General features: G+C 36.4%; 1 long non-coding RNA gene across 2 annotated transcripts; it reads right to left on the bottom strand.

The window, feature by feature from the left end:
• Positions 1-45276: 45276 nt before the first annotated feature.
• On the bottom strand, positions 45277-106034 carry LOC131503801 (uncharacterized). 2 transcript variants are annotated; one of them, XR_009257616.1, is made up of 3 exons: positions 105908-106034; positions 69140-69238; positions 45277-45530 (listed from the first exon to the last, which is right to left on the bottom strand). It is a non-coding gene; the product is annotated as an uncharacterized LOC131503801 (long non-coding RNA). The 2 variants fall into 2 exon arrangements; XR_009257617.1 differs by lacking the exon at positions 45277-45530 and adding an exon at positions 64699-65687.
• Positions 106035-144179: the final 38145 nt, after the last annotated feature.

The raw sequence follows: 144179 nt of genomic DNA on the forward strand, positions 1-144179 counted from the left end.
AAAAATGTTCTTTAAAGTCTTTATCTTCATATAAGTGCTCACATAATCTTCCTCTTTTACCCTAGATTCTATGCTTTTCCACTCTTCTGCTGTTTGTTGTCATATCAGAAGTGTCTAACATCTATAGTTGACCTTTGAACACTGCAGGGGTTATTGGCACCAAGCCTCCATGCATTTGAAAAACCCACGTACGACTTTGGACTCTCCAAAAATTACTTATAGCCTACTATTGACTGGAAGTCTTACTGATAACCTAAATGGTCAATTCACACATATTTTGTATATGTATTATATATATTGTATTATCATAATAAAGTAAGCTAGACAAAATAAAATGTTTTTAAGAAAATCAGAAGGAAGAGAAAATATATTTACTATACTGTATTTATTGAAAAAAATTCACATATGATTGGACCTGCATAGTTCAAACCCATGTTGTTCAAGGGTCAACTATATATTCACATAGAACAACTATGTCGGCTCTCATTCTCTGCCTTTCTACATTTCTCACATAATAAAGAAGGCTGGATAGGTTACTCAATGAGAAAAGAATTATTTTTTAGAAGATGGAGGGAAAGGGGCAGCTGGTAAATACTTATGTAACTTTTTTTTTTTTTTTGGCTTGTTTAAGCTTATTGAACAATATATACTTCAAGTGAAAATAATTTCCCTTTTATTTGTAGAGAAAAAGCCCAATACTTTTCAGTGCAACTGGAAATCAGAATTCAATAAGCTAAAAGAAACATTTACAAAATTATCCTAGAGAGACTGCTTTTGTTTTGGAAGTCCACCCCAAAGCACAGTGTACATATTTGAGGTTGAAAGGGGAATGAAAAAATCATTTTTCACAGTGACATCACAAATGCAGACTTTTGACAACATCTGGTTAATTGAATGATTTTTAAATTGGTTAAATGAATGCCTGGAATCTCTCCTTTCCCATTTCCATAGTCTTTTATTCAGATGGAAACACAGCTGTGTGTATCTGGCCTATTCATTGTTTCAGTTTTTGGAAACTATCAAGATAAAGCACATATATAAATCTACCTTCTAGGCTTGAAAGGGCCTGTAGTTCATTTTCTTGGGTAAAATTAGTGGTTTTAGTATGGTCTCGTGTTTAGCTAATTCTGACAAATATAATTAGGACTCCCTTTTTATGAATTCTAAGACAGGGAAAGACATGTTTCAACCTGCTGGTAATTGCATTGTCCATTTCATAACATATATTTTATAATTCCATGTATGTATGATGATACATCTTATAAAAGAGAATACATCATAGAAAATGGAAGGGAATCAAACTAACTTGACTTTGTATCCTAGATTTGTAGTTAAGCATGGGGTCTTGAATTAGTTATTTAAAATCTTTGCATTTCACTTTCTGCGTTTAAATGGAAATCATGATATTAATTTTCAGACTTATTGATGATACAGTGTATGCAAAGTTCATGAAATATTTATTTTTCTATGCAATTTAGATAATTATAGAATCAAGACTATTTCTTTAAATGAAGGCCATCTTTGTAATTGAACAAAATGGGGAATTTATCAAAATAAGAGGTGAAATGTGTGCCATATATGATAATATTTTTAACTAGAAAAGGGGAGAAATTATCAAGAAATCACTAAATGATTTCCAAAATTCAATCAACAATTCAAATTATTTTCTCACTTCTAAAATTGTACACTCTCTTTCACAACATAGGCTAACATTTTGCCCTCTCAGCCCACTGTTTCAGCATTGTGGGGCTGTATATTAACTTCAGATGATCAACAACAAACCAACAAAATGTTACAATTCTAGGAGAGCTAGTTTGTTTATTAACAAGACAATCAAATATTCAAACTCTCTAACACCATCTGTGTTTTATTTATTGTTATCTCACTGACACCATTGGAAACTAAAACGGAAGCATAAATGCTCACAGAAACAATCTGTCATTAAGAGTATCTGTATCTACTTCTGCAGTGTTTCAGGAACAGTGTGATATCGACCAGAGTAGATATAGATTTGCCATTACCCTTCTAAACGTGAAATGGATGCAAAAGGCCTAATGGTCAAAGGGTCAATGAGCACTCATTTCTACCTGGACAGAGGCCATTCAGATGATTTATTCTGGGATGTCACTATTTTTCCATCAATTCAATTCAAGAAAATGCAGTTGAGGGATTACCAGGTGCCCAGCAATGTGCAACATACAAGGGATACCAAAAAAGCAATATGTCAGTCATGCTCTGAAGAGCATCTCAGTTTAATTGGAAAACTGAGACTGTAAACAACCTTTATTTTGATAGCTGCTATAATAGATCAAGGCAAAGTGGCAACACAAGGACAGGAGAAATAACTAACCTGGGGCTGTTTGGGGGTTCATAGCATAAGTGAGACATTACCTCACAACAAGATTATTTAATCCATTAGTAATTAAGCCTATTAGGTAAGACTAAATCCTGCCCCTCTACATATTGTATTTTTCCTTCATATGACCTTGTTGCATTGAGACCCATTCTATTTTGAATCAAACACAATAAAGGGATAAAATAAAAATTCCATCACTTGAAGTAAGCGGTTCAAAAAATTGACAAATTCGAGAAATGACCAAGACATTCTCTGCTTATTTTGCCACTAAAGTGAAATAAAATCTTAGATTTTAATTTAAGCAAAATGCATACCATTGTATATGGAAGCAATCCAGATTTTACTGGTCACGTTTGTACTATTAAACCATCAGAATGATGATAAAATTCTAAATACATCAAGGAGTATGGCATGTTAATTGCTTTATGCTAACATTGCTGAAGTTGATGGCCATAGTTTAATCCAGTCTGCAGAATGGTTGATGAGTTCTTGAGTTGTCTATGTATATAATATAGAGTTCTATAGAGATATCTTTATTAGTTTTATTTGATGCTATATCCTCTCATTTGAAGCAAAGCCCTACTGTGTTGACAGTGCCTCAGAGGGATTGGATATTACTAAACATTTCTATTTTTAAGTTTAGTATGATAAGGTAATCTCCTAAACCAAAGAACCCAATCTTATTTCTGGGACCAGCACTCCTTTACTTTAGTTCTTACCAAAATCTACCAAAAACCTTCTTATTATAAAGGCAAAGTCTCTTGGGAGCAATACAGCCCTGCATATATAAAAATGGTAGAATTAACATTCATTTTCAGGTTTCTGAGATGCTACACCAGACCCACCTTCATTTTGATCAGCTACATTTTTTTCCCCAAAGTCCATTTGAGTATGAACACTTTAGTTTCGCCTTTTCTTGTATCCTGCTTATGGCTTGGAGGTATGGATATGATCACATTACTATCTATTGTCTGCTTGATCCCTTTAAAAAGTCTGAGTGTTAATCAGGCTGTTACAAAAAATGACATTTTATGTTCTCCCCATCTAGTTTTGTTCTCTTGGCATTTATTTTAAATTGCTCATTGAGATTCCAAACCCTACTTCTCTTATTTTTGTTTTTCACTTAACACACAGAATTTATTCCTCTACAGCTTTGGTTTGGGGGTTATATCAATGTTAAAAGAAAAATGACCACCTGCAGTAAGAAGTCAGTAAGAAAAAGATGGCCCAAATGGGAAACTTGCATGAAGAGGCAGTTCACATATACATACAAAAAAAAAAAAAAAAAAAAAAATCAGGAAGTGTATGTACACTTCCAAAGTGCATATTTTGGCAAACTTGAGGGAAATAGGCACTCATACTGTAGATGGGAATAAAACTGGTAGATTTTTGGAGAGTATGTTGTCAATAACCATCAAGATTAAAAAAGAGACATACTTTCTCCGCCCAATTTTATTGATATATTACTGACCTACAGCACTGTACAAGTTTAAGGTGTACAGCACAATGATTTGACTGACATATATTGCAAAATGATTACTATAATAGGTCTTGGTAACATGCATCATTTCATATAGATAGGAAGTAAAAAAAGACAAAAGAATGTGGTTTTTTTTTTCCTTATGATGAGAGCTCTTAGGATTTACTCTCTCAACAACTTTCATACACATACCATACAGCAGTGTTAACTGGAGTCATCATGTTAAACATTACTTTTGATACTCATTTGTCTTATAACTCAAAGCTTATAACCTTTGACCACCTTCATCCAATTCCCTCTCCCCCCATCCTTCTGCTTTCAGTAGGCACAAATCTCTTTTTCTGTGAGTTTTTTGTTGTTGTTGTTGTTTGTTTGTTTGCTTGTTTGTTTTCATTTTGTTTTCATTTTAGATTCCACATATATGTGAGATTATACACTGTTTCTCTTTCTGTCACTGACTTATCTGACTTAGCATAATGCTTTCGAGGTCCATCCCTGTTGTCCCAAATGTCAGGATTTCCTACTTTTTTATGGCTGAATAACATTTAATATATACATTTTACAACTTCTTTATTCATTCATCTGTCAGTAGACATTTAGGCTGTTTCCATGTCTTGGCTATTGTCAATAATACTGCAAAACAAGAGGGTGCAGATATCTCTTTAGCATAATGTTTTTGTTGCCTTTGGGTATATATCCCTGAAAGTCAAATTGTTAGATTATATGGTAATTCTATTTTTAATATTTTGAGGAGCCTTCATACTGTTTTCCACAATGTCTGTAGCGCTTTTTGTCTCATTCACTTGGATTTTTGACCACTGGCCTCAGTTTCAAATTTGAGATTAATAGGAAGAGTGATGTTGGCTCTCATAAAGGGGTGCTATTTTGTTCTCTTAATTTCCAAGCTAATTTTCAGTGAGATCATTATTTTTGGGGATATCTGATGAGAATAATGTAAATAAATAACCACAACGAAAAGAGGAAGATGGTTCATTTATTTCTTTGACTTGTTTCCCATAAGGGTAATACTGTGCCTCAAGGCACTATGCTAGACTTGGATAACAAAATAAATATGAAAGTACTATTCAAGTTGAAAATCTAACTAAAATTATAGAATTCTAGAATTAGATGAAAATAAATTCAGGAATATTCTACATTTAAATAGCCCTAGAAACTACAGCCCAATTATTTTGCAAGGGTGGGAGTACTTCACATCTGCTTCAGTGAAGAACTTCAGAGTTCCCATTTTTAATAGTCAGGAAGTTTTTTTACAATTTGTTGTATTAAAATGCAAATGATTTTCTTTCATTCTATTGAATATCCTCCAGTCCATAATCCACGTTTATGGCAGAATGTACAAATACATATTTTCCTAGATTCAATTTAAAATGTATGAATGCCTAATGTGTGCTCAGAGCTTTTATTCATTGTAAAAGACATAATTTTTAGGTTCTGAAGGAAATTAGGATATTTATTTAAACACACAAAGCAATTATCAGTTGCATTTCCTAATACTTATTTTATATAAGTATATACAAGCATTTCTCTGTGATTCAATGTTTCTCTGTATGGTTATAGTATGGGGTAGGGGCAGTCCCTTCTCAACCAATATTCCCCGTGTTTGCCTCCATTTCCTTGCAGTCTTTTTTGGGTTCTGTAGCCAATTCTGATCACAGCACTATGAATCAGTGTGTTCTTTATCCTTTCCCTTCTCCACCCTGCTCACATGGAGGCCAAGTGTTTAATGTTTGTTTGTTTGTTTATTTATTTATTTATTTATTTATTTATTTATTTTAATTTTGTTAATTTTTATTTATTAGAGAGAGAGCTAGAGAGCAGGGGATGGACAATGAGTGGGGGGGGGGGGGAGACACAGAATCCACAGCAGGCTCCAGTCTCTGAACTATCAGCACAGAGCCCAACTTGGGGCTCAAACCCATGAACCCTGAGATCATGACCTGAGTCAAAGTTGGACGCTTAACCCACTGAGCCCCCAGGTGCCCTAATGTTTATTTATTTTTAAGAGAGAGAGAGTGTGTGTGTGTGTGCAAGTTGGGGAGGGACAGAGAAAGAGGGGGACAGAAGATCCTCAGCAGGCTCCTTGTTGACAGCAAAGAGCCCAATGCAGGGCTGGATCAGGAACCTTGAGATCATGACCTAAAATAAGTTAGATGCTTAACTGCCTGAGCCACATACGCACCCGAAGGCCAAGTGTTTAGATGAAGTAACTAAGGACTAGAGAATGGTCATCTGGCTTGTATCAGATATTATTTCATCATAAAAAGACCTTTACTGCATTAAGTCACTCAGACTTTGAGGTTTCAGTCTTACAACAAATAATTATCTTAACTAATACTACGTTTGTATAATATTTAGGTCCTTTAATAGGTGGACTTTTCCAAACAATTGCTCTATATATCATAGGGAAAGGATACTGTAAGGGTCCTTACATATTGTTTCACAGCTGAGTAAACTGATAAATGATAATTTATAGGGCTAGATTTTAATCTGATTTCTGTTTCTATATATATCCTAGTCTGGGGTGGGATTATATGATATCCTGAGACATGATATTCTTGTGTGATTGGAAAAAGCATCTGCCTTCCTAGATTATTATGAAGATAAAATATTATAATGTAGATGAAGTATATAGTACAGACATTGACACATATCAAAGGGTAAATAGACCTCTAGTTATTAGGTTAATCTCTGTTTCATTTTTCCATTTAGCCACATACTGAACATTTCCAAATGAGAAAAATCCACTAAGATTTCATAATTTTGCTTGTGTTTGGTATGTTCTCTTAAACTTTTTGTGAAACCTTACAATGTAAGAATAGCCCTTTGATAATGGCAGTGATGGAGAGAAAGACATTGAGGCAAATTTGCATAGTATTCTCAGGATAAAACATCAATGTTTAAATCAAAACAGGTAGATATGGGATGCAAATTATCAGCCTTATGCATGTAAATACACCACATTCAGCTGGGTCATTGGGTGTTGGAATGTGTAATAAAAATTTATTACTGTTCTCATTTGTCATTGCCTTCCCACTGAAGAGATTAAACACCCTTGCCCATTGACATCAGTCTTGGTCATGTGACCTGCTCATATACTTAAACGTGAGTAGAAATGAAGTGTGGTACTTCTGCATGGGAGCTTTAAGAGTCAGGTGTGGTTCCAGTATTTCCCTTTCCCTCCCTCATATGGAGAGTGATGTCTCAGTTAGGGATATTACCTCATACTGGAACAGAGCCATAGATAACCTTCAATTTATATGCATCATGAATGAGAAATCTTTGTTGTGGTAAGCCATTGAGAATTTGGAAGTTGTTTGATACTATGGCACAATCTAGTAAAAATTGAATAAGTAAATACCCAAAATGGAATTTTTAGCTGTATATCTTTTTCTACTCAATGAAGGAAAATTCATAAGCTAAGCAATTCACCTCTTTCCTGGTTCCAAATGGACCAGATGAATAAGTGTATTCAGACCTGTTCTTAGCACTTCCATCTATAGGCATCACAATACATTGTGAATTATTTTTGTTTTAATAGTCACTTTGATTTCAAAGTAATTAAATTTTTTTAAATGCATTTATATTTAACCTTATAGCTACCAATTCCATTGCTCAGCTTTTCATTTTGTAGATCCAGATTTTTCTTCTGTTTTATTATCCTTCAGACTCATGGACTTTCTTCTAGTTTAAGTCTGATGCTAAGGAGTTCTTTCAGCTTTGTATGTCTCAAAACATCTTCATTCACCCTTCATTTTTGAAAGATTTTTTTTCTAGTTATAGAATTTTAGGTTGACATTTAGTTTCCTCTTGTACTTTAAAGATGTTGCTCTATTATTTTTTGCCTTGAATTGTGTCTAAAGAGAAATACACTATTCTCTTGATTTCTCAGCACTTAATTTATACTTTGAGTGCCTGCTTTAAAGATTTATTTGTTTAAAAACTAGATTATGATGTGCCATGGTGTAATTTTCCTTGTGTTTCTTGTGCTTTGTGTTAATTGTTTTTTTTGGAAATGTGGGTTTAGAACTTTCATCAAATTTGAAAAAAAATGACTTAAAAATATTTTTCTGTCCTGCTTTCCTTTATGGTCTTTCATTACATATTTAAAATATTCTAGAAGTTGTTTTTGTTTTTAGCTACCAAAAGTTGAAGTTGTGTCCACTTTATTTCAGATTTTTTTTTCCTCTCTCTTGCTGTTTAATCTTTCCTTTATCTGAACACATAGGTTGTAGTATAATAATATGTCCTTGTTTGTTAGTTCTGTCATCTGTGCTGTTCTAGTTCTGTTTTGATTTATTTATCTCTCATATGAATTGTACTTTATTTCTTAATTGTATGTCTCATAATTTTGGATTAAATGCCAGACATTCTGAATTTTATTTTATTCAGTTTTGGATATTTTTAAACTTCTATATATTTTTGAGCCCTGTTTCATGGTACAGTTAAATCCTGGGAAACAATTTGATCTATTTTGTGTTGCTAGTAAACATTTTTTTTCTTAGGTGGACTCATATCAGCATGTTGTCTAAGGTTAATTTTTTTATCCATTACTGAGGTATAATCTTTTAGTCCTTCTGATTACTCTACCCAATATCCCATGAATTATGAGATTTTCTACCATGACTGATAAGAACAGGAACTATTCACAGCCCATGTCAGCATGAGATAATCCTTTCAGGTGGTTCTTTCCCCACTTTAGCTAGTTTTAGCATAAACTGGTAAATATTCTGCATAAGACTGGAGGAGGACCCTCTGCATATCTCTAGAGTTCTATCCATGTACAACTGTCCCCTCTGTGTTTGCTCCTGTCACCGTGGCCTCCCTGGGATCTCAACATCATCTCATCAACTCACATTACTGCCAGGCTCCACCTGGGTTCTCCATCACTGAGCCATGATCTAAGAACTCTGTCAGGTTTTTAGGTTGGTCTGTCATAGGACTCACTTCATTTGTTTTACACTTTTCAGGGATCATTACCATTCATATCCTAATTTCCAATATCTTAAAAATCATTTTCTTGTATATTTTGCATAATTTTGTAGTTATTTCGTACAGGAGGGTATACATACCATTTCTGTTGTTTGATGATAGCCTAAAGAAAAAAAATCCTCATTACAATGGATTCCATTTTTAAAAAAGCCATTTCTCTATGAGGTATTTCCTACATACATTTCTCTTTTTCCTAACATGTGTATATAAATCAGTCTTTTTCTTAGGGTAGGTTTTCTCTTAGGTTTTTATTGTTTTGTTCATTATAATATTTGAAGACTAAAAATTTCTCCAGCTCCATAAAGTCACTGGAAACTAAATATCTCATCTTCTCTCCCTCTTTTGTCCTTTAAAAGACCACACATGGCATGAAGATTTCTTCCATAGACACCAAACAAATATTCAGTCATTCTTTGCTATGACACTTTTATTTTCAGTGATACAGTCTCCTCTATATTGGAGAAGATTCGGTAAAAAAGACTCTTGCTATTGTAAACTGAAACATGTTACCCAGTGACATTCAGACACTGGTTTTAGTTTTGCCCTTTAGAGTTACAAAAAAAAAAAAAAAACAAAAAAAAAAAACCTCTTATTTCCTCTCCTAGGTGACAGCCAGTCCACAATATGAAAACACTTACATGTGTCCCTCACACTCTCTCATTTGCTTTAATGGTTTTTTTCTGAAATATCTTTCTAAATGCCTTATCATCTTAGTTATTTTTCATTGTTTTCAAGCTTTTCAGTAGCACTTTATAACGTGGTTTCCAGAAATGAATGAGACAGCAAGTGAAATCTGAACAGCACAGAATACAGAGAGCTTTTGTTTTCTGTGATCCATACCCAACAAATCTGTTAATATATAAATCATATAATGATCAAATTAGGTTTTGAAAACACTATCACTTCACAGTGTGAAACTCACATTTGGTCTATGCAAAACTAAAATTATCAGATAATTTTATGTAACTTTAAGGATACATTTGATACATTTATTTTGATATGCCTTCAACAGTCAATGAGTTTTAGAAATTTTATTTTAAATTTTTAAACCATGCCAAATTTCCGTGAAATAAAAAAATATATATTTTAAGTTGAATGGATGCACCAAAAAAATAATAATAATTAACAAAACTCCCCAACTAGGAGATTTTCTATAACAACTGTCATCTAATATATGTTTACATTTTTATACTTTAAAAAAAATGACCTAATATGAGAGCATACTAATGTTGGCCTTAGGTTAATAATTATTTTCAGGTATCTGAGAAGTTGTCACAAGACTAATCTCCTCTAGGGTATGAATCCGATCTTATTTATTTTTGTTTCTTCCTGAGATCCGATCCTATACTTGTAACAAAACAAGCACTCAATCCCTAGGCGCTAAAAGAGCAGGCCGACTTTAGCTTTCCCAGCGAAACTGTGGGCATATTACAGGGAAGCAGACATTGAATCTATATAAACAAAGGATTTTATAAAATTGAAACTACCCTGAAGACCTCTGCTTTGAAAAGTTGGCGCTCTTCACCTGGACTATTCAAGCAGATAGCTGGTGACAAGCTGTCAATGTATGTATTGTACAGTAATGTATGGGAGTGAATGTTTGGATTCAGCAGAAACTCCATCTAGACAAACCTTTGTTTTCCTAGGGAAGTATTACAGCATAGAGGCCTTGGTTGTTTTATATACCAATTATAGTAAGACAAAAATAAAAAAAAAAGTAAGAAGGTAATGTCTATTTTGACTTTTCTTTTTTTTTTTTTTTTTTTGGTCTAAAATCTAACAGGGCCATAGTGTATGTGTAATGCTCTCTCTCTGTAAATAGCATCAAATAAAATAGCCAATAATTTATGGTGGATATGATGGAGTTAGCCGTCACATTTAAAATTAGTTATTTTGTATATCCTTTGAAAATGGGCTCCTCAGCTTAGCTCTGTTTTTAAGCATAGCTTTCAACATATGCAGAAACTGAATCCTGAAGGATGATTGGAAGATAGCTACTCAGAGTTAGGTGTGGAAAAGCAGTGTGTGCAGTAGTAGCATGAGTGAATACATGAAAAGGCAAAAGGAAAACCACAGCCACTTTGTATTAATCAAATGATGAAGTGGGGGGGTGATTTTATGGTTATCAAAATCTTTCTATGACAATGTGTTCAGCTTCTTGGTTCTGAGCAATGGTATTTTTACTCCTTTCATACAAGTATGTAGAAAAGTCGTTTCTGAGATATCCCTAAGAGGCTGAAGAACACTACTTTCAAATGAAAGGAATATTCTCTAAAAACACAAGAGGAAAAAAAAAAAGGTAAAATGTGAAAGAAACTGGTCAAAGATGGCAGAACTTTATCATGAAAACAAATATAACAAGGTGATTATAAAGTTGTGTGGTTAAATTGAGTTCAACTGTATTTTTGATTGTTTAGATGAGGTTCAAATTAACCTAAGTGAATAAAAATGTATAGAGGACTTATTCCTCTGAGAAATGACAGTGTATTCTGGAAAATAAGGGGACCACAGTCTAAAATCAAAGAGTACTTTATCACAGTGACTTCAGTGAACTTTCACAATCAAGTTTCTGCAGTGCAGTATTTTTGTGTATTTGGATGTTAAAATGGGACTCATTCCTTCTCAGTTTAGCTGAGGCTCAAAGATAAAAGAGAACTAGAATAGGTACTTAGAAACCTCTCATCCTAAAACAAGCTGCTGGACAATATAGAGAGTATAAGCAGAAGCCGTGGAAACTGCTCCTGCCAGCTTCAGGGATCACTTATCTCACCTGTGAAGGAGCAAGTCTTCAGAGTCCATAGAGAGAATCACTCTGGATGGTGTTATTGGAACTGTATGCCTTCCCCAAGCTCCCTATCACCTCATACTCAGGAGAGGACCTTTCCATCCCACTTAGGAAAACTGTTTGGAGAACTGACCACCTGCTAGGGTAGTCAGTTAATTCTCACCACACTCTCTAAAGAAAAAATCTTTCTGAGCTGCCCCTATGTGACATACTGAGAAAAACGTTTGCACTGAGAAGGAACTACGATGCTTAGGTAAAAGTGAAGAAAATGTTCTCCAAAGATCAGCATTATCACTGGGAGATGGTCAGACTGAGCTTTCAATCAATCAATCAATCAATCAGTAAAAAGATGGCCAGGAAAAACAAAGGGGGTGCATGCATTGAAGATAGTAGGAGTAGGGGGTAACTGCTGGAAGCCTAGATGCTGGCTGAAAAAGGGATCTTAAATGCCTAGCCAGAAAAGAGAAGAGCAAGCATTAGGATAAGATCTGAAAACAAACCAATAAAAACAGAAAGCAGCACAAAAGCAGAGGAGAGAAAGAGCAGCAATTTTGTGCTTCTACCTTGTGCAAGGGGAACCACTGTCAGATTATAATGTCACCACACATACCAGGGCATCCTCTCATCGGGGTGTTAGGGGGAGGAAAAGGCACAGAGTGAGGTCATAGGATGAAAGCAGACCACGCCCTTCCCAGGCTTTATCTGTACAAGCCTGCACAAGTCCAAGCTATGGGAGATAAAAAAAAAAAAAAAAAAAAAATGGTAGACATTATTGAAGCTGAGAGAACTGATTGTTACAGTAGACACACATATTAATCTTTGAAGTAAGAATGTACTTGGGACAGGAAAGGACAGAGAAACTATAAGCCATGCTTGAAGTATCTTCCATCATCAGAAAAAGACCAAATCCAGGGATGGTCTTTGAAGGGACCTTGGCAAAAATAGCAATGCTTTATACAGATAAAATAGCTAGGAATAAACCTAACTAGAAATGTACCATATATAAATAAATAAAACTAAAATCCTTTTAAAATTTTTTAATGTTTATTTAGTTTTGAGAAAGAGACAGAACACAAATGGGGGAGGGGCAGAGAGAGGGGGAGACAGAGAATCCAAAGCAGGCTCCAGGCTCCAAGCTGTCAGCACAGAGCCCGACACGGGGCCCGAACCCATGAACCTTGAGATCATGATCTGAAATGAAGTTGGATGCTTAACCGACTGAGCCACCCAGGCACCCCAAGGAAACTAACATCCTTTTAAAGGATACAAAGAAAGATTGAACAAATGTTCTTGAAGAGAAAGTATGAGTAATACAAAGATGTCAACTCTAACTTGTTTTAAATTTAGTATGATGCAAATAATAATACCAATAGTTTTTTCACATTCTTTCGAGTTGGGGCCGAACTGGATAAAGTGATTTGTAACTTCACTTGGAAAAACATATAAACAGATACAAATACCCAAGAAATTTCAGAAAAAAAGAAAAAAGCAACAACCAGCCTTAATAGATATTAAACCTTAAAACCCGGTAATAACTATGCCTCACTGACATATAATACAATAAAATTGTGTTTAGCTAGACAGATCAATAAGTAGAATGGAAAGTTAAAAAATAAACCCAAATGTAAATAAACCCAATTTACTATATGTTATGTGTGTCATCTCAAGTCAGTGGATAATTAATGTTGATCACTCAATTAATGGTATTGAGAAAACAAACCAGGGGCCGTTTGGAATAATCTAAAGGTAGATCTATTCTTTTTCATACTGAATATCACAATGGATTTCTAGTGTCTCATACATTTAAGTACAAAAATAAAATGACATCATAAAAATAAAGGACAAAAATATGAAAAACTATTTTATAGCCTCTTAGGGGCTGAGACCTTTCTAACACTGATTCAAAATACACAGCTATAAAAAAAATTTAGGGATAAATTTCACAACATAAAAATATCATATGCATGGCAAAATATCATAACCTAAATCCAAAAACAAATAACAAACTGAAAAAAAAATTTGCAATTTAGATTACAAAGGATTAAATGTTTCCAGAAATAAGAAAAGGATTAATGAATCAGTAGAAAAATGAACCAAGGTTATGAATAGAAAATTCAAAGAAACAGAATTATAAATACTTTTTAAATATGACATGTTTCAACCTCAATAAGGAAATAAAGACTGTAATATCTTTTTTCTTTTATGCACATGACCAAAATACGTAAGTCTGGAAACACTGTGTTGTTGAGCCATAGGAGAATATCGCCACTGAGAAAATAAAGTTGTAAAATTTCCCAAAGGAAATTTGAATAAATTCCTTAGATTTAAAATTCAAAGCACCTTTTGTCCCACAATTCAAATTTCTGGATTTTATCCTACACATACATTTTCACACATGTGAAATATTGCCTGTGTGTTTGCCCAACTGGAAACAGTGGGTGGAAGAGTTGTATCATATATCCATATATTTTCATTGATGGGAGAGAAACAACCTTTGCTTTATTTCACTATGAAGAGTATGTCTTCAAAAGCCAGCAGGAGTTTCAATCAAGGCCAAAACTTCAAAACTTTGAGCATATAGACATTTGTGCCACCCAGATAATCTACCTTTGTGTCCAACCCATGTCTCATTTCATCCCCCTTGCCATTTGGCAAAGGGCCTTTGCAGAATAGGTGTCTGATGATTTCTAGTTCATCATAAATAGAAGTACAAAGTGCATTCGCAATATAGCTGTATTTATCACTCTTTATCACTAATGCTGTACTTAGATTGAAAATTAGATTGTTGTTGGGAATTGTCTACTCCCAGTGGAATGTAAGTTCCATGAGGGCAGGAATCTTTATAGATTTATTATTGATGTATTGTTATCAGGCCCAAGTTTGGCTGCCCTTCACTCAAAAGGCCATTACTCAAGAGATGAGTTTTTTTTTTTTTTATTAATGTTTATTTATTTTTGAGACAGAGACAGAGCATGAATCGGGGAGGGGCAGAGAGAGAGGGAGACACAGAATCGGAAGCAGGCTCCAGGCTCTGAGCCATCAACCCAGAGCCTGACGCGGGGCTCGAACTCACGAACCATGAGATCGTGACCTGAGCTGAAGTTGGACACTCAACCGAGTGAGCCACCCAGGTACCCCAAGAGATGAGTTTTTGATTGGAAAGGAATTTGAGCTTTATTTAAGAGGCCAGCAACCTGGGGGAAAGGTGCACTCCTGTCCAAAAGCCAGTCCAGGTCTCTGCCCGGCACAGGTATTATTAAAGGGATTTAGGGTAGTTAATAAGCCAAGGGAGTGCAGTGGCTTGCAATGTGTCTTTTGTTTGTTTGTTTTTGTTTTTTTGTTAGAGTTTTTGTACTCACACAAACAGTGGAGGGAGAGAGAGAGAATCTTAAGGAGGCTCCACGCCCAGTGTGCATACTGATGCAGGGCTTGATCTCAAGACCCTGAGATCATAACCTGAGCTGAAATCAAGAGTCAGACACAACAGACAGCCACCCAGGAGCCCCCAGCATATCTTGGTTACATGTAGACTTGATGATGCCAGCTACAAACGTTATCTTAGTGTTCTGGGGCTTTGTGAGGGGGTCAGTTCTTCATGATGTGCAGGAGAAGTACTCTGTTCTTTTGACAAAGGAGGGCCGGGTCTACAGATACACCAAGGGAGGTCCGTAAAATCTTTTGTGTGAACTAATAAAAAGAAAAACATTTTGCTAGGGCTAATCAGAAAGCTGCGGTGTCTTCAAACACACTTGCTGGCTTCTTTGGCCTGGGAAAGTTCTGGTCCTTCACTCCTCAAGGCCAGTGGTCTGCAAATCTCAGAGAAAATTAGTTCTGTTACAGATCAAGGGATTTAGGTCAGCAATTAAGGAGTGTGTTAACTTGAAGCAAGTTAACACTTAAGACTGGTTGGAGCACAGTTACAGTGTTCCAGACACCTAGAACATAGTAGGCAATAAATATTTAAATGAATAAATGAAGCAAATATTATGTGATGGACTCTTTGATACTGTGTTTTCTTTTACTTGATGGACCTTTTTAAATTTAATTAAATATAATAAAATTATTTTATTTTATTTTATTTATCATTATTTAGAGAAAGAGCTGGAGCAGGAAAGGGGGGGAGAGGGAGGGAGGGAGGGAGAAGGAGAGGGAGAGAGAGGGAATCTGATGCGGGGCTCCATCCCATGACCCTGGGATCATGACTGAGCTGAAATTAAGAGTTGGATGCTCAGTCAACTGACCCATCCAGGCTGCACAGTGGACTTGTCCTCTTAATTTCTGTTTACTTGCTGGTTACTAGCACCCTAAACAGCCACTCTCTGATACCTGAGTCTTATTCAGGTCAGTTTTACATGGGTAAGTTTATTTTGAATATTTTATTATATTTCATATAAACTATATAAGACTATACAAGTCTCCCTTAAATGAACTTCTGAAAGCCTTTTTCCACAAATAAAATATCCTATTACGTTTGTCTTTTGTCTTTTAATCAATTCATGGACATTTGTTAAAGCCCCAGATGTGTATAGATGAGGTTTAGCAACTATGTAGGATTTGTACAAACACTGCTTCTCAATTAATGCTAGTGAAGGCACAAAGATAAAAATTCTGATTTTTGCTGATTAGGACAGTAATTGAGGGCATGTAAAGTTCCCATGGACTAAAATATATATATATATTTATAAACAAAAATGTACTCTCTGGAACAGTAATAGCTCCCTCCATGCCCCTGTGCTCTACATTGTAAATGTCTTTCTCCTAGTACACTCATTTATGGCTTCGGAGTTACTTGATCTCTTAGTAAATTATTTAAATAGCCCACCAAGTAGAACATGGGTTCTGTTAACAGTAAAGATTTAGAGGCAGATGAGATCAATACAAGGTCAAGCCTTTTGTACTGGAGTTAACTTGATCTCATATCTAGACAGTGTTATTGTCTTGAAGCCATTTAAGTAATAATTTCCTGTCTTCATGGAGACCTTGTTTGTTAGGAGGACTCTATTTTAATGGCCACATTAAGTTTGCTCTCCCTGTTTTTCAAGGATCTGTGGCATTTCATCTTTCAAAAAATGGCAGCTTTCAGTGATTAAAGATTAGTCCAACTTCATCCCTTCCAGTCTTTTACTGAAGGATGGGTACTAAATAAGTAATAATTAATAGAATAAACTCAGTGATGAAAGTGCCTTTGGGCATGCCCTGCTTCATTCTCTAACCACAATTTGTCAGTCAGAAAGCCTCTCTGCCTTGTTCTGATCCACCCCTTCCTTCTGGGTTAGAGGCCACTCTTCCTTACTTCCATAATGTACTCAGAATTATCTATCCTAGCAGATAGATTGCACTGCGTTATAATAACCACTTAACTTCTCCATAACGTTCTACACTGAAAACTCCTTAAATACAGCATCTCCATCTTTCATTTCTACATCTTTGTGCCTAGCACAAAATGTCACAAGTAGTAGAGGCTCCAAAATAGGGAATTGCTGAAAAAGGGATAAATCAATGAGTAAGACTTGTAATATCAATTTCTTTATTTACCAAATAACTGTAGTAAAACTGCATTTGTATTTTATTTATTTGTGAAGACATTAATTCTCTTTGGTTTACATCATGAAATTCCTTTAGCGGCGTGGAGTTCTTTCTGTGTGGGTGTATGCTGTCAGATTCTGGGTGACAGTCTGTCCACACTGCATCCCAGCCTCAGGTACAGTTGCTGCAGTATTGCCATTGAAGGAAAAGTAAGTTCTGCTGAGAACCTCCTGTGTTTTTCACAAGAGATGAACTGTCATTTAAACACACTTCATTAGTGCTTTTAGCTTGTTGCAATTCAACTTAATATAATAAAACAGATAAAAAGGACTTACCATTTTTATTGAAGGATGACATCCAAGCACAGTAGTGTGCCAACCACAATTATAAATATCTACACATCCTCAAAACGTACACTTGTGTGGAAAATTACCAGCATCCCAGAAATTCTTTGTGACCATTCCCAACCTGTACCCCTTCTGCCTGCCAAAGGAACCACTATCCCGATGTTTGACATCTTGGATTAATTTTTCTATTATTTGCAAAGTATTGACATGGTAGTATACTAATGTAGTATTTTATGTCTTACCTTTCTGCAAATTATAAACATGGAATTATACATTATGCATTCTTTTGCTTTTTTTTTCCTTCATGATGTTCACCCATGTTATTATGTGTTGTGGATACCAGTAGTTTGTTCATTAACGTTTCTGTAGAAGATCCTGTTATCCAAATATTCCACAGTACATTTATCCATTCTATAGTTTATATGGACATTAGCATTTTTCCAGTTTGAGTCTGTTATAAATACTACTTCTAAATACATTCTTGTTCATGTTTTTTTCTTTTTAATATTTTTTTGACGTTTATTCATTTTTGAGAGACAGAGAGAGAGAGCATGAGCAGGGAAGGGGCAGAGAGATGGAGACACAGAATCTGAAACAGGCTTCAGGCTCTGAGCTGTCAGCACAGAGCCTGATGCAGAGCTCGAACTCACAAACTGCAAGATCCTGACCTGAACCAAAGTCGGACACTCAACTGACTGAACCACCCAGGCCCCCCTCATGTTTTTTTTCTTTTTAACGTGTGCAAATACATCTTTTAGCTCTATACCAAGGAGCGTGTGTGTGTGTGTGTGTGTGTGTGTGTGTGTGATTATATTTATTTCATTCCTAAAATGAATTGAAGTTAACAGGTAAATGAAATGATGAAGCATGAAATAATTTTTCATATTGATTAAACTTGTGGAACAAATGTGTGAAAGATCCTAAGACTTTCCATTTGTTGACAAATAACTGAAAATCTGGCTAGATGAGTGGATGGTTATCTGTCCTTGGCATCCTGGATGAAAAATAAATATTAAGAAATACCGAGGAACAGATAAAAATATCTGTAGAAGACTCTGTTTTAGTGGTTCGGTGCTTAATGTATAACTTACTCTAAGACAAGATGTTCCTACTGTATTCATTATGAAGTTTGAGTCATCCACATATATTTTTAATTTAAAAAGTTGTCCAAATTTTACAAATATGAAACCAAATCACAATGAACTTAGATAAATTACTCAAAGTAGAAAAAACCTATTAAATAGAAGATGAAATATTTTATATGTCTATCTATCTATTATAATAATAATTAGAACATCAGGACAATAACACAATACACACATATGTCAACATTTTATTAAAAATATGATTGAATAAATGACAAAAGTATTTCAAAGACAATGTGAACTGCCTGAGTTGGAAGAGAGGAAAGAAATTACTATTGCCTTATAAAATTAAGTGATACTATATAGATTCGTACATTGGAAGTGGGCTTTTTGGCAAAGGTGGTGTTTTCCTAAAGTCAGAGATAATTCAACAAGGAATAGGCATTCCTTTATTCTGGAGATACACCAAATTGTACCACTCTCAATAAATACAAATCTGCTAATAAAGAAACCTCTTAGTCATTGTCTTTGAGCTTCTAAGTCTTCTTCCACTTTCCACTCCCATGAGCTACAAAAAGACTTAGCAGTCTTTAAACACTTCTAGGCATTAGGAGAGATTGAAACTGCCTAAGAATTTTACTTCTATGAATGATTCTCCATAATGTTTGAAAATAAAAAAGGAAAAAAGGAAGATTTTTAAAAATATATTTAAAAAATGGAGATTTTATTTCTGATTTTTTTCAAGGAGACATCAAAGTTAAAAAGTAAATGAAGAAAAACAATAAAAATTATGGATACTTGAATAACTCTTGGAAGTTCTATTGTTTCCTTGTCTTAAGAATTAGTATTGGGGAAACATGCTCTGAAATATCCACTTTTTATTCTAATTTGAGGGGTGAATCCTAGATGATGTCTCCTTATGTGTGTCTCCCCAGATATTATGGTCCTGGACCAGCTGACCTGGGAGGAGAATCGATTAGCAAGGACAAGAGAACAAATAGTAAGCCAGAATTGTGATAAGTATATACCCCAAGGCTTTTAGAAATAATGTTTTGGGGTGCCTGGGTGGCTCAGCCAGTTAAGCATCTAACTCTTGATTTCTGCTCAGGTCATGATCCCATGGTTCGTGGGATCAAGCCCCTCACTGGGCTCTGTGTTGACAGTGTGGAGCCTGGTTGGGATTGTGTCTCTCCCTCTCTCTCTGCCCCTCCCCATCTCTCTCTCTCTCTCTCAAAATAAATAAACTTAAAGTAAAAATAAATAATGTTTTGTTGAGTTCAGAGGGTGAGGAGGGACTAGAAACCAAGGGAAAAGATGAATAACATGGCAGAGTAGAATGCTGTGTTCTTACCACATGTACACACTCAAACAAAAATCAAAAACAAAGAGACACAAGGAGACACAAGGAAATATTGGGAGAGATTGGATATGTCTATTACTTTGATTGTGGTGATGGTATCATGGATGTTTGCATATGTCCAAACCCATCACATTGTATACATTAAGTGCGTGCAGTTCACTGTATATTATACCTCAGTAGAGCTGTTTTTTTTTTTTTAAAGAAGTATTAGGAGTTTTTTTTGTTTTTGTTTTTTATTGCTGATTGAATTTCATTGCTAATAACTGGCATATTAAACTTTTCTATTTCTTTGCAATTCAGTTTTGGAAGGTTATATGTTTCTAGGAATTTGTCTATCTCTTCTAAGTTGTCCAATTTGTTGGCATATGGATTTTCATAATATTATCTTTGAATCCTTTGTATTTTTGTGGTGTTAGTTATTTCTCTTCCTTAATTTCTTTTTTTTAAATTTATGTATTTATGGGGTACCTGAGTGGCTCAGTCGGTTAAGCATCCTACTGTTGAAATTGGCTCAGGTCATGATCTCACAGATCTGTTCATGAGATCGAGCCTAGCGTTGGGCTATGTGCTGGCAGTGGGGAGCCTGCTTAGAATTTCTCTCTCTCTCTCTCTCTCTCTCTCTCTCTCTCTCTCTCTCTCCCTCCCTCCCTCCCTCCCTCCCTCCCTCCCCTGTTCATGCATACCCATGCTCTGTCTCTCAAAAAAAAAATTTACTTTGAAAGAGGGAGCAAGGGGAGTTTCAGAGATAGAGGGAGAAGGAGAGAAAATCCCAAGCAGAATCCGAGTTCAGCATAGAGCCCAACACGGGGCTCAAATTCACAAACCATGAGATCTTAACCTGAGCCGAAATCAAAAGTCAGAGGCTTAATCAGGCACCCACTCCACCTTCTTTTCTGATTTCATTTATTTGAGTCCTCTCTCTTCTGTTTCTAAATGATCTGGGTAAAGGTTTATCAATTTTGTTGAGCTTTTCACAAAATCAGCTCCTGGTTTCATTGGTCTATTTTTTTTTTTTTTAATTCTCTATTCCACTTATATCCGTCTAATCTTTATTATTTCCTTCCATCTACCATCTTTGGCATTTGTTCTTTGACTAGCTCTTTTAGGTGTAAGGTTAGGATGTTTATTTGAGTTTTGGTTTTGTTTTTCTTTTTTTTTTTGCTTCTTTAGGTAGCCTTGTTTAGTATAATCTTCCCCTATAGAATAGCTTTTGCTGCACCCCAAAGATTTTTGGACTATTATGTTTTCATTTTCATTTGTCTCCATGTATTTTTTGATTTTCTCTTTGATTTCTTGGCTGACCCATTCATTGTTTAATAACATGTTGTTAAGTCTCCATATATTTGTAGTCTTTCAAGATTTTTGTGATTGATTTCTACTTTTACATTGTTGTGTCAGAAAAGATGTGTGATATGATTTTAATCTCTTGGAATTTATTGAGACCTGTTTTGTGACCTATTATGTGATCTATTCTGGAGGATGTTTTCTGCACACTTGAAAAGAATACATATTCTGCTGTTTTTGGATGGAATATTCTGAATATATCTGTTAGGTTCATCCGGTCCAATATGTCATTCAAAGGCACTGTTTCCTTGTTGATTTTCTGCCTGAATGATCTACTGATGTAAGTTGGATGTTAAAGTTTCCTACTATTATTGTATTACTCTCAATTTCTTCCTTTATGTCTATTAATAATTGCTTTATGTATTTATGTGTTCCTATGTTGGGTGCTTAAATATTTACAATTGTTTTACCCTCTTGTTGGACTGTTCCCTTTAGCGTTATGTAGTGCCCTTCTTTGTCTCTTGTTACAGTCTTTGTTTTAAAGTCTATTTGTCCTATGTAAGTATTGCTACCCCGTCTTTCTTTCACTTCCATTTGCATGATAAATGTTTTTCTACTTCTTCACTTTTAATCTGCATGTATCTTTACATCTGATGTGAGTCTCTTGTAAGCAGTATATAGATGAGTCTTGCTTTTTTATCCATTTAGTCACCTTTCATTCAAAGTAATTATTGATAGGTATGTACTAATTGTCATTTTGTTACTTGTTTTATAGTTGTTTTTGTAATTCTTCTCTGTTCCTTTCTTTTCTTGCTCTCTTCAACAGCTTTCTTTAGTGATACACTTGTATTCCTTTCTCTATTTTTTGTATATCTATTATGGGTTTTTTATTAATGGTTACCAGTAAGCTCAAATAATAACATTTTTTTTGCATATAACACTCTGTTAATTTGATGGCTCCTTAAGTTTGAACCCATTCTAAAAAGCACTAAAATTTTACTTCCTCCACCCAAGTCTTACAGGTATGCAGTCTTACCCTGGACCTTTTTGTTTTGTGAGTCCCTTAACTGATTTTTACAGATAGAATTGATTTTATAGCTTTTGTACTTTAACCTCTGAACTAATTTGTAAGTGAATACTCTACAACTCCTATTGTGTTTGTGTTCGCCTATAAAATTATTTCCTTTCATAATGTTCTTACTCCTAATTATAGCTTTTTCTTTCCACTTAAACAATTCCCTTTAACATTTCTTGTAAGGCTGGTTGAGTGGTGATGAATTCTTTTAACTTCTGTTACCTGGGAAACTCTTTATCTATCCTTCTATTCTGAATGATAGCCTTATTGAATACAGTATTCATGGCTGCAGATTTATTCCTTTCAGCGCTTTGAATACATCATGCCACTCTCTTCTGGCCTGCAGAGTTTCTTCTTAAAAATCAGTTGATAGCCTTATGGGTTACCCTTGTAGATAACAGCTTTTTTTTTCTTTTGCTGCTTTTAAAATTATCTCTTTATTACTACTTTTTGCCATTTTATTATGTGTCTTGGTATGGACCTCCTTGGGTTGATTTTGTTGGGGGCTCTCTGTGTCTCCTGGATCTGGATATCTGTTTCCTTCTCTAGATTTGGGAAGTTTTCACCTATTATTTCTTCAGATAAATTTTCTGTACCCTTTTCTCTCTATTCTCCTGGAATCCCTACAGTGTAAATATTGTCACACTTGATGCTTTGTCTATTCTCATTTCACATAATTTTTTGTTTTTACTTTCACCTGCTCAGCCTGATTGCTTTCAATTGCTCTGTCTTCTAGGTCGCTTTCAATTGCTGTGTCTTCTAGGTCACTGATCCATTCTTTTCCTTCCTCTAGTCTATTATTTATTCCATCTGGTGCATTTTTTTTATGTTTATTTACTTATCTTGAGAGAGAGAGAGAGAGAGAGAGAGAACACACACAATTTGGTGGGGGAAGGGAGAGAGGGAGAGAGAGAGAGAATCCCAAGCAGTATCCACACTGTCAACACAGGGCCTGATGAGGGGCTCGAACCCACAAGTCACGTGATCATGACCTGAGTCAAAGTCTCACACTTAACCAACTGAGCCATCCAGGTACACCCTGGTGCATTTTTAAGATCACTTTTTGAGTTCTTCATATCTGATTGTATTTTTTTTTCTGTGTTTTCTCCTTAAGTGTCTTCATTGATGTCCTCCACTCTTTTCCCTAATGCAGTATTTTTTTGATTGCTTTAAATTCTCTATCAGGCATATTGCTTGTTTCTATCAGGCTATGTCTCTATCGGGCATATTGCTTGTCTCACTTAGGTCACTTGCTGTGATTTTGTTCTTGTTCTGGTCTTTCATTTGGGACATATTCTTCTCATTTTGTCTAGATCTTTGCATCTGTTTCTCTGTATTAGGAAAGTCAACTACATCTCCTGCTCTTGAAAGTAGTGCCTTATGAAGACGAGGTCCTGTAGCGCCCTGCAGTGCAGTGTCCCCTGTTCACCAGAACCGGCACTTCGGGGGTAATTCCTATGTGAGTTTCATGTGCCCTGCTGTTGTGGCTGAGCCACTTTTTCTGTTAGTCCAGTCCTCTGCAATGCCTCTTTTTCTCTGTTGTGGGCAGTGCTTGGTCCCTTTTGTGTTGGTGGGCCAGTCTTGGGCTGCCTTGGTCTTGAGTTGTGTCAGACCAGGCATTTGCCAGAGATGCAGTAGCACCTGACTGCAGGATTTGTCTCCTGAGAAGCTTTTGTTGGTAGGTGAGGCCTGTAGCAGAGCAGCTGTCTGTCCCCTGTCCACTGCTGGGGCCACAATTGGAGTGGTGTGTGTGATTTTCCATCCCTGTCCCTGGGACTGGAGTCCTTTCGGAGTAGTGCTGGCCCCTGTCGGGGCTGCTTGCACACTGCCAGGCTTGTGGCACCTCTTTGGATGGGTCCCAGTCAAGAGCATGTTGGGGGTGGTCAGGTCTGCCAAGAGCAAGGATCTGCAAAATGCATGGTGGTGGGGTGGTTCTGTTAGTAAGGTTTGCACTCGTCCTCTTGGGGAGGGGACCTAAATTTGCTAGGACTAAGTCCAGCCTAGCTAGAGGGGCAGATCTGCTAAAGTGTGGGGTGGGGGTGTAGGGTGTGTGGTGTTAGCAAGTAGCAGGTGTCTGGGCCTCGCTGGTTCCTTCAGGTGGCTGGGCGTTTATGCTGGTGGATGGGGGTGGGAAATGATGCCCACCAACTCCTTTGTTTCTGGAGAAGTCTCTCAGGGATCTTTGCCCCTTCAGCACACTCATGAGATTAGTAAAGAAATCTCCCTTCTGTATGCCGCTTACATTTTCCCTACTGCTACTTCTGTGCTGTATCTCTGTGGCCTGCTTCTATGCCTCCTGGATCTGGATGTCTGTTTCCTTCCCCAGATTTGGGAATTTGTCAGCTATTATTTGTTCAAATAAATTTCTGCCTTCTATTGTCTCTCTTCTCTTTCGAAGATCTCTGTAATACAAAACAAAAGTCTAAGACCACATGACTTTACAAGTAAATTCTAACAAACATTTAAAGAGTTAATGCCTGTTCTTCTTAAACTATCCCCCCCCCGCAAAAAAAAAAGAAGGAAAGAAAGAAAGAAGAAGAAGAGAAAGGAGAGGTTCGAAATTCGTTCTATGAGACAAGCATTGCCCTGATACCAAAACTAGATAAAGACACTATGAAAAAAAAAATTATAGGTCAATATCCCTGATTAACATAGATGCAAAATTCTCAATAAAATATTAGTACACTGAATCAATAATACATTAAAAAAATCATTCACCATGATAAAGGGGGATTTATTCCAGGGATACCACAGTGGTTCAGTATTTGCAAGCCAGTCACTGTGATAGACCACATCAAAAAGAGAAAGGATATAAACCTTATGATCATTTCAGTAGATGTAGAAAAAGCATTTGATAATGTACAACATCCATTCATGATGAAACCTTCAACAAAGTAGATTTAGAGCAAACATACCTCAACACAATAAAAGCCACTTATGAAAAACCCATAGCTAACATCATTCTCAATAATGAAAAACTGGTAACTTTTCTCATAAGGTCAGGAACAAGTCAGGGATGTCCACTCTCACTAGTTTTATTCAACATAGTACTGGAAGTCCTAGCCTAGCAATCAGACAAGAGAAGGACATGAAAGTCATCCAAATAAGTAAAGAAGAAGTAAAACTGTCACTATCTGCAGATGACATGATATTATATATAGAAAATTCTAGGAGTGCCTGGGTGGCTCAGTTGGTTAAGCGTCCTACTTTAGCTCAGGTCATGATCTGACGTTTCATGGGTTTGAGCCCGGTGTAGGGCTCTGTACTGACAGCTTAGAGCCTGGAGCCTGCTTCGGATTCTGTGTCTCCCTCTCTGTCTCTGCTCCTCCCCCCCTTGTGTTCTGTCTCTCTCCCCCTCTCTCTCTCAAAACATTTAAAAAAAAAATTTGTAAAGACTCCACCAAAAAAACTCTTTGGTAAATGAATTCAGTAAAGTTGCAGGATACAAAATTAACATACAGAAACCTGTTGAATCTCTATACACTAATAATGAAACAGCAGAAAGAGAAATTAAGAAAACAATCCTATTTACAATTGTACCTGAAGCATGACTGACACTGTTTCTGTTGACATTTGCATTGGGTCATACACAGACCCTGAAATCTATTCCTGGATTCTCTGTCTACCTTAGCATTCTAGATTCTACAATGAGAAGCTTAAAAAAATAAATTAGAATGAAGAGGGAAAACAACGAGAATTGCAAAAAGTGGTAACTCATAGACTGTCAAAGGGACTATAAAAAATAAGACACAGTGTTCAAAAATTCATATAATCATGTGGTCTTTATATAAGTATGTGAATACATGAGTTATTGACATAAGTAGGACTCAACTAGGTAAGATATACAAAAAGTGATGCTTTAAGCAGTAATTCCCAAATATGTGGCAAATTCCCTTTTTGTGGACCACCCTCCTTCAATAGTATAATTATAGCTGAAGTGAATCAGATTTTTATGTTGCTTCCTCATTAGACAACCTTGGGCACATTTTTTAACCTTTTTGAGACTCAATTTCAGTATCTTTAAAATGACACTAAAATATGAATTACTGGTTTAAAAAAATTTAATAAAATACCATGTATAACATATGTATATCTACATTTAAATATGTAACATAGGCTTGGTGTTCAATCGATGAAAACTAAAATTGTAGTTTTAAACAAAAGGTTGAAAAGAAAGATAAATATTCCATTTTGAGCTAAGTCTGATTACAAATGCCAACTCCTGGACCTTTTCATCTTTCCCATTACTAATTGAATAAGTCCAGATTTGATTGCTATATGGTGACCAACATTCAAAATGAAAATTTTGAAGTATAGTAAGAAATAAAGCCCCTTCTATGCTCAAGCTTACATTCATCACACAGTCAAATGTAAGCAGTTTATAATGATAAATGTGCGTGGCATTATCAGTGACAGCGTTTCTTTTTTTCCCTAAAGAAAACAAGGCTTGCACATTCAATCCCATCACAGACAGAAAGCTGACAACATCTAAGGCTAATTAAATACTTGTTTAACATAGTTTTCTTTAACCAATATCTCATTGCTATGATCTTAATTCTATTCCCTGAAGTCATGAGGCACTTTCTTGAGTCTCTCTCCTCTCCTACCGTGCCATGTAAGAGTGGGAATAGCATGTGCAAAGATGTCTATCTGATGTCAATAATTTCATTTTAATGAGAAGTTTCTTGTCTTCCATTTTTATTTGACAGGTGTGACTGTATATTGCTGGAATTGAAATTAACCTTTACTTGTTTTTTTCTTTTATTAATAAAGATATTTATGGGAACAGAGTATAAAGGATTTTCTACATAGTAAAAACAAGGCATCACATCAATTAACTACTTGGACAAAGCGTCCATTTATTATACAAATTAAAATTCAGTGCAGAAGGCACATTTATTCTATTTATTGGGAGCTTTGTGCCAATGAGAGGAAAAACAAATCATCCTCCACAATAAATAGAAGTTTGACTTCTTGAAAAGTTAACATCTCAAGTGACAAAGAGGTACTTACATTTTACTGCCCAGAACAAACAAAGCAACCCCACTATATATCTTCATGTTTTACTCTGCTAGACAAATAAACCTGGGGCTTCTTCGCAGATCCTAAATCTCTCATAGTAATATGTTTTCTTTCAAATGCATGGTATCGATATCTTTTAAACAGTCATTGTTTTCTACTTTTGTCTGCAAGATATACCTCCCTCGGTTAAGGATATCGCGGTCTTCTCTTTTCTCTCAATATCCCAAAGTCTCTTTTTCCATGTTCACTGACAAAATTTTTGAGAGGATCTTAGGTTTTGCTCATGTGTAACTTTCAAGTTTGCAGTGTTAGGGATTATAGATATCATGGTCATCCAGTGGTTGACTGGTATGTATTCCCCATATTTCTTCCTGAAATACTGTTCTTATGGAGGACGAGGACCTTTTAAAAAATTCTCACTCATGGTCTTGAGTGAAATAAGCACCCAAGTGCTTTCCAAATATTATTAAATCCTACAGTAAACATAACAAGGTGTGTTATGATACTATCAATTTTTAAAATGAGAAAACTAAGATTTAGGAAAGATAAATAGTTTACCAAATATGACACAAATAAGTGATAAAACTAGAACTTTAATGAAGCTCTGATTCTTAGAAAACATGGTGGTTCTCCCTCTTTATCAAAATATTCACTACTTAGAGTAGAGAGTCCAGAAATACAACCACACTCATATGGTCAACTAATCTTTGACAAAGGAGACAAAAATATGCAATAGGAAAAAGACAGTCTCTTCGACAAATGGTGTTGAAAAACTGAACAGCTATATGCAAAAGAATGAAATCGGGCCACTTTCTAACACCAGACACAAAAATAAACTCAAAATAGATTAAAGATCCAAATGTGAGGCCTGAAGCCATAAAAATCCTACAAAAGAGTACAGGCAATAATTTCTTTGACATTGGCCACAGCAACATTTTTCTAGGTAGGTCCCCTGCGGCAACGGAAACAAAAGCAAAAATAAACTATTGGGACTGCATCAAAACAAAAAGCCTTTGTAAGGCAGAGGAAACAATCAGCAAAACTAAAAGACAACCTACTGAATGAGAGAAGATATTTGCAAATAGCATATCTGATAAGGGGTTGGTATCCAAAATGTATAAAGAAATTATACAACTCAACAACAAAAAAGTAAATACTCCAATTTAAAAAAAATCTCAAATTCACATGGTTCAAATTTGCATGAAGTGCTGTTGGACTGTTTAAGAAACACTTTTACTTCAGTAGAATCATAGAGCAAAGCTACTCACAGGAAAGAAGGCAAATGGAAGCTACATGTCTAGTTACAGACGCCAGGCTTGTTCAGATTAGGAATAAATGGGTTTTAGCCAGGAAAAAAAAAATGGACAGGACACATGAACAGACACATCTCCGAAGAAGACATACAGATAGTGAACAGACACATGAAAAAATGCTCAACATCACTAATCATTGGGGAAATGCAAATCAAAACCACAATAAGATATCATGCCACACCTGTCAGAATGGCTAAAATTTAAAAAAAAATTAAAAACAAACAAACAAACCTGAAAAACAACTTGGGAGCAAGGATGTAGAGAAAAGAAACCCTTGCACACTACTGGTGGGAATGCAAACTGGTGCAGTCGCTGTGGAAAATAGTATTGGGGTTCCTCAAAAAATTAACAAAAGAACTACCATATGATCCAGTAATCCACAACCAGGTAGTTACCAAAAAATCCAAAACACAAATTCAAAAAGATATATACACCCTATGTTTATTGCAGCATTACTTACAATAGCCAAATTATGGAAGCAGCCTAAGTGTCCATTGATAGATGAATGGGTAAAGAAGATGTGGCATATATACAGCAGAACATTACTCAGCCATAAAAAAGAATAAAATCTTGCCATTTGCAACAGCCTCGATGGACCTAGAGTATATAATGCTAAGTAAAATAAGTCAGAGAAAGACAAACACCATATGATTTCACTCATGTGTGGAATTGAAGAAGCAAAACAAATGAGTAAAGAAATAAGACAAACCAAGAAATAGATTCTTACCTACAGAGAGCAAACAGATGTTTACCTGAGGGGAGGTGTGTGGGGGAATGGGGTGAAGTAGGTGAAGAGGGTTAAGAGTACATTTATGATAAGCACTGAGTAATGTATAGAATTGTTGAATCACTATATTGTACACCTGAGACTAATATAACACTGTATATTATACTGGAAATAAAATTTTAAGAAATAATAAACACATAAGTGTCAAACAGGAAAAGTACCCGCTATTTATTTGTAAGACATAGAGAAAATATTATCTTCCAAGCAACTGGTGTGAAAGGGCCTTTTTGGCAGAGAAAATGACTTTGATGACTGTCGAAGGACAAAAAACTGCAAGAATTTTAAACCAGGAGGAAAAAGCCATCAACCTCAATAAAGAAAAGGCAGGGCAAGCTAAAAAGCTGAGCAATACTCAAGGGTGTGGGGGGTGGGAAGGAAGCTCCTGGCTGACGGAAGGACTGAACAGGGGTTTTGAGGGAAATACGAAGGACTCCTGAGTTTTCGGTGGTGTGTGTATACTTTATATCATCTTTAGTAAGTGTGCAGTGATTATTAGAGTGTACTCTGATGAAGAGAATTTTTTTATGAAAGCATGTGGAGAGCCGCCAAGTCCTGTGCAAGCATGGAATAGGACAACAGATGCTGTCCACGGGGGCAGCCAACTAGTGGGTAAGGTATCCAGTGCAGAAAGATGCTGAAAAGAAGCTAAAAGAGGAAAAGCATAACTTCTCCCACTGATGGCTTAAAAGGTAGTTGGAAATTGGAATGAAGTTTAGCATAAGCATTTAATACTTTAACTAGCTGGATTGGCTAGTTATATTAGTAAAGGAGATGGATCTCTCAGGATACTTGAAGTGAATTAAAACCATGTCAGTAATATTTAAATAGCATTTATAACATTTAAAAATTTTTAAATACCTTAAATGATTATAGTAAGAACAAAGATGTATAGTTATGTATTTAGAAAAGATTAAAACTTTGTTTATATGGGGGCACCTGGGTGGCTCAGTCGGTTAAGCATCTGACTTCGGCTCAGGTTGTGATCTCATGGTTCATGGGTTTGAGCCCCCGTTGAGTTCTCTGTTGACACCTCAGAGCCTGGAGACTGCTCCAGATTCTGCGTCTTCTCCTCTCTCTACCTCTCCCTGCTCATGCTCTGTCTCTCTCTCTCTATCTCAAAAATAAATAAAAATAAAAAAAATTGTTTCTATATTGTCCTTATATTACCAGAAACTGAGATACATGTGGATCCCATTGATTTGGGGACATAAGATTTGTTTTCCTATGAGAATAGCATCAGCTAGGATTGTTACACAAGGCCAAAATGGCCAAAAGTTTACCATAAGAGTGTAACAGAAATCTCAAGTGAGGTCCAACTTGAATTCTCTTTTACTTAAATAGATTTATTCTGTTCTCAGATTCAATGCTAGCAAATGCCTGAACACCTGCTATCTGTAGCTTACTCTGTTAGACACCACAGGAACAAAGGAGGTAAATGGGAAAGCTCTTCATGCTACAAGTTGCCACAAAAGAAGCAAGGCTCCTGAAAGTGCTTCCTGGAGTCATCTAAATGCAGAGTGTCTTCAATCTGAGCCCTCCTTGATACCATTCAAAGAATAGGTATGACGTGCGACAGACCTGCTGTCTGCCTAGATATAAAGAATCTAAACAAAAAGCAGGAATCTAAAGAAAAACTAAAAACACAAAGTAATTGTGACGGGGCTGACTTTTTTTTAAAGCCAATATGCTCTAACATTTACCAAGGTAATAGGAGTATTTTTGTGTTATTGTTGTGCTCTTTTATATTCTGTCATGAGAACACTTTTTCAGGGAATTATATCTAAAAATATATGATTATATTTTTCTTTATCACTCTAATGGCACATTTTGCACCAAAACAGAATATTTTTCCAAAAAAAAAGTAATAATAGATAATAATTTCCTTTGACAAGGACTATAATGAGAGCATAAAATGGAAGGGGGGAGTATACATTTATTCTTGTGACAGATATTTCAATGCACAGAAAATTGTGGACCATTAATCTATTTGTATGTCAGGCTGCGGTTGGACTATCATGGAGCTCAGAGCATGCCATATCCTCTATCAGTTTCTCTCTCTAGGAGGAAAATTATTTATCTGGTAGGATATGGAAGAATACAAATTGAAAGTGCACACGTAGCCTGCCGAACTTAGATGAAGACACATTTGTCTCAGCAATTCTGGAAGCACCCATTTTCAAGCATCATATGACACAATTACCATAATTAATTAGCTTTATGGGGCTGTGCTCAGCAGTCACCTGCTTTCAGAAGGAAATTAAAGTCAATGTTTCTGATAAGTTAAAGAATCATTATGAAAGTGGCTGAAATTATAAACCCTAGTGTTCTGATCATGTCAGGTTTTCCACAGAGAGGGAAAGAAATAAATATTTCTAGGAGTCACTAAACTTTCTATGGAAAAAAAAAGTTAAATGAACTGTGTAAGTACTTACCAGTCAACAAGATGACCGCAGATCAAGGGTAACAATGTAGTTGAGGTCAGAACTTCCCTCAAACCTTTATGTGTATGCATTTTCTGTTTTTGTCATCACATTAATAGTAGATCTCTTTCCTATATCAGGTAGAAAAGAACTCTAGAACAACGTAAATAGATTAGATCTCATTTTTACTAACCTGTATGTTTCCGAGTAACTTTAAATTTTGAAAAAAAAATTTAAACAGTAAACCTACTTGGGGTGCCTGGGTGGCTCAGTTGGTTAAGCGTCTGACTTAGGTTCAGGTCATGATCTCATGGTTCGTGAGTTCGAGCCCCATCGGGCTCCGTGCTGACAGCTCAGAGCCTAGAGCCTGCTTCAGATTCTGTTTCCCTCTCTCTCTGCCCCTCCCCCACTTGTGTGTGCGCTCTTTCTCTCTCTCTCAAAGATAAAATAAACATTAAAAAATTGTTTAAGGGGAGCCTGGGTGGCTCAGTCAGTTGGGCGTCCGACTTCAGCTCGGGTCACGATCTCGCGGTCCGTGAGTTTGAGCCCCGCGTTGGGCTCTGGGCTGATGGCTCAGAGCCTGGAGCCTGCTTCCGATTCTGTGTCTCCCACTCTCTCTGCCCCTCCCCCATTCATGCTCTGTCTCTCTCTGTCTCAAAAATAAATAAAACGTTAAAAAAATTAAAAAATTGTTTTAAAAAAAAGCAGAGATTGAAATAACATAGCTACAAGCTAAGGAAGGGTAAGGATTGCCAGCAGCTACCAGCAGAAGGGCATGGATTGGGTTCTGTCCAGAGCCGTGGGTCAGAATACAGGCCTGCTGACACCTTGATTTCAGACTTCTGGCCTCTAGAATTGTGAGAGAATACATCTGTGTTGCATTAAGCCTCTCAGTTTATGGTGATTTGTTACGACAGCCCTAACAAAGTAACACACTATACCATACCCAAGATGAAATGGTAAATAAAAACATGCAAAAGGATAAAGGAAAGAGGGACATTCCCATTTCCTTCACCATCTGAAACTGTTTGGGAAGAGTTAGGTGTGAAATATGCAGACATATCAGAAGCCTGGCCAAGAGAGAGGAAGGGGAAGCCTGCTTCTGGCAAGATGAGGGAGATGCTCCAGATGGGAATGGCCCACGGTGAGATGGTCTCCTTTATATACCTACTAAATACAACATCTGATGAGAAAAACAAGCTCCGCTCTGGTTCATAAAAATAATACAATTAAAGAAAACCAATCTGGTGAGAAGGCAGGCACAGCAGCGGGAGGCTGGGCAGACTTGAGTAGAGGAAATCTGTTGGCAGAAAACCTGGCAGATTCCTGGGGAAGACCAGAGGAAGGGAAAAGAGGCAGATGCCGGCAAATTTCATTTGTGGTTGGAGCCAACACTGTTGAACGATTGACTATCAATTTAGTCCCCATGCAGTGTGAACAGCATAGACCTGGGGTCATCTGACTGAGGAGTCTGAGAGGACCTGATGGAATGTACGAACTGCACCACTTTCTGTTTTTTAATATAGCTCCTTCCAGAACTCTTGATGAACTCTTTAGAACTCTGGTTTATTGTAGAAGAATGTGAAAGTCCTTGAGAAGGCAAAATGGTTTCAGTTTTCCTAAATATTTGTGTGCTATTTCAACAGCTTGGCTGACAGGGGTAAATAGTAAGATATAGTGTTTTAAATTCTTTGTACAATGTTCAGCCTGGTTTAACAGTTGACAGCTACTCTAATATATCAGGAAGATTACGCTGTGTGAAATATTCTTTCATTTGATAATGACAATTTCATTGCTATTTTATAGTGTAGGTGCCATGGCGGTGGGGGGAGGGGGGGAGTCACGGTGATGAATTGACATCATTTAGATCTTCCTAATATGATAATTTTCCAGGAATCCTAAAACCTGTGCCCCAATTCATATCAGGTTTTAGCTACAGGACTCTGACTAATCCTCTGGCTACAGTTTTCTGCCTGTAAGTCAGCAGGAAGCATAGAAAGGGGAGAGAACATTCAGTGAGATATAGTGAGTAAAATGAAATATTTTGGCGTAGTGACAGGTCTCAAGTCAACTTTATCTTCACTTGCTGTGTAATGTAAGAGAAGCTTTTAACCTGCACAGGGCCTCAGTGTCTATGTCAGTCAGGAACGATAATCTGTGCCCATAATTAATTTATCCATTTGTCTGTCAATAGGTATTTCAGTAGCTTCCAGTTTTGGAATACCATGAATAACACTGCAATAAAATCCATATGTATTATTTTCAGTGGATATACATACTGTTTCTGCTAAGCATTTACTTAGGAGAAGAATTACTGGAGTGTATTTTACATGCATATTTGTGCTTTGAAGATTCTGCTAAACAGTTTTCTGAAGTCGATATATAAAGTTTACTCTTCATTACAGGAGAGTTCTCATAGGTCCACATCCTCTCTAACACACGGTGTTGAACATTATCACATCACAACTACTGATTTTCTCCCTGAAATCTCCTTCTTCCATGGTCTTGCACATTATAGTAAATGACATAGCTGCATTCTACACCTGTGTGCCTGCATTGATTTCTCTCTGTAAATCCAATGAAGCACAAGGCCTTATAATTCTATTTCTAAACATCTTTCTAATGTGTTGGCTTCCCTCTCTCTTCATTGCCAACTTCCTCACCTAAACAAACACTATTTCTCACTTGGTCTACTGCAATAGCTCCCTATCTATCATAGGTCCTTATTTTCCCTACTTCTCTTGTTCCCTCTGGGGGAACATTCATTCATTTGGTCGCCAATGAGATGTTCTCTAAAGTAAACGGGATTCTTTTATATCTGTTTAAAAACTCTTCATGTAAAATATTCTATAATTATAATGTTTTCAAGATTCATTCTTTAGAACACTATTCCTTTTTATGACTCAATAATATTCCATTGTATAAGATATACCAGATTTTGTTCATCCATTCATCTGTTGATGGGCATTTAGGTTTACATATTTTGGATATTATAAATAGAGGTGGTTATGAACATTTGTGTGCATTATGCTAAATGAAAGAAGCCAGACACAAAAGATCATGCGCTGTATGATTCCATTTATATAAGATATCCAGAATAGTTAAATCTATTGAGAAGGAAAGTAGGTTAATAGGTTCCAGGGGCCTGGAGGATGAGGAACAGAGAGTGACTGCTTAATGTGTATGAGGTTTCCATTCCGAGTGATGAAAAATTCTGAAACTAGGTAGTGGGATAGTTGCTGCACAACATAGGGAATGCACATAAACTACTGAATTATACACTTTAAAATAGTTTAAAATGGTGGATTTTTCAGTTATAGTGCTGGTTGAAGAACTCCATAATTGTACTGAAAACCATTGAACTGTGCACTTTAAATGCATGGAGTTTATAATGTGTCAATTATATCTCAATAACATTTTAAAATAATAGGAGAGGTCATCTAGAGGCCGTGACTGCCAGTTGACTTGTGAGTTGGACCCTGGCAATCAGACGCTCCTCACTTGTCCTTGGAATGTGGCCTCTACTTGCTTTTCCCACTCCCCGAGGCTGCTCCAAGGACACAGCCTGGAGATGGTGATGTGGTGCTAGGACCATCTGGACTGAATACATAACTGAACCCAGTTAAGGCCTCTATATGAATTTTTACGGTTTAGTGGGCAAGTGTGGAGATCTCCTTGTCTTGCAGTTGCACAAGACAAGTCCTGTAAGTAAGTTCCAGTGCTTCTTAAGCCACCATCTACCAATGTAGAGCGATCTGCCTCTTTCTTCAGTCTCTCCTTGCCCTCCATGTATGGGGACTGGTTTCAGATTGCACCTGCAATGCCCCCAAGGAGCTTGCGAACCAATGAAGCCTGTCATGTAATATGCATTTTACTCCAACCAACTTCCAAATTTCTCCTCTTGGAAAATCTGATTCCTCTTGAGCTGTCATTGTCATATAGAGCCATTCTCTTCAAATTAAGTAACATTTAGCCATTTGTATCTTCTTTTGGTTCCTAAAGCACACCATTGTTTCCTTAACTCAGGCCCTTTGTATTTGCCATTCACTCTGCATGGAATACCGTCCTCTTATTCTCCCCCATTGCTGAATTCTCATCCTTTAAGTTTTACTTTAAATCTTATTTCCATAGACAGACTTCCCCTTGCCCTATACAAGTAGCCCTCAGGTTCTGCCTTCTGTACTCACAGTCATTCAGTGTATTCTATCCTGACTCCTAGTTCATCGCTTTTATACTTCATTCCCAATTTGTGACAACTGATTTATTTGTTTACACATTTAACGTCCGTTGCTACCCCCACTAGAATGTAAGCCCGTTGCTACCCCCGACGGTGTCTGGCACATAGTCAGTGCTTGGAAAACTTGTATTGAGCAAATATTAAATTATTAATGCATGTCTCTCAGTGGTCTACATTGGAAGTTCACATTTCTATAGATCCTCTGAATAAAGGCACTGGAGACCCTTATGTGGAGAATTCTTATTCTGCCTGATCCATATGCAACTCCAGCAATTTTTTTGAATAGATGAATGAGTGAATACATTAACATTGAAATGTAAGTTGAGTCTCTTAGATGCTTAAATGTAAAGGATTTCTTATCTAAAGGGTAATATACTTTTTATTTTAGTTTAGTTGCCTTAATATTTGAAAATTTTATTCTATATACATATTCACTATGTATTATATATAATCATATATATAATCAGTCTATTTTCAATCTGAATCAAGTTCCATGTGACCAAGCTTTGGAATTACTTAAATTATGGAGACAAAGTAAATTTCAATTTTGGTATTTTGACAATTAGACTAATTTACAGTTAGACTAGTGATAATTTGTCTAATTGTAAAAATGGATAAATATAAAGATAAATGTACCATAATCACTATCAGCCACTTTCTAGGTGTGTGGCAGATGCCTTAGTCTTTCTGTGACTCACTGTTTTCATCTCTTTAAAGCAAAGATTGGGTGGAACTGAATGTTACAGCCTCTTTGAGTTCCACTGTGAAGACTTTTTCATACAGAAATTCCTTATCCAGATCTGCCGACTGGTTGTCATTCACTCTATTTCATTCTGCCACTTCCATAAAAATAAATTTCAACATGAGCCACCAGACCAGATTTCAATTCTATTGGGAGTTACACTTTTGTTTGTACAATTCTTTATTTATTACTAGTTAAAATTATTTTTAAAAAGTCATATACCAAGTCAGAATTATATCTTAATATAGATGGTTGTCTAGCAGCCTCTGCCATTTCATTTTGCAAGGAGATACAGTTCAAATTGAGCCTGGGAATTTATACACACCGGTAATTAGTTGAGCCTTATAAATTGCAGACTTTCTCTCCTTGTAATGCATCTCAGAGATTTTGTGTCAAGACATGAAACAATATAATATGTCAAGATTTGGGAAAGTATATGCCAAACTGTGATGGCTTAGTTGAAAACACAGCCGGTGGGGGGGTGGAGAAGCAGGAAAATTGTAGGATATAAGGAACACATTTAGTGCATTTGGAATGCCTCTAAAGAGATGCATACAGTCTGCAGATTCTCTTTACTGTGGGAGTGTAAGGAAAGTTTAAGATGAAGCAGTCTAGGCATATTTGGTGGTATTGTACCCTTTTACTTTGAGAACTAATTAATGACAGAAAAAAAAGAAAGAAAGAAAAAGGAGAACTTGGAAGTGACAAAACAGTTGTGAGTAAATTATCCCAAATAGATTGAAACCATTGACCAAAAGTATTCGCATAGGTGCTACACCTCAGATAGGCATTGCCTTTTTTCCCTTTCTAAGCCTTAGTATTCTAGCTATCCTGCCTTTTGAGAATACTTTTGGTCTCAGTTGGCAGAGTTCCTGTTTTTCTCCAAACAGAGCATTACTTGTGTAAAGCCTGTGAAGCCAAGTGGAACTTGGTTGTCTGTTTCGTGCTTGTGAGACATTCACCCATGTCTCCACTGCAAGCTCTCTGTGGGCAGAGATAGGCTTACAGTTCATCTGTGTGCCTGTGACACAGTGGTGGTAGCCAAGTGCAAAGACGAGGCCTTACTGCTTCTAGTCTGGTTAACTCAATCCCACAAGTATTTATTCTGTTCCCAACACAGGCCGATGCGAAAATTAGGCATAGCCACAGATGCTTCTGTCTCAAAACGGTACCTCAGTGCTCTTCCACATGGAAAACACTTGCCCATTTTTAAATCTTGTCATATAAAGTGGAAACATTTAGGTTTTGAAGATGGATGAAGCAGTGCTGGAATTCATCTGTGAGAGACAGCCGGGTCCTGTTATAACTTCCTGGAGAGGAGGCATAATAGGGTGATCTGGGGTGGGTCAGGGGCAGGGGCAGGGCTTTAACGAAATGAAAACCTATCTGAGCCTCAGGGAGAACTGAAAAATCAGTGGCATACTTTAGTGTCGTCCTTAATGAGGACATAGATTTTATTACAACGCGCTAAAAACCATAGTAACAAAAACTGTATTCCTAGTCCATTAATGATGAAAGCTAAGCAAAGTTGAGAAATCTTTATCCTGGGTAGGCAGAAAGTAAAAATATTGATCATTATTATATTTTGGATCCTGTGTAAAGCACATCACATAAACATTGTCATTTTGCTCCTGTAACACACTTAAGAGTTATAAGCTTTATTCCCTCGTTTTACCTAAGGTGGAGCTTGGTAAAGACATAAAGTGGCTGTTTGAATTTCATGGAACTAAAAAGAAGCTGAGCCCTCAGCAAAGGATGTTCTGTGGGACCTTCTCTCCAGCTCCCTTTGCTATCACGTACAGTAGTTTGGAACGGAGTGGTGTGTTAATACTCCTGCAACAAATTGTTAAATATAGCTTAGAAAAATGTATATTATTTCACATTTTTAGCAAGTGTGCTTATTGAAATGTTAACAGTCGCTGCATAAAAATGGCGAATGCCATTATGTTTTCCTCCAGCAGAAAAACAATGAAGAAAAACTATACAATTTAATTTTACATTTGAAGTAAAGGCTAATCACAGTAGCCCATAAAGTTATTCTCTGGAAAGTTGTTCTGTAAAACAAATGTTACTGATTTTAATTAGAGTACATGTATGCACAATTTCACATTTAATGCTGAAACGGGAAATTAAAGAATTCAATCTCATTGGCCTTAAGTCAATTCAGAATGAAAAAATAACTTCTCACTTCAGAGCTGAAGCAATAAACACAGCTTTAAAGTTCTGTCTTTGAATATCAGGCTAGTCATTTTTTTAAAAATCATTTAGAAGTTTCCATTTTTAACCAAGGTACCTCTTCTCTATCCTCCTTCCCCCCTGCCATTATGTTTCCTGCCAGGAAGCCATGCCAATGTGAAAATTTAAAAAAAAAAAAAAAAGTTTTCAAAGGGTCGAACACAAAGGCAATAAGAGGAAAGAAACTCTCTAGAGATTTTCCTTGTAAAGATGTTTTTGAGTAATTTTAATTTCTCAACAGCTCCATCGCCTCACTTGTAATGCATAGTGCATTTACCTAGAATTCTTTTCCTCTCTAGTAACCACTGTAGAGCACACTCCTGCTTCGCTTTCATCAGCAATGGATCGGGTTACCTAGGAGAACTGCTTGTACCCAAATGACCTAAAATAAAATGTAGTGGAAATAATAATTAAAAGTTAGTGAAGGATTCCAATGACCAGGTCTTTCATTTTGGTATATGTTGGATAAACGCATCCATTAAAGAACAGAAAGAAGCCATAGCACCTCTTTGCAGAGAAACATTTAATTACTCTGCATGGCCTGCAAGGAAAAGGACTCTATTTAGAGCCCTCCGTTACTCATACTGAACCCGCTTCTCTGTCGGGTTTGTACACCCACAGTTGACAAGCGAGGACTAGAGACTGGGCAACAGTGGGTCAGGAGTGTTAATGGTGGAGCACAGGTTCAAGGGGTTTTTTTTGTTATTGTTGTGTTGTCTGTTGGTTTGCTTGTTTTTCAAACTAGAGGCTGAACACAGGACAAAGAAAGTTGTGAAGCAACCTTCCTCAGAAGGCTGTGGGGTGGAAACCCAGGAGGAGAGGGTGAACAAATGAAAGTACTCATAAGCTTGAAAATGAAGCTGAGGTCGGAAACCGATTGCTAAGTAGTCAGTTGGTATATCAAATGTTAGGATTTAGAACAGGAATTAAACTTGTTTTGCATTTCGTAATTCTGTTTTCTCTCTCTCATTCATGAAAGATACTGCTCACTGATGATACAGTTATCCTTCACGGAGGTCGGAGACTGCAACACACCTCTCTGCTGTGAACACCAACAGCGTAGACTTGCCAAGAAAATGGAAACTGAGCTAGTAGAGCTAGAAAGGGGGAGGTGGATAAAACAAAGCACTTAAAAGTAGAGGCTGGCAGCCTGAGTATTGAAAACTCATATGTGTTCTTTTGTTCTGAGAGGCAAGATTGCTTATGGTTAAGAAACCAGACTCCAGAGCCAGACTGGGTTTGCATCCCACCACTGCCACCAACCACCTGTGTGACTTTGCTGTAATTACACCTCTGCCGAAAATGAGATGATAATACAAGTTGTATTATTGTAGTCCATGGTGTGGATGTGGAATAAACCTACAGCAATGGAAAGGCACTATCAATGGCAGAGGTCTGAGTTGCTTCAGATCTGAAGAAGAAGAGGAAGCTTTAGCCCTAGCCAGAAATTAAGTCTTAAAGTAAAAAAAGGGTCAAATTGTTTCCAGCTTCATTAACCTCCCTTTCTTTTTCAAACCTCTCCTCTCATCGATAGTTTTTTATAGAATCCCTCATATGTCTTTAAGTATTTTCTCACATGGTGTGATGGTTAGTGTTATGTGTCCACGTGGTTGGGCTGTTAATACCCAGGTATTTAATCAAACACCATTGCAGGTCTGTCTGTGAAGGTGTGTTTAGATGTGGCTAATATCTACAATCAGTTGACTGAAGATGAAAAAACTTAGGCCTGGTTTCCAGATGGTTCTATATGACATCGAGGGCTGTGAGAAATGATCTCACTCGATGGTCAGATACTTGAACACAATTAGAAAATTCTGACAAGGAAGCCTGGTGGGGGAAGGGGATTATGTGGTTATACATGTTTCTGAATGAGCAGAAAATGTGAAGATCTCCATTCCAACAATCTATGTGTCCATCTCTCCACTGATTCTGTGCACTCTTGATTACTTTAGCTTTTTCTTCATAAGTCTTGAAATAGGTTGGACTAATTTCTCCTGCTTTATTCTTTTTACACATTGTTTTAGTTGTTTTAGTTCCTTTGCCTTTCCATATAAATCTTAGAATAATTATGTTTATAACTAGAAAAATCTTCCTGAGATCTGGGGGTGCTCAGTTGGTTGAGTACCCAACTCTTGGTTTCAGCTCAGGTCACAATCTCATCGTTCATGGGATCAAGCCCCACGTGGGGCTCCGGGCTGACAGAGTAGAGCCTCCTTGGGATTCTCTCTCTCCTCTCTTTCTGCCCTCCGCATGCCCCCCTCGACTCGTGCACATGCATTCTCTCTCTCTCTGTCTCTCTCAAAATAAATAAATAAACTTAAAAAAAATCTTACTAAGGTTTTGATAGGAATTGTGCTAAACCTGTATGTCAGTTTGAGGGGAATAAAAATTTTTTTGTATATTTTCTTCATTTCTTAAGATCTTCATCTATTTTTTTAATTGTCCAAATATAGATTATATACACATTTTGTTAGACTTATGTCTAAGCATTTCATTACACTTTATTATTTTTTAAAGATTTTTTTTTTCAAATTTCAGTTGTTCATTGCTGGTATATAGGGAAGCAATTGACTTTTTAAAAAAAGTTTTTATTTAAATTCCAGTTAGTTAACATACAGTGTAATATTAGTTTCAGATGTACAATTTAGTGATTTAACACTTCTATACAACACCTTGTGCTCATCTTTTCTGTATTAACCTTGTATTGTATGATCTGACTATAATCACTCTTGGTTTAAAGAGTTTTGTTTTGTTTTTTGATTCATTGGGATTTTCTACATAGGCAAACATGTTATCTGTGAATAACGACAGCTTTATATTTTCTTTCCTAATGCGAATAACTTATAATTCCTTTTCTAGTTTTATTGAATTATCTAGGATTTCCAGTACAGTGTTGACTAGGGGTGCTGAGAGACAACACTCTTCCTCAAATATCAGGGGAAACCATTCAGTTTTTACCCATTAAAATGATGTTGCCTGTAGGATTTCTGTAGATGTTCATTATCAAGTTGAGAAAGTTGCCCCTTTACTTGTAGTTTTGTGAGTGTTTTTTTTTTTTATCATGAATGGAAGTTGGATTTTTTCAGATGTATTTCCTTCCTCAATTGATATGATCACTTTTTTTCTTTAGCCTTCATTGATTAATTAATTGATTAATTGATTTTCAAATGTTGAACCAGGCTTGCATGCTTTGAATTATTCTTAGGCTGTCAATTTGCTAATATTTTGTTGAGGATGTTTGCAGCTCTGTTCATGACAGATATTGGCCTATAATTTTATAACCTTGTAATGTTCTTGTATGGTTCTGGCAATAAGGTAATGCTGGCCACATGGAATGAGTTAGAAAGTACTCCCCTTGCTTCTGTGTACTGGTATATTGCAGAACATTGATGTCACTTCTGTCCTAAGTATTTTGCATAATATACCAGTGGAATCATCTGGCTTGGTGATTTTGTTTTGAAATGTTATTAGTTATTGATTCAAAAATATAGGACTATTTAGATTATCTATTTCTCCTTGTGTGGGCCTTGTAGTTAACTATACAATTAGATTAGTATCTACCATGTTCATACCTGTTTATTGCATCGATTCTTTGTTTCTCCTTCTCCTTACACTCCCATCCTTTTACGCTTTGTCTGGTTATAATTGATCATTTTATATGGCTCCACTTTATTTCCTTTCCTAGCATATTAACTATATATTTTTAAAACTTATTTTACTGGTTGCTTGCCCTAGAGTTTCCAACACACGTTTTTAACTCATCTAAATCCACCTTCAAATAACACCATGCTGCTTCACTTGTGGTGTGGGTACTTCATAGCACATTGTCCCAAATCCTCCTTCCTTATGACCTTTGCTGTTATTCGTTCTACTTAGTCACATGCTGTAATCACACAGCAATACATCAATACTGTTACTACTTTATACAGTTATCTTTTAAGTCCATTAAGAATAAGAAAACTAAAATATTTTATTTGGCCTTTATTTTTTCTCTGACACTTTTCTTTCTTTTTTTAAAAAAATTTAACAATTATTCATCTTTGAGAGACAGAGAGAGACAGTGTGAGTGGGGGAGGAGCAAAGAGAAAGGGAGAAATAGAATCTGAAGCAGGCTCCAGGCTCTGAGCTGTGTCAGCACAGAGCCTGATGTGGGACTCGAACTCACTGACTGTGAGATCATGACCTGAGCTGAAGTAGGACGCTTAACCCACTGAGTCACCCAGGCACCCTCTTTTTTTTTTTTTAATGCAGATCTCAGTTCCTGTTCTATATCTTTTTTTTTTCTGCCTAAAGCATTACTTTTTAACATTTCTTGCAAGGAAGTTCTGGTGTTGATTAATCCTTCCGGTGTGTGGGTGTGTGTATGTGGGATGCACACACATGCGCTCACATCAGATAATGACTGTGTTTCCTTCACTTTTGAAGGATAATTTTGCTAAATATAGAAGTCCAGGTTTTTGTTTTGTTTTGTTTTGTATTTATACTGTTTCTTGTTTTCTGAGAATACTAGTCCTGTGGTTAGTGTCTGTAATTAATTTTGGAAAGCTCTTGGCCATTCATTATTCCTTCAAGTATTGCCACTGCTTGATTCTTTCTTCTTCCCTCCTCGTATTTTAATTATGTGTATATTGCACCTTTTGAAATTCTCTCACAGTTCTTGGGAAGTTTCTGTCTATTGAACTATATTTAAGATATCTCATACTTGTTTCCAGTGGAGCCAATATACTGGTGAGCCCTCAAAGGCATTCTTCAGTTATGTTTCACATTTTTCCCTAACATTTTGATTCTTTATAATTTCTAAATGTATGCTTATATTTTTGAAAGTTGTCTACTTTTTTTTTCCTTTAGAGTTCTCAATGGGTTAGTCATAGTTATTTAAAATTTTCTGTCTCATAATTTAAAAATCAGAATCATATCTGAGTGTAGTTCTGATGTTGACTTTATCTTTCATTCCATAGTAGTTTTTTTTCCCTTTTTTAAATTATTATTATTTGTCATGCTTTGTAATTTTTTGTTGTAAGTCAGACATCTTGTATGGAGCAATAGGAACCGAGATAAACAGGCTTTAGGGTGAGGCTACATTAATCTGGGTAAATATTGAGCTGCGTTTAATATTTTACGTAGTTATAGGTGCCAGAAGTTTCAAATTCTTCTGATATCTTGGTTTTTATGTCTGCCACTGACTTTGGGATTTCTAAGAATGCCTCCTCAGATAGTCTGTGTCTTGCAGCTCTTTTGGCTATAAAGTAGTGTTATACTGGCGTCATGTTGGTTTGGAGGTAATGTGTATGCATGCACGCGCATGTCAGGCTGAGTGTTCTCTACTCTTAATGAACTCTTAGTTTTTCAGGTCTGTATCAGGACTGTGACCTCCACCAGTGGTATAGCTTCCTCCACTCCATTAATTAGAAAGGAAAGCTACAGGGACTGGCAGGGATGGGTACAGGGAGGTGGGGTGATTCTTTCTCACCTAGGAGAAGACTCTCATAAAGGCTTTGTTATGGAGAATGCTCTGGGCATTTTAAAAGTTCTGGCTCTTCCTCAGCCAGAGCCAAGAAGGTATCTTTCTACCATGTGCATCATAAAAACCCGGTAGGATCCATGGATGAGGACCTACAAAGTATAGGGGCCCATAAGATAGCACCTCTGGAGTTTCTCACTCCCACTAGACCACTCTCGACCTCCAGCAGTCATTCAAAATTACAAGGTTTTTTACAAGTTTTTCTCTCTAGCAGCTCCTGTTCCAGTTAAGCAGATCTTGGGTATGACTGGATTCACCTATCTCTCTCTAGATTTCAGAGTGGAAGTTTGCTCTGCAAATTCAGTTCTCTGATTGATCCAGGAAAGCTCCTTACGTTTCAAATTTGTCTGCTGTTTTCTTAGAAAAATGGTAGTAACAACTTCTAAAGTCTTTACCTATCAGAGCTAAGATTGAAAGACTCCTCATTTTCTATCAGTAATTCAACAGTACATTTTCTATCATAAAACAAAGTATAAAAATTTAAAACTGATAAGAGCAGAAGGATTGCCACCCATCTACTTGAAGGGATGAAAGGAAGAAGATCCTACAAAGTTTTATAGTGAAGCTTTTTAATAGGAGCCATGATTTTCCATGGAGGGTGAAGCCCAAATGATACAACCCAGTAAGAAAGCTAGGTAAATAAAAACTCTTATTCGCTGTAGTTTCCCATTAGCTATTTTTTATTGTCAGACAGCAAACTGGAGAAAGACAAAGAATGGTCTAGGAAATGGAAGGTATCCAGCATGTTATCATTACTACCAACCCCATTTGGTAATAGTGGCAGTATTCATCTATAGCAAGGTGATGATGACGGGAACAGTCTTCAGGAGGAAAACGCTGGCCATGGTGGGGAATTCTCAGAAGAGAGGAATCTCTGTATGCTAAAGACTACCTTGTTCGTGTCCAGGAAATGTTCAGAGTTTTGAAGAAGTGAAGAGATGATAACTAGATTGGAGAAGAAAGACAAATCTGGGAGATAGATTCCAATACCAAACCCTTGCAAGCAGGAACATGATTGAGTTCTTCCATTTGCAGGGATTTGTGCTTGTAGTTGTTCCTCTCCTTGCAGTCCCTTCACATAATATCTCCTGTGCTACCTTTTCCCCATGCTTTGTGGTTTCTTTGAGATACTATTTTTTTTTCCTCTAAGAATTATTTCTAATAGAAATTACTGTCTTATTTTTCTGCATTTCCAAAGCATACTTTGATTCTCTCATGTACATTCCAATACATTCCACTAGGTATTATTGGATTTTATGTGTGGTTTTCTTCATTCATGAATATATTAAGAAATCAATAATTAAAGTCAAGGCATGGAAAAGTGAAACCACATAAAACATTAATATCAATTGATAAAAATTTGGCATAGTTTGTGGTAGAAGACGAAAATCACAAAAATTAATAATGGCCTATTAACAAAAGGCCATGATAGACTTATAAAGCCAAAGAGTTTAGATTTTTTTCTGCAATCTTAAGTGTCTCTAAAATAAAAAGTAACTGTATGTGCTAATTTGACCTAATAGATTCTGTAGCAACAGAGACTATATATTGTTCGTCTTCATTCTTACCTTTCTCAAAATATTCTGTATACTGATAAATTACTGTTAGATTGATAAATATGCGAAACATTTTCCATGTGAAAACAAAACTGAAACCCTGAAGACTGAATGGGTTGTCATGCTAACATAGCTAGATGGTGGTAGAAATCATGCTCTCATTCCTAGTCTAGAACTCTGTGTTACAATACGATATGGTTTCCCCATGCTCTTCCTGTCTCTGTTCTGTATCCATGCTGGGCCCATGGTATCATCAACTAGTATAATTTCACAGTACAATGCTTAACACCTGCTTTCTGCTAGATGATGCACGTTAGCATATTTTCCCTGCCATATGAGTCACAAGTGATTAAGATGATGATAATCTTCATAAATGAAGGGAACAAAGCATTAGTTCTCCCTATTTACATTCAATGATAAGTCCTGGAACATTCCCTCTAGTACACATTCATGAAAGAGGAGACTGTAAATTACCCCCCCAATAACAAAATATAGTAAAAGAGTGAAATGTTACTTGGTAATCTGGAATAGATGAAGGATAAATTTAGAGGAGTTAGGAGAGTAATGTAAGACCTGTACTTGGAAATTTTGTGTCTGGAACCTTAGTAATATGGCTCTCTCAGGTATAATTTTAATACTTTAGAGGTTTCCAAACTTCCTCTGTTCAAGGTAACTTTAGTGTCTCAGTAATTTTTCATAGGGTCCCTAGGCCAAAAGAAATACTAAGAGCACTTAGGCCAAACAACTTAATAAGTATTTATGCCCTAAGAAATTAGCAGGCTTTTGAAAAAAATAATACAAATAAAATAGAAGACATTAACCACAATTAAATAAATACTATTAGCTAACTAAAGGCATATATGTTCCTGTTTATCACTGCACAACCTCTCAAGCCTCAGAATCAGATTAGCTAAAGTCACCCCCATTTCCTGTTTCTGGTTAATTTCTCATGCAGTACTTGCTTATTATCACAGTCACCAACAAAACTTGGCTTTGAAAACTATGACATAATTGAAGTGTATGCAACACTATCTAATATAAACCCTTCATTATTTAAAATTAGTAATTTAGTGGGTGCTGTCAAATGACTAGTATCACTATGCTTTCCATGCAAATTTAACATTTTAGCATCCTTTAGCATCCCTCTGAGTTCACCATGCTATCCTAGGGAAACTTGTCACGTATCTTGGAAACTCTAAGCTTGGATTATTGTAGAATTTATCATTTATTGCAGAATTTCCTATAGAAACAAAACCAGTTTGGGTTTTTGTTTGTTTTTGTTTTTTTGTTTTTTTTTCTTATCTAGGGGTTAGGATTATATTCTAAAGTAATAAAGCCATGAATATGGAATCTATGCATAACTTTTCCATATAGAAAAACACCCTAATTGTCAGGTGATATAAAGTTGGTAGGCAAGAACTTGGGGAAAATGTGTTCTATTTTATGTCCTGTTAATAACTTAACTGTAAATATTTGGAGAAATATTGATGAAAATTGTTGGTGCTTCTATAGCTCAATTTTTATCTTCCATTGGTAAGACAGAGAAAGTTATTTCTGCTTACCACCAGAAAGTGTCATTTCTTAATGTTTTTGTTTTGTTTTTTTTTTTGTTTCTTTTTTGTTTTTGTTTTTGTTTTTATGCTAGAGAGAGAGAGTACAAGCAGGAGAGAGGGGCAGGGAGAGAGAGGGAGAGGGAGAGAGAGAGGGAGAGGGAGAGGGAGAGGGAGAGGGAGAGGGAGAGGGAGAGGGAGAGGGAGAGGGAGAGAATCTCAAGCAGGCTCCATGCTGAGTATGGAGCCCAACATAAGACTCAGTCCCATGACCCTAGGATCATGACCTGAACTGAAATCAAGAGTCAGATGTGATTCTATATGCTGTGTATTATAGAAGATAAATTAATGTATATCAAATAAAGATCTTGCTCCTACTCCTCCCTTGATCAATTTCTCAATAGACTTTTAGAACTTATTTTATTCACTTAAAATTTTTACATTTTAATTAAATAAATTTGATGCCTAAATACATGTTTATTCTAAAATTTAATAGAAAAATAGAAACAAGAGGATATATATAGACATAAGAAAAAGATTTATTGGGGGATTTAAATATTGATATATATTTTTGAAACTCCCTCCAGAAAGGGAACACCAATGTATTCTTTCTCCAAAGATAAATGAAAGTATATATTTTTCTACCTCATTACTGTCACTGAGGTTTATATGTTACAAAGAACATTATCCTTTCCCTATGTGAATTTGTGTTTCACTGCATTACTAATGAGAGTAAACTTACAATATGTTTATTAGCCTTTTATGCTTTTTCTTGAATTAATGCAAACTTTCTGCCATTACAGTGAGAACCAGGGAGTGACAGCTGGAGTACTGCTAGAAACACATGGAGCAAATGGTTATTACTTTAAACTCTAAGATTTAGTTTCTTCAGGGGCACCTGGGTGGCTCAGTCTGTTAAGTGTCTGACTTCAACTCAGGTCATGATCTCCTGGTTTGTGAGTGAGAGCCCCACATCAGGCTCTGCACTGAGAGCGCAGAGCCTGCCTGAGATTCTCTCTCTCTCCCTCCCTCTCTCTGTCCCTCCCACACTCCTGCTCTCTCTTAATCTCAAAATAAATAAATTGAAGAAAAAAAAGATTTCATTTCTTCAGCAGAAACAATTGATTCAATCACCCAAATCACTTCAAAGCATTTCCTTTTTTTAAGTTTTATTTATTTATTTTGGGAGAGAGAGAGAGAGAGAAAACACAGAGAGAAAGCACATGTGTGTGCATGTGCATGCATGGGCAGGGGAGGGGCAGAGAGAGAAGGAGAGAGAATCCCAAGCAGGCTCTATGCTGTCAGTGCAGAGCCATCTGTGGGGCTCTAACCCACAAACCAGGAGATCATGACCTGAACTGAAACCAAGAGTCAGATGCTTAACTGACTGAGTCACCCAGGTGCCCCAAATATTTACTGGCTTTTGTGTACCTCTGCTGCTGCTCAGCAGCTGTGTTATATTTGTCCATTCTCTGTTCACTCTTGCCATCCTTCTAGATGATCATCTGAGATCTTACCCACTCTTGTCAGATCTCCAGCAACTACACCTTAGCTGAAGATCTCGCATCCTGTTCTACTGAAGAAATTGTAGCAGTTAAAAGGGACCTTCCACAGAATGCATTATTTCAACCCACGTAATTGTATTTGTGGTGATCTAAAACTTTCTGGTTCACAACACATAGATAGTCCACACTTCCACCCAAAGGCAACACCTTCTGTTGTGCAGTGGATCCTATTCCCACTAGGTTCCTGAAGTGTATCACTCCATCAAGTTTTGCCTTTCTTTCATTTTTAGGCATGCATGTGATCTTTGTATTCAAAACTGCTGCTTTTATCTAATCTTAAAGCAACAAAAGTAACCAAATATCCATATCATGTTTCTCCTCTTTATATACAAAGCATCTTTTTTCCCCCTTTACAACAAAACTCCTTGGAATACTCATCTAAACTCATTGATTCTAATTCTTCTCTTCATATTGTTCTTTGAGCCCATTCTACTCAGACCTATTGCTCCTGTCACTGTACTCAAATTGCTTCTTCAAGATCAACAGTGAATTCTTATTTACTAAATACACCAGTCACCTTTTATTCTTCATCTTGCTTAATCTATCTGTAGCACTTTCCTCTCCACCCTAGAACATATTTTTAACTTGTATTCCAGACTCTCCTGGATTTCCTTGTATATTCTGACCATTCATATTCAGTTTTCTCATTTCCTGGGCTCAGTTAACCAGCGCTGTCGTGTCCTTGGATTTCTTGTGATTTTTTTTTGCTGTTTGTTTGTTTATTTCATTTTGTTTTCTTTTTTTTATATATACACACTTACCAAATATCATTCAATCACATTTTGTTAAGTGCAGTTTCTACTCTAAAGACTTTAATATGTGTATCTCTAAAGTGGATTTCATCCTGACCCAAAAACTTATAACATCCACTTTCTACTTGACATCAGTACCTGGTCTTCTACCAGGCAACTCAAAAGAAACATGCCCCAAGCTGAGCTTTCAGACTCTAACATGTCACTGCTACATCCTTTCTTCTTATAGTCTTTGCCATCTCAGTTTAAAGAAACTCCATTCCTTATTTCACAATTCTGTGGAATTGGATCTGTTACCTCCTTTCTTTCTAGAAGCCAAAATATGCCTGATACAACATAAGTTCTCAATATGAGAGATTGAATGAATGAATGGATCTTTTGAAGGATTATAGATCTTATTAAGTATAAATGCCCCTCTTTGTCCTTGTCCTCTTAAATGTATTTAACTGATGTTCCCTCTGCTCTACCAATGATACTAACATACCTGCTTGTGTGTGTGTGTGTGTGTGTGTGTGTGTGTGTGTGTGTGTGTGTTTACATGAATCTCTTATACACTTTTTTCCTTCTTTACTACCAATATTTATGGGTCATTTTTAGGTATAACTCTTTTAAATAGGAAACAAGATCACATTTGTAAAGCCCCATCTGAGATTAAGCACTTAAATCATTAATTTTTAGATATTTATTTCATTGTGATTACTGAGATGTTGAAGCTATTTCCTAACAATATATTTTATGTTTTCTACTTTCTCTGCTTTAAAAAAAAATGGTATTCTTATATTTTTAAAATTTTTTTTTCAACGTTTTTTATTTATTTTTGGGACAGAGAGAGACAGAGCATGAACGGGGGAGGGGCAGAGAGAGAGGGAGACACAGAATCGGAAACAGGCTCCAGGCTCCGAGCCATCAGCCCAGAGCCCGACGCGGGGCTCGAACTCACAGACCGCAAGATCGTGACCTGGCTGAAGTGGGACGCTTAACCGACTGTGCCACCCAGGCGTCCCGGTATTCTTATATTTTGATTAACTCATGCAGTTTTCTTAGTTCCATTTTTTTCTTTAGTGTTTTAAAAGCTTAACATCTCAATACTTTGAAGTGTTTGCACTTGAAATTTAACATCTGTATTTAACATTTGCTATTTCTATGTAATGCTTTATGTTAATCATTTTCTTTGTATTTTTATCATATAAATCAAGAATCCTAGCATTTATTTTATTTTTTTCTTCCTCCTACCTCTTGCCATCTCTTACACCAGTAGGCTGAAAATCTATTCTACATTGAGATCATCAATAAATTAAATTTACTTTAAAGTTGTCATTTTTTAAAATGACTCTTATTAAGCCTAAGTATAAATTACACTGTTTTTATTGTTCTTCACTATTTCTTGTAAAATATTTTATTTAGAGTCATTGTTCCTTTTTTTCAAAACATCCTCTAGTAAATTGTCCAGATGGGTGATGGGTAAGAAATGTTTTGTATTTGGGCATGCTTTATTTATTTACTTATTTTTTAGCTCCCATAGTTCAATGTTAGTTTGATTTAATACAAAGTTATAGCTAAATCTTTTTACTTCAGAAATATAAAGACATTCCTTCAGAATCTTATATCAAAAGTTATTAATGAGGATTCAGTTGGCTCTCTGTTGGTTATCAATTTAATAGTGGTTTCTAATCCCATACCATCCCATGGAACTTCCAGTGAAAAAACTTTTAAATTCTAAAATTTCATTCGTATATGAAAGGCATGGATTATTTTAAATGTACTTTTCTTATCTCGGCTTGGCAATGAAAATGTAAGGACTTATGTTTCCTCTTCCATTCTAGAGATTATTTTTTCCTTTGAGAGAGAGAGAGAGAGAGAGAGAGAGAGAGAGAGAGAGAGAGAGAGAGAGGACGAACATCAGAGTGGGGTAGAGAGGAAGAAGGAGAGAGTATATCTGCAGCAGCTTCCATGCTCAGTGCAGATCTCGATGCTGGACTTGATCCCATGACCCTGGGATCATGATCTGAGTAGAAATCAAGAGTCTGACACACAACCAACTGTGCCACCCAGGCATCCCTAATTCAAGAGAATTTTTTAAAGTATTTCTTTGTATATCTTCCTACCTACTCTCCCTATTGTCTGCTGTCCCATTTTTACATAATAGATACTGCTGGATGATGGAAATGTATCCTCTGTGTGTGTTAAATTTAATTTTATTCTTTTTCTTTCTTTCTCTTACACACACACACACACACACACACACACACGTGGGATTCCTTGTATAATCTCCCAGCTTATCAACTGACTCTATTTAGCAGGGTCCTTTTTAGCTTATCTTCTGTTGTACCACTCCCCCTTACCCAATTTTGATTTTTATTTTATGACTTTCATATATTTCACTTCAAAGATGTTCTCTCAGATCCTTTCATATCAATATCTGTATCAATATTTCCATAGTACTTTTTGTCTGACCTCATGTTTTAATCTTAACAACACAAAGTTGATTACATACAATTAATTTTATTCTCTGTTTCATGTATACATATCCTGTTTGTTCAGTCAGCTTATAAATCATTCAGAGACACTTAATATAATTTTGTTCTTTTTGTTTTCACTTTCTTAGTTCTTCTTACTTTAATACAAGATATACATAAGGATTCATTTCTTCAAAAGCAGGAGCCTCCTCCTCTATTTGCTTCCTTGGGTCCTCTATTTGTACTCCTGAACATAAACCTTCCTTCTCCATCCTAGAAGCACATGAATCTCTTGTTTTTGTCCTCCCCTCTGAGCTCCTAAACCTCCGGAGGTCTGTCTTGTCTGTTTTGGCCTGAGTTTTCCAGCTTCATTCAAATAATTTGAAAGAATTGGAAAGATTGATTACAAATAACATTCAGCACAAGAAATAGTGCTCAGTAAACTCAAAGCCTCACTTGTCCAAATAGGATTTAATTTTCACTCACAGTCATACATTGACAGCAACACTATTTTCCAGGAAGAGCAGGGTTACAACACAAGTCAGAATCATTATCTTGGGAGAAAATACAGAGCTTATAGTCTCTAAGGAAACATCTTTGTTACTCAGTTATTTTATTTATATTTTAAAAACTGTTTGTCAAGATAGCATATGACTTATTCATATAAATTGCTCTAACAATAATGAGTATAGCAATTTATAGCATTGAAATACCATTGTGAACTAAACAGAACCAGATGATGAGCAATAACTTTTTGTTATATATATATATATATATATATATATATATATATATATATAATATATTAATATAATATAATATAATATATATATTATTTTTAAATATTCTCTAACCCAATATGGGGCTTGAACTTACAACCTCAAGATCAAGAGTTGCATGCTCTACTGACAACCAACCAGGAACCCCTAATGAGCAATAATTTTAAATATGGACATTCAAAAGAATGTCATTCAGATAGACTCCATTTTGGTAGGATGTCAAAGAGACTGCCAGACCCACAAAGGATGATAAAAAGAACCTGAATTTACCCATTTATGTTGCAATTATTAAACATTTGTATGCAAGGAGAACTTAGAGCTCTGACAGAGATATTTGATTTTGCAAGATTATTGTATGTCTATCAAATGGCCAAGCACAATCCCAACAGCCAATTTAAATCTAATGGTTGAACTAATCATTCCTAAGTGAAGATTTTATTTTAAGTGTGAAAAGCTAAAAATAGGTTACAACAAAAAGAAAAATAAATTACACAGAATAGCCATTATAGAAATGTGTGCAATTTCTCCCTTTAAAAAATAGCACCTTAAAAATTTTTTATAAAGTTTTAAAAAACAGTTAAAATACATTTTCAATTATTGTTATACAATGACTTTACCTTTGCCAAATCAACTGAAACATTGTTCAAGTATGAGATTCACAATTAATTATAAAATACAAATTCAGTTTTACTCCTTTGAAGTAACCATTATTTTTAGAAAGAAGCTTATGGATCTGGAATGTAAAACATGGTAGAAGATGTCAAACAGCTTAAGATTTAGTGTTGGTATCAAAGAGACAAAAGTGAAATTACAATAGTGTTCTTGTGTCACTAGCTATAATCAAAGGTGAAGGTGTATAACAATGGATAGCAAGTATAGTGAATTAGAAACTCTTAAGGATGATACTTAGTATTCTCTTGAACTTTTATGTAGGTATTATAAAATGGAAGAAAGCTTACACAAGGAATATATACACATTCTCTTATCTGTAATTCTGAATTTCAATGTCTGAGAAATTTTTTTTTTTCATTTTGTTTGTTTTGTTTTTGTTTGTCTGTTTTATAACCTGCTTGGCAGGGAAGCCTGACCTAAACAGAGGAAGGCAACCTAAAATCGTTATGTATGTCACTTTCTAGCATGGTCATTCACATGTTCTGTTGAGGAAAGGTCAAATATACCCTTGCCCCTACTGTCAGTGTTACTTGTATATTATGTATCTTTCTAATTCTGAGAAACTTTGAAATTTGAATCATATCCTATCCCAAGTGTTTTAAGAAGGGAGGGTAGATCTATATTCGAGTAATTAATAAGGAGGCAAGTTATCTAAAGCAAAAGTTGCATCACCTTAAATCAAAAGAAGATGCTATTTTGAGATGTTAAAAATACAACTGTATTTATTTATTCTGTTTATATATCCAATTGAAGTATGTCCTTTTAAAGAAGCCAGTTATTCCAACAGTCTTACCATTGATATCATTAGAAATTTTTGTTGTTTTTTGTTTGTTCATTTGTGTGTTTGATGAGTTTATTTTGCGCCTGGGTATACTGATGTGATTGTCTTTGATAAGGAGTAATTTCTATCCAGGAAGAGAGGATGTAAACTGGGAAATTAGCTAAAATATATTTAGATGACATTTCAGTGAAAAATGAAAGTTATCAATTTGGCTAATGGTTTTGGAACTTCAAAAAGAGTTAAATAAAGGAAGACATAAGACTGATTTTTACATTTAATGTGTAAAATGTTTTTTTATCTATGTATCATAACAAAGCTAAAATGTTTCCAAAATGTTTAGTCACTAACTATTGAACTTTATCATGTCAGACACAATCATTTCATTGCAAGCATTCATACAGATATGTTTAAATATTTATTTTTCTAATTGGAAAGTAAGAACCTATATTTGCTGATGTTGAGTAAGAAGCCAGAATTCATTGGTATATTATTTTTATTATTTTGAAAATGATTATTTGCTAACAGTCCTTCTCCATGGTAATTCCAATGACTCTTCATCCTAAATATTTGAAATTCGGGATTAATACTTTACCTTTTATATAGGCACAATTATATATAATTACATATATTTGTGTGTGTTTAAGATGACCTATGCCAATTTCTTTGTTCAGCAATTATTAGATTCTTTTGGTAAACATCTGTCTGTAAACCCTGATGCTTAAATGTAGAAAGAACCACATGATTCTTGTGGAGTGCATTAGCTCTGTATCTCTTGACTACCATTACTTTTAAGATTTAAAATTAAGTTTCACAATCAAATTATTCAGTTTCCATTACTTTGAGTACTCACATATCCACTTCTGAATTGTGGGCTTCTGATTACATTATGTCAAATGCTTATGTCCTCATCTTAAAAGTCTAGAACAGTGGTTTTTCAGCAAGGGGCATACAACCCTATTAGGATGCATTTTGAAATCTATCTTGGAGTTTCAGATGTCATAATGACTTGGAAGAACTCTTGACATTTTGTGCAGGGGAAAAAGCAGAGAGAGATTTTGCTTTCTCTAGTTCTTGAAAATTCAAAAATGCTGTTTCTATCCTGACTATACCACATTGTTTCCATTCACTTCTTCTGGGACTCCCAATTATAGACTTCCTAATTCTATTCTTTTCATCTCTTTCTGTCTCCTTTCTGTTTTCCATCGCCTTTGCCTTGCTACTTTATTTTAGGCAATTTATTTTTCTTTATCTTCCTGTATATTAGTTTTCTCTTGAGCAGTGTTTAATCTCGTACTTCCTTTTTAAAATAAATGTGTGTAAATTTATAGGCTTACTGTTTAGTAGTTCCATTTACTTTTTTAAAAATGTTTGTTTGTTTGTTTGTTTGTTTGTTTTTGAGAGAGAGAGAGAGAGAGTGAGCATGCACAAGCAAGGGAAGGGCAGAGAGAGACTAGGAGACCCAGAACCTGAAGCAGGCCCTAGGCTCCAAGCTGTCAGTGCGGAGCCGGACACAGGCTTGAAACCATGAACCATGAGATCATGGCCTGAGCTGAACCTTAAGCTGATGCTTAGCCAACTGAGCCACCAAGGTGTCCCTATTTGCTCTTATCTTTCTGATTCATATATTAAAATCTCTTTTTAAATTGTCTGTTTTTGTGACTTTACCCCTTATGTTTTTAAACATTTCATAAATGCTGTTTTACATTCCTTATCCAACAATTATTATACCTTAAGTCTTTGGTAATCTAAGTTTTATTATTGTTATTATTATTATTTTATTATTATTATTAATGTTAACACCTAGTCATGGTGGCTTGTTTTTTTGTGTGTACTCCTGATCTTTAATTGTGCCTTCATTTTTTTTTTTTTTGCTGTTGTTTTAATTTTTGTTTTAGCATTATCTCTTTGTAACTGTTAGAACTGTTGGAGTTCTGATGCCTAAATGGGAAATTTGAAAAGCATTCCTGCAGACTGGATTTGCTTTTGCTTCTTTCAAAAAGTAGCAGGTGACAGGTAGCACTGATCTGCGACCATGTCAGCTCTCTTCCATAGTTTGGATTTTGCTATAGGAGCTTTCTTCTCTCAGTGTTGCTTAAGAATTAGTACTTCCAGTAATATCTATTCTCAGACTAATTTCCCTTGATGTGTAGGTCTTGGCTAATCATTTTTATTGCAGTACAGCCCTTCCAGTGTTTACCTAAATTATTTCAAATGATCAGTCTCACACAAAGAATATCTCATGCATGATGTGATTGTTCTACACTGTCAGAAACTCAGAGACCACGCAGCCACAACGCTGGTAACAGACATTAGATGTTTAAGTACTCCCTTCCATGGTCTCCAGTTCTGTGATTCCTCTCTGAGTGGCCAAAGGACGCAAATTATTTTTGCTGTAATTTTAAGAATTCTGTTGGGCTAATAAGCATTATTATAATACCTCATAAATTATAACTCGGGAAAAGCTTCTTTGAAATAGAGAAAAGTAGTGAAGACAGGAGCTCCTTGAGTTTCTTTTTTAATGAAATTTTAAATGAAAAAAACATTAATTATAAAGGAGCTCTAGGCTAAAGTACAGACGCATATATTGTAAAGAAATACTATATAAATCTGCACAGATGGTCTCTCTAAGAACTCTCAAACTGTAAACTCTATTTATATACATCATCTTCAAGAAGACACTGTGTTCCCTATATCTTAATTTAGTTTATGTTACATTTTCAGCATGTTTCTCACTTGCAGAGGTCTCTGGGGATAATAACTGTATACAGCCATTCAGATTTTATGGTGATCGCAAACTATTTTTCCCATCCCTACTCCACCATATATTATGTTACCTATCTCAAACTGTAATTAAGATATATAGCATAAAGTATTTCAATTTTATATTTTTACTACTATATCAATATGTATCTTCTTAAATATTATTTTCACATCAAGTATCTAGCTCATATTCTAAGACTAAAGTGGACAAAGGCAGCTAGCCAATATAGGTTTCCACAAATTCACTTTATCTTCATCAGCAGGAATAGCAATAGAAAATAAAAGATGAAATGTTATTCCAAAACCTGAGGGCAATTATAAAATTAATAAAATTTATCAGAATATTTGTGTTTATAGATTTTAAAGACTCTTAATTCACCCTTGCCTATTGGTGAGTGGAATATATCATACAGGAATTACAAGAACTATAATAGGGTAAAAAACGTAGGAACTAATAGGGTAAATTATATTTTTAATTAGGGCTGTAACTGCCTGTTAAAACCATTCTCTAATAAATTAACATGTTCAATATGCCCATTACAAATGGCATTTGCACTTATACATCATAACGTGAAGTAAAAGTATTTTCATTTCACTCACCATGTGCTTATAGCAAAATGACATGGGACCATGTTATGGACCATTGTGTGTGAGAGTTTACTTGAAAACTGTTTTATACCTTAGCTTATATAACAAGTATAGCATCCCATAATTAAAGTTTTATTCTTATACTTATTTTTTACCACTAAAATATTTTTTTCATAAAATAAATAAAGGTCCAAAAAATATACAGAAGACATCTAGGCATTTCACTGAAGTAAGTAGACTGTAACCTATTGAATGGTGTATAGTGCACCTAAAATTGCTTGTAATTATTTCTCCTTCCCTTTTTTGTTTGCTAATGGATTTACTGGGGTTGAAATGATATAGTGAGTAGATTATAATATTCATAATTCCTACATCAATTTACTAGTCCCCCTCCACTAATCGTCTCATCTTACTGTGTTTCTTGGATCTAGATATCACTCCCTTAAAACACGTGAAAAAGTAATGTATTATATTATCATAATTACCCCAACTTTAATCATTCTTTTGTTCTGGGAATTTCCTTGTGGGAAAGAATTAGTTGTCATGAATGAGATGGTATATATAAAAATGTAGGATAATCTGCTCCTACTTTTGAGACTGAAAAATAGGAGAGAATATAGCCCTTTCTTTAGATGATCAGTCTGAGAAGTCTTCTGAAATATAAGGCTAAAGTCTTTGGGCTTTAAGTGGAATAGCTAAAATTGGTTATTATTTTTTTCAACGTAGTTTACTTCATCCCAATCATTAAACACTGTGATAGGCATTGGAAATATATTGATATAGGTAGGTAGATATAGATAGATATGGATATAGATAGATATATAAATACACACACACACACACACACACACACACATACACATAAACATATATAATCTTCCTTCAGAATTAGAAAGGGGGACTTCTGTGTCCTTTGATATTTGACATTGTTTGGGTTTTGGTAGTTTGTGTCTTTCAAGGAATAAGTCTTATTCATCTCAGTTATCAAATTCAGATTTGAGGGCCTGAAACTGTTCATCTTATTCTCTTATTATCATGATAATACCCATGGACTCAGTAGTGATTCTCTGTCTTTCATTTCTGAAATTGGCAATTTGTGTCTTCCCTTTTTTATCTTGGTTACTCTGGCTAGATTTTTATTAATTTTATTGATGTTTTCAAAGAATCAGCCTTTGATTTTATTGATTTTTTTCTATTTCATGCTTTTCAATCTCATTCATTGGGCTCTAATTTTAATTATTTCTTTTAGTCTTCTAGCTTCAGGATTAAATTATGTTTTTTTTTTCCTTCTAGTTCCTTAAGGTAAAAGCATAGAGTGTTTTTTATTAATTTTAGAGTGTTTTTCTTTTCCAGTATATGAATTGAATGCTATGATGGAGGGAGCACCCAAATATATAAACCAATTAATAACAAACGCAAAGAAACTTATTGATAATAATACAATAATAGTAGGGGATATTAATACCCCACTTACATCAATGGGCATATCATTTAAGCAGAAAATCAACAAGGAAACAATGGCTTTGAATGACACACTGGACTGGATGGACTTAACAGACGTATTCAGAACATTTCATCCTAAAGCAATAGAACATACATTCTTTTCAAGTGCACATGGAGCATTCTCCAGAATAAACCAAAAACTGGGTCACAAATCAACCCTCAACAAGTACAAAAAGATTGAAATCAGAAAATGCATTATTTTCTGACCACAACACTATGAAACTTGAAGTCAACAACAAGAAAAAAATTGGAAAGATCACAAATACATGGAGGTTAAGAACATACTACTGAAAAATGGATAAGTTAATTAGTAAATTGAAGAAGAAAAAAATGTGGAAGCAAATGAAAATGAAAACCTGACAGTCCAAAATCTTTGGGATGCAGCAAAATTGGTCCTAAGAGGGAAGTATATTGCAATACAGGCTACCTCAAGAAGCAAGAAGCAAGTCTTAAATATACAACCTAACTTTGCATGTAAAGGAGCTAGAAAAGGAACAGTAAATAAAGTCAAAAGACAGAAGATGGGAAATAATAAAGATTAGAGCAGAAATAAATGATATAAAAACAAACAAAATTGAAACAGTTATCAAAAATATCCCAAAAACACAAGTACAAGGCCAGATGTCTTCCCAGGGGAATTCTACCAGACATTTAAGGAAAAGTTAATACATATTCTTCTCAAACTGTTCCAAAAAAAAAAAAAATAAATAGAAATGGAAGGAGAACTGCCAAATTCATTCCACAAGGCCAGCATTACCTCTATTCCCAAGACACAGACCCCCACTAAAAAGGAGAATTATGGGCCAACATCCCTGGTGAAGATGGATGCAAAATATCTCAACAAGATACTAGAAAGTCAGTCCACAGTACATTAAAAGAATTATTCACCATGATCAAGTGGGATTTATTTCCGGGCTGTAGGGGTGGTTTAATATTCACAAATCAATCAACATGATACACTACATTAATAAAAGAAAGGATAAGAATCATATGATCCTCTCAATAGATGCAGAAAAAGCATTTGACAAAATACAGCATCCATTCTTAATAAAAACCATCAACAAAGTAGGAATAGATGGAATATACCACAACATCATAAAGGCCATATACAAAAGACCCACAGCTAGTATCATCCTCAATGGGGAAAGACTGAGAGCTATTCCCCTGTGGTCAGGAACAAAACAGGGATGTCCACTCTCACCATTACTATTTAACATAGTCCTGAAAGTCTTAGTCTCAGCAGTCAGACAACAAAAAGAAATAAAAGGCATCCAGCTCAGCAACAAACAAGTCTAACTTTCACTGTTTACAGATGATATGATACTCTCTGTAGAAAACCCAAAAGACTCTGCCAAAAAAAATTCTAGAATACATGAATTCTGCAGACTCGCAGAATATAAGATCAATGTGTAGAAATCTGTTGCATTTCTATACACAAATAGTGAATCAACAGAAAAATATATCAAAGAATCAATTCCATTTACAATTGCACCAAAAACTGTAAGATACCTACGAATAAACCTTACAAAAGAGATGAAAAGTCTGTTCTTTGAAAACTATAGAAAAGTTATGAAAGAAATTGAAGAGGAACACAAAAATAAATGGAAAAGCATTCCATTCTCATGGATTGGAAGAAACAAAAATTGTTAAAATATTTATACTACCCAAAGCAATTGACACATTTACTGAAATCCCTATCAAAATACCACCAGCATTTTTCACAGAGCGAGAGCAAACAATTCTAAAATTTTTATGGAACCACAAAAGACCCTGAGTAGCCAAAGAAATCCTGAAAAAGAAAAGCAAAGCTGGAGGCATCATGATTCTGGACTTCAAGCTATATTACAAAGCTATAGTCATCAAGACAGTATTGTACTCCCACAAGAACAGACACATAGATCAATGGAACAGAGTAGAAAACCCAGAAATGTCCCCACAACTATATGGTCAACTAATCTCTGACAAAGGAGGAAAGAATATCCAATGGAAAAAAGACAGTCTTTTCAACAAATGGTGTTGGGAAAACTGGACAGCAACATGCAGAAGAATGAAACTGGACTACTCCCTTAAATTCAAAATGGATGAAAGTTCTAAATATGAGGCAGGAAGCCATCAAAATCCTAGAGGAGAATACATGCAGCAAGCTCTTTGACCTCAGCCATAGTAACTTCTTATTACACATGTCTCTGGAGGCAAAGAAAGCAAAAGCAAAAATGAAGTATTTGGACCTCATCAATATAAAAAGCTTCTACACAGTGAAGGAACCAATCAACAAAAATAAAAGGCAGCCTACAGAATGGGAGAAGATATTTGCAAATGACATATCTGATAAGGGGTTACTATCCAAAATCTATGAAGAACTTATCAAACTCAGCACCCAAAACATAAATAATCCGGTTAAGAAATGGGCAAAAAACATGAATAGACGTTTTCCAAAGAAACATACAAATGGCTAATAGACATATGAAAAAGACGTTCAGCATCACTCATCATCAGGGAAATACATACCAAAACCACAGTGAGATACCACCTCAGCCATGTCAAAATGGCTAAAATTAACAGTACAGGAAACAATAGATGTTGGCAATAATGAGGAGAAATGGTAACCCTCTTACACCATTGGTGGGAATGCAAACTTGTGCAGCCACTTTGGAGAACAGTATGAAAGTTCCCCAAAAAGTTAAAAACAGAACTACCCTATGATCCAGCATTTGTACTACTAGGTATTTACCCAAAGGATACAAAAATACAAAGGGGTATATGCACCCTGATGTTTATAACAGCATTATCAACAATAGCCAAACCAGATGTCCATCAGGCTGATGAATGCATAAAGAAGATGTGGTGTGTGTGTGTGCGCGCGTGTATGTGTGTGTGTAGAATATGACTCAGCCATCAAAAAGAATGAAATTTTGCTATTTGCGATGATGTGGATGGAGCCAAGGGAAATAAATCAGAGAAAGACAAATACCATGTGATTTCACTTTTATGTGGAATTTAAGAAATAAAACAGATGAACATACTGTGGGGAGAGAAAAAGAGGGAGACAAACCATAAGAACATTTAACCATAGAGGAGAAACTAAGGGTTGATAGATGGAGGTGGGTGGGAGATGGGCTAAATGGGTGATGGGTGTTAAGGAGGGCACTTGTGATGAGCACTGGCTGTTATATGTAAGTGATGAGTTACTAAATTATACACCTGAAACCAATATTACAATATATGTTAACTAACTCGAAGTTAAATAGAAATTTGAAAAAGAAAAAAAGGAACGCTAACAAAAGGCTTTTTTTATGGAGAACACTTTGGATGTATTTTGCAGTGGTTATCTTTCCTCTCTCTGTTCCAGAGCCATGAGGGAATCTTTCTCGACTCTTTATCATCAGATCCTAGTAGAGTTCTTAGGGGTAAAATTGTGAGGGTTGACTATGGCTGCAGCCCCCAGGAGGTTTTTAGCCTCATGTTGGTCCATAGTCCTCTAGCAATTCACTCAGATTAAGGTATGCATCCCTCTAGTTCATGGCTCCAAGTAAGCATATCTTGACTGTAACTCTGGATTCTCCTGCTTCCAGATTTCCCAGTGACAATTTACCTTGAGATCTCAGTTTTTTGACTAAGCAAAGAAAAATCATTGATTGTTTTCAATCAGCAGTTTTCTTGTAAGGATGGGAGTGACAGATTCAAAGCCCTTTTACATGTTGTAGCTCCTTCTATTCAATTTTAACCTATTTGTTAATTATTTTGTTAATACCATATTTGTAGGAACACAATGTATGACCTGTCAATATAGAAACTGGAAAGAAATGTATCCTCCTACAAGGAGATGATACTACTTAATAATTATGAACTGAAAATGGTCTTAATGGGCAATTGATCTTGGAATTAAATACAATCAGATACAAGTAGCCATGTTTTAAGGCTTATTACTCAGAAATTCACTTTTCTGTTCATTAGAGAAAATCTAAAATCACATCCTTAAAATAGTATTCTGATAAATATCTTAATATTTTAATTTTAAAACCAAACGTATACATGTGTGTGGTAATAAATCAAATAATGAAGGAGAGATTTCTTCCCTGTTGGATCCTTGTCTTCTATTTCACTTCTTAGTTTTATAGCTCTGCTTTATTTTGACTCCCTAATTTCACAAGAGAATGTCAAATGTATCCTCATTTTGATCAATTGGTAAACATAGCTCTACATTTGAAGGCAATGTAGTCTCACATTGTCTTGAATAGTGTACAAAAGCTCAGCTGAAAGAAACAAAATTTATGAAGGATTTTCTAAAGAGTATCAATTCATCTTTTTCTCTCCATATCTGTAACATTGATATCTTGCTTAACCCAAACTATCATGAGTGCAATATGTAAACAATGTTAGATAGGTATCCAGGAGAACTTCTTTCACTGTTTTGTATTTTGGTGAGATGTCATCAACTGTGTTGGGGGTTAGTGACCAGAAATAATACAACAAATCACATGGCTGTGGTCCTAAAATGATGCTTTTGAGGATGACCATTATGTTGCCTAATATCTTCTTCCTGAGGGCCAGATGAGAAATTATTTTTATCAGGACATTTTTTGAATCTCAAAAATTTGGTTTGGTTTCATCATATTTATACAGAGCCTATTCTGATGGCCTTTTCCACCTGGCTCCCATTACTGTGAAGATTGAAGTCAAATTTATACATTTGAAATCTATCAAGTGTGTACACTCATAATTTCCAGTTCATTACCAGTCTCAATCAAGTCTTTACCTATTCTGCTGATATTTGCAAGTTTTTAAAATTGTGTTATTTTTAAAAGATATTTTGTCCAGCATTACTTCAAATTATAATCTAAAAAGCAGATAGATGTTCAAAAGTAATTTTAGTACATGTCAAGCATGGTAACTACTAAAATCTAAAATAGATGTATGTAATAAATATGGCAGGAGAAAAAAAAAGACAGAAATAATCCCACTTGTTTTAGAGAAAGTCTGGGGAGGGTTTAAACTGGAGAAGAATCTTAACAAATGAATAGGTTTCATAGGGCTGAAGAGGCAGGTGGGACATTTCTACCAAGCGTACATTTCCACCAAGGACACAATGAATGATAAAGGGAAGCACAAGTAAGAAAGTATTTATTAATTTTTTATTATGCCAGAAGCAACTGTGTAAATGGGAGAATAGCCCTGGTACAGCATGAACTGAAAAGGGGTCCATTTCCTTCTGAAGAATCACATCTAGCATAGCTCTCAGCCCACTGTGCTTGGTTGAACAAAAGCTGAATCATAGGAGATTTTGAAACCATTTAGCTTGACATATTGAAACAGCAGTGTGGGACACTTAGTTCCACTCTCTGAAACATAACAAATAGTCATATCTAATGAGAATTGTTGAAGTTTCTTTATTGCTAGTGATAGAAATCTGAAAATGCTCAAATTAAAGTTGGTTTGGTTACTGGTTTCTTGAAGTATTGCTGAAGTCCTCTTTTATTTGGTCTTGAACTACTACCAGTTGTGGAGGAAATAGTAAAGAAACAAATTTTTAAAAAAGATAAAAAGCTGATAGCATCTTTAATTATCTCCTCTTGTATTCTTTCCATAATGCATTATAAAAGTTCGTCCATTGTTAGACAAGATAAAGCTTTAAACACTCAATTCTAGAACATTTTAGCATACAAAAGTGATGAATTCATGACTATTGCGTAATCCTTCCTTTCTAAGATGGAAATATCTTCTAAGACAAGGTTGGCATAGTGTGCAGATAGAGATCAGTACAATTTGAAGAACTGGTCATTTGTCACTTGTCAAGTAATGTACATATTGACATACATTAACTCATGTAATTCTCATCTATAATTCTGAGAGTGTGAAATGAGTAATTCTGATTTATAGGTAGAGAAATGGATCCCGAGAAGAGAAGTGATTTGCTTGGCATCACACAGCTGGTGGGTGGTAGAACAGTGATTTGAACCTTCTTCAGCTAATTCATTTTCCAAAGAAGTTACACCTGGAACCCAGGATGTTCAATCACATGCCGTTAATGAGTGACAGAGCCAAGCTCAATGCTTTGATCAGATGATTTGCTATCATGGAAGACTTGAGAACAGATTTGAATACAGGATCCATGGGTTTGGTGTCTCTATTATTGTTACTATCTGGAAAGAGAAACTGACTTTAGCTATCTTAAGCAAAAAAAAAAAAAAAAAAATCTTGTTAGAATGAGAAATGACTTGCCAATGACTAGTAGACCATTTTGCATTTGATCTTAAATATTTAATTGACATTAGGCACTCGTGAGTGGCTAAGTCAGTTAAGAATCCGGCTGATCTCACAGTTGGTGAGATCAAACCCTATGTCGATCTACACTGTCAGTGCAGAGCCTGCTTGGGATTCTCTCTCTCACCCTCTCTCTGACCTTCTCCTACTCCCTCTCTCTCTCTCCCCCACTCTCGCTCTCTTTTAAATAAACATTTAAGAAAAAAATTGATGTTAAAAAAAACCTATTCAAAGTAATTGAAAGGAAGTATGTTTAAACCTAATTGATTAGTGTTCTCTTTCTAATTTGGCTTTCTTTTATTTCTTTCTAGAGTATTTGATTGTTGTTCAGCTATTCTTTATGTGATTGTGTGTGTTTGCCACTTTCTTTTTTACAGTTTTGGAATGTCAGTGGGTTGAGTGGCAGAAAAATTGTGACATAAAAGAGGGTAAAATCATAAACATCTGTTATCAAGTTTTTAATTTAGTATCATACCATTATAATTTTATGTGTTCTGAATTAGGTAAGGAAATCATTGTTTCCCTTCCACTTCCTGATGACCTGTCTGAAAAAACTCTTTTTTTCTTTTCTTTTTTTTTTTTTTAAATTTATTATTGAGAGACAGAGCATGAGCATGGGAGGGGCAGAGAGAGGAGGAGACACAGAATCCAAAGCAGGCTCCAGGCTCTGAGCTGTTAGCACAGAGCTCAATTCGGGGCTCAAACTCACAAACTGCGAGATCATAACCTGAGCCGAAGTTGGACACTTAACCGACTGAGCCACCCAGGCAGCCCTTATTTTCTTAACATGTAAAATGTTTTCCCCAGAAGACATTTCATTTTCCACATCCATTTTCCCTCTGAAAAAAAAAGCACACAATATTTACAGTATACAAAAAAATGAAAAATAAACATATAAAAAAAAAATACTTGGATCTACCATGTAGCTTAGAACACAGCATTAGCAATAGAGTTGAAACTAGCCCTGGGCATTTCTCTCCTATCTCACATATTCCCCTTCCTCTGGATTCAATTTTGTCCCACATTAGTCCCAAATTTTGTGGTTACTAGGACCATGAATTAATATACACTTTTATGTTGTGTGTGTCTCAATACAATCTGTAAAATTGTCCACATTTGTTCTACTAAATGAATCTTCTCATCACAGTGTCTATGAGCACCTATGTACTACCCTCTCTGCTGGAACTTATATTAAAGATTCTTTTGTCAATACGAATAATCTAAAACAAGACCTAGTGAAGATTTTAACTTTCACTATTTATTAGTGGACTCCTGCATCTTTTTTGTTTTTACTAACCATACTTGTTTCTCCTCATCTCAATTGTCTATTCATATTTCTGATATTTTCTAATGTAAATTTTAAAACTGTTTTTATAGAAATCTTTTTAAAAAATTATTTATATTTTAGTCATTGTTACTGTATATACTGCAGATCTTTCCTTTGGGCTATGACTTGTCTTTTCATCTCTCCATGGTGGTTTTAGATAAATAGTTTTCTTGTTATTGTTATTTTGATAATGCATTTTTTCAGTTTTAATAAAATTAACTATATCAGTCAGTTCTTCTATAGCATATGTTCTTTTGCATCTGTTTTAAAAAGGCTATATCAAAAGATAATGATTATATCTAAAATGTTTTAAAGTATTGCTTTTCATATTTGAGGTTTTCATGCACACAAAATTGATTTGTATGATACTGTGAGATAGTGTGAAGGGGGAAGACTCAATATAGCTTTTTTTTTTTTTCCTATGTGAATATCCAATTATTCCAGGATCATTTGTCATAGAGACTATCATTTCTAGAGTAATTGCAACACCACCTCTGTCATGTATCAAGTTCCCTCTCCTGTGTAGGTCTGCTTCAGGACCCCAGTTCTGTTCCACTGGTTGGATTCTTTTCACATACATGTTCATTTTCCTGTCAGATGATTTCTGTTCGGGCATTTATCCTTTCTAATGTTATCCATTTGAACTTCTTACTTTCCTCTATAAATATTTCATATAATTTTTGTACAGTGGGTTTACGTAGTAATCTCCATTTTTATTTTACGATCCTGTTTTCTGTTAGATTTTGCATTTTAATTTTTACTCACACTTTATGAGACCATTGACTCTTTAAATGCTATTTTTATGGGGACAAACCCATACTGTCCATGAGGATTTAGCTTGTAAATGTTTCCCCCATAACCTGGAACCCATTATTAATTCCAATTATTTAAATTAATTTAATTAAAAATAAAACTAAATTCCTTTTCTATTAAAAACAATTAGCATACTCCAAAGCCTATATTCTCGATTATTTTTGGACATTAATGGCAATTAGACATGCTGTAAAGTTTAAACATTTACAATAAATTAGGCAACATCACTGCGGCAAAAGGCAGTCTAAGATAAAGTGTTAATTATCTCCAAAGAGATAGAATAGCATTTTTATGATAACAATTTGCATCTGACTAATATAATTGAATTTTGTATCTCAACCATCTCTTGAATTAAAGGGAAAACTATCATTTAAAAATTATCACGGCCCTACTGGTAATCCTGATAATCTTCCTATCCCCTGAGATATCTCTAAAAACACTGGAAAATAGAACTTTCTTCAAATACGTTTCTGTGATGCTACTGAAGCTGATTATAAAAGAAAAAATAGGTTTATAAACTTTTGGTATTTTTGTCCCTATATTATTAATAAGGCATTACTTTTATCTAAAGAGTAAATGCAAGATTATGCAATTCTATAACATCAATGATAATAATTAGTCAAAGACGCTAAACTTGGGGGGCACCTGGATGGCTCAGTCAGAGCATCCAACTCTTGATCTCAGCTTGGGTCTTGATCTCAGAGTTGTGGTTTAAGCCCTGAACATGCTCTTCACTGGACATGAAGACTACTTAAATAAATTAAGTAAGTAAGTAAGTAAGTAAAACAAAAAGGGTATAGGTATACTTGTAGCTAGAGCTGTGGCGGGTATAATGTTCTTTAGCAATCTCATAACTTCCCTTACCTGAATCCTCTGCCTGCCTAGGTAACTGAACAAGTAGGGTATTGATCAGTGGGAATATTGACTGCAATAAAAACTAAGAAATCTGGATCCAGACCCTATTATTCTCTGAGTGAGGCAAAATACACTTAATAATTTAAATTGAGTCTTAGTATCCTCTAAGATATAATGAAGACCTATAAATAAATAAAATAATTGTTATGAATGTCAAAATATCTAATATTAACAAATATTTCAAATGTAAACACTGTATGTTTAAAAGTCAATAAATAATCAATATATCAGTAAATGCAAATCATGGTAATTAATAATACCAATATATAGTAGCACCTAATCATTATCTGCCAAATGTGGGAATGATGACCAAGGGAACTATGTTTGCTTCAATAGTCTTTCTCAAAATTCACTTGAAAACATGAGGAAACATACCTGCAAAGAAGCAAGAAAATTACTTTAGCTGTAGATACCAAGATATTAAGAATACTTACACAGAGGGAGGCATATTATAAGAGACTCCTAAATACAGAGAACAAACTAAGATTGCCATAGGGGAAGTGGGTTGGGAGATGGGCTAAATGGGTGATGGGCATTAAGGAGGGCATTTGGTGGGATGAGCACTGGGCGTTTTTAAAGTTTATTTATTGATTTTTTAGCAATAGCAGGGGAAGGGAAGAGAGAGAGAGAGAGAGAGAGAGAGAATCCCAAGCAGATTCTGTGACAACAGTGCAGAGCCAGATGTGGGGCTCAATCTCATGAACCATGAGATCATGACCTGAGCCGAAATACCAAGCACAATGCACTGAACATAGTAACTATTCAATAAGAATAAAAGATACTTTTTTGTTTCTTATATTGCTGTGACCAGCCCTGTTGGTCACTATTTAGTTAAAATTAATGAAAATTAGGGGTGCCTGAGTGGCTCAGTCAGTTGAGCATCCAACTTCGGCTCAGGTCATGATCTCAAGGTTCTTGAGTTTGAGCTCTACATTAGGCTCTGTGCTGACAGCTCAGAGCCTGGAGCCTGTTTTGGATTCTGTATCTCCCTCTTTCTCTGCCCCTCCCCTGCTCATGCTCTGTCCCTCTCTGTCTCTCAAAAATAAATAAACCTAATAAAAAAATAAAAATTAAAAAACTAATAAAAATTAAAAAATAGTAAATATAATTTAAATAGATGAACTCTGTGAGAAGTTATGGTTTCCTCGATATTTGCAAAGTCTATTCTTACCTTCCCCTCTATCCCTTTTTTTTTTCTTCCTAAGGAACTTGCTTTAGAAAAGTAGAAATCACAAAAGGCCACCAGAGAGTGAAGTTAAAATAAATACCTTCCCCTTATTGAAATCTAAGATATTGTTGTTGGTAATGATTCAATTTATCCTATCCTTCTTAATTTGATTAAACCACTTCCCAGCAAAATGTCTTCCTTTACTGAGCACCCAACTTCACCATGGGGGTGAGACAGAATGAGTGCCGTCCCTCTTTGTCACCAGGTACCAGATACTCAGCAACAGTTCCTCAGGATTTATGAATTCTAGATAAGTAAGCCATAAAAGATATATTTCCCCTTTGATCCATCTTGAAGAGATTTACTCATTCACTTGTACTCCACATCACTAGAGTTGTGGACTCTATATCTTAATTAACATTTTAAAAACAAAAATAATACGAAGTTGGCATTTTCCCATCCTTCTCTGTTTTATAATTGCAGTTCACTTTTTCTTATAACACTCCAGTTCTGCAAATACAGCCAATTGTCTTAAGTAATTAGGTTGTCTATTTTGGGTAAATATGCTAGTGTGAGAACATGTAAAAGTCTCTGTGTGACTTGATATAAATTGTGTTAATTAAACACACTATTGTTTGAAGCAGTACCTTCTAAAAACAACCACAAGAGATTTGGTTTTCTCCACAGTAATCAGATTCTAGTGCTTGGAAGACTTAAGCCTAATGAGCTCTAGGCACTATCATCAAGTGGAGATTTTAAGTTTCCAGTGACCAGGACCCACTGTGGGGCAGAGATGAGGCCAGAGGTCAATTGCAGTTGTCAGTGCCACTCTACAAGACGGTCATCAGTGGAGATAACGCTGAAGGCAGAGCTGAGAAAAGAGAAGTAAATGTTTACCCAGTACATACTGCAAATTACAAGTAAGGCCGTGCACTAGATGAAATACCTGACATCTCTTTTATAAGCAGCTCCTCACTGATATAGGGACACATTTTCCCTAAAGATGGCTAACTTGAACTCAAAGTAACTTAGAGGAGGTGACAGGCTAAAGTAAAATAGCTGCATTTGAATGCACATTTGTACAACTCCAGAATACAGCACTTTCGAAGATACCAAGGTGTCCAGTAGGTCAGAAGAAAGGATACAGAAAGCTTATACAACTGGATGGGACTTTCTTATGGAAAACAATACAAAATTATGAATGGTAAATTAAATGTGGGGCCTGGAGAAGGCACCCATGAAAATAAGTAGCTCTGAAGATTCCTGTTCGAAGTATTGTTGCATGCTAAAACACTGCAAATATTTAGTGGCCTAAATTAATTACTATTATCTTTTGCATTTCTGGGATATCATAGGGTTGGCTAGGAAGTACTTACTTAGCATTCCTTATGTAGTTAGAATTAGGTGCCAGGCGAGGCTGGAGGCATCCAGGCACTTGATTAGCTAAGCAGCCAAGGTGACTCATTCACATAACTGGCAGTTCAGGCTAGCTGACTGTCTACTCAGTGTTTAGCTGGGGCTGTTGGCCATGATCTTATCTGGGGCTGCATGTGGCTTGTGCTTCTCATTGTATGGCAGCTGGGACCAGAGGTGTTGTATCACAAGACACAGTTTTCCAATAAGGATGGAGCAGATTTTGCCAATCTTTTCAAAAGAGTTTCCCAGAGTTGCAGAGTATTGCTTCTGCTGTGTTCTGCTGTGTAAGCAGTCACCAGGCAAGTCTAGATTAAAGAAAAGGGAAATGAACTCCATCCCCCAATGTGAGGGACATGACAGAATCTGTAGCTATCTCCAATCCACCTCTGCCAAGCAGATAGAATCCTACCAAAGAGATTTGTAGAGCACTCTAGACTTTCAACACTGGTAAACCTGAACAGACAAGTGAGTTGGTGTAAATACTGAGGTTTAAAATCACCGACCAAGGCAAATAGGAAATCGTATTACTTTCTGCCTTTCTTTTATCCTGATGCTGATGAAAGAAATAGAGAAAAGGATAAGGATGGAAATGTAAGAGGTTAATCTTTGAATGGAACCCCTGAGGAATGAGAGAATATTTTCAGATAGGGGATTCAAGATTTCCCATCACATTTATTTTATATTACATACAAGGAAACTGGCCAGGGTAAAGGAAGTGAATGGCTCAAAATTACACAAGTTAGTGACATATCAAATTAATTGTGGATTACATAATCTTATAATTAAAGTGTGAAAAATCTTTAACTCTCTTTTTCCTAAGAACTACAGTTTTACTTATGTAAATTTACCCAAATTTAAATTTAACCACATGTAAAAAGTTAAGCCTATTGAGAATCTAGGTTTTTAGCTCATCTTAAACTGATCATAATGTAAGCTCCCCAATGAAAAAGAACATGTCTGCTTTACTCAAGTTTGAATCACTGGGATTTAGCACCATGCCAGGCATGTGACATATAAGTACTAAATAAATATTGTTAAATATTATATAATAAATATAAATATTTATAAATAAATATTTATATATATTTATATATATTTATATATTATTTCTTATTATTTATTATATATAAATAAATATAATATATAATAAATATTAAAATTAATAAAAATAAATTTTCTGAATAAATTCATAAAAATTAGCTTGTACTATTTTGACTTTCTCAAATGCCTTAAATGATAAAGTAACTGTGTATCCAGTGTATATCCCAAATTATCAGTTAAGTTGTACTCTATGTATCTTGTTTCCTGTTTCCTACGTTCTTCCCTGGAAGTCTGCTAGTCTTAGAAGAAAGACATGTGAGGCCAAGCCATTTTCCTTGGTTCACAGACATGCATTCTGAGGCAGATATGTCCCAGTTGACCTGACACCTGTCAGCATGATAATAACTCTATATTATTGTATGTCAATGTTTTGGGGGGTGCTTTATTATGCAACAGTAGCTGACCAATAAAAATATGGGTTTTTCTTTGTTTTTGGTTATTTTTATTGGCTTATTTTTAATTTGTCAAGTTTTTGGCTTAAAAAAATTAATAAAAAGAAATCATCCAAAAAGTTACCATTGAGTTTTGTTTAACACAGAGAATAAATTAATGGCATTATTCCATGGATCAAAATAAAGGACCCAAGAATGTCTAATAACCCAGGGAGTAGGGAAGATTCTTTTTTTTTTCTTAATGTTTTTATTTATTTTTGAGACAGAGAGCATGAGCAGGGGAGGGGCAGAGAGAGAGGGAGACACAGAATCTGAAGCAGGCTCTGAGCTTTCAGCACAAAGTCCAACGCGGGGGTCGAACTCACAGACTGTGAGATCATGACCTGAGCTGAAGTCAGATGCTCAACCAACTGAGCCACCTAGGTGCCCCAGTAGGGAAGATTCCTAAAGCAAGATAGGAAACAGCTAATGACAAATATCCCCCACATTACAATTTATCTTTAGTTTAATCATTGGAAAATGTCTTAAAGTACTTTCTAGGATAATACAGGCAAATAAACTCATGTATTTAGTCTCTTGTTTCTTGTGCCCCCCTTCCATTTAAAATCTTATTTAAGTGACAGTGGGAACCATTAAGCTAAATGTATAACGAGTCTCAGCATAGGTATCTGTGTTTTAAAGTTTTTATATCCAAAGAGTTTCAGAAGGTTTAGGTTTTCACTGAAGTGAACTTAGTAGTGATGTAAGGGAATATGCATTCACATAGTCATATTACTGTCAGGCTACTGAGGATAATTGAAGACTGAGGGCATTTTAGGTAAGAACAGAAAACTTAGTTCCAAGTTTCTGTATCCAAACACACATAGTGTCAACAGTTCAGCAGAATTGAGACCAGCATAGTGGCACCAATCCCCCTAATTCTCAAATATAAAAGCATGTCATGTAGCCTTCACAAGTCTTCTCCAGTCCTAGGTGTATACCAGTAACAGGGAATTCACTGGGGTTTGACGCTTTAGACATTTATGGTTAATGGAGAAAAATAGTAACTATAAGGCAATGTTAGTGGATGGATGTTGATGAGAACAATGAATGCTGTAGATAAAATTAATAAGGGGCTGAGGGTAATAAATCAACATTAAATGTTATATGGAAAAACCAGAAATGTTTCTTGGCAGTATGTAAGGAGACTATCACCTCCTGCAATGAGAAGGCAGGAAAACCTCAGAACCAGTCCCAGGTCATAAACAAAATAGCCGTGAAACTCTAGAGAAGGTTGATTTTAGCCCCAGTAGGTCTGCTACCCCAAAATCAAGACTCTAGTTGGGAAGAAAGAGAACCCTAGAGTGTAAATGTAGGGACATTTGGGTGATGCACTTGAGTTCCCAAGGCCATCAGTGATGAGAGATCAGATCTTTCTCAATCTGTCCCGACTACCTTTTTGCCACTACATTGAAGCAACATAATGGAGTAATATAAATGCTTGGCCTTGAAAGGAGAAAAAGCATTGTATCACTGTATACTGAGTAACCTGTAGAACTAGCCAATATGTACAGGCAAAATTGGGAGTATATTTATGAGAATGAATTTTGAGACTTCTAGATCAAGGAAGTAAAACACAAAATTGGATATGACTGAGTTTGTTCATGTGGATCCCTTTTCCAGTGTATGAGATTTTACACTCTGCAAAGGACCCTTGGAGATAGCACTAACAAGTGGAAACCAGTGGAACATAGTAAGTGAAATAGAAATACCCCAAACACTGTGACAGATACTACAAGAAGGGATCAGAAGGCTCAGAGAATTAGTTATGCTAGAGTGGGTATATTATGCAAGGGTGGGATACCCAGAATATGACTATGCTCCTTGTAAGCAGTCCATTTACCAAAACAATAAAGAATGTATTGGTAGGAGAGACCCCAGCATCACTGCGAAGCCCCTCTGAAGTCCATAGCTGATAGTAAGGGATGTATTTACATCAATCTAGGCTACAGTACAGCAATGGGAATGATAGGCTCACAAAAGGATAGAGGCTAAAATAAAGTTGGGCACAATTGCTTATTGTTGTGGAAAAAAAAAAAAGAAAGTCAAAGAGGAAGTCAGGAATCTGACATAGAGTTCATAGTACATGGTTTTCCCCTCAAAGCTGAAAACAAGTGATTCCATCTTCTACCTCTTAATTACTAACACAAAAGCATAGCATCATTTAGGTCTTTCTTGGTCCCAGAGACAGCATATTCCACACCTGGGAATATTTAGTGCCATATAAAGCTCTAGCTTTGTGTAGGGCCCAGAGGAAGTAAGGGCTTTGAAGCAAGTCTGGGTTGAGTCCAAAAGGTCTTACCATTTGGGCAGTGGACCCCTGATATTAGAGATATCTGTGTTTGGAAAAGAAACCATGTAGAGTGTATGGCAAGTACCAAAGGAGAATCACAATGTAGACCTCATTGTCTAGAGCAAGTCTATTCCATTTGAAACAGAGAATCATACCCTTTTTAGAAAACTGCTCTTGGTATGCTGATTGGCACTGGTGGAAACAGATTGCTGCATGATGGGGCACAAACTTACTGTGTAAACAGAGCTGCCAGGAGCTGGTTTTTGTCAGACCCACCACATCATACTCTAGGCAGGCCCAGCAGCAATCAGTTTTATTAGATGTAAGTAATATATCGATTACTGAACTAGACCATTGGACTCAAAAAGCCTACACAGGAAGTGGCCTAGGTCCCCATGATATCTACCAGTTTTGCACCGGATCCTCTCCCTCAGATCACATAAGCAACTGTGTGGAAGATCCCTTTGGATTCATGGACAAAGAAGGAAAAAATCCAAGATAGCATATGGATGAAGAAGTCAGTAATTCATGTAAGCTGAAAATGGATGGCACTTGTACTATAAACACAACCTGGAAAGACAGTGACAAGGGGTAAAAAGTGCAGAATCCCTAGTGGTTCATCTGGTCATCTACATTTTCCAGAAGGAGATAGGCCTTTAGGTTAAAATTTATATGGATTCATGGGCTGGTTGCTCCAGTGATGATCTCACTGGAAGGAGATCTATTGGAAGATTGGGAGAAGAACGTCTACAGAAGAGGCACATAGATTGACCTATCAGAATGGGCACAAGGTCTGAAGACTCTTGTGTATCACATGTTAATGCTCACCACAGAGATATACCACAAAGTTTTAGAAAAGCAAATAACAAAATAACTCTGCTATTACAGAGCAGACAGCCTCTGACACTCATACCTGTGTTGGGAAAACTGTGTGATTAACAAGTAACTGTGTTGGTTGAGATGGAGATTAGGCACAAACTCCAAAGCAAGGCATCCCTATTCCCCAAATTGAATTAACTAATTCTGTTACTGTAAGAAATGGAAGTTAACCCTGATGGCACCATCACATGGCATCATTCCTCAAATAGACCAACCAGCCTTTGGCATCAAGTTGACTGCATTAAACACCCTTCCACCATAGAAGATATAGCAATTCATTTTGAGTGAAATAAAAATATGTTTTTGGTATGAGTTTGCATTACCTCCTCACAAGATCTAAACCAGGACTACTCAGTATTCAAGAGCTCACCGAATATTTGATCCATGAACACTGGATCCTGCATAATCAATGGACCCACTCTAGAGTAAAGATCTTCTATCGTGTACAGCACACCAGGAAGTTGATGATGGCCTGATACAAAGTTGGAATAACCTAATCAATGTACAGTGAGGCATTGGTTTCAAACTGATACCCTACAAAGATGAGACACAATCACATATTCTGGTATGACCTAATTGGAGAATTTGTTGTTTCCTTCCTTGTAATTCTAGGTTATATAGTTAGGTCTTGTCACTAAGATCACAAAAGTGAATTTCAATATAGGTAAATTTTAAAAGATGAACTTTGTCATTGTGAATACTTTTATTTATTTTTTTTTTTAATTTTTTTTTTTTATTTATTTTTGGGACAGAGAGAGACAGAGCATGAACGGGGGAGGGGCAGAGAGAGAGGGAGACACAGAATCGGAAACAGGCTCCAGGCTCCGAGCCATCAGCCCAGAGCCTGACGCGGGGCTCAAACTCACGGACCGCGAGATCGTGACCTGGCTGAAGTCGGACGCTTAACCGACTGCGCCACCCAGGCGCCCCATCATTGTGAATACTTTTAAAGAATACCTAGCCAAAATGTAGAATAAAATATGGGCATCTATTTAGCTACACTTGATTATGATTTAGAATAACAAGTCATTATAAATGTGAAGGAAGTCTTCAAAATTATCATATCCGATCCTCTGTTTTTATCAGTGAGCTGAGATCAAGAGTCAGATGCTTAACCAGTTGAGCCACCCAAGCACCCCACCCCCCCTAATTATTTTTAAATACTATTTTGACTTGGTTGAGTCACTGATTTGGGAAGCTTTATATAAAAATAAACACTATCCTGTATTATTTTTTCCAACTAATTGTATTTGGTATGTAAGATAACATAGATATATTAGGAAAATAAATTAATAAAAATGGTTATGGATATGGTGGCAAGGAAATTTCTAAAAATAAAATTAATCACTTAAATTGTCAGCTAAGAGGTCCACTTTCTCTTTATATTAAGGGCTCAATGTGAAAAAGTAAAGGATAAATAGAATCCCCTAAATATTACTCTAATATCACTTTAAATCAAGGAATAACACAGAAATGTTTATTAAGCTGTTCCAAGGGCATATAAACAGAAGAAATTGCAAGGTAAAGAAAATTAATTAAAACTTTTTCATAGAAGATTAAATTCAAGAGCTCTTCTAAGACATAGTAATTTATTACTATAATGTCAAGAGAATAGAAGAAGGAGAAGAAAGGAAAAACCTTTTCATCAAAGTGTTAATGGGTATGTGTTGAACTTTTCAAAGCCCAAATTAATCAGCATGGCAACAGTGAGGAGTAGGACAGAAAGGATACAGATCACAGACAGGCATTTTCAAACTTGTAAGGTGTCTTTGGCCAACTTTCAATTTCTCCAGGGAATAAATGATGACATTTTTAGTGACCTAGGGGATGACCTCTACTTCGGTATGTTTTGGAGCCTAACAGAGATGCCGCACACTGGGGCTTCTAACTGCTTTGTGGCCAATGCATCTCTTGCCTCAGATGTCTTCATTTAAAGGGGGTGGGAGTGTAAATATCTCTTAGAGACCCAAATACTACATTGGATGACAATACTGTATAAATAAATGTGACATGAAGTGAAATAACAAGTACTCAGAGAGAGAGCACATTTGTTGCAGAACTCTTTTAAGTTCTATCCAGAAGCACTTTTGTATCTTTAATTTGAGCCTTGTAAGAATTTAGTAAAGATCACACCTAATATCACACAAAGCTATTTTTTTTTTTAAAGAAAGGCAGACTGCCACGTGCAGCGCCTCATTTGGATGTGTCTGGAGTCTTGGAAGCTTGACTACCCTACGTTCTCCTACAAATGGACCTTGAGAGCTTGTTTGGAGGTTCTAGCAGGGGAGCGCAGCTACTCGTATACCCTTGACCAAAGAACGGTCCTCCTCTATCGGGGAAGGTTGTCTTCTTCGACCGAACGCGCAGCTTCGGGAGGGACACACATGGAGCGGTGAGGGAGGAAGGGGACACCCGCCTAGCCAGCCAGATCAGCCGAATCAACCCTGGCGATCAATGGGGTGACAGATGTCGCAGCCAGATCGCCCTCACATCCCACACAAAGCTATTAAAAGGTGCATTATTTCAGTAAAATCCTCCAAATCAAATATGTCAAGAACAATAGCCACTTGCAATATACCTAATACTTACCTGACTATATTTCTCTTATCCCCCCCCCAAAGTTCTCATATACGTATGAAAAAAATTATATATTATATACAAGATTATATATATATCACATATAACTCTCTCTCTATATATATATATATATACATATATATAACTATCACAATTAACTGTATATAATACATTATTTTTAGATTTGAAGGTGAATTCCTTGAATTTTTTTCTAAATTCAGTTGAAATTGATTTGCATATAAGATCATTTTAAAGGCAATCGGCTCCTTGTGGTACAGTCAGTTCTGAGGAGAGTAAAATTATTTTAGTCTAAGGTGACATAAAGGTTCATTGATAGATATGATGAGTTCATCTTTTTTTTTTTTTTTTTAGCATCGAGGTTGAAGGGAAAATGATGAAGGGTTAAAAGGATAATTGTACAGGATCCATAGAACTTCATCAGAACACACTACATAACCAAAAACCTCTCACTCCCAAACTTTCTTTCTTTCTTTCTTTCTTTCTTTCTTTCTTTCTTTCTTTCTTTCTTTCTTTCTTTCTTTCTTTCTTTCTTTCGAAAGAATGAGCATGGGAGGGGAGAATGAGAGAGAGAGGGAGAGAGAGAATCCCAAGCAAAAGCTCCATGCTGTCTGCACGGAGCCCAACATGGGGCTCAATCTCACTAAGTATGAGATCATTACCTGAGCTGAAATCAAGAGTTGGACCTTAACCAATTGAGCTATCCAGGCATCCCCCCCCAACTTTTTTTTTAATTTGATGGAACTAATCTGAGCTGAGATATTTCTGTGATGTCATTGCTTCGATATATATCCTGGTTAAAAATATATATATAAGTATAAAAGTCAGCTCCTCACACATAATGTTTGTCTATATAGTGTCAAGTATCCAGATATTTGGAAACATATGATGATTGACTGACATTTTAATTTTTCAACTAGAAATTTTGGCAGAATGTTGACCTAGACTTCATCGGAAAAAGCCCTTTTTCCTGAACTAGAATCTTATTTTAGAATGATTGGCATATCTTAAAATTACACATTTTTTGAGTTGCCATTTTACTGGGCTGTGAATTTGAAAGAAGAGAATAAAAGAAACTGTCATAAATCTACACACAAACCATTTTAAATGCTTAATATAGAAGTATAAATTTTAACCCTTTTGTGTAATCTTCACTTTGAGGATACTTTCAGGTAACAATATATAAAACATTTTCATTGTTATTCTGCACTATTTCCTAGGAATCATAGTTATGAAATTTGTCACATATGACTTTATTGGAGATTTTCTTATTTAAATTAGGCTGTTACCATTAGATTTAGTTCTGTTGTGAATTGGAGAAAAGAAAATGAGCTTATGTTGAGATACACTCTGCTAGAATGTAACTCCATAGAGTTGGAGTCTGTTTACTTGTCATCACAAACATATCTCAGTGCCTAGGACTTTCACAGAATAGGTGCTCAATAGCATTGATCAAGTGAATAAGTGGATAAGAGGAGCATGGTAACTCATAAAGTTTGGATATTGCCTCCTCAAGAGATTCTAAGGCATAGATAAGAGATACATATTTTATAAAATGTCTAAAATTCATAGAATTTATAAAAAAAAAAAAAAGAGGTTGCTACAGAATCAAATGTATTGATGGGGAGAGCAGGCTAAGAAAAGACAAGGGACATTGGATTGGTGTGTTGGAAGTTGGGTGACTTTGGCCAGAATAGATCCAGGGATGTACTGGGATAAGAAGTCCCATAGATGGGACAGTGGAAAACCACAGATTTGCAAACAGTAACTGTAATAACTGTCTTAAAGATCTTAATGAAATGAAGAGTAGGGATAGTGAAAGTAAAGGAATAAAACAAAGGTAACTGGAACATGTAAATAGATAAATCACAGGATCCTTGCTGTGGTTGTTAAGAGTCCGTGACAGTTTATTTTATTTATATTTTAATGAGGGGGTGTGAGTTCTTCCTTCCATTTTCTTTCTTTCTTTCTTTCTTTCTTTCTTTCTTTCTTTCTTTCTTTCTTTCTTTCTTTCTTTCCTTTTTTTCTTTCCTTCCTTCTTTCTTTCCTTCCTTCCTTCCTTCCTTCCTTCCTTCCTTCCTTCCTTCCTTCCTCTCTCTCTCTTTTATTTCTTAAATTCTTCCTTCCTCTCTCATCCCTCTTTTCTTTCTCTCTCATTATGTAATAATCTTTAATAAGAAACTTATATTTCTCATAATTTCTGAAGGCTAGAAGCCCAAGATGAAAGTGTCAGAACATTTACTTTCTTCTAAAGCCTGTCTCCTTGACTTGCAGGTAGCTACCTTCTTGCTGTGTCATCACATGGCCTTTTCTCTGTGTGCACAGATCCCTGGTGTCCTTTCCTCCTCATATGAGGACTCCCGTCCTATCACATTGGAGCTCCTAAATTTCTATCATTTAAACATAGTTACCTCATTAAAGGGTTCATTGGCAAATACAGTACCATTGGGGGTTAGGGCTTCAAAACATAAAGTTTGAGACAACACAGTTCAGTCCATAATAGATCCATGGACTTCCCATGTCTTCTTTACCCGCTTTAGATTTGGAGATGTTGCTGGGATTATGCCAGAAGTATTTCTATTCTAACAGAAAATACTGTTTTGCTTCCCCTGGAGGTGGAATAAATTGTTGGTGCCATCTTTAGTTTATGTCTTTAAGCACTAAAGTTTATATCTTACAGAAATTACTGGTAGTTTTTTTTTTTCCTAAATGGTGACAATTTTCCATATTTTCTAATGTCTTTAAAGAAGAATATTTTTGCTTTAAAAAAACTTTTCACCGAAAGCCTTGACAAAAATATCATTGCTATTCCTTTTTTTCTCCCTACTAGAAAAAAAGAAATCAAAAGTAAGAGGTAACAATCTCTCACTTTCCTAGTACCTAGAAGGGCTAAGGTCCAAGAGAGAAACTGAAATGAAAGAAGAATTTAAGGCCAGAGCTTTGTGTGAAGGGGCCACCCCCAACTGGAGGAGAGAAAATGGCTACAAAGCCCAGAGAAATGCCCAGACACAGAGTGTGCTCTGTGTATCCAGGTACTAAAATAAGGTTGGAAAGAGGGTGACGTGGCCATCTCCTTAGGTATTACCACCACCAAGGAAACAATGTACATATTCCAAGTAAAGGACTGTGAAGGAAATCCGTCTGTACCATACCATCCACCTCACAATTTCTCACCTCTTCATAACTTTTACTTTCAGTTGGGAAATGATACACTGGGGCCCAAATTTTATCTCATTTTATATGCAAACATAAAGGGATACTATTGCTCTGTGATGACTTCCAGCAAAAATTCCCTCCCTTCCATGCCTGTCCCCAAGGAACCCCTTCCTTAGCCAGATTTTCCATGAGAATGCGACACATTGGTGCATACGCAGACGTATTTTGAACAAATAAGACAGCAATATTCAGGATATTTCTTTACTTATAAATGCTTATTATTTTTGAGAGAGAGAGACAGAGAGAGAGAGAGCACGAGAGGGGGTTGGGGGGGTGGGGGGAGCAGAGAGAGAGGAGACACAGATTCCGAAGCAAGCTCCAGTCTCTGAACTGTCAGCACAGAGCCCAACACGGGGATCAAACCCACAGACTGCGAGATTCTGACCTAGGCCAAAGTTGGATACTTAACTGACTGAGCCACACAGGCGCCCCAATATTCACAATATTTCTGAGAATAAGTGTTTTGTTTATTGATTTGAGGTGTCTGGAGTCTGTGATCCAAGCACAAAACAGGGAGCAACAAGAAATTGGGAGAAATGAGTAAGCTACCTGTGACAGGCATGAGCAGTTAGAGAACAAAGCTCAGCTCTGTGTTTCAAACAGGCCCTTGGTAGTGTGGGTATGGGTAGTAATCATCATGAAGTAAACATAAAGGCAACATCTTTAAAAGAGCAGTGATAGAATGCTGAGGCTAGAAGATATTTTTCCTTCCCTTCTTAGAAATTTATAGCCTGGTTTCAGAAAAAGGAGATTCAAACATCTGATCCCACTGGAAGAGAAACACAGAGGAGAGCTGTAGCTCTGTATTCAGTAAGATATTTATTAATCCATTAAGTATGTGTTAAGTGGGGCACTGTTCCAGGCACCGGAAGCATAGAAATGAGTAAATTTGTGCAACAGAATTTTGGACACAGATAGAAATAGAAATCAAAGGACATGAAAACACAAATAGAAATGACGAACTCCATGCACAAAAGGCACGGTCTATAGTAACAAAAAGAATAAATTTGGATCGATCCTGTAACTGTGGAAAGAGAAATTGACAGTACTACACCGGAGATAAGTAACAAATCTGAAGTGATAACGTGGTTCAGTGGTACAGAATAAGCATAGTTTAATTGGGCATCGTATTCTAGCTTTAAAATAGTATTTCCCGGGGCGCCTGGGTGGCGCAGTCGGTTAAGCGTCCGACTTCAGCCAGGTCATGATCTCGCGGTCCGTGAGTTCGAGCCCCGCGTCAGGCTCTGGGCTGATGGCTCGGAGCCTGGAGCCTGCTTCCGATTCTGTGTCTCCCTCTCTCTCTGCCCCTCCCCCGTTCATGCTCTGTCTCTCTCTGTCCCAAAAATAAATTAAAAAATGTTGAAAAAAAAAAAAATTTTAAATAGTATTTCCCTCAAAACTGTGGTATACTCTGGTACTGCCCTTAGGGAGACCAGTACCATATGTTTTGATTCCCAAATATATTTTTAACCATGTATTTATTTATTTTTGAAAGGGAGAGAGACAGAGAGCATGCATGGGCATGAGCAGGGAAGAGGCAGAGAGAGCAGGAGACAGAATCCCAAGCAGGCTCCATTTTGTCAGTGCAGAGCCTGACAGGGGACTCAAACTGGCAAACCTTGAAATCATGACCTGAGCCAAAATCTAAGAGTCGAACACTTAACCAATTGAGCCACCCAGGTGCCCCACTGATTCTTATATTTTTATAGTCCCATTTTTCTCTCTATAAGAATTTAATATTTACAGTTCCTCTTTATCCCTGGTGCTCTGAAATTTCACAACAATATGAGTCTTATTTAATTTATTAGAGTTGCCCTATGTTTTGTTTTTTTTTTTTCTGGAAAACTGATGTTTTTCAAATCTAGGCTTTTTAGTTTGTAATTTCTGAGAAAAATGTTTCCTTCCCCTTACTTTGTTCATTCCTTGTTCATTCTGCCCAAGATTGTGGGCATCTTGAATTGACTACTTAATTTCCTTATCTTTTATTTCTTGGTTATATCTTGACTCCCTCCCCCCTCATTTTTTCATAAGTACACTCATTTCTAACTTTTCTGTGTAAATTTTATACCTTTGCTATCACGTTTTAAATTTCAAAACACTTCCTTGTTTTATGAATGTCCTTTTTATGGATTCTGTTTCTATTTCATGGTCTCAACATCTCTCATTTTCTCTAAGAATATTAATTCAAATTTTAAAATGCTCTTTTGTTCTATTTCTGTTTCCTCCACATTGATCTGCTTTCTGTTTTGTAGCCATTCCTATAGAATGGCTAAAATGCAAAACTAACTGACAATACCACTTGCTGGAGAGGATAAGGAGCACAGGAACTTTTTCATTGCTGGTGTAAGCATAAAATGATGCAATCACTTTTGAAGGTAGTTTGACAGTTTCTTAACACAGCTTGACAAAATCTTGCCACATTATCCAGCAATCCTGCTCCTTCAGACTTACATACACAAAACCATATACATGAATACTTAAAGCAGATTTCTTCACAATTAACAAAAAGTAGCAGAAACCAAGTGTATGGATGAAAAAACTGCAGAACATCCATATAATGGAATATTATTTAGAAGTAAAAATAATGAGGGGCACCTGGGTGGCTCAGTTGGTTAGTGTCTGACTTCAGCTCGAGTCAAGATCTTGTGGTTCATGAGTTTGAGCCCTGTGTCAGGCTCTGTTGCTGACAACTCTGAGCCTGGAGTCTGCTTCAGATTCTGTGTCTCCCTCTCTCTCTCTGCCCTCTCCCCCCACCCCGTCCCCACTCACACTCTGTGTCTCAAAAATGAATAAATGTTAAAAAAATTGTAAAAAGAAGTAAAAATAATGAGTAACAAAAGTGAAAATGGTTGGATGACTCTTATTCCTAAGTGAAAAAAACAGTGTATAAATTTAATGATTCCATTAAATGTCATCCTAGAAAAGACCAACCTATTGAGAAGATATATTGGTGGCTGCCAGGAGTCAGAGAGGGGAGGGCTTGAATAGGAGAGGCACATGAGATTTTTAGGACAATGAAACTAACTTTTTTTTATGATACTGTGTTGGTGGATACTTGACATTATGCATTTGTTCAAAACCTATAGAATTTACACAAGGAGTGAACTTTAATGTGTTCAAATTAAAAAAAAATTATTTGGAGACTTAATTTATCACAGGATAGAATGCAGAATGAGACGAAAGAATCTCATTGGATTATTTGTGTGTGAAACAACTCACTGAAGGACCTAGGGGTTGAAGTGCAGACCTAAGTGTCTTTGGAAATGAGCAGAATCTCTAAGAATAAAGGCAAAATGAACGAACATAAGTTCTGTACAGTAGCTGATATACTTGTTTGAACAGGAATATGGGTTAACAGTTCTAAAACCAGAAGTGTGTGTGTGTGTGTGTATGAATGAATGTAACATTAAATAAATTAATGGTGGATGGGGGGAGCCAGCTTTCTCGCTGCTGAGTAGGCTAGAATGATCCAGTGGTAATGGGTTAGATTTAGAGAAATTAATATGAACTCATGTTTAGCTTAATATGAACATAGATGGATATATATATATATATATATATATATATATATATATATATATTAGTACACACACATATATATCCTTGTTCTATCAGCTGAGAGGGTGAGAAGAAATTGATGGAAGTATTCCATTAGAAACAAGTATACCTAGAGCCCAGATTTTGTTTTTAATACTGTTATCTGGAAAAAGGGAACTGAGTCCTAACAGAAATGGCTGAGTCTATGTCTGAAGCAGGATATTGCCAGAGTCCAGCTGCAGCAGGTCCAGGGGTTCCCGAAGGAAGAACGGCGTCGGTGAAAATAAAATAAAACTAAAATAAAAAACTGGAAAATAAAAAACTAAAACTAAAATAAAAATGGACACAGACAACAGCAGTGTGTTGAACTGGCCAATTTATTGGAGTAAACGTGGCATTATATATGCTAGTGATTTCCTTGTAGCATACGTCATCTATGTTTTTCTAACATTACCTAATTTTGAAAATGTTCCTATGTATAAACAACCTTTAAGAAATAACATGGTGATTTTCCCCTAACTTTCCCGCATACCCTTTGATTATAGATTAATTTCTTACATTATTCCATTATGCATCTGCATTTATCTATAATCTACAGAGCATTTGCTTTGCTGTTCTCGTGAAAGGCCCTCCATTTCTCAACACCTCAAGTGGAACAGTTACAGGGACATGACCTCCTAACCACATGAGGCCAGAAGAACAATGTGTTTGCCTCGGTCCGAGGTGCCAGACAGGGGCTGAAAAGGCCTTAGAAACCCATGCCTCATACATTCTCAGAGAGACAATGCACCTAGGAACCAATGAACCATTTTGTACCTTAACTGACTAGGTTCAGTCATCATCTGGAATGCCTCCGGGGGGCCGGGTGGGCCTAGGGGTTGAAGTCACCTGTGCCCAGAGATACACTCCTTAGTTGCCGGAGTGGGGCTTTCAAATCCATAGGTCTCTTCTTTACAGGCCCTCTTTGCTGGCAAAGGTATGAGGCTATCTTTCCTGTAAGTAGAGGAGTCTCCATAGAGGATGGCAAGGGCTAAATGTAAGGCCGCACAATTTCTTGCAGAACCTTATTTTCTTTCCTAATGGTTCTTTACCCAGAGGGCCTGTCAAGGGCAATTCCCCAACAGACAATACCCCAGGTGGTTGTAAGGCCAAATTACCTAAAAGTGGGAGTACAGGAAGCTTCACTGTCGGCGGGCCGCCTTGCAGTCACCAATCCATCCACAGCCCGGGCTTTGCCACTCAGGATGGGATAGCTCAGCTTCCAGCAGGATATAAAGAGGATGAACCAGAAGCATCTTGTAGTGCTGAAAAGTGAAGTATTTAAAATACACACATGTACTGCACAGTGACAGATATATGTGAGAGGGACACAGGAGCCAAGTGAAAGAGCTCCCAGTGGCCAAAATTCCAACTACTTGAGTGACAAAATAATTAAAGTACTATTGGATTGTAAGCCAAAGTACAGAAAAATCCATGAATCCATATTGATAGAAATAAATGACTCAATAAAATAAATGGGAAAAATAGGTAAATCTCCCATGCAGAACAATTTGAAATAATTTACCTTGACTCTACTTTCAAGGAGGTGGAACATACCTCCTCACTCCTTAAATGTGGGCTGCGTGCACACAGTGACTTCCTTCCAAGGGGCTAAAGTATGGAAAGATGAAAAAAGAGTATCTTTACACTGGAGAGAGCCGACAGTTACTGTCTCAGGGAGGTGACCAAAGTTCACTATACCAGTAACTCCTGTTGGTAGTATATACACTTGGTACATTGTGATGAAATGGCACTTCATTTTTGTGGTCTTCCTCCAAAAACCATATGCCTGCTCTACTTTGGAGAAGCACGTTAGACAAGGCCCAGCCGAGGGACATTCTACAGAACTTTTGACAAGTACTCATCAAACCTGCCCAACTTATCAAAAACAAACAAAATCTGAGAAGCAGTCATGGGCAGGAGGAGTTAAGGACACATGTTGACTAAGCACAGGTGGTATCCTGGATGGAATCTTGAAACGGAAAGAAAAGACATTAAGTGAAAATGAAGAAATCTGAATGAAGTACAGGCTTTAGTTAGTAGCAACATATCAATATTTGTTCATGCGTTGTAACAAAAGTGTCATACCAGCATAAGAATGATAGAGGCAACCATGCTGGCTACATGGGAATCTCTGCACTAACATCACAATTTTTCTGAAAACTAAAGCTATTCTAAAATAAAAAGTTTCTTTAAAAATACTGCATGGACATATAAATTCGCGCAACATAGGCTTTTACCTTTTGATCCCTCAACCCCACTGCTGGGGATTCACTGAGAGACAGCACCAATGAAAAGACAACAACAACAACAAAAACTACATTTCTACAAAGACTTTCACTGTAGTGTCACCTAAGTTATTGGGGAGAAAAAAACTAAATGCCCATACATAAGACAATGATTGAATAAATGCACAATACACATAATAGAATACTATGAATTTATGAGACTGAATGAAGACCTTTATGAAGTAACAGGGAGTGAAAAGAACACAGTGCAAAAGAGCGTATCTAGTATGCTAGATCTTGTATAAGAAAGATAAGGAGGGGCACCTGGGTGGCTCAGTCAGTCGAACGTCCAACTTCAGCTCAGGTCATGGTCTTGCAGTTTGTGACTTAGAACCCCTCTTCGGGCTTTGTGCTGACAGCTCAGAGCCTGGAGGCTGCTTCAGATTCTGTGTCTCCCTCTCTCTGTGTCTCCCCCTCCCCTGCTCATGCTCTGTCTCTCTCTGTCTCTCAAAAATAAATAAATGTTAAAAAATTAAACTAAAAGAAAGATAAGGAAATAAAGAAAATAATAATAACAATAATAATAATAATAATAGTAATAATAATTGTTCCTTCCCTCGGGCTATTTTGTTTTACCAGAAAATAATTTTACAGTAGTGTTCTGGGATTGGCAGATTGGGAACAGGAAAGCTATACGCTGAGTGCCAGCTTTCAGGAAGCAGAGTGGAAGTAGGGATTTGGAAGTCTTGCTATTAAGTGTGCAGGTTTCTATTTATTCACATTCATTTGCTAGTAGAACAGGATTTCCTCAGCTTTGCTTTGTGTCCCTGAAACTTTTCAGGTTCTCCTGTCCAGGAGTTACACATCTGAAACTTTTCAGGTTCTCCTGTCCAGGAGTTAAACATCAGTCTTTTCCCGCCTTGGTACCTGGGCCATTCCCAGGTCCAAGGGAAAGAATCTGACATTATCGAACTGCTTTTTACATGAACTTTTAATTAGCCCTTCTGATTTTAGCTTCACTCTGAACCCTGCCTTTACACACTAAAAGCTGTAATTTCTGAGAATTTGTGACAAAAATAACTTGCTTCTTGTAGTTTCACCCCTTGCAGGCTTCCATATCAGTGTTCTGGGACATCCAAGTCCGTTATTACTCATCCATTTGCTTTTTTGGCTTCCAAATCATTATTGTCATATCCTTTTCCTGTATTTTTTTACAACTGTTATTTTTTTCCTTTCTTGTTTATAGCTTTTCTTTTCATTCAATATCATTTAAGGGGAAAAATTAATTCATATATTCAATCCAAATGATTTAACTGTAAGTCCTTAGGTTTGTTTTTTAAATTTGCAATATGCGTTGAGTTTAAATTAACACCAGGCTGTGTTTTACTTGGCATGGATTTAGTTTCTTCTGTCAAATAATTTAACTTTTTTTGTTTTCTTTCATAAAGTTAGTCAACAAAATGTTTTCATTCATTGAACAAATATTTGAGAATTTTCTGAAGATCAAGCATCATGGTGTAAATGCCTCCCAGGCAAAATTTAAATATGTGTCTTTTAAATGAAGTAGAAACTATTAAAGGGTTTCAAGTGTGGTTTCAATACGATCATGATTTCTATTTAAAAGTATATCATTTCAGCGGCTGTCTACAAAACGAGGAAGAAGTAATGTAATAATCGCAGCAGAGAGACCAGATAAGGAAGTGATTTCTATAGTAGGAATACATGCAGATAGTGGCTGGGACAAGAGCATATTAGAAAGTGAGATACGGAAGATGGACTTATTTGCAAATATTTTGAAGATAAAATTGTGGGCCTTATTGATGGGCTCCAAGGAGTGACGGAAATGGAGGAAGCAAGTGCAATCTTTAATTTTCAGGCTTTATCAACTAGTGGGGTGAGACAGACAACTGGCAAAATGAATGTACTTATAGGAATGGGAGTGAGAGGGAAGCACATTGCAAGGGCTGTATTTTACACGTGCTACACTCAAGCCCTGGCTCGTGGAACTGTTTGTGACATGCTTGCGCTACTGAGATTCAGTTGATATCTGTTGTAAGTTTTCAGGTTCTTAGAATAAAAATTAAGATGAGATGTGCAAACTTCTCATATGGATTGGAGAGAAAGACTACATTTGGCCAAACAGAATGTTAAAGAATCCTCAAAGAAAGCTGAGGATCCTAATTTTTAAAGGCACCAGTTACATAGTCGAAGTGCCCCTTAATGAAGATCAATTTGAACACATTATCTCAGTTATTAAAAGATAGAATTATATAGCTATACACACCATCAGAGAAGTTAGACAGTGAAAATTAGAATAAATTTTGGTGAAGACAGAAAACCTTTGGGGGCACACTTGTGTTCATAGTCTAATGATTTTTTTTAATGTTTATTTTTGAGAGAGAGAGAGAGCGAGAGAGAAAGAGTAAGTGGGGGAGGGGCAGAGAGCGAGGGAGACACAGGATCTGAAGCAGGCTCTGTGCTGACAGCCAAGAGCCCAATGTGGGGCTTGAACCCACTAACCTTGAGATCATGACCTGAGCCAAAATCTGACGCTTAACTGACTAAACCACCCAGGCGCCACTATAGTCTAATTACTAATGAAGAAAATAATGAAACATTGCTAAGCCTATCAGTTGGTTAAAAATACAAGTAACTTGGGGCGCCTGGGTGGCTCAGTCTGTTAAATGGCCAACTTCAGCTCAGGTCATTATCTCGCGGTCTGTGAGTTCGAGCCCCGCGTCGGGCTCTGTGCTGATAGCTTGGAGCCTGGAGCCTACTTCTGTTTCTGTGTCTCCCTCTCTCTCTGCCTCTCCCCCATTCGCGCTCTGTCTCTGCCTTTCAAAAATGAATAAATGTTAAAAATTTTTTTTTAAATAAAAAAAAATACAAGTAACTTTATCAACAGATTTGTTGAGTATGCACATCTAAAGTGTTCATGATATTTTTATTTATAATGATATGATGAGTAAACTACCACATCCTGCAGAAACATAACCATCCAACAGTCCCCCTTGCTGAATGGCAGCTAGAGGAGAGGGAAGGAGTTTGACTGAATTTCTGTACAGTGTTTTCTTTACTCTCAGGCTTCAGAGGATTCATACGTGAATATAAGTGTTCTATTAAAAAAAGAATTTTTTTTTCTTCTCGTCAGTGCTTGGTTGACTGAGTTATATCAAATATTCGACGGTGAACAATGCAAAGGAATTATTGCTACCTCTAGGCCATACTTGCCTCTTTACAATAATCTTACTGGTCTAGCTTACTCATAGTTGAGTTATTGATGATCTACTGAGCTAGATGTGACTGAAAGATGAATAAGATATATGACCCACATTCAGAGAGATTCTTACATCACCAGATTTTACTGCAATTACTCAGTAGCCACTGAAACCTAGTGAAATGGAATTTAAATGGAGAAAGTAGGAAGACAAAGAAAGGCATTTCACACTAGCAGAGCCTCCCAGAGCTTTTACCAGTCAGTTCTATGTAGTTTTCCCATATGAGGAAATGCTAGCTTGTGGAAGTGCATAAAACTTCCCAAAATAATCCTCCAACACACACACACACACACACACACACACACACACACACACACCACAAAATACACATATACAATCATTGCCCTTTAAATCTCCTTGGTGACATAGTGTGAGAAAAAAATCAGTGCTTCGTGTAAAGCTGTGAGTGCTCATTCATGACACCACCAGGTGTATTTATTGCCTACAATGGATTTTCAGTGAAAATTTTGATTGTGATTGCAGCAATAAGCACATATTGAGTGCAGCAATTTTTCATGAAAGTATTTTGCCGATTTTTGACACACTGTTCTCCAAAAAGGTTATATCACTTTTATTTTTAAGTTGCAATTGAACATTCTCAGGATGACACAAAAACTAAGCTGCAAAGCTTCACTGAGCAGCTAATAATTCCCCTGGTGGCACTTGGCACAGGACACTCTCACTTACTACTTGCAAAGTCAATGTAAAAGACAATAAACACATTTATAAACCGAAAAGAAGGACGAAGTCCAAAGGAGACCATGGAGGAGTGCCTTCCTATTTCAAAATAGTCGTTCCAATATTTATTTTCCATAACATCCCCAAATATGAATATACACCAGATGACTGGATCTGTCTTAAAGAATGTAAAGACGCATATCTGTCCCTAAGGTTTTATCCCCAGTCTCATGTTTGTATTTTATTCCCACTTTTGGCAAAAATGGCAAAGTTAAAAGGAAAAGTGATTGCATTCTTCAGCAGTAATGAATAAGAACAGAAGTGTATTGCCATGAATCAACTCCAGTATTACAAGGCAGAGGAAGATGCATTTCAGTGAAGGAAATGTTTTTATATCAGGTGGTGGAGTCAACTTCAATCACTGATTTCTGAACTTCACCATTGCCCGCTACTGAAGCCAGTGTTTGAAAAGAGGCTAGGACACTGTAATGAGGTAATTAGACATGATGGTTCCTATTAACACAATCACTGTTCCTGCAGGAATAGGTCTTCTCTCTTGTTTGTTTACCCTGTTAGAACACCTCTAGTGAATGTGGGGAGGGTAGACAGCTCTCAGTTAAGCAATGAGATGTGGGCATAGAGCTGCCCTGGATTAGGTCCCCAGCTTGTCAGCCTACATTTCCTCATCTATTAAATAGCCTCCTAGATGCTCATCTCATTCTCAATTAATATGAGACTTATGCATTCTTGAATATTTCTAGCCCCAACATGTTGAGGCTAGAAAAAAATGAGAAGAATCTAATTCCCAAAATATCTCAGTAGATCTCATTTCTGTGATGTTTGTGTACATATCAAACCCCAAAAAGTGGCAAGAATCACAATAAGCAGTAGTTGAAACACCAACATGAAGGTAATATTTGCACCAAGCAACAAATAACAGCTTTTAAAATGTTGCCTGAAAAAAAAAATCCACTTTTAAAATATTGCCTGAAAAAAACCCATTTAATTTATTTTTCCCCCTTAATTCATGATGGCTACATAGCAAGTGGGTGGAATTGAGCCAAAAAGCAATACATAGAAGCTTACCTATTTCTTTCACCTTCCAATTGGTTCAGAGCAAAAATGCAATTTACCAATTATCCTTCTTTCTCAGTTAATACTTAATTTAGTTTTCACTTTTATGAAGGAAAATAGACAAGTTAATGTGGCAAATATATATTAGCATAATCACAGGAAGAACGGGACAGAGAAGAGGAGAAAATAGAAAACATATAATTCAGACCAAAGGATCAGAAAGGTTATAGTGATAAAGGGACTCTTGGGCTGAGTGTTGAGTGTAGAAGGTAAGGATAAGTTAGAGAAACATTTAAGGGAGTATATTCCCAGCACAAGGGACACCATAAAAAAATCACGTTTCATAAGAAAAACTCCTATCCAAATATTTGGCACAGAGCTTGGGAGAAAGTGAGCATATATTTAAAAACTCATGAATTAATCACCCACATATGGTAATCAATTGAATCAACCCTACAAAGCCAAGCGTTGAGCAATTTTTGCATCCAGATCATTCTCACTACTCAGGTGTGTGAGATGGCTTGCTGCTGAGGAGGAGAACATCCAGTCTGAGTGAAGTGAGGTCCTGGAGTTATTAGCATGCTGTTACCATAGACTTTGACCTTCTCTAATCACAAGGCATGAATATAATATGTTGTGACACACATATACTCAGCAGAGATTTTCAAACCTGCACTGACATTTTAGGAAACAACCAAATACATATTAACAACTAAAATGTTCACATTCCCTGACTGAAAACATTTTGTGAACTTTTTCCTCCATCACAGTGACAGAATGAAAGTTCTAAAAAAGTCATAATCAATCAATAAGCATACATCCAAAACTATCAGAAACAGAATGATCAGAACTATCAAAACTATATCAGAACTATAATAAACTCTCAGAAAGAGAAAATAAAACAATCCTATTTACAAGTTTATCAAAAATGAAAGTACCTAAGAATAAATTTAACCAAGAAGGTGAAAGCCTGTACAGTGAAAATCATGACATTAATGAAAGAAAATGAAAAAGACACAAATAAATGAAAAGATATTCTGTGCTCGATGAATGAATAATTACTATTGCCAGAATGCCTATACCACCCAAGGAAATCTACAGATACAGTGAAATCCCTATCAAAATTCCAATGGCATTTTTCACAGAGACAGAGCAAACAATTCTTTTTTTTATGAATATAATATTGTCAAATTGGCTTACATACCAACACCCAGTGCTCATCCCAACAAGTGCCCTCCTCAATGCCCATCTCCCATTTTCCCTTCTCTCCCACCTCCCCAGCTTCCTCAGTTTGTTCTCTGTATATAAGAGTCTCTTGTGGTTTGCCTCTCTGTTTGTAACTATTTTTTCCCCTTTCCTTCCCCCCATGGTCTTCTGTTAAGTTTCTCAAGATCCACTTATGAGTGAAACATATGATATCTGTCCTTCTTGACTGACTTATTTCCCTCCACATAATATCTTCCAGTTCCATCCATGTTGCTGTGAATGGCATGATTTCATTGTTTCTCATTGCCCGGTAGTATTTCATTGAATATATAAACCACATCTTCTTAATCCATTCATTAGCTGATGGACATTTAGGCTCTTTCCATAATTTGGCTGTTGTTGAAAGTGCTGCTATAAACATTGGGGTACACGTGCCCCTATGCATCAGCACTCCTGTATCCCTTGGGTAAATCCCTAGCAGTGCTATTGCTGGGTCATAGCGTAGCTCTATTTTCTTAATTTTTTGAGGAACCTCCACACTGCAGAACAAACAATTCTAAAATTTGTGTGGAATCACAAAAGACCCCAAATAGCCAAGGTACTCTTGAATAAGGAGAAAGAGCTAGAGGAATCACATTGCCTAATTTCAAACTATACTACAAAGCCATAGTAATCAAAACAGTATGGTATTGGCATAAAAACACATAGGTCAGTAGAACAGAATAGAGAGCTCAGAACTACATCCCCAAATATATGATCAAATAATTTATGACAAAGGAGACAAGAATACACAATGGGGAAAGAGTCTTTTCAATGAATCATGTTGGGAAAACTGGACAGCCACATGCAAATGAATGAAAACTGGACCACTATCTTAAACTATACACAAAAATTAATTCAAAATGGATTAAAGACTTGAATATAATACCTGAAATTATAAAACTCACAGAAGAAAACATAGGCAGTAACTTCCTTGACATTGGCTTTATCTATAATTTTTTGGGTCTGACTTCAAAAGTAAAAATAAACAAGCTTCTGCACAGCAAAGAAAACAAAGAAATGAAAAGGCAACCTACTGAACAGTAGAAAATATTTGCAAAACATATATCTGATAAGGGAATCCTACTAAAATAAATAAAGAACTCATACAAATCTTTGGACAAAAATCTGATTTAGAAATGGGAGGAATATCTGAATAGATATTTTTCCAAAGAAGACATACAGGTGGCCAACAGGCACGTACAAAGATGGTCAACATCACTAATTATCAGGAAAATGCAAATCAAAACCACAATGAGATATTACCTCACACCCACTAGAGGGGCTACTATCAATAAGACAAGAAATAACAAGTGTTTGGTGAGGATGCGCAGAAAAGGGAACCCTTGTGCACAGTTGGTGGGAATGTAAATTGGTGCAGCCACCATGGAAAACAGTATGGAGGTTCCTCAAAAAATGAAAACTACATTGATCCAGCAATTCCACTACTGTGTTTTTATCTGAAGAAAACAAAAGCACTAATTTGAAAACATATGTGCAGGGGCGCCTGTGTGGCTCAGTTGGTTAAGTGTCTGACTGGCTCAGTTCATGATCTCACAGTTCGTGAGTTTGAGCCCCTGTTGGGCTCTGTGTTGACAGCACAGAGCCTGGAGCCTGCTTCGGATTCTGTGTCTCCATCTCTCTCTGCTGCTTACCCACTGGAGCGCACTCTGTCTCTCTGTCTCTCTCTCTCTCAAAAATAAACATTAAAAATTTAAAAATATATATATTGAAAATATATATGCACCCCCTTATTTCATGCAGCATAATTTACAATAGGAAAGATATGAAAACAACCTAAATGTCTATTAATGGATGAATGGATGAAGACAGTATGGTATACATATACAATGGAATAATACTATTAGCCGTAAAAAGGAATGAAACCTTACCATTTGTAACAACATGAATAGACCTTGAGGACATTATGCTAAGTGAAATAAGCCAGACAGAGAAAGACAAATATTGTATGATCTCATTTATATGTGGAATATACACAAAACAAAACAAAGGAACAAACAAACAAAAAGCTCATAGATACAGAGAACAGACTGGTGTTTGCTTCAGATGGAAGTTTCAAGATGGGTGAGGGTTGCAGGGTTGACATAGATGAAGAGGGTCAAAGGATACAAAACTTCAGTTATAAAATAAGTCATGGGCTGTAATGTACAGCATGGTGACTATAGTTAATAATACAGTGTTGCATATGAAAGTTGCAGATGGTAGATCTTAAAAGTTCACAGTCACAAGAAAAAGAGAATTTATAACTATGTATGGTGATGGGTATTAACTAGACTTACCGTGATGATAATTTCACAATATATACGTATCTAATCGTCACATTGTACCCCTGGAACGAATTAATGTTATAGCAATTTTGCATTAAAAAACACATGTATCCATTAGCGATGTATCCATGACTAATTGTGCTAGTTGCTGTGTAGGATTCAAGAGAAATGCATTAGTATTCTCTCTTTTATTTTGAAATTTGTGGAGACAAATGTTACAGACTAACACAGAGCAGGATAAAACCAAATATGAAAATGTACAGAGTAGAGTAAGAGCTGTCAGACTAAGGAAGAATAGTTGTCAGTTCAAAATAATTAAGAATGTCTATGGTAGAGAGAACGTGTAGACCTTCCTGGCTGCTATATAGAAATACCGTTGACTGCCTGGCTCATAAACAACAAACATTTATTTCTCACAGTTCTGGATACTGGGACATCCAAGATCAAAGTGCTGGAAGATTAGCTTTCTGGTGAGGCCTCTTTTTGCTGTAACCTCACATGGTGAGGGGGCAAGGCAGCTTTCTGGCCTCTTTGATAAGGGCACTAACCCCATTCATGAAGGCTTCATCCTCAAGACCCAGTCACTTCACAAAGGCCCAGCCTCAAAGTACCATCACACTGGGAATTAGATCTTCAACATATGGATTTTAGGGGAATACAAATAAGCAGGCCATAGCAGATGGGAATTCGTATAAAACCTGTGTTCTATACGAAAAAAAAGTACTTCTGACCTGTTGAGATCAAGCAGAGAAATAATCCTGATTTAATGATACTAAGGGGGCACCTGGGTGTCTCAGTTGGTTAAGCATCTGACTCTTGGTTTCAGCTCAGGTCGTGATCTCACAGTTTGTGGGTTCAAGTCCCACATTGGACTCCATCCTGACAGTGTGCAGGGCCTGCTTGGGATTCTCTCTCCCTGTCTTTCTGCCCCTCCCCAACTCACACATGTGCATAAGCTTTCTCTCTCTCCCACTCAAAATAAATACATAAGCTTAAAAAAAAAAGATGCCAAGATGCTCAGAAAATATTCAGAGAAATCATATTTTATTGATCAGCAGCAATTAAATATATTTGCTTAAAACGCTAAGCTGATATTTTGGAACAATGACTGGAGGAGGGGGAACTCTGGTTTTCATTTATTGTAAAGAATTATTTTGCCTTGGGGCGCCTGGGTGGCTCAGTTGGTTGAGCGTCCAACTTTGGCTCAGGTCATAATCTCACAGTTTGTGAGTTCGAACCCCACATCAGGCTCTGTGCTGACAGCTCAGAGCCTGGAACCTGCTTTGGATTCTGTCTCCTTCTCTCTCTCTGCCCCTCCCCACTTGTGCTCTGTCTCTCTGCCTCTCAAAAATAAATGTAAAAAAAAACTTTTTTAAAGAATTATTTTGCCTTGAATAATTAGATTAGCTTCCCTTAAGGACCATGTGCTGCAAAAGGAAAAAGAACAACAACAAAAAGTCAGGCGTTACACTCAGTGCATTTGCTTAAACAGTGTACAAACAGCAAGATTCACGCAGTTAATGGTAGAGACCCCTCGGTGAACAATTATGTAACATGTGTCATTGGTTCCATGAGAGGCTCTGATCCCAGCTACATTTCATCATTTTGTGGAGTGACAGAAAGCCAAGTCTCTTCAACCGTATAAAGGAAAACATGCATGGCAATAAGAGAATGGTAAAGAGAAAAGTATGCTTTTAGGAAAGCTGGGCCAACTTCTGCACCTCAAACAGATTATGTAGAGACCTATTATATGGCACATACTATTCTAGGTATTGGATATGCTGTTGTGAATAAATAAGAGGCCCTTCCCTCAGAGAGCATACATTTTAATGGAAGAAACAACCTATAAACAAATCCAGACAGAAAAAGAAAAATTCAGAGTAAAAACTACTAAGCATTAAGAACGCAGAATATAGAGGTATTGTAAAGAGTGACTGGAGAGCTGTCTTAAGAAGACTGAGTAGAAAAAGTCCTCTCTGATGAAGTTACATTTGTGTTAAGACCTAAACGATGGGGAGCGCCTGGGTGGCTCAAGCTGTTGAGTGCCAGACTTGATTTCAGCTCAGGTCATGATCCCCGGGTTGTGGGATTGAGCCCCGTATCAAGCTCTGTGCCGAGTGTGGAGCCTGCTTACAATTCTCTCTCTCTCTCTCTCTCTCTCCTCTCTCTCTCTCTCTCTCTCTCTCTCTCTCTCAGTCTCCCCCCCCGTCCTTCTTTCCCATGTGCATTCTCTATCTCTCTAAAAAATAATAAATAAGTAAGTAAGTAAAACAGAAAAGAAAAGAAAAGAAAAATACCTAAATGATGGAAAGAGCCACTGTGGTGTTACTGAGGGGAGCATATCCCAAGCAGAAGGAAAGCAGTTGTTGTCTTTAGTTATTCATTAATAATTCTTTCAATATGCAAGCAAGCAAAACAACACAAGTACATTTATCAAGCCGTTACTATGCCCATGCATTGTTCTAAAAAATACAAAAGCAATTATTAAAAAAAAAAGTCATCAAGAAATCAGAGTTGAATGGAAGGAAATGGAAATGTTTCCATACAGAGGATGGAGAAAGTGAGAGGATAAGAAAACATCAGCTTTTGTTTCCAAGTGTCAGATACTCAGAGCATTACAAATTAAAACAGATGAAGTGTTAAGGTGTATATGTTAATGAATTATAACGAAGTCCAACCACCACTTCCCTCTTCTACTTCTTCAATGGATCTTGTTTGCTTATCTGTAGAACTTAGGGAAAACTTTCTGCTCTTAATACTTATTTTTTGTTTATTTGTTTTTTGGCTTGCCTTTATCAGTGTCCTTTAAGTATAGTTTCTGCACCCATATTATGTATACATTTTGATGAGTTTTGACAGATTTTACACCCACCTAGCTACTACCATAATCATGATAGTCAACAATTCAATCACCTTCTACAAACTTCCTCATCACCTTTTGTTGATATCATTCCATCTCTACCCTGCCAGCCTCCAAGCTGCAAATTTTTCTTTTAATTTTTTTGATAAGTATTACAATTTTTTGTTGTAAATGATATAATTCGTGGATAATATATAATACAGAATAGTTATTTGATTTAAATTGTTGCCTTCTGAGGAATTTCTTCTGGCAGTAATTTAACTTACCTGCACTCAAATAGCAAACTCATTGTTTCCTGCATTTTTCAGCAGCTAACAACCTTGCTCATTTCCTTGAACTTCTAGCTACTGCTTCCTGCCCTCCCCCATCCCACCCTCTTGCTTGCCCCACTGTGGATCTCCCCTAAACTTGCATAGTTTAGTGGTTAGTCAAGGATTTGGGCAGTTGATATTCACTCTTAGAAACTCATCTTCTTTGTGGCTTCCTTATTTCCAAGTCCTCCCTTCTAAATTTCCATCTCTTCTGGCAGTTCCCAGGTCTGGTCTTTAAGCTGATATCGGTTGAGTTTTCTATTGCCTGAGTTGTTCATAGACTCAGGAATTACATGGTGAAAAATGAACACACATCTCACCCACTGCAGTATTTTCTCTAAAGGTTAGTCTTGCTGTTTTCTGTCTGCTTTTTCACTAGGCTACCAGGAATCTTCCCCATGCATGTACAGTTAGGAATCATCCATGGACAGAGGCAGATGTTATATCCAAATCTGGGGATCTAGCCCTTTATGTGGCCCTCTTGCTTTCAGAATATAACCTGCAAATTTCCAGCTGCTCTTCCAGCCCTGACCTCACTTCTCTACCACTCCAGCCAGTTAGGCCACAATGATTTTTTAAATGGAGAGAATGGCTTTAGAACTGGTTCGGTGATGGTGGCTACAAGGATTTTGAGGAGCATGTTAGAAAAGGTCTATATTGCAGTGAATAAATTGACATCAGACTTAGAGTATACAGCCAGTTAAAGATGAAAAGGAAGTGCTGAGCTGATTATTAGAAACTGGAGGAAGGATGATCCTTATAACTTTATGGCTGAAAGGTTAGCAACATTCTCATCTGAAGTCATTGTAGAGAACACAAAGAAAAATGGATACTTCGTAGAAAAATGTTGAAGATGCTGCCTAGCTTTTTCTCACTGCTTATGGTAAAATGAGACAGGAGAGACATAAATTGAGGGAAGGATAGTTAAATAAAGAGGACCCAGGACTTGACGGTTTAGAAAATTCTCCATCTTTCTAGATGACAAAAGATGCTAAAATTAAGAAATAACTTTTAAGCAAAGTTCAAACCCAGGTCACAGCCAGAAAAAAAAAAATATTACCTAATGATGAAGGAAAAACTGCCTAAACTACAGATGTATCAGGGGTGATACTTCAGAGTAAAATTTAATCACAAAAGCCCTTGAAAAAGTGTAAGAATGGGGTACACCTCATAAGTCCTCTCAAACAAAACTAATCTATCTATAGGAAGCTGTTATGGGCTGTATAGTGTCCCCTTCAAAACGCCTGTCTTGAAGTTCTAACCCCCAGTATATCAGAATGTGGCTATTTGTGGAGATAGGGCCTTTAAAGAGGTGACCAAGTTTAAATGAGGCCATAGGGTGGGTCCTGATCCAATATAACTGGTGTCCTTACAAGAAGAGAATAGGACACATGGTTACACATGTACATAGACAAAAGACCATGTGAGGACACAGGCAAGATGGCTGTCTGCAAGCCAAAGAGAGAGGCTTCAGGAGAAACCAAACTTGCTGACACCTTTATCTTGGACTTCCAGCCTCCAGAACTATGGGAAAATAAATCTGTGTTGTTTAAGCAACCTCCTCTGTGGTATTTTGTTAGGGTACCCCTAGCTGACCAATAAAGAAGTTAAAGGGACTTGTCCCTCAGCTGCCTCTATAGGAGGCAAAATTAAAGAAAGTTTTATGACAATGCAATTTGTGTTTTTTTACTTCTGTCTCGTAAACTCGAATGGTATCCACAGGAAGTTTTTGAGCGAAGTATATCAGCAAAACACTAACATTGTGGTGGCATGGGACAGAAATGGGACAAAATGACAAGGCTTGTTTGGACCTTTAAAATCCTACAGGCAAAAAAAACAGTCTGAGAATACTATTTAGCCACAAACATGTACTAACTTTAATGAAAAATGAGGTATGAATCAAAATGCACAACAGAAAGCGCAGACAGAGAAGAAGAGAGCCATGGAGAATTACTCTCAGGCCTTGAGACCTAATCAGATAGTTGCCAACATTTGCCTTGGCTGAATTTCAAAATTTTTATCAGTGACTACTTTTTGCTTCTTATATCTTCAGTTTTTGAACTGGAATGTCTATGGATTATCGTATGCCTGTCCCACTACTGTATGAGTGCTTGTGTGACAAAATTTGTCTCTAATTTTATAAAGCAACAGAATGAAAAGAATTGTACTTGAGGTCTTGAACTTATGGCACTGTATCTGAGGAGCTTCATCATATCTCCATACAGGTCAGATAGTGAGATTCTGGACTTTAAGCTGGTGACATAATGTGATACAATTTTTGGGGAACTTGAGAACACATAAATGTGTACTTAATATGGAAGGGATATAAATTATTGGGGGTCAGAGGGTAGATTGTAGAAGGCATCCTCTAAGATATATCCCAATAAGCACCCCCGCACACACCTGCTATGGTATTCACACCCTGTAGAATCCCCTTCCCTTCATATTAGGCTGGCTTAATGACTTTCTTTTTTTAAATTTATTTAAAATTCGTTAACGTTTTTTTTTTTTTTGAGAGATAGAGGACAGGGGAGGGACAGAGAGAGGGGGGGACAGAGGATCCAAAGCAGGCTCTGCAGTCATGGCAGACAACCTGATGTGGGGCTCGAACTCATGACTCATGAGATCATGACCTGAGCCAAAGTCAGATGCTTAACTAACTGAACCACCCAGGTACCCGTTAATGACTTTCTTCTAATGAATAAAATATGGCAAAAATGTTGGAATGTCCCTTCTGAGATTGGCTCTCAAGAAAACTGTCTTTTCTCCTGCTGGCCTGTCTTGCTTTCTCTCTCTCTTATTCTAATGAACGCACAGCTGGTGTGTGTGTTGCCCAATGGAGGGGACATATGGCAACCAATGGAGGGAGATTTCTGGCCAACAGCCAAGGAGGAAGTGTAACCCTCCAGTCAACAGCAGTAAGGAACTGAATCCTGCTCTCAACCATGTAAGTGATCTTGGAAGTAAATCCTCCCTTAGTCAAGACTTTGGATGAGACAGAAGCTCTGGCTGATACTTTGATTACAGATATGTGAACTACCTTGAGGCAGAGTCACCCAAATTCTTGATGCACAGAAACTGAGATAACAAATCTTTTTTTTTAAGCTACTAAATTCTGGGTTCACTTTTTAAACCTCAACAGGTAAACAGCACAATGTATGGCTTGTTTTAAGCAAATGGAATATGAAAGAAGTGGGACTGTGACACCCAAAGTCTCAATCAAATGAACTCATGTCGCTTTTGCCTTCCTCACACACACAAAAAAAACATTGCTTTTAGAATTCTGAGTCACCATGTTAAAATTCTGATCGTTCTGAATCTGAATAAAATTCTGATTGTGCTATGAGGAAACCCAGACTTCATACAGGCAGGTACTCAGTCAAAGCTAAACCCAGCCATCCAGTCATCCTAGCCCAGGAACCAGACGTGGCTGAGAAAACCTCCCCAAATAGTGAGTCAACCACATTTATTCAAAATTGCCAAAAGCTAGTGCAACACACAGTGAAAAAAAGCCATTTCTGTTCTGTTTGAATTCATTAGTATAATAAAAGTTTAGTTTTATTGCACTACATTTGGAAGCAACTTTCCACATTCCCTACTCTCCAGTAGGTAGCTATGGGTCTGGCAAATGCTGTTTTCTCTCTACTGATTAATAGACCATCAAGGGATGCCCTGGTGACTCAGTCAGTTAAGCAGCTGACTAGTGATTTCGACTAAGGTCATGATCTCACCGTTTGGGAGTTTGAGCCCTGCATCTGGCTCTGTGCTGACAGCATTGGAGCCTCCTTGGAATTCTACCTCACTCTCTGCCCCTCCTTTCCTGGCTTGTGTTCTGTCTCTCTCAAAATAAATCAATAAACACTTAAAAAAAATAAAGACCATCAAAAGCAGTTTGCTGTCTGCTGGGGGGTCTACAATGCATCCCAATCATCCCAATCATGTCAAAATCAACTTTCCTGCCTTCATCACCAACTCATTACACAGTATATCACCCTGATCTATTACAGTGGGGACATGATGCTGAATGGAATTAGTGAACAAGAGGTTCACTACTAGACATTTTGGTCCAGCACATACATGGAAGGGGCGGGGAATAAATCCTATAAGAATTCAAAGATCTGCCTCTTCTGTGATCTGGGGCATGGTGAGTTATCCCTTCCAAGGTGAAGGATAAGTTTCTTCATCTGACAATTCCACAACTAAGAAACATGTTGTCTGGTGGAACTCTTCAGAGGGGGTATACTATTTATCACGCCCCCAAAGACTTCCAGCTTTGAGTGGGTTTCTGAATATTTGTATCTTCTCAAAATTCATATGTTGAAATCCTAATGTCCAATGTGATAGTATTAAAAATGAGCCCTTTTGATAGATGGTTAGGTCGTGACGGTGGAACCCTCATGAATGGGATTGGTGTCTTTATGAAAGACCCCATAGAGCTTCTTAGCCCCCTTTACCATGTGAGGTCACAGTAAGAAGTCAGCAGTCTGCAACCCAAAAGAGGGCCTTCGCCAGAACCTGGGCATGCTGGCACCGTGATCTTGGACTTGTGGCCTCCTGAACTGTGAGAAATTAGTTTCCATTGTTTACAAGCCATCAGTCTCTGGTATTTTTGTTATAGCAGCCCAAATGAACTATATCAGGCTCAGAAAAGGACAGGTTCTGGAACAGGTCCAGGATGCTTTGTAGACTGCTCTAATGCTTAGCCTATGTGGCTAAACAGATCCAATGGTGGTGTAGTATGTGTGGCAGATACAAAATGCTGTATAAAACCCTGATAGACACTTACAGGTGAATGTAGCACAGTCTTTTTAAATTTTAGAATAAAGCTCTCCTATTGTTGACATTTGACTGCTTCACTTAGTTTCTGGTTTTTTATGGTCCCTGTTAGAGGCTGAATGCTCAACCACTGGCCATCAAATTACCATCATTATCTAGATGTTCTGTAATAGACTAAACTATATTTGGTTGATCACAGCAGTACATAATCATCAAGTGAAAGCAGTATATAAAATGGTTCAAACAAATTCTAAAGTCATAAGTAAGTTACATGACCCAATGGCCCAGATGCCCATGACCTCTACCTACTCCTTTCCCTTTGGTTTCTTTATCTCAACCACATCTATGTCCTCACAGGGAGTTTCATGTGACTAAGTGATTCAGTAAATAATCTGGTACCTTTCATTGCTGAGTACTTAACTTGCCAAAAGCCAAGACCAATGACAAGCCCCTGACACTATTTCTCAGCACAACCAACCAACCACCTGGAGGTAGATTGGTCACACAGGATGACTTTTGTCATGAGAGGACAACACTTTTTTTCTCTTTACCTATCCAGGCTTTTCTTTTAATTTCTTCTCTTCCCATTCCTACATCATGGATTTCTCTCTTTCTTCTCTCATTTTCTCATCTCTCCACTCTCTCCTCGGTCATTCTCAGGGTATCATATTCTGTTTTTTCCCTTTGATGCCACATAGACCTCCAGCTTAAGTCATGCACTCAACACTCTAGTAAAACTGTACTTAAGATTAACAATAACTTTAGTGAATGTAAAATGTAGTTATCTGTGGTTTTGTCTCAGAAATATTCAAAAGTGACCAGATCTTTCATCTTGGAATGTACTCCCTTCTTAGTTCCGTTGATGTTACTAATAAAAGGACACTTTCTTTTTCTCCAGTCTCTTTTGTAGACTGCTCCCCCACTGCTTGCTTTTTAAACTTACCTCTTTTAGGCTTGATTCAAGGCGTGCTTCTTTTTCCCAAGACAGTAATAATAGCCATTAAGTTTACAGGTTCTAGATTCAGACTGTGTGGATTTAAAAATAGCCTCCACCATTTACTAACTGTGTAGCCATGGAATAATTGCATAACCCTTCAAAATCATGATTTTTGTTCTTTAAATGGGGTATAATAACATTACCTATTTCTCAGAGTTCTTGGAAAGATTAAACAAGATAAGTCATGTAAAGTGCTTAGCACCTTCCTGGAATCCAGCTAATAGTCAATAAATGTTGACTATATTTATCTATTCATTGCTAAATATTCTTTATAGGTAATCTCATCTATTCCAGCAGCAATATATAACATGTATATGCTAATGATTTCCAACTTAAAGCTCTCCTTACTGTTTCTCCAAACAAAATTGTCCGGTCATCCTTTTCATTTTTTCTCTTTTTATACATAATATCAATCAGTGCCATTTTTCCCTCTCAAAATCTGTCTCAAATCTGTCTACTTTCCATTTTTAGAGGACTAGCCAATTTCAAGTCATCATTATTTTTTGCCTTAACTGCTGAAATAGCCTCATTATTGACATTTCTCTTTCATGCTTCTCCCATCAGATCTTTTGTCCTTAGAGAAGTCAGAATAATAAGTTTAAAACAAATCATATTAAGATGCTCTACTACTTACAGTCTTCCAATGATTTCCCATTGTGGTTTATATAAAACTCAAATGCTTTGAAATGACAGTCAAAAGTATACATGACTTAGTGGCCCTACCTACGCCTCTAACTTCTTTTTCAGTCACTTTACCTTCTGCTCAGTACATCTCAGGCAAATGGAATATTGGCCTCTTAAAATTCTAAGTGTTTTGTTTTTTTTTTTTCTGTTCCGTTCATTATTTTTGCCACTGCCTACAAGTGTACTTTGTCTTTCTCCAGATAATTCTTTCTCATTGTCCCCAATGCACCTCACTGTACCTAGTGGTTTTCTGGATGCCTTCAATTAGTGTAGTGAGGATCCTCTTGACAGTAAGGTTTCTTTTTTTTTTTTTTTTTTTTTAATTTTTTTTTTCCCACGTTTTTATTTATTTTTGGGACAGAGAGAGACAGAGCATGAACGGGGGAGGGACAGAGAGAGAGGGAGACACAGAATCGGAAACAGGCTCCAGGCTCTGAGCCATCAGTCCAGAGCCTGACGCGGGGCTCGAACTCACGGACCGTGAGATCGTGACCTGGCTGAAGTCGGACGCTTAACCGACTGCGCCACCCAGGCGCCCCGACAGTAAGGTTTCATATTGACATTTAAGGACTATTTTCTTAAAGGAAAATAAATAAATTCCCAAGTTAGTGAATAACTTGTCTGGATCAGGATACATGGTTCTCTCTGTTTCTTCTATCATTGTGAGCTTCATTTTTCATTATGCTTACAGCCCTAATAGCTGTATGTCATTGTTTTTAGTCTTTATACGTGGGCTGAGAAATTCAGTCTGTGCTCAGGGCCCCAGTGCATGTGACTGTCTCCTCTAAAATTACATAGAAGGTTGGGGCACCTGGGTGGCTCAGTCAGTTAAGTGTCCTACTTCGGCTGAGGTCATGATTTCACTGTTTGTGAGTTCAAGCCCCACATTGGGCTCTCTTCTCTCCTCACAGAGCCTGCTTTGGATCCTCTGTTCTCACTCTCTCTCTGCCCCTCCACCACTCATGCTTGATCTCTCTCAAAAAAAAAAAATAAACAGTTAAAAAATAAATAAATGAAATAAAATTACATAGGAAATGAATACCAAGACTTCTCTGCCAGTTTCTCATCCAGGATTCCAGTTTTTTTGTTTTTTTTTTTTAATTTTTTTTTTTTAATTTTTTTTTTCCCCAACGTTTTTTATTTATTTTTGGGACAGAGAGAGACAGAGCATGAACGGGGGAGGGGCAGAGAGAGAGGGAGACACAGAATCGGAAACAGGCTCCAGGCTCCGAGCCATCAGCCCAGAGCCTGACGCGGGGCTCGAACTCACGGACCGCGAGATCGTGACCTGGCTGAAGTCGGACGCTTAACCGACTGCGCCACCCAGGCGTCCCTGTTTTTTTTTTAAATCACTTTAACCCCCACTCAAGGCTGTGTATTTATTTACATTTTATTTCATATCTAGAGAGATGTTGACCTCATTGTTATTTTCAGTTTGTCATATATATATATATATATATATATATATATATATATATATATGTAAATATGTAGTTAATAAGTATATGTAAGTATATATAGATATAGATACATATGTGTGTATAAGTATGTATACATGGCATTGTTATATTTTGCAAGGAGTTCCAAATCCCTTCCAACATAATATGGAAGTCCTCAAAATGTCCATGTGCTTGAAAATATTTTGTGAAGACATGACTAAATAAATGAAAGAATATGAAATCTACCTTGGATATCTTGAAAATTGAAAATATTGTTAGATTATGGGTTCTAGGATTAGGAATAATGCCTTAAAATATGTAGTAAATTTAGATTATGGACAGTGTCTGAATATTAATTTTATGTGAATTCAGTACTGTTAGCTTCAGTGACATCACAGGGGCATGTGGCCACGTTATGAAGAACCAACATACTATAAGCTTTGTTGTACAGTGTGTTACAAAGATCCTGATTGAGACACTCAACAAGGTTGGCTTCTAGAATATAAATATGTGGATGTTCTTAAATAATTTATTTTATTTACTGAGCAACATTTCCGTTTTTCTCTTAAACCCATTGTAATGTGAAATAGCACACACTTTCATAAAAATATACAAAAACTAAAATATACTGCTCAAAAAAATGCCAAAAAGCAATTATCTATTTAATCTGCATGTTCTCATAAGGAGAACATTGATAGTACCCCCAAAGCCTCCCTTTGTGCCATCTCTGACATCTCAGCTCTCCATTTACCTACAATTTCATGAATTCCATTCATGGCATAGATTATTTATAGTTTTGTTGTACCAACTTACACTCACAAGAACAGTGATTAAGGTATCTATTTGCTCCACATTCTCACCAAATATTTGTAGTTTTAGTGTTTTCTGTTTTAGCCACCCTGATGGGGCTGTACTGATGTTTTACTTTGACCAATGGTGTGTTTATATTTATATTTATAGATATATTTATATAAATATATATATATATATATATATATATATACATACACACATGCACAGATGATAATACATATCTATATATATTATATTATCTATATAGTTGAACAATTTTATTTATATATATATATATGTGTGTGTGTATGTGTGTGTGTGTGTGTATGTGTGTGTGTGTGTGTGTGTGTGTGTGTGTGTATAAGCGCTGATTCTCATGTGTCCTCCCCTGACAGAGTTGGTGTCGGAATTGGGATGTGCTAGTCTGACCCTGACACAGTGAAACATGGTGAAAACATTGATTGCAAAAGGAATGTTTGAAAAGCAGAGAAAGATGAGCCCTCACTTTCTGGGTGTCTGAGGTCATCCATGGTATAAAGCAGCAGCTGAACTTTTGTCTGTTGCGAAAGGTTAAAGTTGCATGTGGATGTGAAGATGATGGATCCACTTTAAGAGATTGGCTTGCTGTATTCTCTAGCTGTTTCTGGCCATCCTAGCTAAAATGGGAAGGAGAAACAGTGTAGCCTGGATAGTGTCTTTCATTGTTTTAGCTCTTCTCCCTTGACAAGGAGAAACATTCATGAACATGAGCATTGGATGAGCCAGATGTGTTAAAATGTGTATTTTCTCTCCTTCAAGTGGGATAAAAAAGGTTCACACAGTTCCTAGAGCGGGAGCAAAGCTTTAGGTGAGCCAAAGCGGGGATATAAGGAACACTCTTGTCATTTCTTCAGCCTAACTGCTTGCAGTGCAGCAGGGCCCCTGCCCCTGTCTTGCATTCCAGCTGGATTTCTCCTGACAATTATAATCTTAAACCTGTAAATGTGGAATTTACTGAGAGAAGTTTTAATAAATTTTCAACAGCATAAAAAGGATATTTTAACTGCCTTTGTATTTTGCAGTTATTGTATCTGCATATATAATAAAAATTGCAGTAAATACTTGTAATTTCATAAATTGTAAAGAGATAATCACAATCTGGGGGTGCTACAAAGTAAGGTGCTAGTGGGACACTGATTCCTTGATTTTTGTCAGTGGTGGTTTTGTTGCAAGTTAAATTCTTTAAGAGTTTAAAACAAAACATGTCTTTATAAACTGATGTTTTTGGCTCTGAATTTTGCCCATTTTTAGAGTCTCTGAATAAAGGGAAATACATGAACAGAGAGTCAATCTCCAAATAGAGATACACTTTTGATGTTGTGAAAACAGTTTTTAGTTGCTAATGAGCTCCTCTGAAATCAGATATCTGACCCTTAGAGGCAGATAATTTTCGAGCTTAATGTGCATAGTTTTTAGTAGATCAATTTGGACTCTAACACTGACAAGACAAAAGAGGCTCAGGAAATCCTTGCTTGTCGCCTAGACTTGGAACACAGCTGTCTGCCTCTGTACAATCTTGCCTTTGCTGCTGCTGAAGAAAAGCCAGTGGCTTTTTAAAAAAAAATATGAATTCAGATACTAATTGCCTGAACCTTACTCCAAGCTGAAACCTAGTATTTCCTGTTATGGGCTGTTTTGGTCTCAGCATGGATTATACTGAACTGAGGGCCACCATAGGCTTAATGAGCAGAACTCAGATTCCAAGACTGCTACAGATTGAGGATCCCCCTGTGTGGGGCCATAAACTATGAAAATATCCTTGATGCTGACTGGACCATCTGTGTCACATACAAATGTCCACAGAAAAGGGCTTATTCTCTGATAGAACTATCTGAAATTAAGCTCCTGGTCAACTTCATATTGCTGAGACTGATTGCATTCCCAAACTGTGATCTCTGGCAAAAGCTGCAAGTTGGAAGGAGGACACATCATGGGGCTTGTGAACCCTCCACCCACTCCTGACAGATTAAACTCCTGACCCACTGGAGGATGTCTCATTGCTGTTGATTAGTTGTGTTTGGCTTTTCTGATTAGTTGTGGTTTGCAGCAATGAACTGGTAGCTTGAGTCCAATTCCCGCATCTTTCTCCTCATGCACACACCTCAGTAAGGAAATTTTATTATTTTTTAAAAATGTTTAGTTATTCATTTTGAGAGAGAGAGGGAGAGAGAGCAGGGAAGGGGCAGAGAAAAGGAGAGAGAACCCCAAGCAGGCTCCATGCCATCAGTGCAGAGCCTGATGCAGGGCTCAAACCCACGAACCATGAGATCATAACCTGAGCTGAAACCAAGAGTCAGACGCTTAACCGACTGAGCTACCCAGGTGCCCCAGTAAAGCAATTTTATTATTAAATACAGCTATCTTCAGAAAGCTTTGAGTTTTTCGTAGGTGGTTCACCCAGTAAATGATCAGAGTAAAAGGGATGGGAGGTTGTGTAAACTCATTTTTAAAATGGTTGAAAATTCAGGACTTTGACTTAATTTCTAAATGTGATGTGCCTTTCTGATTAAGTTGTATAAAGTGTTGTTTTGTTCTGTTTTTTTCTGAGAAAAGTGCTTGGACCTTCTTGCATACAACGTTTCTAGATGAATCGTACGGGTGAGAGTAGGAGATAAAGTAAAGATTGGAAAGGCGCAATTGTTGGATGAGAGACACTTAGATAAAACAACACAGAAAAGGCAAAACCCTGATACCTGGGCAGGCAAAGGGAATGGAGAAGGGATTAATAATCTTTTTTTTTTTTTTTCAAAACTGTTCCAGAAGCTTAGCCTTCCTCCCACAGAGAAGAGAGAAACATCCTCAGTGTTGATTTTCCAAGCTGCTCCGAGCCTTTTGAATCAATCTCATTGCTGAGCCCATGATCACACATGTCTAGGAGATAGCAGGGGTTGGCCCTCGTGCTTTCCACACAGAGCACCTCCAGTTGCCGTCCACATTTGTGAAGAGGACGAACTAGTGTCAGGGACAAGCAAAACTATTTGGAACTGACAGATCCAGGCTGTCCTTTTGAAACCAAGGACTGAATGAACTAAGTGGAGTGAACATCTTCATGCATATCTTGACTATCTTGACGTTGCCTCAGCTCTGGAAGGCATTCAGGTCAACTCCAATTTACTGGCCAGGGTTCTTCTGTGCCCAAATTGATGCCACGGGCTGGGTACAAAAGGTAATGCACAGGGGCGCCTGGGTGGCACAGTCGGTTGAGCGTCCGACTTCAGCCAGGTCACGATCTCGCGGTCCGTGAGTTCGAGCCCCGCGTCAGGCTCTGGGCTGATGGCTCGGAGCCTGGAGCCTGTTTCCGATTCTGTGTCTCCCTCTCTCTCTGCCCCTCCCCCGTTCATGCTCTGTCTCTCTCTGTCCCAAAAATAAATAAAAAACGTTGGAAATAAAATCTTAAAAAAAAAAAGGTAATGCACAAACTTTAGGAGGAAGCCACTGGCTTTTTAAGATAGACTTTCATGGTAAATGGGATTTGTTGTAACTGAATAAATAAATCCATGACCCCCTAAAAGTTATAACCAAGATAACACTGCAGTTTGGTCAGCTTCTTGATCATAATTTTTCTGTGACTATGCCTTGGGCAGAGGGCAAGCAGTAGATTGTGCAGAAGAGTTGAAAATAGCAGAACTGAAACTATCCTTGGAAGAACCTACTTGCAAAATTAGCCCTGGGCTGGGGTCTGTTCACTTAGATTCAGGCGGATTCCTGGCCGATAAGAGTGGTTCACTGTACCTACATTGTTTGCTCAAACAATATGGTTTATGGTTAATACCTGCTTTCCTTCTGGGAGTCTGGAACTTTGATATGGGATAGCCAGAGAGTGCCTAGCTGACAAACTCCCAGTAAAACCCTTGGCCACTGAGTCTCTAATGGGACCAGTGACATTTTATACATGTGGTCCTCACTTGGTGCTGGAGAAATCATGTGGCCTGTGTGACTCCGCAGGGAAAGGGCCCTTGGAAGCGTGTGCCTGGTTTCCTTGGTACTTTATTGTATATGCCTTTTCCCTTTAGTAACTTTCTTATATCTGAGTTTGTTTTTTCAGAGCTGCCATAACAAAATACCACATACAGGGTGGCTTAAGCCACAAAAATCTATTTTCTCACAGTTTTGGATTCTAAAAGTCCAAGATCAATATATTGACACAGTTGGTTTCTCCTGAGGCCTCTCTCCTCGGATTGCAGATAGCTGCCCACCGGCTGCCGTTTATGTGGTTGTCCCTCTATGCACCTGCTTTTTGTCTCTTTCTGTGTGTACAGACTTCCTCTTCCTGTAAAGATAATAGTGATTAAGATTCATTCTAATGGGCTCCTTGTAACTTAATCACCTTTCAAGACCCTATCTCCATGTACAGTCATAGAGTGAGGTACAGGGGTGTAGGACCTCAATATATGAATTTGGGGGTGGGAGGACATAGTTTAGCCCATAAGTATTCTTTTGCTGTAATAAATCATAGTCATGACAATTGAGTCCTGAGTCCTGTGAGTCCTCATAGTTAATTATTAAACCTGGTGATGGTGTGGAGGACTCTCAACAAAACCTCTCTCTAGTCATTTATTGTAAATGTTCTATGTGTGCTTGGTATGAAAAAAAGTATACCCTAATTTTTGAGTGTAGTGTTCCTTATATGTAAATGTCATAATTTGTTGATCATGTTTTCATAGTAACTATTTTCTGGAATCCCTTTTTATTCCTTCATTTTAATTTGTTTCTGCTGGGTTTCTTTCACATTTTATTTCCTCTCTGTGTCCTGTTATTTTTATTTTATTTTATTTTTTTTGCATTGTGTTTTAAAGGATGTAGTTAAAAAATTATTTGTAGCAATTCTTTGTAGAAAAGAGAATTTACTCTTTCTCCTGCAAGATACCTGGAGATACTAGTAACCTAAAACAATCCAATTCAAAGGTTCCAAATGATTTAAAATTGCTATGCAGTCACTGAGGACTGAATTACTTCTAATTAATCCTTAATTCTAGAGGGTACCTTTCAAGAATACAATGTACATTTGTCATCCAAGCCCTACAAGGCTGTCAATATCTCTAGCGTATTTCTCAGGCATTTAACTTCCTTTACTCAATTAAAAAAAAATCCCCCAGAGAAACAGCTTCTCAGTTTTATTTCTCTGAATTTACATTTTTTTCTTGGATTTGTTCTAAGCGTGCTTCACAGTCTTGTAAGCTCTCAGGATATGCTTTTATATCTTATCGAGCACCTCTGATCAGTGGATAGATTAACACAAACTAACCAGTATGAAAGAGAAGGTCCTCTCTAGCTGTCATTTCTTGTTTATCAAATATCACTATTCCTCTACTTTTAAGATTCATGATGATGGTCAAATTAGGTATTTGAGAAAGCCCTTTGAGAATTCTCTTGGCTATAGCTCTACACCTTTGCACTCCTTTTTTTCTTCATTTGATCTAGCCAGATCAAAGAAGTAAATCTTTTGGGAAAAGCCATTTTTGTAGTAACTCTTCTTTTGAGTAAATAATACATTTATCTCCCACATGGACACTGTGCTGTTAGAAAAAGGCATTTTAGCCTGATTTACTAAAATACTTCTCATTTGATCTGAGATCTATGTTTTCTTGGAAGATTAATTCAAGCTTTTTGTCTTTCTGGAAGATGACTATAATCTGTTTCTCTCTTAATAAATATCACCCTAAACCTTCATACATCTCTTATGAAATACTGCATGCAAACATACTTAAATTCTATAATAATTTAACAAGAAACCATAGCATTTATATATAGAAGACAGTGGAAGCTGCTATGTGAAGGACATGTCCATACAACTTTTGCATCCAACGTATTTTAAAATATTCTTAAATGTGTTAGAAATGGAAAGTTAAAAATATACAAAGTGTTCGCAGCAGTGCTAAGAAACTGCTTTGGAGGAAACATAGGGGAGACAAGGTATACAATTTTGAAATAATGCATTTCCAAAAGGACCTCTATTACCAGTAGTAAGCACTGAGGAGACGAGAGCTCTAGACCTCTCTTAGCTAGCATAAGTTTCTTTCATGCCCTATCAACTCTTCTGGATAACCAGTCTCATTGCTCATTGGCAACTTAAGTGTCCACTCAATTGTATTCAACAAATTTAAAAAATACTATTGAAGATAAAAAAGGTGTGTGGGGCACCTGGGTGGCTCAGTCAGTTAGGCGTCCTCCTTAGGCTCAGGTCATGATCTCATGGTTTGTGAGTGCTGACAGCTCAGAGCCTGAAGACCGCTTCAGATTCTGTCTCCCTCTCTCTGTCCCTCCCCTGCTCATGCTCTGTAACTCTCAAAAATAAATAAACACTAAGAAAACAAAGGGTGCTGAAGGTCCCAAGCACTAGAGTTATATATCCTTTTCTACAAAACTGATGGACAACTGAAACGTGTTGTGAGTCATATTTATTAATAGAATCATACTTTAATGGAACTGAGATTTTTCATGAAGGGAATGCTTTAATGCAAGAAAGCTTTTGTTAATGGGTATAATCATTGTCTAATGACGTGTAAGTTTAAACTTTCATATATTGGCTGTTTTTATTTTTTTTAGGTTTATTTATTTATTTTGAGAGAGAGAGAGAGAGAACAAGCACATGCACTATCAGGGGAGGAGCAGAGAGAGAGGGTGAGAGAGAACCCCAAGGAGGCTCTGCACTGTCAGTGCAGATGTAGTGGCTGGTTTTAAAAGCAGTATTGCTCATGCTAGTAAGGGGTTGTATATAAGGAAATGTAATCTGATTGGATATCTACTGGTTTTGACTGTCCATCATCTATCTCCTCATCAGTGGTAATGAAATCCTGATTTCCCTTTGGAGAACTACCCTTTGCTCATTGTGCTGTCTTGACTCTAGCCTCTTCTTTTAATGGAGAATATGATCCACGCTTCCTTTGGGTATTTGAATCTTGAGCAGGTGTAAGAATAACAAAATTATTGAAGCTGGTTTATCCCAAAGAGGGGGACCTGAAAAGCACATCAGTTCTGCTGCCTTGGTCCCAGAAGATGCTTTGAGTCCTGTCTTTTGTATTGCTTAGTTATACTTTATTTGAGCCATACTACATCCTTTGAGTAATGTTGCCCCTTTTTAATTTAAGTTCATCAGAATCGTTTTCTATACAAAAGTGCTTAACCACCTAGTGATTTTCATACAGAAAGCATATGGAATGATAAATAATGATCTGTTTGCCAAGGTTTACTTGTAAGTCTTTAGTTCATGGCTTGTCTGCATATGCTAAATTTATATACTGCAGTGTTTCCAAAAGCTGGCTTCATATTAGAGTCTCTGACCTTTAAAACCATGTTAGTTGCCAATTAATGCAGACTCTTTTTCATGAGGATCAGACACGTGTTTTGTTGTTGTTTGTTTCATTTTGTCTTTAACTCTGCAGTTCTAATGAGCATGCAGGGATGAGAAATATTAATTTAATGCTATGGTTATGAGAGATTTCACATTGTTTTTTATTGTACACAGTTTATGACATTGAGTGATAAGAAACTTGATTAACGAGAAAAATAAACATGGGATAAGGCCATGAGTGGAACAATGAGAAAAATGAATGGAGAAGGTAGCCTTAAGTTTTCCCACTTAAGATGAAAATGAGAAATATTCCATAAAGGATGCCAGAGAAATCTGTAGTTTTGAAACTTCTCTGCTCCATGGAAATAAAAGGATAGTGAGTTTGAGATAGTACTTCTATAGCTTAAGTGATCTATCCAGTAAAATTGTGTCTCTATGTTTTTCTTTGTTGTTATTGTTTGTTTTGTTTTAATTAGAGGGTCCTTAATTATAGAGAACAAACTAATGGTTACCTAGTTTGTAACCTAGTTTGTAACCTACCAGAGGGGAAGTGGGTAGGGGGATGAGTTAAATAAGTGATGAAGATTAAGGAAGGCACTTGTAATGAGCACCAGGTTCTGTAAGAGCTTAATCACTAAATTGTACATCTGAAACTGCTATTTCACTGTATGTTAACTAACTGGAATTTAAATTAATTTTTTTAAAAAGAAATCATTGGCGCTAATCTAGAAAAATTTTTCAATTTTAGATGGAGTGCCTGACTCAGAGGTGTCCTCTCTAAGGTACACAGTGAAGCAGCATCATTGCTAGGTAGGGAACCACGTTGTCTCAAGACTTCTCTGTGTCTACTCTGTCAGTTATACTTTCTTCCTTCCACATCATTATTTATACTCTTCTTCCTACTCCGGATTTTGTTCTGTATCATATACATCAATTCCTTAAGTGGCAGTGGAGCATAGGGACTGAAAATGGAATGAATTGTCTTTTGATTCAAATATAAATGCCTTTAATCACTTTTTGCTGGGTGAACTCAGAGAAGCTTCTTAGTTTTTGTGTGCATTTTATTCCATCTGTAAATTTAGGATAATGATAACACCTACCACATAAAATTGTTAATATTAAATTAGTTAATTCATGCAACATAGTTTGTAAGTGCCTCTTACATGTTCTGTACTCAATGAAGGTAGTCTGTTATTATATTTGTCACAGCTTGTTGTCAGAGTTTCTCATTTTAGCTTTTTAAAAAATTTTTCTGTATGGTCTTCTCTGGTTTCAAAGAGGACCCATCTCTTATTGTGAGTTCTAAGAAATATCCAAAGCTTTCCTTCCTTTACCTAGAGTCATAAAGTGTTCTACCTCAATTTCCCCAATATCCTTTATGCTCGGGTCAGTAGTATTTTTATTTTTCATTTTCATAGAAATACTTGTTAGTAGTTTAAAATACCAAATGATTTATGAAGATTTATATTGAAAACAATAGTCCCCTGCCTCATTCATTTCCTATCTTAATTCTCCCTCCTCTGGCACAATCACTTACAACTATCTTAGCTTTTTCTTCTTGTTTTTATTTCATACTACTAAATGACTCAATTTTTATTTCCTGACTTTTCAGTTTTACATAATAAGCATTGCAGTCTCTGTTAGGGTTATCCAGACAAACAGTATCCTTTGAGATATATATTGCCATTCACATTATTTGTATTATTTTATTATGCACAATTATTATATATATTTTATATCATGTTGCTATATATTATTCTATTATATACATATAAATTTATTATAAGAGGTTGGATGATATGATTATGGAAGCTGAGAAGTCTTAAGATCTGTGACTAGAAAGCTGAAAAGAAAAGAAATGATGACCCAAAAGAAATGATGGTGTAATTTCTGTCCACGTCTGAGTTTGAAGACAGAAAACCAATGTTCATCCCAAAGACAGAGAGAGAAAATTTGTTCTTAGTCATCTCTTTTATTCTAGGCAAGCTTTCAGTCTTTGGATGAAGCCCACCTATATTGGAGAGGACAATATGTTTTATTCAGTCTAGTGATCTGAATGTTAATCACATCCTATTACGCTAAGAGCAAGTAATGTGTCATCTATCTATTATCTATCTATCTATCTATCTATCTATCTATCTATCTATCTATCTAACATGTATCACCTTTGGAGCCAGAGTCCTATCCCTTATTCAATTCTGTCATTACTCTTGGGTTCATGTCACTGTAATCCAGTTACATTATCCTGTTACCACAGCCCCCCCCAACACCACTTGTCTCCTTCACAGAGGTATGATTCAAGAAACAAATGTTTATATTTCTTCTGGTAATGACTAATGGCTCTTGGCTTTGGAATATATTTACCCAGTAGGCAATACAAAGCTACAAAAAGAAACCCAAAATCAGTTTACTAATTCTATCTGCAACACTCACTCTTGCTTCTCAGTTTCGTAAAAAATATTGGTAATAATAAAACTTCATCTGACAACAAGTTAGCATTGTAATATGTTAAATTAGAAATACCAATGAAAATAAATTAACAAAAATAAATACCATTTCCCATGTGTTCAGTGAAAGAAGTCCAATAACAAACCCAACAATTTTCCTTAACACCAGTACTTACCTGTTCTTATGATTTTGTTTTCCAATGTATTATTCACTAAAAAATTGGTATGCTTCTTGAATATGACTGATTCCATGTTTTGGGGTAGAAAAAATCCAATTTGGACTTCAAATATACTATTATTACTGCAAGGAAGGATTCTTTCAGGGGTGCCTGCTTGGAGGTAGGTATTATTAAAAGAACAAAGGAACCATATTAAAGGGGCTTATAATGGCTGACTGTGACAATTTTCAATTTTTAATTATAGAAAAAGCCCTCATAATTAATGGAAACAAATTCTGTTCTTGAAAAGCTGTAATTTCATAGTGAAATTTAAATGTAAGAAATTAGCATAAAGTGTACTATATTGATTGCAATACAAAAATAGGAAGAATTAATTATATGCATAAACTGTTTCTTCTATTAAGTATAAGTTTGCTTATAAACTGTAAAGGTGTGCTTGCTTCTCTCAGAGTAATAGAGGATGACAAATATGGAGACGGGGCTGTTAATTATGTAAATAATCATGGGGAAATTAATGGCTACACAAAAAATAGGATGAAACAATTACTTCCAGTGCCACATGAAATATATAAGCACAAACAGGCTTCTACAATGTTTTAAGTTTGGTATAATAGCTAAATGTTTTATACAGACCCGACCATGTAGACTTGATCCTTCATCTAATATGAAAGAAAGTGTTTGAAGGACTTATTCAGTAGAATTAGATACAGATAGAAGATCTTTTTTTTTAAATATGAAATTTATTGTCAAATTGGTTTCCATACAACACCCAGTGCTCATCCCAACAGGTGCCCTCCTCAATACCCATCACCCACCCTCCCCTCCCTCCCACCCCCCATCAACCTCAGTTTTTTGTCAGTTTTTAAGAGTCTCTTATGGTTTGGCTCCCTTCCTCTCTAACTTTTTTTTTTCCTTCCCCTCCCCCATGGTGTTCTGTTAAATTTCTCAGGATCCACATATGAGTGAAAACATATGGTATCTGTCTTTCTCTGCATGACTTATTTCACTTATGATAGCACTCCCCAGTTCCATCCACGTTGCTATTTCATTCTTTCTCATTGCCACATAGTATTCCATTGTGTATATAAACCACAATTTCATTATCCATTCATCAGTTGATGGACATTTAGGCTCTTTCCATAATTTGGCTATTGTTGAAAGTGCTTCTATAAACATTGGGGTACAAGTGCCCCTATGCATCAGCACTCCTGTATCCCTTGGGTAAATTCCTAGCAGTGCTACTGCTGGATCATAGGGTAGATCTATTTTTAATTTTTTGAGGAACCTCCACACTGTTTTCCAGAGCGGCTGCACCAGTTTGCATTCCCACCAACAGTGCAAGAGGGTTCCCGTTTCTCCACATCCTCGCCAGCATCTATAGTCTCCTGATTTGTTCATTTTGGCCACTCTGACTGGCGTGAGGTGATATCTGAGTGTGGTTTTGATTTGTATTTCCCTGATGAGGAGCGACGTTGAGCATCTTTTCATGTGCCTGTTGGCCATCCGGATGTCTTCTTTAGAGAAGTGTCTATTCATGTTTTCTGCCCATTTCTTCACTGGGTTATTTGTTTTTCGGGAGTGGAGTTTGGTGAGTTCTTTATAGATTTTGGACACTAGCCCTTTGTCTGATACGTCATTTTCAAATATCTTTTGCCAGATAGTAGATCTTATGTTTGCTTGTCTTGTTTGTTTGTTTTCTTCCCAGTATCTTTTATTACAGTAAAATACACATAACATAAAAATTTATCATTGTAACCATTTCAGTGTACATCAAAATATATTCATGATAATGTACTACCATCACCACTGTTTTGATCTTGTGCAACTTAAGCTATATACTTCAAACAACAACTCCCCATCCCCCTGTCTTCTCCCGGCATCTGGCCACCACCATTCTACTTTCTGTCTCTATAATTTTGACCACTCTAAGTACCTCATATAAATGAGACATTTATGTTTCCTATATAGGACATACTGTATGTGTCTCTTTTGAGATTGGCTTGTTTCATTTAGTGTACTGTCCTCAAGTTTCACCTGTGTTATAGCAGATGAATCAGAATCTCCTTATTTTTAAAGGCTGAATAATATTCCATCGTATGTATATACCACAATTTGCTTGTCCGTCCATCCACCAGTGAATACTTGGGTTACTTTCACATTCCAGCTATTGTGTACTATACTGTTATGAACATGGTGTATAGACATCCATATGTTTTTAATACTATCTAAGGACAGAAAAACTAGGCTAAAAAAGGCTTACATGGAAAGAATGGATGCTATAAATTATTGAAGTAACAAAGGAAGTTTATGCTTGAAAACAAAACTTGAACTAATGACTAGAGACCAGTGAAGTTGCCTTTGGAGAATCAGTCAGGTCTAATGACCCAACACAAGCACCATTCGGTTGATAATGCAGAAATTATAATCACTTTTGCATTGTACATCTACTGGCTCTGTAAATAGTTTAATCCCAGTAGGGTATCAATTAAGAACTACTATAAGCATTGGGAGGTATAAAACAAGAATAGAAATGATGATGATATGGTGCTGAAGTTTTAAAATAGCTTTAAGTATCCATCTAGTAGTTTTGTAATCCACATATTTATATTTGCTGTCTCTTATTGAAGGTAGTTAAATGTTCAAAAGAATCTTAATACTCAGTTTGAATTTTAGTTTAAATTATGTATGGAGATTGATTTCATTAAGCTTAAAGGCAGTGTCTAAATGCCTAAGAAAAATAATTTGAAGTTGGGAAATTTCGTATATAAAATTTCTTTATACTTTTCATTAAATTAATTTTAAATTCCTGGGTGCCCGTGTGACTCAGTCAGTTAAGTGTCCGACTTTGGCTCAGGCCGTGAACTCACATTTTGTGGGTTCGAGCCCTGTGTTGGTCTCTGTGCTGACAGAGCAGAGCCTGGAGCCTGCTTCAAGTTCTGTGTCTCCCCCTCTCTGCTCGCTCTCTCTCTCTCTCTCTCTCTCTTTCTCTGTCTCTCTCTCAAAAATAAATAAACATTAAAAAATTGTTTTGATTAATTTTAAATTCCTTAACACCAGTTCTCAAATTTTCCTATGATTTTCTAAAACGTGTTCTCTACTAAAAAATAGTTTTGGTCTTTGGAAGGTGATTGATACAGTAGTCACTTAAAATATTCTACTATTGCTAGAACACAAGGATTCTTTCAAGGATGCCTGAGAAGAGGACAGGTAGTACTCCCACGTGGATTTTAAAGAATCTTTACCTTGCTGTCTCCTGATTTCTGTCTTTCAACAAACCTTCCTAGGTAACCACCAAAAACAGGAGCCCCTCTATTATAGCCAGAATCACGCAAAAACTTGAGAAATCATCAAGCCAAACCTCATTATATCAATGAAGAAACTGAGTTGTGACCAGTTTTACTGGTTCATTAAGACTTGGCGGTGTTGGTAGCTGTACCCACACTTTTACTGATTCCATGTCAAGAGCTTTTGCTAGATCCCTTTTGTGCTTTTGTCCTTTTGTTTCCTTAGCCTATAGTTCATGCTCATGCCCTCCAGCTCTTTCTGCTACCCAAAGATTTGTCCTTCTGTCCATTTTGCTGTCACACATGCCTTCAGATTTGCACTGATGACAGATTCACAACAGCTTCTGTGACAGGAACCCAGGTATTGAAATAGCACAATTAGAAATGATGTATTTGCCACTGAGATTTTAGGTTTCCTATTTTCAGTATTTTCATGAACCGAGACACCCAGATCTAATAGTGGAGGGAATACCTTTAAATAGCGAGGCATGGTGGCCGCTGACATTATAAATCTAAAATCTCTCATATTTTCTCGGTGTCGCTAGTGTCAGATGCCTTGTACTCTGTTTGCATTTCGTTATTTGATTTCTCAGGCAGTTGAAGAGGGAAATGTCACTTTTAAAAATGGTTATCTCCTGGCCTCCACACAAAATGGCCAGTCATGGATTTTTTTGTGTGCTTTTTAAGAGAATTTCTTATGGTAAATATTTCACCTAAATAAAAATGTTGTAGCTGTGAAGGAAGCAGTTTACTCTCAAACCAGCAACAGAATTAATGATGGCTTCTCTCTGCCCAGCTCCCACTCATCTGGGTTCCTGGTCCTAATATCCCTTGCCTTGCAGTTTACCTTCCAAGCATGGTCTCTCCCTTCATTATGTGTCTTTTTAATCCACTCTCCACAGAGTGGCCAGAGTAACCTATCTCACGTGTTCAGGAAATATGCCAATTCTCTGTGATAACATAGCATAAATATGTTATCATCCAGGAAACAAAACTTAAATTCCTTAACTCAAAAGATTAGTTCCTCTTTAAACTGTTCCCTTTATAGCTCTAGATTCATGTTCTTATCATTGTATGCCTTACACTTAACAGTCTACCAAATACTGAGCTGTTTTTATTCCTCACACATAACACAGAGTGAAAAATAGTACCTGCTTCTCAGGACTATTGCAAAATGATGCGTACGAAGAACTTAGCACTTGCCTCAAAGAAAACCCTCAATAAAATGAGCTTTTGTAAATTAATTTTAGAGTTAATTCCATATGACTTTCCTCATTTTGTTTCTTCCTTCTGCATATGTCCTCAGCTTCCCCACACCATCCCCTTTCTTGATTTTGTCCACTCTGACTTGCCCCCTACAACACATTTCATAAATCACCTCCTTCAAGAATAGATACGTCTCCTCTGTATGGTGCCCTAGACTCATCTTTATCATTGCAATGTGAATCATCCTTTTGAAAATTACTCTTTTCCTTCCATCTTTCCCATTGCTCTCAATTTGCCTTGAGGACAAGAATATAGGACTTACTCATTTTGCATTCTTGGTATTTAGCACAATCAATGGCACGTTATAGAAACTCAATATTTTTTTAACATAAGATACAAGACTACTAAAGAAAAGATACCTTGACCATGCAAAGTCCACAAGCAAAACTAAAAATTTTTGCAAAAAATATTAACTTATTACACACAGGTTAATCATTGTGGAATTAATGGCAATGATTGTGTGTTTTTTTTTTTTTAACAAGTGTCTAATCTGAAGCAATGAAGAATCAAATATGAAATATAAATGTAGCAGCCCTTACATGGGCATTCTTCAGGTTTGGGGTATTTTGAGATATTACTTCCCATTAATTAAATCAGAGTGTCAAATAAATAAATTCAGATTCCCACACACACACAAAAAGCTGCTGCTTGCAACTGGGAATGGAAAGAATCAAAGAAATACAGACTACATTTTTTAAAAGTAAATAATAAATAGAAGAATGAAAAGTGTTTTTTTTTTTTTATTTCAAGTAATGGAAAGACTCTGGTTTAATCTCTGAAATACATTTAAAACCCATAAATAGGAAACGATTGCATATTTCTGACCCAGTCTCATCTGATTGCCTGACTTGCTACTCTAGTAAATGGGATATTGGTTAATTGAATAGTTTATCAATCTGCAAACAGCATTCAAGTTCAGATGCTCTTTAAAATGTAATCATTCTAGATAAATACTGTTGGAGTTTTCATTTCAGTGTTTGATCACATCACAGTAATATGATATTTTCTCATTACATTTCACTATAGATCGTGCCCTGACATTATTTTCTAAACTTGCTTACCAGATGCTTCTTGCATGCAGTATTCCTTGCAAAATATACATTTTGTGAAAGTGGGAACTATGAGTGCTTGAGACTAGGTGACTTCCTTCCTAATCGGAAGCTATTTTTAAGTCACCAAGATCAGCCTGGGTCAATGGAATAAAAAGCAGGCAGAATAACAGTCTCTAAGGCTGACCTTTGAAATGTTCTCATTTCCAAAAGTAAATTCAGTCACTGAGATCTTAAAATAATCACTTTTACTTTCTACTCCCATAAGAATAATACAGATGACTTTTTGAGCAACATAAGAAAATATAGGGTGCCTCTTGGAAGATATTGAGTGTCATCTTGCTAATTCAGGTAGTCATTTAAAAGAATTTTAAATGTCATTGTTTTTTAAATAAGTAGCAATGTGGTTAGTAATATATACCTGAATTTAAATGCTGTTTTGCCTTCCATTATTATAAAAAATGAATAATATTCATATTAAAAACTAAATATCTATTTTTAGAAGTTAAAAAAATCACCAAGACTCTCATCTACTTCTTATGTACATCTGCATTTTTACATGTCACTGTACTTTTCTTTACTAGTCATAGCCATGAATAAATATTATGCAATAAACCATAACAATCTGTCTCTTCTCAATTGCATCAAAAACCAATTATAAATCATGTACATACAATTAACAATTTCAAGAAATGTAAATTTTCTTTGTGAAGAAACATTAAATCAGAAATTATAGGGGCGCCTGGGTGGCGCAGTCGGTTAAGCGTCCGACTTCAGCCAGGTCACGATCTCGCGGTCCGTGAGTTCGAGCCCCGCGTCAGGCTCTGGGCTGATGGCTCGGAGCCTGGAGCCTGTTTCCGATTCTGTGTCTCCCTCTCTCTCTGCCCCTCCCCCGTTCATGCTCTGTCTCTCTCTGTCCCAAAAATAAAAAAATAAAAAAATAAAAAAAAAAAAAAAGAAATTATAAAGGATGAAGCCAGTACGTTAGACTGTAAAAACTTAAAATATCTGTAAGGCAAAAACAATGTTAAAATATGTTTCTCTGGTCAAAAGCCAAATGCATTTGCTACTTACTTGGCTTCTGTTCCCTCCTTCCCAATTTTCCCTGGTTTCTTCTTTTTGTTCAGGTGTACCCCTCTCCCCCACAGAGCTCATTCGCATTGAGAGAAGTTGATTTAACCTTTAAACTTAAGTGTGCACCCTGATTTATGTAGTCAACTCAATACTTTTAATTGTTTAGCCACCACAGTTACTAGGAGTGACCTAAGCCAGTCAAAGCTAGGTTCATGTCTTTCATTTACAACGCTAGGAGAAAGATGCTCTCCCTTTCTCTGGATAGCATGGAGGTTGATGTCATGCCTGGAGCTCCTTCAACCATTTACTATGATGAGGGAAGCCCACCAGAGCACCAATATGACCCATAAAAGACAGAACATCTGAGAATTAAGGCAGAGATCTGATAAAATGATAGCTGAATTCTACTCTGCTCTGGACTGTTGTTGTTGTTGTTGTTGTTGTCATTGTTATGTGAATCAGTAAACTTCCAGTGTTAATTTGCTATGGCTACTGAAACGAAATGGGTGGTTTAAATGACAGAAATTGATAGTTGTACAGTCTAGACGCTAAGAAATCTGAATTAAGGTGTTAACAGGCTGGGTCCCTTCTGAGGCTGTGAGGAAGAATCTGTTCCATGCCTCTAAGCCAGCTTCTGGTGGCTCGCTGACAGTCCTACATGATCCTTAATTTGTAAAGACATCATCCTGATCTCTTCTTCTTCACTTGGTGAGCCTTGGGGGGTGGGAGAAGGGCACAGCTCAATCAATAACACTTCCTTTATTGTTAAAGCCAATTTCAGGTTTTTGTTATTGTTACTGACAATTAAAATCACCCAAACTAAAGCCAAGGGAACCCTTATACATATCATCTGCTAGTATTTGAAATTCCTAGCCAACTACAAAATAAGCCCTCTCATTTCCAAATTAATCAGCCTCTAAACAAAATGTCACTTTGGAATACATTTGCAAAGTGATTCTTCTAAGGCTGTTTAACCCTTCAGAACTTTGGCCCACAGTGTGGCCAAAAACTTAACTCACAAATTAACCCTCAACATTCCATACAAAAGGCATAGGCTATGACACTGGCACAAGACAACTAATATACCAACCACTGTTTGGGGAAAAAATAAAGATGGAGAAAAGAAGCTCCAAATTTCAGTAGCTTAATATGATTCATGTTTCTTGTGAGTCCAACTACTGGCTGGACTGGGCACTTGTTCTCTCTCTACTAAGGGACGCCAGATCCATATCTTACCACCAAATGTACCCCAAAACCTCAAGTCATTGTTTTAGGGTTTTCTAGGGTTGCTGTGAAAAATTACCATGAACTTGGTAACTTAAAATAGCAGAAATGTATTCTTTCCCAGTTCTGGAGCTCAAAAGTTCAGAATCAATGCAGTGTTCCAGAGAAGTCTTTCTTTGCTTCTCTCTTAGCTTTTGATCGCAGCTGGCAATCCTTGCCTTTTGACACATGACTACATCATTCCAATCTCTGCTTCTACCTTCACTGTCTTCTCATGGCCTTTCCTTCTGTGTTCCCCTGTGTCTGTTTCCCCTTCTTTTCAATTACGATTTATCCTTGATTTATTGGAATTAAGGCTAATCCTAACTCGGGGTGATCACATCTGGAGATCCTTACCTTACTTACAAGTACGAAGATGCTTATTCCAAAAAAAGCTCACATTCTGAGATTCTGAGCAGATGTGTCTTTTGGCAGCCACAATTCAACCCACTGTAGTCATTATAGAAAGATATGAGATGAGGGAGCCACACTGGATATATATACATCATTCGCTTGTCTTCCCCTGGCCAGAAATATTCACGTGCAAGGTGACTGAGAAATGCATCCTGTAGTTTGACAGCAGCTTCCCAGAATGAGCTCTAGGATAGAGACTATACTATGCATAAAGAGTTTTGGTAGTCAGCTGGCCTTCTCTGCTGTACACCTAAGATTGGAGCTTAATCCCTCCCTTCCTTGTTAAGACTGATATCCTGAAAGTTTCTATTTCTGGAATCAACATAAACATATAATGAATTAAATCTGTATGAAAGTGTAAGAGGGAGAAAGAGCAAAACTAAATGCCACCATATATAGTTATACAGAGCACCTGGGTAGAGTTTGGGATGCTCCTGAGGAACATCCAACAGGGGAGCATTTTGAAAGGCTTGTTATACAATGGGCCTTGGAAATATCTTCTGACGGATTGTCACACATGAGATTTCTATCCCTTCAAATGCAATAGCTACAGTTTGAGGTTCTGATTGATGTACCCATCTATAGTATTATTCTTAAAATGTTCTACATTTTGGACCTTTAGCTGAATTGGTATTCAGGTATTTCCTTGTTTATTTCTACATATAATTTATCTGGGCTCCATATTAGCCCTCAACCATATCTCATATTAAATTCTGTACATTTATTAGAAAAACATTTAAAAATCACACCCTAATTGTTTCGTAGATGTTACTTACTTTTAGTGGATAACAGATGATGATGGTATATTCTCTAAAATACACATATTTTTCCTCCATTGTCCCCCTAGCATATGGGATTATTTTTGGCAATTTTATAACTCGAAATTGATCAAAGATTTAAATGTAAAACCTAAAACCATAAAACCCTTAGAAGAAAACACAGAGAAGAAGATCCTTGATGTTGGCCTAGTTGGTAATTTATTGAATAAGTCATAAAAATCACAGGTAACAAAAACTAAAACAAACAAATGGGGCTACACTAAACTAAAGAGTTCTGCACAACAAGGGAAACAAGTTGAAAGTCAACCTATACAATAGGAGAAAATATTTGCAGACATTGCAGGGGACCAATATCTAAAATATAGAAAGGGCTCACACAACTCAATAGCAAAATGTAAACAATCCAATTAAAAAGGGCAAAGGATTTGAATAGATATTTTTCCAATGAAGACATACAAATGTCCAATGGTACTCAACATCACTAAAAGTCAGAGAGATGCAAATCAAAACTCAATGAGGTATATCACCTCACACCTGTTAGGATGGCTTTTATCAAAAAGACGAGATTTTAAAATGTTGGTGAGGATGTGGAGAAAAGGGAACCCTTATACACTTGTTGGTTGTAATGTGAAGTGCTACAGCCATTATGGAAAATAGTATGTCAGTTTCTCAACAAATTAACAATTAAGCCATCATATAATCCAATAATACCACTCCTGCATATGTATCTGAAAGGAATTGGAATCTGTGTCTTGAGGATATCTACACTCCTATGTTTATTGCAGCATTATTCACAACAGCCGAGATATGGAAACAACCCAAGTGTTCATAATGGATGAATAAAGAGGTAGTACATATATTTAGTGAAATATTATTCAACCATGAGAAAGAAATCCTGCTATTTTTGGCAATATGGATGGAACTTGAAGGCCTTGTATTAAGTGAGATAAGTCAGACAGAGAAAGACAAATACTATGTAATATCATTTATATGTGGAATCTAAAAAAGCTGAACTTGTAAAAACAGAGAGTGGAATAGTGGTTACCAGGGACTGGTTGTGGGGATCGGGAGGATTGGGGAGATGTTGTTTAAGAGTATAAACTCACAACCAGTAGATAAATAAATTCTGGAGATCTCATACACAACATGGTGATTGTAGCCAACAATACCATATTATAAAATTCAAAGTTGCTAAGAGACTAAATCTTAACTGTTCTCAACACAAAAAATAAATGACAAATATGTGACATGATAAAGGGATTAGCCAATGCTACTATAGCAGTCATACTGCAATATTTAAATGTATAAACCAGTGCATCATACACCTTCAGTTCACACAATATTATATGCTATATCGCCATAAAAATATATTTATTACTGAAATAATTAATTTGTGACTGCACTGTCTTAGCAGACATGCTTTAGAATATTTTATGCCCAAGTTTGTGCTTTCAGGACATACTTTAAAATGATTTAAATTTTATTTTTATCTTTACTTTTACTTTTTAAAACATATCATTTAAAATATTTCTTTTAGGGGCGCCTGGGTGGCGCAGTCAGTTAAGCGTCCGACTTCAGCCAGGTCACGATCTCGCGGTCCGTGAGTTCGAGCCCCGCGTCAGGCTCTGGGCTGATGGCTCGGAGCCTGGAGCCTGTTTCCGATTCTGTGTCTCCCTCTCTCTCTGCCCCTCCCCCGTTCATGCTCTGTCTCTCTCTCTGTCCCAAAAATAAATAAAAAACGTTGAAAAAAAAATAAAAAATAAAATAAAATATTTCTTTTAAATCAAGATAGATTGCACAATAGATATTTAGAATCTTATAATGTGTTTCCCCCTATTTACACCTCCAGGAAAATGAAAGTACAATAATGCAGCTTCAATTGTTATAGAAAAATGAGTGCTCTAATGTTTATTAATCTTAGCGTGTTTATTTATGAATGGCATGAGGTGAAATATGAAAAGTGGCAAGAACACTTCTTTCACCAGTTGTCTGGTGAGTGGCTATTTTATTTTATTGTATTGTAAAAAGTAATTGTGATGTAATTTGATGAGTCTTAAAAAAAAAAAAAGAAGGCACTCTAATTTTATATAGAAACTTCTCCTGCCCCTTCTTTATTTTGTGGTAGAAAATGATGGACGCCATCTTTGTAATTGAAACCCATTAGAAGAAACTCATGAAGGAAATCTAGTGCTCCTAAAAATAGGAGGGGACTTATAAAAATACTGACCATATTGTACATTAAGTTTGATAAGGAAATCCTAACAATATAAAAATTATAAACAGGTGAATGACATCATCAGATTTGCTCCTTAGTGATATGTCTGGGTAGAAGTTGAGGAAACGGAAGTGAGCATTGGAAAGGGTTGTAAGGTATGAAACTATCACATTTGTTTACAAATAAATAAAAATGCTCTGAATTTGATGGCAATTGTAGAAGGTTAATTATCAGAGGGGTGGAATTCACATGAATTGGTGACTGAGTAGCTGTCTAGGTAAGTGGATAGCCGGTTTTCTAGATCTCTCTGATTGGGCAGCAGCATGAATATTCATGCCATTTCATTGCCCTGAAGAATACAGAAAGAGAAGGCTTCTTTCCCTGGGGGATGGGCCACAGGAACAGATTACACATGTTGAATGCAATGAATCCGTAGGACATCCAAATAAACAGTAGATAAGCAGCAGGATTTTTCCAGTTCTAAATAGAATTGTAGCCTGGTTCTTATGGCATGATTTAGAAGAATGTCTAGTATTGGTCCAAGAGTAAGCAGTGACATAAGCATATCGGCATAACATTTTATAATATACAGCTCTATAAGGAAATTTACTTTATAATTTTTACTTTACTTGGGACATAAGTTAAAATCTGAAAATCTTTTCTCCAGACTCATTGGATGAAAAGTTTTGGGACTGTGATCTAGGGACTTTTCAATAAAATCCGTAGATGATTCTGAGCAGCTGTCAACTTTGTCAGCTACTGTCATAAGGCCGTTTTCCCCAAACTTTGATCTGAGAAACAAGTGAGGGATATATTTAACTGATATTCCAAAACAAAGTAAGCTGTCAAACAAGCTTGTGAAATGTCACACACAAAATCTTTCTTAGAGTTACAACTAAACATTAGCTTGGAAAATAAGAAATCTGTTTAATGTGTTTAATGATTAAACTTCATTTTACAAGGCACAGTTTTTCTTCAGACCTATTAGTATCTTTAGAACAGTTGTTTTGTTTTGTTTTGTTTTGTTTTGTTTTGTTTTGTTTTGTTTTGTTAACCCTAACATAGACCAGGAAGATACTGTGTTAGATATGATCATCATGTTGTATACTTTAAAATTACACAATGTTTTAAAGTCAATTATATCTCAAAAAAACTGGAAATAAATAAATTATAAATGTAAAAAAGAAATGTCTTCTACTTGAGATTTTATGGTTTTAAGTTTTACATTTAGGTCTGGGAGCTATTTTGAGATTATTTTTGTATTTATGTGAAGTATGGCTCCAAGTTCTCATTTTGTATATGTGTATCCAGTTGTCCCAGCATCAATTTTTGAAAAAAAAACTTTTCTGTATTGAATCACATTTCAGCTTTTAAAATATCAGTTGTCCATGTATGTGTAATTATCTTATTATTTTTTAATATGTGTATAACATTAATGGGTTTCCTAATAGCAAACTAACTGTGACTTTCTGAAATAACTTCCATCTGTTCATTACATATTATTTTATTAATACAGATTTGGATTTTTGCTAATATTTTATTTAGTTTTTTCATTAATATTTATGAAAGGTCTTGTTCTGCATTTTGAATTTTGTGCTGTCATTATCCATTTAACTCTCAATGGGATATTTGATTTATAAAAGAATATAAAAGTTTTATTAATTTTTAAGACTAAAAATTTTGCATAGACTTGGAATATGTATTCCTTTTGAAGGTTTGGGAGAGGGTCTCCCAGGTGGCTCAGTTGGTTGAGCATCCAACTCTTGATTTCAGCCGAGGTCATGATCTCAGGGTCATAGGATTGAGCATCGGGTTGGGCTCCACGCTGAGTGTGGAGCCTGCTTAGGATTTTCTCTCCCTCTTCTCCTCTCTCCTGCTCACATGTCTCTCTCTCCCTCTAAAAAAAAAATCTCAAGTTTTGGGAGAGTCCCCATGTGAAAGCATCTCAGTCTAGCACCTTTTAATGGGATAATTTCTTCATTATTTTTTTTTCTATTTCATGGATTTCAAAAGTGTATTTTCTTCATTGGACTAATTGTGGCAAACTACATTGTCCCAGTAAATACTCAAGTCATCTAGGTTTTTAAATTTACTTTTACAGAGATCTTCAAATTATTCCATTTTGAATTTTTTTCTACTTTCATGTAAATTTCATGCTGGTCATTCTTTGTATTAGATGTTTTTGCTATCTTCTTTTTTTCTTTTTTTTATTTATTTTTTATTTTTTTTTAACGTTTTATTTATTTTTGAGACAGGGAGAGACACAGCATGAACAGGGGAGGGTCAGAGAGAGGGAGACACAGAATCTGAAACAGGCTCCAGGCTCTGAGCCGTCAGCACAGAGCCCGACGCGGGGCTCGAACTCACGGACCGCGAGATCATGACCTGAGCCAAAGTCGGCCACTTAACCGACTGAGCCACCCAGGCGCCCCTTTGCTATCTTCTTTTTGATTAAATATTCTAATGTGTTGATTTATTTTTGTGTTTTTAAAATATATTAACTGAATATATTAACTGAAACTGAATAGTTTCCTGTTTTCTTCCATATCTTATTTTTTATCTTTAACATTTCCAATGCTTTTATTTGGTTTACTCTTTTGCTCTTTTTTTTTGTAGATTTTTGAGTCGAGAATTTAATTCTTTTATTTTTAGTCTTTTGCTTTTAATGAGAAATATATCTGAAGGTATGATGTTTCTTCCTATGACTGTTTTAAATGTGGTTGTGTATATGGTATGTTATTATTTTAACTTTTTCACATCTGTAATCTCAGTTCATATTTCCCTTTTCCCTCGAGTCATTTAAATTATGCTTTATATTTGTTTTGGTTTTTGTTAACTTCCATTTATACTAGGTCTTTTGAAAATTTTATTCAGTTTTTTTTTATTTTACTTACATTGTGATCAGAGTGTGTTTTGAAATATTCATTTCTTATGAAATGTACCGAAGCATTTTTGTGTGTGTAGTGTGTGGGCATGTGTGTGAGACCTAGCAAATGTTCCATTTTTGTGAATACTCCCATGCTTGAGAAGAGATGTATTTTCTATTACAATATGTATCCATTGAACCTAATTAGCTAATCATGGTTTTTAGAGCCTCTATATATAACCTTATCTATTTTTTTTACTGTCTTGATTTCTTTTGTACTCAGAATGGTATGTTACAGTCTCCTATTATAAATTTCTTTCTGTGTCTCATTACATCCCTCTAGTTTTTGCTTTATAAACATGAATTTTTCTGTTTGACTCATATGTATTTATATACATTTATAACTCAATTATTGTGAATTAAGTCTCCTTAGATTACAAAATATTCTTATTTGCTATATTTATTGTTTTTTGGCTTAAATTCCACTTTGTCTCATATCAGCTTACCACCCTCTGTGCTTTTAATTCTTTTTATTTGCCTCACATATCTTTACCCATCTGTTAATTTTAGCTTTTCTTTCTTCCTTCCTTCCTTCCTTCCTTCCTTCCTTCCTTCCTTCCTTCCTCCTTCCTTCCTCCTTCCTTCCTTCCTTTCTTTCTTTCTTTCTTTCTTTCTTTCTTTCTTTCTTTCTTTCTTTCTTTCTTTCTTTCTTTCTTTCTTTCTTTCTTTCTTCTTTCCCCAGAGAGAGAAGGAGAGAGAGCATGAGGGTAGAAGGACAGAGAGAGAATTTTAAGCAGGTTCCACACCTAGTGCAGAGCCGCAGGCAAGACTCGATCTCACAGCCCTAAGATCATGACCTGACCTGAAATCAAGAGTCTGACACTTAACTGACTGAGCCGCCCAGGCACCCCCATTTTAACTTTTTAAATTAGCTTCGTTTTAGATGTTTTTCTTCTATACAGCATATAATTCAATCTTGCTTTTTGAGCTGAACTGCTTTTTTTGTTGTTGTTTTTTGTTTGCTTTTGTAGGAGAGTTAAGCCTTTACACAACTATTGCTATTCTATTTTAGATCCTATTTTGCTATGTTATTTTATGTTATGTTATAAGTGATATGTGAGCTCTGTTTCTTTGGACATAGGGTTAAATAGAAGCTCTCTTCCATTATTTCACTTTCCAGGGATTCCAATTACATCCGTGAGAGATCTTTTCTTGTCATGCTTTCTTGCTCATCTCCCCTTTCATCCACTTTCCTTCTGACATTTAAATTTATTTGTCTTTATTCCATTTTTGTTCTTTTGACTCATTGCCAGCTTTCTTAAATCTTTCCTATTTTAATTTAAATCTGTTCTCTGTTGGATGCCTTATAATTTATTCTTTCTTTTTTCTTTTCCTTTTTCATTCTTTTTTTCTTTATTCTTTCTAATGCTTTGTGTTTTTGAACCATTTTGCTATTTTAAAGTATTTTTTTTTTCTTTAAGATGGTAGCAGGAATGATTTTAATTTCATTCTCCCTCTTCCTCTTCTTCTTTGTTGTATATTTAATGCATCTTGTTAAGGATCAGTTTGGAATTACAAGTTTAGAGGATCTTTATTCTTTTATCCTTCTATTGAAGTATAATTTAACACAAAGTATTATAATAGTTTCAGGTGAGCAGCATATTGATTCAACCATTCTATACATTACTCAGTGCTCTCCACGTGTACTCACCATCTGTCACCAGCAACATTATGAGGGTACTGTTGACTGTATTGCCTATTCTGCACTTTCTAACCCTGTGACTTTTTTTTTTATTTTATAACTGGAAATTTGTACCTTTTTATTCCCTTTAACTCATCACCCACCCACCAAGGGCTACCATAACAAAGTCCTACATATCCTGTGGCTTAAACAACAGATATGAACCTTCTTACACTTTTGGAGGCTCAAGTTCAGGATCAAGATGTCAGCATATTTAGTTTCCATATTTAAAGCATAATGTTTTCTTAAAAAACATAGTTGTCTTTGTTATTATATAACCTTTGAAAAATATGGTAAAATTAAAGAAAGGCATTCAAATTAGCCAGAACCCTACTGCCCAGAAATAAATGTCATGGAAATGTTGCTATTTTCAACGATTTTATATATTTCTACCCAGTCACTTTTTGAAAACCAAAATTAGGGCCATACTAAAGTGGTACTTTTTTTAAAAAAAGTCCAATTTCCACTTGATATTATACTGGGCACATTTTTCATGAAAGAATATATATTTTAAAATCATGATGTATAATTATTATATTTTACTTCCATTTTACTTACATACATATCATCGTTTATTTAACTTTTCTCCTTGTTATTGAAGATAGAAACTTAGATTTTCACAGTTTCAAATAACACTGTGATGAACAAATTCGTATACAAATTTTTTTAATGTTTATTTATTCTTGAGACAGAGACAGAGCGTGAACAGGGGAGAGGCAGAGAGAGAAGGAGACACAGAATCTGAAACAAGCTCCAGGCTCTGGGCTGTCAGCACAGAGCCCGACGCGGAGCTTGAACTCACAGACTGTGAGATCATGACCTGAGCCTAAGTCAGACGCTTAACCGACCGAGCCACCCAGGCACCCCTACAAAATTCTTATGTATCTATGATAATTTTTAGTTAATAAATTCCCAGAAGTGGAACAGTTACCTAGAATTTGATTCACATTGCAAGTTTAGGGTCACCTAGCTGGCTCAATCAGTAGAGGTATGACCCTTGATCTCAGGGTTGTGAGTTTGAGCCCCATGTTGAGTGTAGAGATTACTTAAAAAATAAAATATTAAAATAAAACAAAAACACAAAAGGTCTAAATAATAATATTGTCAGATAACAGGACTCTAGTTGATCAGGAGGAGGAATAATTCTACATGGGCCACCTTCAATGGCAATGTTGGCAGTCAGGAAACAGTGGGCTCTGATTACTTTTGCTGCTCAGTGGTGGGTTGTAAGTCACCTGCTGCTGATGTTCTTACCCCAGTCCCAGGTCACTAATCAGTCTGCCTTTCACTTTCCCTCTTCAAAAGTTCTTGGTTGCCTCACAAATTTTTTCTAGTTTATAGTTGTGTTTAGTGTGAAAGAACAGTGGAAATTGGTTCATATCACCTTGTAACAGACAAGAGCCTATATATATATATATGAGCCTGTATCACAAGAGTCCTCTTGTCTGTTACAAGGTGATATGAACCAATTTCCATATATATGTATATGTGTGTGTGTGTGTGTGTGTATGCTATACTTTTTCTTATGCCTATCTTAAATACTAGCACATTTTCTCACATATACAGTAGTATATGTCATATAAACACTTGCTTCATTTATAGATGTAAAATATATACAGATAGATAGATAGATAGATGTAATAAAATCATGTTTTTGTTTTTGTTTTTTAATTTACCTTTAAGAATATGGACATAGGAGCACCTGGGTGGCTCAGTTGGTTAAGTGTCCAACTTTGGCTCAGGTCCTGGTCTCACGATTCTTGAGTTCAAGCCTTGTGTTGGGCTCTGTGCTAACAGCTCAGAGCCTGGAGCCTGCTTTGGATTCTGTGTCTCCCTCTCTCTCTGCCCCTCCTTCACTTGGTCTCTCTCTGTCTCTCTCTCAAATAAATAAACACTAAAAATATATTTTTAATGAAATATCTCTGCAGAATGAGTAAATGAATACAATTTTCAGGGCTTGTCTCTTCCATACTCCTTATCTGGCTTTCAGATGAAGCCTTCAGCAAACTCCAGTCTTTCTCCACACTTCCCTTGCCCAAGGTTAGAAAGTGATCTGCTGTGCATAATATGAAAACATTTGGAAACAGCATTTTTGATGCTCTATGCACAACATTGGAGGTGTCTAACACATTCCATTTAGGGAGAAAATGGTGTAGTGGAAAGAACCTTAGCTTTGAAGGTAAAAAACAAACAAAAAACACCTGTTTTTTTTAAGATCTACTTTCTATAAGCTTTGTGGCATTTTGCAAGATTCTCAAGCTTCAGTTTCCCTGACTATAAAATGGGGAATATTTTCCTCCATTTTGGAGGAAGGGCTAGCACTAATTTAAGAAAAATACCATATACACAGGATGGATTCAATGGACACAGGTATTATGGTTGTACACAAAACCACAGGGAAGATACACGTTCAGAATAGCCCAATGGAATTGCCAAAATGCCTTCCTAAATCCCTTCTGCTTAGGTCTTTGGGTGCTTGACACTTCTCATTTTCCTCAGCACAACAGAGCATGATTAAGAATCCTGCCCTGTGCCCAGTGGTCCCTGAACTAGTATTTGGTTATTCATATCAACCACATTTTTTTCTTCTCTCTTGGTATGTTGTCAGATGAAATTTCCAGAGAGAACTCTATATGTCCGATATTAACACCTTCTCTGCTCTGTATATTTAAAACCTACTTATGTCTTATTACCTTTGTCCCTATCTAACTTACGTACACAGTCTCCACTGTGTTTATAGTTTTGTCTTAGCTGACCTTGACGTTGGAAGGGAATGTTCTGCTTTGTATTTGGTCTGTGAACTGAGCCTCACTCTCAACCTTTCTTTACCAGTCCTAACTGCCAATGTTACTATTCACTCCAGGAAGTTCTCCATCCTTTTCCCTACCTAGTTATCTCCCCTTTGATATCCAGCATGCTGTGTTTTTGATAAGTAGTGGTGCATTCTGGGAGTAAGCACTCCCAATAGCAGGGCCAGTAAATGCTCCTTCTAGACACCAACGACATGCATAGTGGCTAGAGGAGTAACCTTTAAAGATGGGAGAAAAATCTTAAAACAAACTTGACTTTCTTTATAAGAATTTGGGGAATCAGTGTATTTTACACAGTTCAAAAGCAATATAAATGTAGGCAATTGGTGCTTTATTTTTTTCAAATGATGACTTTACTAAGATGGCTCTAATTTCTTCAGTACCCACTTTTGGATTAGAGATGACCAAAGAGACATTTGCTTGAGTTACTCTCATCAGGTTAAGTTGAATGAGAGACGGCAGAGGTGCTGGAGAGTTCCACCTTGCCCTGGCTCGCGCCACTTCCTGCCCAACTCTTCTTCCTGACTTCTGGCTCTGTTGACCAGCAGTCATCCCAAGCACAACACCAGAAGTAGGGGCAATGGCCTTTGGCAGACCTCCCCATCAGTACCCAACCACGGTCACACCCTAGCAGCTGGCTATGCCTACCTTACCAGACTTCCCTGAAAGCCCTGACTTTTCCACTTTCTCCAATGTTTAACAGAGCTGGCTAGGGACCTTTCTCTGGTCCTCCAACTCCCCTTGTGGCATTTACTTCCCAAACGTGTTCTCAATTGTGATATGCCTAGTTCTTATCATAGGTCCTTATTCTATGGTAGTCATAATGGTTCTACTTCCCTGATCAAATTCTGACTGAAACAGCATTTTTTTTAGTTTCCTATTTACAGTTATAGCTAATAGCTGTTTATTTCTGATTCCAATGATAATAGCTTTATGTAATATCTATAAACATTGAACATTAAAAAACACATTTTATTGGTATTAGTGGAATGTTAAACATTAGGTTGTTATTAAGAGTATTCCAAATATTTTACATTAAAACAATAAGTTGAGTAGAGGGTCAAGAGTATGACTTTAGAATCAAATAGCCCTGGTGTATATGAATCCCATCTTCTTTATTTACCATATAGGCAATTTTGTATAATTATTTAATATCTCAAAATGTCAGTTTTTCACATGTAAAATTGAGATAACAATATTTCATAAAGTAGCTGGAATTATTTGGTTCATTTAACAAAATCTCTGGCACATAGTTGGTAATATTATTATAAAGTGAATACCATTTACTAAGTGTACTAAACACATTAGATACACCACCGTTAATCACAGCAGTGGTATAGCAGTTTTTATAACCTTCATTTTCTGCACAAGATGGTTGAGGCTCAGGCCCTCTTCCCTATAGACTGAATGTCTGTACAAACATCAATATTTGTCATAAGAAAATCTTATTTTATTCTTATAGAATAATAATCAGGAAACAAATCGTAATTTTGATTCACCAGACTAGCTGAAGAGGGTAGAGCCATGAATAAGCCAAAGAGGTAGGTAACCTAAGATTATATTTATCTAAAATTCCACTGTGAATCACATGCAGTTTCTGCAGCAGATTTGTTTCCTAATTGAAAACAGTGAACTTGTTTTGCACATTGTTAATAAATAGGATTAGTGCAGAAAACTGGGTTAGTTCTGAAGGGTAATTGAAAAAAGTAGCAAATTGACTTTATATTTTAAAATATTTCCCCTGATAATTCTCAATACACGTAATGTCCCTAAGGCCAACTGGAAATTGATAGACTTTTAAATATTAGAAGAGCTCACTGGCTTCTGTGGAACTAGAATCTGACTATGAGTTTTGTAATCAGATGCACCTCTTCTTCCACTCCAGATCCAGACACCTACTATCTGTGCATCTTTGTACATGTTTTAAACCACACTGAGAATCAGTTTTGTCATTTGTTATACAAGAATGGTACGTCCCGCTATTGAAATACTGTGAACATTGAAATGAAACAATACAAAAAAAGATAGTTCATGATATATGGGCCAGAGATTCACCAAAAAAATACGTGTAGATGGCCAATAAGCCCTGAGCATATGCTTCACTTCCTTTGTTATTAGGGAAATATAAATTAAAATCACAATGAGCCATCACCACACACCTATTATCATGGCCAAAAACAAAGCAAAACAGCAAACAAACCCAACAACACTAAGTGCTAGTGAGCACATAGAGCAACTAGGACTCTTGTACTTTGGTGATTGAAATCAAACATTATATAGTTACTTTGGAAAAGAGTGCACAGAAAGTAAAATATACACATATATGACTCAGAATCACTTAAGAGAAGTTAAAAATTATATTCACTTGTATGCTTCTGTTTATAGCAGATTTATTCATAATCGCCAAAAAGGAAAAAGATCCCAATGTTCGTCACCTGGTAAATGGACAGACTGTCATAAATCCATACAAGGGAATGCTATCCTGCAATAAAAGGGAATCAATGACTCATCCAACAGTGTGGGTGATCTCAGTGATGTTCTGCGAAGTGAAAGAAGACAGACTCAAGGCAAAACTATGGGGATGATGGAATCATTGTAGATCTTGATTGTGGTGTTAGCTACATTAAAGAATGATTGTGGCAACACTAAAAGAATGCACACTGAAGGAGTAAATTTTACTCGATGTAAATGATATCACAGTAGAAAGATAATCTCATATTCAGCGCTTCTGTAATTTATAGGGCACATTTTGTGTATCATCTATTTGATCTTCAGTTTAGCTAGTAGATATTATTCTTGTCCCTATTTCAAAAGTATACACACACACACACACACACACACACACACACACACACACACACACACCAGGATCAATTCCAGGATTCCTGATTCCTAACTAGGTGTTCTTTCTGTCACACATTACGGTACTGAGGTGTGTTTCTCTGAACCTAAGTTGTTTGATACTTTAAAAACACCCCATGGTGGCTTTTCCATTAAATAGCTTTGCCATAAAAAATATCCCAAGGTGTCACACTTTCATGTTATTTTTTCTCATTCTTAGAAAACGGTGCAAACTTGCCTGGGATAATTGACCATCAATTGAAGTTTTGTATTTTGTATCTGTATTCTATTGCTATTCTTTTCCCCAAAAAAATAAATGCTTAAAAAATACCCCAACAAACCTCCTGCTAAACTACTGTAAGGGACCTGCTCTTGGAGAATCTAAGAATAGGCTAGTTTTGTTTCTTCCTATAAACTTTCTCCCCAGGGATGGTAAATTAGACAAGCTAGCAGGTCAGCTTTGAAGACACTCAAAGCAGACATGTGGCACCATACAGATTACTTTTCTTTAGTGAGATGGACATTTATCTTGCCTCTTCTCTCCCGTAGAGAAAGAAAGCCACACAAAGAAATTTAAACCTCTTGCAACAAGCAGAATAACCACTCACTCCCAATATAAAGGCATTCCCTGAGGAGCGATAGCAAATCTCTTCTCCAAGATTTAATCATCATTTGGATTTGAGAGTCCAAACTGAAATACTAACACTCTTCCAGCTATTCACACCAGTGACCCTGGCAGTCCTTACCTTCACCCCCAGCATAATTAGAGAACAACCTCATCTTCTGTGTTGCTAACAAATTTGTGCTGATTTTAAGTGGGAACTAGATGGCTATCCTCACAGGAACTGCGATAGAATTTACTTTGGTTCTTTATAACTAATGAACCACATTGACTAAAGAGGATGGATTAGTGGAGAACAGATACAAAGACCCACAGAGTTGGTGGTTATTTGGCATCAAATTAAGACATGTGGGTGAGGGCTCTAAAGGGGAAAGGATGCTGAATTTGAAGTCACTGCTATGTTTGCTATCTATTATTGGAAGTTGTTAGGCAAGGCCCGAGGCTTTTGTTTGGTTATTAATCAGGACTCTTGGATCAAGAGACAGAAAATCAACTGAAGTAACTTGGCATAAAAGTGAGTTTAATAAAATAATACTGTATGTCTTTGGGGCCTAAAACAGACAAACAAAAAGCTGGGTTCGTGGAAGAGCTGAAACAAGGGGCTAGAATTTGGACAAAATACTCTGTGCCCAGGTCAGCTTCTTTATTGGAATGTGTCAGATGCCTCCATGAAGATCAATAAATTAATCAGAAGGATGGCAACTAGACTGATCCGCGTTGAGCAGGTACTCATCTTTGGGCAAATAAGCTATGTGTGGACATAGGAATAATTTTAAATATACCTTCCCCGTCTGCCACCCTGTACAGAAGGGTAAGGGTAAGGGAGTCAAGCGATGACCTATCACCATTCTAGCTGCTTTCTAGTCTACTGTTTATGAAATTGTGACACTGAAATACCTTGTCACAGAGTTGTCAGAGAGGCTCTATAAAATGTGGGTGTGTGGTCTTACTCCAGATTTCTTATGGTGGGATTCAGCCATTGGCATTTTCATAACAGCCCCTAGCACTGTTATGTGTACAATAAAGATTGAGACCCAGAACTCTATGTCTTTTATTTATAAATTGAAAATAATAATAATTTTGATACGCTTGGAGTTCCTTTTTAGCTCTGGAAATTGACTTTTCTTACTAAATGTAGGATGTAGATTATATAATCTGGCGGGATGAGACTATTTGAATTGAAGCTAATGTGAAATTTGCAGGGATATAATTTTGTCAGATTTGTTCACTAATGCATCCCAGCGCTTATAGTGGTGACTGGCATGTAGTAGGCACTCAGTAAATATTAGTTGCATTTGTTAAATTACTTAATGTTCTTACGTATATTACCTGGTAGCAAAATAATATACGAGATAATGGCACATAAGAATAACAATTACTTTTGGTCTAAGAGTCATGATGATGCCAGATGATAAATGAAGCCGTGTGTTCATTGTTGACCCATGTTCATCTCATACGTTCTCTTTATGTACCTTCTCCTTAACCTTCATCACTTACAATGAACCAGGGTCCTAGCTTCCACCCCAAATTCATGCTCTTTTCACTGCAAGACACCCTTCATCATGAGTTTCTTTTGTTTTTAGTTTGTAAGTCCCAGTAACTTGAATAAATTTGTTCAGTAAAATAACACTTATCTAAGTTTCTCTTCTCTAGTCAAAGGATAATAGCAAATATCTGTCCGTATGAGATGGAACCTTAGGAAATCAGCTACTATCATGAGGATACAATGTGAGGTATTAAGAATCTTGACTATCTTGCCCAAACTCCTCCATTTTTTAAAGAAGTTAAATACATGTTTAAATTTTAAGTTGCACATGATCAGTAAAACCAGTGAAATAATGCAGAAAGTATGACTTATTCCATCCATCACTTGTCTGTCTCCTAAAATGAAACGCATACAGCCTGATATATAATATGTATACACACAGAGAAGGGTGTTTTGTTTTGTTTTGTTTTGTTTTGTTTTGTTTTGTTTTGTTTTGTTTTAATTGGGAAAGTTTTATACACAATTGTATTGCGACTTGCTTTTCTAAATTAGCATCACCTATGGAAATCCCTCCAGGTTATCAGATTTTCCAATGATGCTTTATCACGTACTTTTTAATATTTTAGGATTTGGATTTAATACAACTTATTTTACTCTTTTACTATAAATAGATATTCAGGTTTACTCCAGTGCTTTGCCAGTATAAATCAGGCTACAGTGAAAATTTGTTCACATTTATTTATTTATGTATTTATTTATTTATGTATGTGTTTATTTTTAATGTACATCCAAGTTAGTTAGCATACAGTGCAATAGTGTTTTCATGAGTAGATTCCAGTGATTTATCTCATATGTGTAACACCCAGGGTTCATCCCAAGTGTCCTCCTTAATGCCCCTTACCCATTTAGCCCATCCCTCCAGCAATACTCAATTTGTTCTCTGTATTTGTCCCCCTCCCTGTTTTTATATTATTTTTGCTTGCCTTCCCTTGTATTCATGTGTTTTGGATTTTAAGTTCTCCATATGAGTGAAATCATATGATATTTGTCTTACTCTGACTGACTTATTTCTCTTATCATAATACCTTCTAGTTCCATTCACATTGTCGCAAATGGCAAGATTTCATTCTTTTTGATTGCCAAGTAATACTCCATTGTATATATATGCCACATCTTCTTTATCCATTCATCTGTCGATGGACATTTGGGCTGTTTCCATACTTCGGCTATTGTTGACAGCACTTCTATAAACATTGGGGTGCATGTGCCCCTTCAAAACAGCACACCTTTATTCCTTGGATATATACCTAGTAGTGCAATTGCTGGGTCATAAGGTACTTCTATTTTTAATTTTTTGAGGAACCTCCACACTGTTTTCCAGAGTGGCTGTGCCAGTTTGCATTCCCACCAGCAATGCAAAAGAGATCCCCTTTCTCTGCATCCTCGCCAACATCTGTTGTTGCCTGAGTTGTTAATGTTAGTCATTCTGACTGGTGTGAGGTGGTATCTCATTGTGGTTTTAATTTATATTTCCTTGATGATGAGTGATGTTGAGCATTTTTTTTAATGTGTCTGTTATCCATCTAGATGTCTTCTTTGGAAAAGTGTCTATTCATGTTTTTTGCCCATTTCTTCACTGGATTATTTATTTTTGGGGTGTTGAGTTTGATAAGTTCTTTATGGATTTTGGATACTAACCCTTTATGTGATATGTCATTTGCAAATATCATCTCCCATTCCGTTTGTTGCCTTTTTGTTTTTCTCATGTTTTCTTCACTGTGCAGAAGCTTTTGATCTTGATGGGGTCCCAATAGTTCATTTTTGTTTACATATACTTTTAAAGACCTATGTTTGATTTTCTATTATTTAGTTGTTTTCTTTTTTAATGCAGGTCAAGGGCATATAGGTTTTCGCTTTTAACAGGCTTTTCCAAATTAGTTTTTTTTAATAAAAGTTAATATTTTCCCATTGGAGTAAATACCCATTTTGTAATATCTTCACCCATATTACATATTCCTCTATTTTTTTTTCCAATTTTATAAGACAATGTTGTTTCACACTATTGCTTTAGTTTTGACTTTTGCTGCAATTAAATTCAAGGAACTTATGTAGGTTCCCCCTTCAGGAAAGTTCTCAGAAACACTCCCTTTAACTTGAAAAATACAGCCAAGTGACTTGATACCACTTCCATTGATGCTGACTTTGTAAGAGACGGAAACAGGAAAGGAATGGGCTTCCGTCTTCCTCAGGGAAAGGTGTGGGGAAAATCATGTGTGCTGGATTGAGCCACTGGTTAAAGCCTGTGTGTGTAGCTCTGTAGGAAAA

This window comes from Neofelis nebulosa, chromosome 2, assembly GCF_028018385.1.
Source record: "Neofelis nebulosa isolate mNeoNeb1 chromosome 2, mNeoNeb1.pri, whole genome shotgun sequence".
NCBI lineage: Eukaryota > Metazoa > Chordata > Mammalia > Carnivora > Felidae > Neofelis > Neofelis nebulosa.